General features: G+C 40.3%; 9 protein-coding genes and 1 pseudogene across 15 annotated transcripts; 7 read left to right on the top strand and 3 right to left on the bottom strand.

Annotated features, from left to right (window-relative positions):
- Positions 1 to 1,732: 1,732 nt before the first annotated feature.
- LOC113746871 (potassium voltage-gated channel subfamily F member 1-like) lies at positions 1,733 to 4,289 on the bottom strand (annotated as a pseudogene).
- Positions 4,290 to 7,160: 2,871 nt separating this feature from the next.
- On the top strand, positions 7,161 to 12,890 carry pdia6 (protein disulfide isomerase family A, member 6). The gene is made up of 13 exons (XM_027284035.1): positions 7,161 to 7,311; positions 7,557 to 7,698; positions 8,205 to 8,262; positions 8,740 to 8,866; positions 8,980 to 9,089; positions 9,178 to 9,308; positions 9,672 to 9,786; positions 10,439 to 10,579; positions 10,704 to 10,788; positions 10,994 to 11,066; positions 11,151 to 11,309; positions 11,406 to 11,502; positions 12,207 to 12,890. Exons 1-13 carry the CDS (start codon positions 7,293 to 7,295, stop codon positions 12,273 to 12,275), a joined length of 1,326 nt encoding a protein of 441 aa, XP_027139836.1. The 5' UTR covers positions 7,161 to 7,292; the 3' UTR covers positions 12,276 to 12,890.
- hpcal1 (hippocalcin-like 1) lies at positions 12,721 to 23,540 on the bottom strand. The gene is made up of 4 exons (XM_027284042.1): positions 23,228 to 23,540; positions 17,217 to 17,718; positions 16,283 to 16,388; positions 12,721 to 13,544 (listed from the first exon to the last, which is right to left on the bottom strand). The coding sequence occupies exons 2-4, from the start codon at positions 17,592 to 17,594 to the stop codon at positions 13,447 to 13,449; spliced, it is 582 nt and encodes a 193-aa protein (XP_027139843.1). The 5' UTR covers positions 17,595 to 17,718; positions 23,228 to 23,540; the 3' UTR covers positions 12,721 to 13,446.
- Positions 23,541 to 33,306: 9,766 nt separating this feature from the next.
- On the top strand, positions 33,307 to 49,111 carry apobb.1 (apolipoprotein Bb, tandem duplicate 1). The gene is made up of 29 exons (XM_027284010.1): positions 33,307 to 33,432; positions 33,803 to 33,832; positions 33,927 to 34,039; positions 34,142 to 34,287; positions 34,389 to 34,536; positions 34,626 to 34,778; positions 35,011 to 35,135; positions 35,224 to 35,309; positions 35,403 to 35,847; positions 35,965 to 36,079; positions 36,569 to 36,715; positions 36,807 to 37,018; positions 37,122 to 37,317; positions 37,412 to 37,591; positions 37,692 to 37,895; positions 37,999 to 38,166; positions 38,279 to 38,484; positions 38,585 to 38,767; positions 38,844 to 38,974; positions 39,076 to 39,286; positions 39,365 to 39,537; positions 40,212 to 40,372; positions 40,476 to 40,585; positions 40,681 to 41,054; positions 41,208 to 47,204; positions 47,296 to 47,407; positions 47,499 to 47,522; positions 47,612 to 47,798; positions 47,905 to 49,111. The coding sequence occupies exons 1-29, from the start codon at positions 33,378 to 33,380 to the stop codon at positions 48,895 to 48,897; spliced, it is 11,385 nt and encodes a 3,794-aa protein (XP_027139811.1). The 5' UTR covers positions 33,307 to 33,377; the 3' UTR covers positions 48,898 to 49,111.
- A 3,672-nt stretch (positions 49,112 to 52,783) lies between these two features.
- Positions 52,784 to 67,494, top strand: LOC104926779 (apolipoprotein B-100). The gene is made up of 28 exons (XM_027284282.1): positions 52,784 to 52,845; positions 52,994 to 53,023; positions 53,288 to 53,400; positions 53,519 to 53,664; positions 53,772 to 53,919; positions 54,005 to 54,157; positions 54,397 to 54,521; positions 54,638 to 54,723; positions 54,816 to 55,260; positions 55,375 to 55,489; positions 55,572 to 55,709; positions 55,801 to 56,012; positions 56,124 to 56,319; positions 56,414 to 56,593; positions 56,708 to 56,911; positions 57,015 to 57,182; positions 57,294 to 57,499; positions 57,600 to 57,782; positions 57,859 to 57,989; positions 58,091 to 58,301; positions 58,392 to 58,564; positions 58,728 to 58,891; positions 58,971 to 59,080; positions 59,142 to 59,548; positions 59,699 to 65,701; positions 65,794 to 65,905; positions 66,111 to 66,297; positions 66,386 to 67,494. Exons 1-28 carry the CDS (start codon positions 52,788 to 52,790, stop codon positions 67,364 to 67,366), a joined length of 11,385 nt encoding a protein of 3,794 aa, XP_027140083.1. The 5' UTR covers positions 52,784 to 52,787; the 3' UTR covers positions 67,367 to 67,494.
- A 4,165-nt stretch (positions 67,495 to 71,659) lies between these two features.
- LOC104926780 (apolipoprotein B-100) lies at positions 71,660 to 85,829 on the top strand. The gene is made up of 26 exons (XM_019266464.2): positions 71,660 to 71,860; positions 72,177 to 72,221; positions 72,469 to 72,581; positions 72,676 to 72,821; positions 72,932 to 73,079; positions 73,495 to 73,647; positions 73,871 to 73,995; positions 74,354 to 74,439; positions 74,535 to 74,985; positions 75,087 to 75,201; positions 75,302 to 75,448; positions 75,538 to 75,749; positions 75,860 to 76,079; positions 76,192 to 76,350; positions 76,433 to 76,636; positions 76,753 to 76,920; positions 77,128 to 77,333; positions 77,524 to 77,691; positions 77,797 to 77,927; positions 78,031 to 78,232; positions 78,330 to 78,502; positions 78,614 to 78,789; positions 78,889 to 79,004; positions 79,130 to 79,503; positions 79,624 to 84,320; positions 84,441 to 85,829. Exons 1-26 carry the CDS (start codon positions 71,806 to 71,808, stop codon positions 85,548 to 85,550), a joined length of 9,900 nt encoding a protein of 3,299 aa, XP_019122009.2. The 5' UTR covers positions 71,660 to 71,805; the 3' UTR covers positions 85,551 to 85,829.
- A 1,687-nt stretch (positions 85,830 to 87,516) lies between these two features.
- On the bottom strand, positions 87,517 to 90,717 carry LOC104926752 (rho-related GTP-binding protein RhoB). The gene has a single exon (XM_010740683.3). It carries the CDS (start codon positions 90,512 to 90,514, stop codon positions 89,924 to 89,926), a length of 591 nt encoding a protein of 196 aa, XP_010738985.1. The 5' UTR covers positions 90,515 to 90,717; the 3' UTR covers positions 87,517 to 89,923.
- A 402-nt stretch (positions 90,718 to 91,119) lies between these two features.
- pum2 (pumilio RNA-binding family member 2) lies at positions 91,120 to 108,366 on the top strand. 7 transcript variants are annotated; one of them, XM_027284017.1, is made up of 23 exons: positions 91,120 to 91,332; positions 92,945 to 93,308; positions 95,931 to 95,999; positions 96,639 to 96,744; positions 96,872 to 97,059; positions 97,170 to 97,342; positions 98,133 to 98,454; positions 98,550 to 98,643; positions 98,806 to 98,913; positions 99,014 to 99,159; positions 100,106 to 100,226; positions 100,410 to 100,550; positions 100,688 to 100,990; positions 101,080 to 101,307; positions 101,543 to 101,771; positions 101,874 to 102,003; positions 102,096 to 102,230; positions 102,349 to 102,486; positions 102,931 to 103,056; positions 103,361 to 103,432; positions 104,396 to 104,517; positions 104,889 to 105,081; positions 105,699 to 108,366. In XM_027284017.1, the coding sequence occupies exons 2-23, from the start codon at positions 92,958 to 92,960 to the stop codon at positions 105,828 to 105,830; spliced, it is 3,627 nt and encodes a 1,208-aa protein (XP_027139818.1). In that variant the 5' UTR covers positions 91,120 to 91,332; positions 92,945 to 92,957; the 3' UTR covers positions 105,831 to 108,366. The 7 variants fall into 7 exon arrangements, with proteins under 7 accessions (XP_027139818.1, XP_027139822.1, XP_027139817.1 ...); XM_027284021.1 differs by having other exon boundaries at positions 91,121 to 91,332; positions 96,968 to 97,059; positions 101,504 to 101,771; XM_027284016.1 differs by having other exon boundaries at positions 91,121 to 91,332; positions 101,504 to 101,771; positions 102,096 to 102,224.
- Positions 108,367 to 109,484: 1,118 nt separating this feature from the next.
- LOC104926781 (syndecan-3) lies at positions 109,485 to 113,551 on the top strand. The gene is made up of 5 exons (XM_019266463.2): positions 109,485 to 109,639; positions 112,025 to 112,109; positions 112,219 to 112,307; positions 112,421 to 112,535; positions 112,611 to 113,551. The coding sequence occupies exons 1-5, from the start codon at positions 109,574 to 109,576 to the stop codon at positions 112,769 to 112,771; spliced, it is 516 nt and encodes a 171-aa protein (XP_019122008.2). The 5' UTR covers positions 109,485 to 109,573; the 3' UTR covers positions 112,772 to 113,551.
- Positions 113,552 to 115,507: 1,956 nt separating this feature from the next.
- laptm4a (lysosomal protein transmembrane 4 alpha) lies at positions 115,508 to 124,171 on the top strand. Its single transcript, XM_010740689.3, has 7 exons — positions 115,508 to 115,768; positions 118,088 to 118,208; positions 120,100 to 120,176; positions 121,206 to 121,328; positions 121,876 to 121,971; positions 122,216 to 122,314; positions 123,211 to 124,171. The coding sequence occupies exons 1-7, from the start codon at positions 115,640 to 115,642 to the stop codon at positions 123,283 to 123,285; spliced, it is 720 nt and encodes a 239-aa protein (XP_010738991.1). The 5' UTR covers positions 115,508 to 115,639; the 3' UTR covers positions 123,286 to 124,171.
- Positions 124,172 to 124,772: the final 601 nt, after the last annotated feature.

Here is a 124,772-nt window from a genome sequence, read left to right as displayed (position 1 = left end):
ATACTTTTATAATTAAATTTATTAAGGTAAATTATTTAGATTTTTAGGAAAGAAAAGGTAAGTAAGAGAGAAGGCCAAAAGTTTTGTTTTTTGCTAAGTATTTTCAATCATTAAACCACTATATAATAATATAAAGAAATAGTTAGAATAAAAAATAAGCTAAAGTGCTAAAGTTAATAGTTAAATAGTTAAATGTCCAAAGTCGCTGGTAGCAGTAGGCCTCTACGAAAGCAAGCTACGACCAAACCGACCTGATACTTGAACAATTTAATTGTATAAAAAAAACAATATTCACTTTTATATAATTATAACGAACCTATTGGGACGCTTGGGAACCATGCTATACTTTGGTGAAGATACAAGTGAGAGCAAATATCCAACTTTCTCCACTGCACCATTTCACTTTCGGGCTACCTGCTGCAATCAAGTCTCCTTCTTCTTTACCTGCACAAAAGCAGGACAAAAAAATTCACTTCAAAACTCAAATTTCACAGAATTGCACAAGAACACAATCAAACCACCGACGTCTGAAACACTGAATTAAATGTGTCAAATTTTAATTACAGCTCTCCTACTGTGCAAACTAATTTCTAAGGATTGTCTATTCATGCCGAAAGTTTCATGCCGCTCAGACTGATGGCTGAGACCTTTCAAACTGTGAAAATGCAGCTTTAACTGCAGCGACCATTAAGCCAATTTTGAGTGGAAAACATGCCTTGTCCATCACTTTTCATTTAAAAATAGAGCAGTAATGCATAAGGAATATGTCTCACAGCGTCTGTTTATGTTTCAACCTGATAATGAATCCTATTTTTGGTTTTGAAGAATAAAAAAAGTCCATATTATCAATTTTTTTTATTTATATCCTTGAAGTTGAAGAGCAGTGGGTTTATTTTTGTCCAACCTCTATCCTGTTGCTCCTTCCTCCTCACATAACTTGGTGGTCAAGTATATGCCAATGATCCCCGGGGAGGAGCAGAGTGATGACGGCTGCTGCAATATTTAAACCCATTATAGGAACATGTCCTGCAGCCAAGGAAGCCTCTGAGGTCTTGGTGTCGGTTACATGACCTGTTGATCAAAGCCACTACTTCAGCCCAGTGAGGAGGTTTTATATCGGATATATACCTCACAATCATACACAAAATTACACTGATGCCAAGAAGATCAGAGGCAGAACCAGAAGATGTTTGTTGCTTATATCCCTACCATACCCGTTTACCTTCTCTAGAGTACATTTAATATCTCAGTGAGAGATATATGGCACTATAAGTCTCTACACCAATCCCTTCAGTTTTGCTGTGATGCCTGTACATTGTTCATACACATATCATGGATTGACTACATTTCTCTTTCTCCTTGAGGAGATATTACAAAAAAAACCAACAAAAAAAACATCCATTGTGATATATTTCTGTACATATGAAGAGGCTACAGTGCAGTCTACAGTATGAGTGTGAGGATTGGGGATGGTGGGGTGTTATATAAGAAGCTACATGGGGGAATCAGTGTACTGGCTGTTCAAACAGAAACCCCTCAGCCTACAGGGAGTTACTGCGCAAAGGCAACGGCTCATCAAGTCAATATCTCAAACACATGTCCCTTTAATTGGTGGCACAAGTCCTCAAACACATTAAAGGTCTTGGAGAGCAGTCCTATTATCTTCTACAGGGGCTATTTACAAGCATGTCTCCGTCTGGTATCATTAATCTTTATTGCTTCACTTCAGTGTTCAAGAGATGAAATATTCAGTAGCCTCGGCTGTGCTTTCAAAGCTTGTGTCCATGCTGGGTGTCTGAATCCCTGCCCCTCCTCTGGGATCCTTCAAGTAAGGGGATGTATGTGTCGCGTGACAGGAGCGCATGTCCCAGACTCCGGCGCCGCAAATATGTTTATGGCGCCCAGGTGCAGCCTCCTGCTCGCCGTCACCGGAGCGCAGGGCCATCAGTTCAATCTCGTGCTTGGCCGCAGTCTCCAGCACTGTTGCTTGTTGTAGAACAAAACAAAATTGTTGATGATGGGGTGTATGGGCAGCGCTATGGCGATCACTCCGCACAGAAAGCTGATGGCCGCGTTACAACGACCTAAAGTGGTCTTAGGATAGACGTCTCCATAGCCCACCGTGGTCATGGTGATCACAGCCCACCAGAACGACTGTGGGATGCGGGTAAACAAAGTGTCCGGATGGTTCTGCTCCATGGTGTGCCCAATGCGCGAGAAAAGAAACACTCCCACGCCCATAACATGAGGAGCAGCCCCAGCTCTTTGAAGCTGCTCTTCAGGGAAGATGTGAGGGTCTGGAGTCCAGAGGAATGTCGTGCCAGCTTGAAAATGCGCGCAATGCGCATTATGCGTAAAGCCTGCACAGCTTTGTGCACGTTAGCCAGCTCCATCACTCCTGGCGCCAAAGGAAGTCAGAATCAGCACCACAAAGAATGGTATGATCGCCATGAAGTCGATGATGTTCATAAAAGCCAGGACGAATTTGATTTATTCGGGGAGGAAATCAAACGCAGGAAGTATTCAATAGTGAACCAGCCGATGCACACCGTCTCGATGACCTCCAGAGTTGGGTGCTCTGAGAGGTTACCTTCTGAATCCTCCCACGCAGGTCGGGGATGGTCCCGACACACATCACCACGGATGATACGGGATGAAGATGAAGGATGCTATAGCGATGATGTGCGCAGGCAGCGATGACTCTGGTTTCTCCATCAGCCTCCAGAGGCACATCTGGAAGCGCTGCCAGCCGCTGCAGTCGGATCTCCTTCTCGGTCCACCAGGATAGTTTTTACTTTCTCTGCAATCTCTGCAAGTTAATCCTCGACCTCTTCAGGTGGCATTTACAACAGTCATCCAGGAATCAGAGCCGATTTTCCAGAACTCCATCTCCTTCATGAAACAAATCGGAAAGATTCCTCGTTTCATGAATCTCCCATAATAATACAGCTCGATTATACATTTAAATGCCTCAGGGTCTCGGTCAAAATAAAATTCTCCTGTGTCAGGGTCGTAGTCGTCACATAGTAAAGATATTTCTTCAGAAGACTAAGTGAACAGTCCACCAGTTCTGCCAGCCGGGTGTCCGGAAAGCGATTCAACACGTCCCAAAATACACCTGTTTCACCCCGCCGATGTTAACAACAATCTCTGTCTCTTCACTGGCTTCAGATCCGTTACAGTCTGCGTAACGCGCTTATGGATCCCCCACATTATGTTGACAAGTCCGCCACAAAAAAGCAAAGAAAAAAAAAACTAAAATACAACCCAACTCGTCAGGATTTTCACTGTCAAGTAGACACAGGTCAGCAGAGTCCGGCGCGGCGCTGTGCGTAAAACCTGTGAAATATTCTAATATCTGTGTTTTTTAGTTCAAACTAATGTTTGCTCAGAGGTGACTGGCGTGAGAAGTCTTCTCCTTTCAACACAGCCGTTTTTGGCAGTGAACAGTGCGCCTGTGCGCTCCGACAAAGTTGGCATTGGAGTGCGCGTAATGTCAAGAACCACAATGACAACACAGGACTTCCGGTGATAACTTCAAACAAAAACACCGCCTTCGTGCAATTGGAGACAGTCATTTAAAAAAAAACATTTCTGTAGCTCATTATGATCCAGCAGTTAATCAGTTCATACCTCACATCTTTAAATATTTAAATATGAAAACAAGCCAACAGTTTTATTCTAGCGTTGTCATTTACACTTTGCTGCTTCCCCTACCTGCCTCACCAGCCTTGTTAATGATTACCTTACATGAACATTCAAAGACCTTAAGAATATTTGAGTTGTCCAATGACTTTGTTTAACAGGAAACCAACATGTGACGTGCAATGAACAAAAAAGACTAAATATTTAAACTCTTAACAAACCAAATAACCATTTAAATACCACACTAAACTAGATCTAAGGATCAGAATCTAAATAGATTCACTGAATCATGCTGCTCATAGCTCATAAGACCCGATTACGCACTAGAACACTACACTCTCAGGATGCAGGGTTCCTTGTGTCCTTGTGTTCCTTGTGTTCCTATAGTCCCCAAAAGTAGAACGGGGGGCCAGAGCCTTCAGCTATCACGCTCCCAGTTTGGGTTCAGGAGTCAGACACCCTCTCACATTTAAGAGTTGGCTTAAGACATTAATTCTTCAGAGAGATTATAATTTAAGGCTCGCTCAGGTGAATCCTGAACCATCTATAGGCTCGGATTGTTGGGTGGAAGTTTCCATGATGCACTGGGCTTTTTTCTTCATCTCTGCCTCTCCACTTTCCCCCAGAGTTTTCTGCTTTCTCATCTTGCAGGTTCTCACCTGTGGTCCTGCTTGATGTCCATGACAAATACTATAATTATCGTTATTACTACATTTAGTCACATCTCCATTAAAGTTTATAGTTACAGTTATTATTGTTGTTGCTGTGCACTGTGTCTCTCCTCTATTAATGAACAAAATGAAAAGTAGTGTAGGCCCTGTGAATAAAATGCTTGTATCACAGTATATGCTTTTATTTTTAAGGCTGTCTCTGTGTCTTCCGGTCGTGCTCTCTCTGTCTCTGGTTGTCTTTACGCAGCGCAGTGGAGCCCGGCGCAAGACCATAAATCTCAGAGGCATGTAATGAATTGTGAAGTACCAAACAGGGAAATCAGAAACAACACGAGCTCAGCTGTGTTTTTAATGGCTGCTCGAAGAGCAACAATTAGTTGAAGACCATCGATGGACAGGCAGCACCACACCAGCAACCTAAAACAACGTTTTCTTTACAACAACAACCTATAAAATATATTTTTTTATCATAACTACAGACGCATCATCCATCTCCATTTTGAATGTATTATAAGGCGAGCAGCAAAAATTATAATCCTAATCTGAGAGTATATAGGCTCTAAAATATTAGGCTATAGTGAACCTGTATTAAATGTCTCAGAGTGACATCAGTGAGATGTATTACAGCGTCATAGATTTGCAGAGATTTCTTTCAACTTGTACTCTGTACTTTCAACATTTCTGCAGTAACACACACTGAATTTATGATTGGCAGCAGGCAAACTGTGCACTGCCTTATTGTTTGTCTCCACCTAGTGACAAAACTTCACACTGCAAAAATCTTTCAGACATCTCTGCTTCCAAACAATGGTGCATACCACTGGAGGATAGGAATCCATGAATATGTGATTAAAAAACAAAACAATGTAGAGAACAATAAAGGTCAGTGTTGGTGTTATAGACTGTTCTTACAACAAAACAAAACAGCACCTGGTGTAAAACCGCAATGCAGTGGAGTCTTCTTCTTAAACTTTGTTTAAAGTTTACAGAGTGGTTCAGAATTATAATGGGAAAACATCAAGTTGGGCTGCATTTTACAAAACCATAAAGACTGTATTAACTTGGAATGATAGAGACCTTAACAAACTTAAAGAAGTTTAAATATTGTTCATCTTGGGACATATACATGTGTTCTACACAGTCATATGCATGCCACACCTTTATTTATATGGCATTTCAGGGGAATACAGAATAAAGTAAATGACAGACAGCAAAACACTGTAATATTTCAAGGCAAAACCTTTATTTTATGTGGCATTCATATGGTATTTCCTGTCAATTAATGTCAAAACATCATCATGTTTTCTTGATGAAAAAAACTTGTAGTTATATGGTAAAAATATACTTTTTTTGTGTGTGTGTGTGGTGGTCAGCTTGTGATTAAATCCAAGTACAATTTTAGGCAGCTGTACTTTAAATGAGCGTATCAAGTGTTACTTCTACTGCACTGCATTTCAGAGCTGTTGCACATTTTACTCACTGCAATTATATAAAATTACATAAATAATAATAATATAAATATAATCATTGCTAAAGATTGAATGAACCAAAAGTGATGGTAGTGTATGGGTACACATTATTGCATCAGCCTAAATAATCCAGTATACAAGGGCTGTTCTTGTGTATAATGACCATCTTTACTTCTGATACTTAACATACATTATCTTAATAATACTTCCTGTTTTTAGTGTGCATTTCCTGCATCTTGTGTTCTCTGTTCTCAGGTTTCATTTTCTATTTGGCATGTTTTATTTGTATCTATATACCAATACTTTTATACATTCACTTAAGCAATTGTTGAGTTCTTTTTACTTTGGTGGTGGATTTGTATAGGTGTTGCTGCTTATATTTCACCACTGTCAGTCAAAGTTATAATAAAACTTTGCCTCGTCATAGCCCGCAGACGTATTCTATTACATTGGAAAAGCCCAATCGCCCCTCCTACCACCTCTTGGTTAAGTGATTTAATGTCCTTCTTATGTTTTGAAAAGTTAAACATTCGAGGCTCAGCAGCTAATTTCTATCAAAGAGGGCAACCTCTCATCACACGTCAGTAATACCCTCACTCTCGGGATTCCGACTGAATCGATCTGAGATCCAATCTCTTTATTTTATTTTATTGTATTTACTTTTTTAGCGAACATACTGGGCATCCTGTATTTATCTATCACCTTTATTATTATTGTCAGTCTCCTCTTCACAAAAACTTTTCTCTTTTCACGTGCTTATGGCTGAGCTCTTTTAAAGAATTTTTAAAGAATTTTTAATCATAATCCAGTGATTCGTTTAATGTTTTAAATTGTTTTTCAAATTTGCTGTCTCAAATGACATTCTGATGTTTTTAATTAAATTTTCTTCTCTTTTTTATTTTTTTTTTTATTTCTATTGCTATTGCTTGTCTTAATGTCAAATGTTTTCCCTTGCCTCTGTAAAGCACTATGAATTGGCTTGTGTACGAATTGTGCTATACAAATAAACTTGCCTTGCCTTCACCTCCCTGGTTCTTTGTTCTAATGTTCCATTAAAAAAAAAGAAAGAATAACTTTATATTTTGTACTAATACTTGTATAATGCTGGTCTCCAATAAAAAAAAGTTATAATAACACGACAGTAGCTTTTATATATAACTTTCTATATATTTCAAATAGATGCAATGTGCCATGTCGTGTAACTCAGCTGTCTTATGTGTCGTGTATGACTGACGTGTTCTCGTTGTCGCATCTGTTGCATCTCCTCTGTGGTTGGAGGCGCACACCTCTTTTCCCTCCTCTTCATCTTTTAGTTGCGCCGCTCCTATAAACTACACGGCGCACGCTGATTGGCCGAGGCGCAGCGTCAACACCGGCGGACCAATCAGCGCGGGCCACGGTGAGATTCTTCGGTGTACTTTTTGTGTGTGTGCAGACGCAGCGGCAGCAGTCCGTGCGGCGAGTTTGTTGCTAACACCGGAGACGAGCGGAGAGCAGCTTTGTAACCATGAGACCACTTTTACTCGGTGAGTGACGACACAAACACACTTTCTGCTTCTGTTAAACATCATTCATGTGTCAGTTTGTCACTGATAGGTGTGTTTGAATGCGTCCTCGCTTGTGTTGGTTAGCAAGGTGCACAGAAACAGTGCCAGGCCTCTGATATCGTGCAATCAATGAATTAATAAACATTTAAGGCTTATTGCTTTTTAATATTAGCCTATTCAGTTTGAGCTGAGTAAACCTTTTGTGTGTCCTCATCCTTTTCCAGGAGTGTTGGGCTGCTCCCTGGTCCTGTCTGTCCAAGCTTTTTACTCTGCCAGTGATGATGTGATTGGGCTGACCCCCTCCAACTTCAACAAGGAGGTGATCCAGAGTGACAGCCTGTGGCTGGTGGAGTTTTACGCCCCATGGTGAGTCCACAGAAGTTGATTCAAGTGTCCTCAGACCTTCTCCGCATACCTTCAGTGCAGGTGACTTTTATTGACTCAGTGATGTTTGTAGCTCCTCCTCAGGTTGGATTGACTTCACACAAGTTTGTCCGTACACTGCAATCTCACATAAAAAGCAATTAAAGAGATTTTGAAGAGGATGCATGTGTAACACAACAAATCATGAGATAAACCGAAACAGGAGATGACGTGAGCCGGGTCATTTAAACCTGAAGCGTGTCAGATGATGCGTCATGTACAAGAAGCAAAGGCAAATTCACTAAGATGGTGTTAAATAATATTCACCAGATATATTGGATCGTTTGATGCGAAAGGACTGCAGGAATGTCTCCTGATAAAATTACGTGTCCACGCTTGAATGCTGTTTGACACCTATCTTTCTTGAAGAGAGAGTGTGTGTGTGTGTGTGTGTGTGTATTTTAAAAGTAGATTCATCTTTGTGTTCCTCCCTCTGTTTATCACCACAGGTGCGGCCACTGCCAGAGTCTGACTCCTGATTGGAAGAAAGCGGCCACTGCCCTCAAGGTAAACAAAAATGTCTCCGGTCATCTTGAAGTTTATTGCCGACCGGGCTGCAAAGTGACTGACAGGTGTTGTTGTCGTCTCAGCTGGAGACATTCCCAGCGATAAAACATTTCCTCGTCCTGTCAGAGCTCGACAAAGTTATGATGATGTGATAATAAAATTTGCATTGTTAAAGAACAGGATCCAAAAGACAACTCTGAAGCTAGATCATGATTGCTAAGCTCGAACTCGCAGCTCTGTTCCACCTACAAATGATCAGAAGTTTATAACTCAGCAGTGAGAATAACTACAAAGGGAGGCGTGAGATGTGGGCAGATATGGGACCAGTGTCAAATATTAATAAATAATAATAAGTAGCTTGTTTATTGACAGGCAGATTTCCAGAGTCAGCACGCAGATGTTATGTGAAGAGAATGATTAACAGGCCTTGCTATATATTTCCGCGAACTCCAACCTGTCTGTTCTGAAATCCTTCAGGGTATCGTCAAGATCGGTGCCGTAGACGCAGACGAGCACAAGTCTCTGGGTGGTCAGTATGGGGTCAGAGGTTTCCCCACCATCAAGATCTTTGGAGCCAATAAGAACAAGCCAGAGGAGTACCAAGGTACAGTCAAAAAAACAACACTGAAACAAAAGCTCTCAATGTTAAATAGAATAGTTTCTATGTTGAGGTTCTATATTCGGGTATTCTGATCTCTGCGTGTCTTCAACCTTCAGGTGGACGCAGTAGCCAGGCCATTGTCGACGGAGCCATGAACGCTTTGCGCAATCTGGTGAAAGACAGGCTGAGCGGCAAATCTGGCAGCTCTGGCGGCTCTGGCAAGCAGGTACATCCAATAGTGCTGTTGCAGTCGTTTGAAAAATAAAGCGCTTCACCGAGCATGGTCGGGTGACATTCAAATTCCTTTCCTGCAGAGTGGCGGGGGTAGTGGCAGCAAGAAGGATGTGGTCGAGCTCACTGATGACAACTTTGACAAGTTGGTGTTGGAGGGTGATGACGTGTGGATGGTGGAGTTCTTCGCCCCGTGGTGTGGACACTGCAAAAGGTGAGTTTGGTATCTGACACAGTCAGTCGCTGTAAGAAACCCTGTCTCACTAGAATAACAGAAGTGAGATATCAGTCTCTGAGATTTCTGCTGCGCCCAATAAGAAAGAAGTTAATGGATTTTTGTGCTGCTCAAAGCACTGTAAAGTTCCACAAACTGAACAATAGTGTTTCTTTCTGGAAAACTATCCCAGTGAGTCTGGATAATCCACAGGCCGGCCTGAAAACACACAATCAGAACTATTGCTTCAATAGAAAGTAAAGCCTAATATGTTCAGAACCACGGGAATCACATTATGAGAAACCTCGCACACGTGATTTTTGAATTCTGTTTTCTATAACCATCGCTCCGTTCTGTCAATAGCCTGGAGCCCGAGTGGGCAGCAGCAGCCTCGGCTATCAAGGAGCAAACCAAGGGCAAAGTTCGCCTCGGAGCCGTGGATGCTACCGTGCACCAGGCCGTGTCCAGCCGCTACGGGGTGAGTAACAGTCGATAAACGCATGCAGTACATTGGTGGACGATATGTTCAAATATAAGCGCATTGTTTGAAGAGGCAAGATGGATTCTCGTGTGATTTTTGTGACCTCACAAGGTTAGAGATCCTCAGGCCATTAGGATATAAAGGTATATCTGCTTCGACCTGTAAACATGCCCGCTTGTACAGTTTGAAATGTTCAGTATCAAACAAACGATTGTGTTTTGTACACATCGGATTCTCTTCTACACTGACACTGGATATCAAATTGAAGTCTCTGCAGCTTTTTAGTAGGCCGTGTCTGTTGCTGTTCAAACAAACTGTGTGAGCATAGAGAAAGTCAGGCTGCTCTAATTAAATCAGGCTGACTTTGCTTGAGGAAATCCAACTTCAAAGTCAAAACGGCAAATCTTGATTAGCTTTAATTTTTGCTCCATATCATGCAGTTACAGCTGGTAAGCCTCTCAGCTTTATCACGTGTACTGCAACATTTCAGTCCAAGCAGGCATATCAGTTAACAATCGTGTCTTGCCACTGAACGTCACTCGGATGATACTATGTAGAATAATTAAAAGATGTCTGTCTTGTACTGAATTCCTGATTGAATATCGATATGCAGCTGAATCTACATGGCAACCTGTCTGTGTGTGTGTAGATCCGAGGATTCCCCACCATCAAGATTTTCCGCAAAGGTGAGGAGCCCGAAGATTACCAAGGAGGTCGCTCCCGCGGCGACATCATCGAGAGGGGTTTGGATCTGTTCTCCGACAACGCTCCTGCTCCTGAACTGCTGGAGGTCGGTACACCAACACATCAGATATCCATGTATGGATGTTTAAACTGCTGGTGTTTGTTTATAAAATGATGTGAATTCATATAAAACGTTACATTTATGTGTACTGTAAATGTTCGTCTCTCAGATCCTCAATGAAGACATCATTAAGAAGACCTGTGAGGACAGTCAGCTGTGTATAATTGCCGTCCTGCCACACATCCTGGACACAGGTGAGACCACACAGACATATGAACGTAGTCACAACAAACGCTGAACTTGAACTCTATCTTTACGTGAGAATCTGTATTATTCAATAGTTAATCAAAAGCAGTAACGCTGTTGGAAACTAGTGTAGTGTACGTACATCTCTCAAACCAAAGATCGATTTTTTAATTCTTGAATCACTCACCATCCACTGTCCTTGTGTCTCAATAGGTGCAGAAGGTAGAAACGGCTACCTGGATGTGATGTTAAAGATGTCTGAGAAGTACAAGAAGAAGATGTGGGGGTAAGGATGAGAGAGCAGTCACAGATATTATTGTTTGAATGACTCATTACGACTGTGACTAACAGCGCCTTCTTCCTCCGTCAGCTGGCTGTGGGCTGAGGCTGGAGCTCAGATGGAGCTGGAGGCCTCTCTGGGTATCGGTGGATTTGGCTACCCCGCCATGGCCGCCATCAACTCACGCAAGATGAAATTTGCCCTGCTCAGGGGCTCCTTCAGCGAGACTGGCATTCATGAGTTCCTCAGGTGAGAGGGTGTCCGTTTTGACAAGAAGGGGGGAAAAAAAAGTACACTTGGGTGTAAATTGAGTGATGGTGCTCACATGGTTCATCTTCTCCTCAGGGAGCTTTCCGTGGGCCGTGGCTCAACCGCCACATTCGGAGGCGGTTCCATGCCCAAGATTCACGCTGTTGAGGCCTGGGACGGCAAAGATGGACAGGTGAGTGGGAGCATCAAAGTGGTCTCTTAAGAGAAGAAGACAAAGAAAGCAAAACTATTCAGCAGACGTCTGGGAAGATGCAGACAATATTCTCTGTCTGTTCTGCAGCGAAGTTCAGTTTTATTTCTGTCATAGCACAATCTCGATGTTGTGGGTTAAAGACTTTAACTCACAACTAATGGGTTAATTGCTGCCGTTCTAGTCAATGTTTCGAACCCCAGTAGAAGTGCTGTGGTCCATTTCAGAAGTGAATACGGCTGTTTTTTATTTTCAAGGGATGCCACTTTCAACTCGCGTCTATCTGCACCGAGCAGCTCGAGCTGGCCCAGAAGTCGGACACAGAAACGGCATCGATAATTTCAAAATAAAACAACCTGTTTAACTACGCAGCATATTTAGAAGCACATAGGCCATGGATGAATTACTAAATCTGAGCAAGTTCTGAAATGCTCCTGGAGGAGTTTGTTTGTACAGTAACCGTGCACACAGAAGATTATGTCAAGAAAACCTGTTATGTAATAGTATTTGGAGTTCTACCAAAAATCCAGATATTTGTTTTCTCAGAGTGAAAGTCCATCTGTAGTTACTTGTCTGAATTTAAGAGACCACCACAGTTTTTAAGTCTGTCTATGATCCAGGAAAATGTGTTTGTCAGAAGCTTTGCTGACAGTCTGTCTTTATTTTATCCTCCCCGTCAACCGCAGCTTCCGGAGGAGGAGGACTACGACCTCAGTGATGTAGACCTGGATTATGATGATAAGGACGAGTTATGAGCCCAAACGGGTCGGGATCTGATCCAGATTGGCTTGGTTGAATCTGGTCTGGTCTGGTCCTGCGCGACCCGCCTCCCCTCTCCTGTGGACGAATGGGAAGCCCGGTTGCCCAGTTACTGAAATACTCCAGAAAAGACGCATTAGAGAGACACCTGCAGTTTCTCACCTCATCTTTGTTAAGTCTCACGGGAACAGGAGGGGAGGGGGTGTCGTCTCCCTGGAGTGAATCCTGCCTCACATACCTGCTGAACGGTAGAAGCTGCATATTTCTAAGGCCCCCACCACCTGAGCTGAGGAGAGGAGTGTGGCATTTCAGTCTTTTTCAAACATCATTCCCCCCTCTCCCCTCTTCGGCCACCTTCAAGCACCAATTTTAAGATGTGGACTTGTCAAAGTAACACTTCAATGTCCAACCTGATGTGACTATATATTTGTTCTCTTCTTCTTTTTTTTTAAATCAGTAAGTGTGAATCTCGGTGGGTTTGCATCATGTCTGTCCAGGACAAGGGGAATACTGCGGGACTTCTTGTGTAGATTTTTCTTACACGACTTTATTTCAATTGTGTGAAAACAAAATGACATTTTTGTTACAAAAATAAAAAGGAATAAAAACAATCACGGCCTCATTATTCACATAAACTGTTACAACATCAGAAAACTCATATCACTGAGCGCATGCAATAACCAAAGGCATACAGAACTCGTCCAGAGCAGCAACCTGTTAAGCTACATCCTGAACAACGACAAGCCACTTTTCAACACAGTTAAGTCCAATCAAATTATACCAAGTGATGTAATTAGTTTCCTCTTAGTGTAACATAACGGGAGTCATAATACTTGCAAGCGCATAATCCAGTCAGTATAAATATATGATATGGCACTTCACTTGTGGAGTACGGATAAAAACCATTTCAAGGCAGGAGAGCTTTGGGAAAGCATAAACACAGAATACCTCAACTGAAAGCACGTCATAGTCCACAGAAATGGAGCCACATTGACAAAAGAGAAGTATCCATTAATGTAAACATTTAAGACATGGAGCGTGGTTAAAATGAAAGGATTGTCTGTCGAGGGGAGGTGTGACGACTGCGGAGCAGCATGAAGCTGGATGGATGTGTGGGTTTGTGATTGTGTTTTTCGAGAGAGCGTGTGTCTGTTATTGTCTCTCTCCTCAGAACTGACGAGAGGCTCCCTGATCCGACTGCAGCAGTCTGACAATGGATGGGTCGCTCTTGGCACCTTTAATGAACTCCTCCAAAGACAGTCTACCTGTGATGCGGAGACCAAAAAAAGATTCACAGTCAGCAGCAGTCGAACGTGTGATGATGTGTGTGATTCGTGCAGCAGCCCACCCACGAAAATCAACAGAAGAGATTCTGATGTTTGAGTTCATGCACCTAAAGCATAAACACTGAGATAACACTAACAACCTTTATGACAATGTGATTTAACATTTTTATGATTGAATAATTGAGTCATTCATCGCTGTCAACATCAACATCCAGCAGGTGATGCTGTTGTGCTTCATTTTCAACTTCCATGTAATGTAAATAATGTAACGTCTCATTATTACAACACCAAACACCAAATATGGTTTATAGGAGTATCAAACCGAATAATTTCTAGTTAATTTACAAATTACGTTCATATCTTAGAATTAATTGGTTCTGGCTACATATAAGCCTGCCATAAAAACAACTATAAATACAAATTAAATGACAAAAAAGAAATCAAATTAATATTTCTGTTACGTGGGATTCTTATCTAAACGGGACAACTATGTTTGTCATGTTTTCTAATAGGTATTAAACCCAAATGAGCTTCAGTTGAGTGATGACATGTTCATTATTTTATTATCACCAATTGATATTTAGTTGAGATTTTTAGTGTCTTAAACTTCAAGTAAATTCGAAGCAATTAACAATGAGCACTGCAAAATGCAACTGACAGCAGCAGCGGATGTTTTAAATAATAAATCAATTTGACTAATCTAGCACAAAGATAAATGTACGAGCACACCGTGATGTGTTTGAAATCTCTAATGCCCTTCTTACCGGTCTTCAGATCATTCAAAACTCAGCAGCTCGGCAATAAACCAAAACCAAGAATAGAGCGCATTATTCCAATTTTAGCTGCTCTTCCTGTAACATTTAAAAATTGATTTTAATGTCCTTAAGCTACACTTTGAACTCTTTTGTTTCACCACATGCTTGCAAGGATGTTGCAATCATTTTGTGCTACTTTATTAGAGGTTCCCAGCAACAGCCAAGACAACGGATACAAAGGGTTGCAAAGGGTTGCGGCCTTTGTCGGTTAAGTCTCAAAACTATTGAACGTCACACTGGAGATATCAGAGAAGCGAGCTCGCTAAATATCTTGCCTATGACTATGCTGTGACTTTCCTTTACAGGCCTTACAGTGTTAGACGCTGCTGACTTCTTTTAAAATAACTGGACTTTTAGGTTGATTGCTGATGTCAGTGTGTTTTTACAGTGCCACAAACTTGGTGGTTTTATTGTCAGGGAAGCTTCAAGTTATGCCCCCAACTCAGGTAAGACCCACAGTGAGGTTAAACCTGTGGGCAAATCTTCTGGGATGAGCTGAAAGAGGCTTATTTCATATTATCTGTGTCCGTTGGGACAAACGCAGGCTCCGTTAAGAGGTCTAGGTGTAGGTTGTGTACACATGGTGGGGTTTATTTCCATCTGCATGTTATATATTCTCAATCTTTATCTTGGCAGCTGTCGGTCTGCGGTGCCACACAACGTTAGAAAACTTAAGACACAACGTTGACCTTCTGCTTCAACACAAGCTTATCCGCTGCCATAGGAATCGCTTTAAATATCTCACTGAGATGTGACTGAAGCATTCGGAACAGTGAGACTTTAGAAATGCTGAGGTACAGATCACATGGGTGCAGCGTCACCTTTTCACACTAAATGTCAAACCACCGGCATCGAGGCGTCTCAGCAGGCTCCGATGCAAAAGGCTGTTAATGATCTTGTAGTGTTCATTATCTCAAGTTGTTATGTGACATCCTCTGTGTCTCTCTCGCTCTGTGGCCCACCTTCCTGTTACTCACTAAACTGCTCTGCGGTGATAAATGTAAAATGTCAGAGACTGTTAACAAAACTAATGTTTTGTGATATGTCCATATATTCTTTTTGCTGTCCTGGTGTGATAGTGTGTGTGTTGTTTTTTTTTTTTACTTCAGATTGTAAGAGGCAATTAAGTCACGTATCTTTATTTCGTAAAAATGTTGTAATGAATGTTCTGCTAATATTTATGTGTGAAGTCAACGTGTATGTTGAATAGAGGATGGTATCTTTGTAATACAGTTGACGTTTGCGACGGGTTTGGTGACGCATTAAGGCAGTTTTGAGTGCACATGGGTGCAGATAAAGGTAGAAAAGCATGGTCTCCTGTGCTATGGATTGACTTTTGGCGTAACTGTGTGAACCATATAAAGGAAATTATCAAGTCGGTGACAGACTGAGTTGAAAAGTTTTGGCTTAATAACCTGCAAATTCAAGTTCCTCTTCCTTGTTGCATCGTGATTACACAACAACATGTGTCCAAATAAAACACACACACCAGACTAAGTGATCTAGGCCTAGGAGCTTGTGGTAAAAAAGGCCACTACACAGATAATACTAATTCTAGTATAGTAGTGTGAACCTTCATCTAGCTCTACATGTTAGTTTAATGTGTTTGTAGTTTATGTTTCATTCTGAGTGTTGGCATATCTCAGCTTTGTGTGATTATTTATGTACATCGTTCCTCCTATGAAGACAATTTATATGATTACTAATTTTATTTTACTGTGTTATCATTCAGTATCTGTTTATACTGCAGCCTCCACTCATGGGTGCCCAGAGGAGGAGTTATAGCCGCTGACAAATGCATTAATAAACACATACGGCGGCATACAGCCACATCGATTATTAAAACGATTTATTCATTGTTTTTAAATGCTTATATAGCGCTTAATAAAACATCAGTCTTACCATCATTGTCGATGTCCATCTGTCTGAAAATCTTATCTGTCCTTTTCTCTGGTGTTGATTCATCCTCAGGCATCTTCATCACTGATGACACCATCTTGTAAATCGCCTACAAAGGAGGGTAAGAAGGATTTCTGTTATGTGCATATTTGGTTAGTTGTCTGTGTGAAGCTTTGAGGCAGTGAAGATGAAAAATAACTTCTCCCATCTGACGTATTTGTTAGTGGTTTAGTCTGAATGCTTTGACCTGTTTTCTTTTGTTACCTGGTAATGACGATGTTCAGCCTGCTGTTACTCACAGTGAGTCTCTCTCAACAGAGTGTTTTCTAAAACTATACACAGAAAGGTTTTCTTTTTTGTGTGTTAGCTGAAAACCAGAAAGTATTCTACAGTAACAAAAGCACTGCAGCTTTTTTTTTTTTTTTTTTACATTCATTTGTATCCACAAACACAACAGACTGAACCAATATTGATATGGCCCTGCAGGCTGCTCAGCTAACCATATTGGAAGAGTAAATATAGCCACAGTGATAAGAAAAAACAGAAAGGGCAGCCTGCATCCATGATGTGAGGTGAAAATATCCTGACTGCTTAGCTGGACAGTGTGTAAAAAGTCAAATAAAATGCACACAACACAAGGAATTAGCGGTCAAACGATTAGATTAAAGAATAACTGGTTAATTTACTATTTTGAGAATTGATTAACTGGAATTTATCAAGTAAAAATATCAAAGTGTCCTCGATTCCAGCAGCTTTTCTTTGTCTTATTTGATTAAAAATGTAATGTCTTGAAGAGTTGCAGCCCTATAACAACAGCTATAGTTCACCTGTCACATCTACATCTCAGATGAAGCAGAAAAAGGCTGATGAGACAGTCGATACAGCACATCCATCCATAATGAAACCCTGATGTAGTATTCAGTCACTGTGTCCTCACCTGAACTATCTCCAGCATCTCTGCCCGGCTGATGTATCCGTTGCCGTCCAGGTCGTACATGCTGAAAGCCCAGCGCAGCTTCTGCTCCAGCCCGCCACGAGACGTCACGCTCAGGGCAATGATGAACTCCCTGAAGTCGATGGTGGCATCGCCGTTGGTGTCAAACGTGCGGAAGACGTGCTCGGCGAACTTCGAGGCGTCTCCGTAGGGGAAGAAGTTGGCGTAGATCTTCTTGAACTCCTCCACAGTCAGGTGGCCGGTGGGACAGTCCTTGAGGAAGCCGCGATACCACTCCTGCAGCTCGTGGTCGGTGAACTCTGTGTTTTCCCTCAGGTCGTTCAGCACCTCGGGCCGCAGTTTGCTGTTTTGTTTCCCCATGACACGGCGCTCTTAGGCAGGCAGATCGCTGGGCTGTGTGTTTCTACTTTCTCCTCTTCACTTCTCCAGTCCACTACCTGTGCTTTCAGTCCCAATGTCGCTGGCAGCTCGCCTTTCTCTGCTCCTGCAGGAGACCAACAACCCTCATTAATATCCTTGTATGAATATCATAAATGATTCATTGATTCAATACTTCCTCTCAGCTTGCGGCAGTGTTTTATCATAAAACATGTGTTAATGATGAGGTGAGGGATAAATCTGGACAGGTGAGAGAAAAACAGATGTCATGAGGTTACAATATGTGCGTCTATGTGCGTGTGTGTGGTGGGGGTGGCCTGGTCTCCGTGGATACAGTATGAATCCTCTGGCATGGTGATAATTTATCGACTGTTCGCTGCATGGTGGAAGGACAAGTGTCCTGGGGCATTGTAATTCTCAATAATGCCACTTTGTAAAAGGTCAGGCTGATACTGACTGTTGTTACTGAGAGGGCGAGACATTCACCTCGACAACAATCCCCACCTTTATGTGGAAATGAATATTCTAATTTATTTCAAGCAGATGGAGTTCGAGGAACACAAACGTCTGGCTAGAAAATACCAATGCAAACAAAGACGGCAAAAAACATTTGCGCACCTGGGTCTATTCACCTTTAGGTTCCATGGTTTGTCTAAATACGGTTTCCATGGTTATATTGTGCAAAACCTGTTTATTCATGTATGCGGGGGTATTCATGATTGGGGATATGAGGCCGCATAAAAACAACACATCCAGGATAAAACCATAACAGCATAATAAGTATTAGATGGGACGCTTTGCGCATGTAACCCAAGTGATGAAAGAGACGCAAACACGGGTGCGTTGGTAAGGAAACAGGTTAAGACAGTTTGCATGACTGATTTTGTCAAGTTGGGAAGAGGTGGTGATGATATTTTATCGGCAAAGGAAGCGTGTTAAACACAAATGTATTGGAAAGCTGCAGTAAAACAAATGAAATGTATCCATCTGTTTATCCCACTAAGTAATATCATTTTCAGTATCAAACTATCGACGTTTTGTGTTTCATAAAAGGTTAAAGAGCAGGGTCGTCTTTAGTGTGCGCCTCGGTGTGAAATAAAGAAACACAGAGACAGAGAAAAACAAAGATGGTCTGAATGTAAAAAGTAAAAACACATGATGGCTGAGCTAATCTTTTACAACATGTATCTGGTAAAGCATGTGTGGGAGGGACAGAAAAGGAGATGTGCGGGGGCAGGGAGGAAGAAAGAATGGAAAAAAAAAAGTATGACACATAGAAAGAAAAACTATTTCCATCTATACTATGCGAGCAGCTTTGCTAATACCTGCAGTTCAATTGCATAATAATCCCTCTGAATAACACCTCCACTCCTCCTGAGTTACCTATAATGAATTTATCAGAGAGCGCGAGAGAGAGATGTATTATCTGCCTGTTCTCTCGCTTTCAATTATTGAAATCCCATCGCTCCTGTGTCATTGGCAGCCGAACGATTCTATCTGGCGTAGAACAAATGAGAGCAGTGTGAATTTGGATGAGGTCTCTCTACACATGGATACACACGTTTCTCATAATTTCCCGCAGTTTTATGAATCAAAGTCACAGAGTAACGTGAGAAAAGCGCAGGTTTGAGAAAAACGGCCAGTGACACAAAGTCTGCCACTCCAGTTTACGGATGGAAAATAAATAAGTAAAACCAGATGTTCAGCTTATTAATACACTTTAAGTCTTGTTTGGGCACATGCAATTGTTAAAATCAGAAAAGGACAAAAAAAAATCCCATCATGCCCTCTGCAAATGAGAATTTTCTGTAACCGCTTATCCTCACCAGTATTGCAGGGGGGCTGGAGCCTATCCCAGCAGACTTAGGGTGAGAGGCGGAGTAGCCCCTGGACAAGTTGGCAGTTCATTACAGGGCAGAGACAAACCATTCACACTCACACCTACGGGCAATTTAGAGTCACAAATGAACCTGTAAAGTGCATGTTTTGGACTGTACCCAGAGGGAACCCACACAGAAAGGCCTCAGCCGTGCTAACCACTGCACCACCCTCAAAATTACAATGCCGTAATATTTAATTACTATTTAATTCTAGATTGTTTCTTTTGTTGTTGTTGTTGGAAGTGAAAGTGACAAGACTGAAGAGTCTACAGCCTTTGATATGTAGACGCACGGCTAAACATCAGCATGCTCACATGTCCACGCCGAAATTAAATTTAAAAAAGCCAACCCATCGAGTCGATGTTGAGATATTTCACTGTTGAGGAATGACCAAAGTCATTAGGATTCATCTTGTGGGCACAATGAACGTCTGTACAAATTTTCATGGCACTCCATTAAATAATTGTTGAAATATTTCAGTCTGGATTAAAAGCGCTGAACCAACATTGCCATCTAGAAACACCAAAGGATTTTTGTGGTGTCTTCATCCAACTTTGTTGCGAGCCTGTGTGGAGTGTCCCGCTAATATAACATCACCATCTGCTGACTGTGTTTTAACATGGCTATGTTATAAATGACGCAGTGGCTGCAGGACGTAGTCCTTCCGCTCTCACAGGATGAGGAAGCAGCAGTGGCACCTCCTCAGCTCTGGGTCACATGGACTTTTCCAGGACAGCTCAGTGTTGCAGGCTGAGCTGGAGCAGACATAAATATGGGCGTTGCTATTTATTCCCTCAAACACACAAAGCCACATGAAACCTAGAAGATTCCAGGCTGCGAGACGGAGAAGAAGTGGCTGCCGTGAGGTTTCAATAAGCTCTGAGGCTAAATCCAGAGTGGCCACAATTTGAGGAGAAAACAGCAAAACAGTGTGTACTGTAAATTAATACAAACACACATGAAAGATTGTGGGTTGAAAAACAGTTTTACAGATTCCACTAACCTCTGAATTTAGCTAATTAAAGCCTAAAATAAAAAAAGTTGAGTTGAGTTGAGTAATTACCTGTATCTTTTTTTTCCATTTGTGCCTATAAAAATGTACCGGTAAATGTTTCCTACATTCGCATGGAGACATGAGACGTCATGGGATGTTTCATACGTTTTTACAGCTGGGAACTGGGCTATTCTGGTGTCATGTCTCGAAGCCACTACTCGATGCAGTGGAAAATGTTGTCAGAAATAACTTCTAGATATTTCTCTGACATCCGTGTGACCTCCTTTGCGGAGAAAATCGTGCTCTGGATGCCTTTCCTTGCAAGAATAAGTTTGTAAGCTGAACACAAGTCAGTGAGTGTTGTTTGATACACAACAGCCCCTCCAGATCGCCATTCCACATTCAGTGTTTGCAATTCCCCTCGATTACACAGCAACAGTCTCCCTCCTTGTCCCCCAACCCCCATAGCCATCCCTGTTCTGTATGGTCCATGGCTTTTTTTCCAGCTGGGCTCCCCTGTCTAATGAGACTGTTTCACACAGGCTCCAGTGCAGCACGTACCCTCCTCCCTAAACCCGCTGTGGGGATCCTGTAAACCTCTGACCCAGCCAGTTTCGACTGCTCTTTGCCGTTCTTAGGCCCACCTCATTTCCTGGGCAATGGCTTGTCACAACAAAGAAAGCTTTTATTCTTTTTCCAGATGCTCATTACTTCTTGTATAAAGAAGACAAGGCCGAACAGGACAGATGAAGGTTTGTGTATGCATCTATAAAGCATGACACCCAGCTGATGGAGCTCATTATGCTTCTGACGGTGCACGGGAGCAAAAGACAACCTGCATCAAAGTATAGAATATATACATATATATATATATGTATTCAGATTAATTAGAAAAGATGGACAAAACATTTTGATACTCAATTAATTATATATGTAATTTATATATTTTAAATACCTTGTTTCAGCTGTATATAGACACCTGTTTTCTTAGTTTTCTATTATAGTAAATTACCTGTCTGGAGTTTTTTCAGCGTTCTCTGACATTTTATAGACTCCAGTGCCCAAAGTTTGTTAACCAACAGGATAATTTCCGCTTTATTTCCCCCCAAAATAGAGCTGATATTTGACAGGGCATTTCTCATGCTGGACTCTGCATAAACACGATGGGGGAAAATATTATTCATGCTGTCTGTATCGCGCCTCTTTTGAATGGAATGTAAATCAAACAAACTGATATGGTCCGGCGCACAGAGAGAAAGCAGACTTCCCATTTTAGTGGTGCGTGCACAGCCTGCTGTGCAGTGGACGAGCAGAGTGCTGAAGTGCTGTGAACTGCTGGTAACTAAAGACTGCATCAGGTGGTCCGGTGTAAGTGGGGAGGAAAAAATAAAAAAGAGACTAAATGAGCTCTCCAGTTATTCTCGCTTTTCGGCGCTGCTTCGTGGCAGTCTCTCTGAACTAGTGTCAGAGAAAATCACGGAGTGGATCTGGATGAAGTCCCCTGACACACCAGTAGTCAAGGCAACAGGATAGTAGTGCTCAGGCTTATGAGAGGGAGGCGGTATAACTATCAATCTGGGGCACACGCAGGGCAAGAGATACATCGAGGCTCAAGAGAAACAAGAACATTTTTTTTTCCACTCTATAAACCGCTTTACTGCAAATTTTAAATACAAAAATTCTGTGAGCAAAAACTCACAAATTCAAAGTTTATTTTTATTCTAGCAGTGAGTTTGTATGTGAATGTTAGTTTCTCAACTGGTGAGCGGGATTATTTCATTTTGGATACACTTCTTCTTCTTCATTTTCTTCTTCGCATGCTGGCTTTTGTCTTTTTGTGTGAAAAAAAACAAAACAGCGACAACAGCGTGGAATAACGGTTGAATAGTAACAAGCTGGCAAGCATGATTATGGCAAAACACAAAGTTTTATATGCAAAGGAGCTTCACACACCCTGAGCTATAGGTCCATCAATTTTATTTTTCTTATTATCATTTATAGACTTTTATCAGAATCATATCATATTTTTCTTTTCTATATTTTTACACAGATAGGGCTACTAGTTCTTCCTTCTCTTGGACTTTTTTTTTGCCACATTGCCACTTTAAAATGCCTTTTTGTACATTACCTTATACCTGTTTCTTACTTAAAATGCCTTTTTGTACATTACCTTATACCTGTTTCTTACCTGTTTCGTGTTGTAATACATGCAACTGCAGCTTCGCTTCAAGGATCAGTCTATTAATCTGTATGTATGTGATGCTACTACATATTTATGTTGTCTAACGTCATTTTTTAATAATAATAATTAAAAAAAAACATAAATTGGTTAATTATTTTTGTTTTATATTCATTAAATCTCGCTCAGCTCCACATTTCTCTTCTGGCATATAAACAAAAGCACACACAATAGTTAATTATTATTTTTTTTAATAATTATTATAATAAGCTATTGAAGTATGTGTAAGTGATATATAGCTTATTGATTTAGGAAAATGTCCCCAGCCTTACTTTAACCAGATAAATAAACAAATATCACTTGAGATTAATTTACAGTTAAACACTTATTTAAAAACAGTTTTCTTTAACATTATATTCTCCATGTGATGTGCAGCCTGGTCTTATATGGGTGTAGCCCTTGTAAACACCCTCTGTCTGCTGCTTTGAGGAAATTGCCACAGACTAAACCACTGGAGCAGGCTGGACATTAAACTACACCGAGTAAAGTGATGGAAACTTACCTGGAGGGATGGCTGTTTTGTTTTGGTTTTGTTTTTTGTTTTGTAGGTTGAAGAGTCCACTTCAGGTTCAGCAGCCTTAAACTTAAAACCGTTAACTTACAGCAGTCTAACCTAACACCTCCTCCTATTGATACAACTCTGTTAAAAAAAAAATTTAAGATGCCCGAGTGAGTTTAACAACTGTCTGACACTGTCTGAGAAAGTAAAACACACAAAGTCTGACCGGAATAATTAGATATTGTGGTATTTTTCAAGCTTGCCTCCAGTTTCCCGTTGCTTTATCATTTAGTGGAAGATGTGGCACAAGAGCTCGGCTTTCATCCGACTTCCTCAAGTCACAGCTAAAAGGGGGTTTCGCGTCTGTTCAAACGCGATTAAACACACTTCAGCTGGCTGTCAGCGACGTGAACACACTTTGTATTAATACAGACTAACCCCACGTTTTAAAAGTGAATGTGTCTGTTTTGCCACACTGTATTTTAAAGCGATTTTTTACGACTTCTCGTACTCCTAACACCCCCCTTACACGCCGAATGGACCCGTCCACACTCGCTGCTTCTTCCATCGTAGAAACAGTCGCAGCGGCGTCCTGTGGAAAATTATCACTGGAGACTATTATTAGCACAATATCTAAAATAAACGCTTCACATTTGAAGGAAAATGTTGATACTAGTAGACACACTCGGCACAGATATCACTCAGAGGTTCATTAAACAACAACAGTGGTTTTTAATCCAGGTGTTGACCTCCCTTTGCAGAAAGTCTTTCTTTAATTGCATCCTACAAACATCAACATCATCATGTGATATATAAAAAAAACAATTAATTCATCACAAGTTCTTATAGTCTTGTGGTACAAAGCTGCACCAGAAAGCTGCAGTGTTATATAATCAAGTTATAACCTCCCTCAGTCTTTCTGAGGATGTACACACACACACACACACACACACATGTCCATCAGTGCCCAAGACAGTAACCTCTCACAGGCTAAAGTGACACTGCAGGCAGTGGTGGTGTGTATGTCAGCATTTCAGTGAGTGGATAAATAATTAACTTTCTGTGTGTATGTGTGTGTGTGTGTGTGTGTGTGTGTGTGTGTGTGTGTGTGTGTGTGTGTGTGTGTGTGTGTGTGGCTTCCTGAAGCCTGACACCTGTTTCTATAAGCACATGTGAGTGTTTATCTCTACCTAAGGGTGAGTACAATACAGACCAGGGGACGTTCAAGGCACTGATAAAGTAGTCTAGTTGCTTTTGTTGTCATTGCCAATTTGCAACTTAATACTGTCACACAGGCCTGTGGTTGTTGGAGTACACGCACATGAAGACACTGATGTGATTCTTTAAAAAAAGAAGAATACATTTCTGGGAGGGAAATTTACCACATAAAAAATAAAACAGGTTACTTTTCAAACTATTCTCTAAGAAAAACTTGTTATTTTAAACCTTTTTATCCTTTGGCTGGAACATTAGAATGCAAAAAAAAGAGTTATTTACGTCACAATTGCAGCACTTTCAGTGCTTGAAAATAAATGACTCTTTAAAGATATCTTTGGCAGGTTCCTCGCAGAACCAAAAAAAGGTTTCCCATATGGCGTCGCCATAAATAACCATTGTAGGTTGTAGCTCACACCTTTATTCTTAAAGGTGTACATGGAAAACCACCATGTTTAGGCCACTATAAGATAAACCATAGACCTGTGTATGTAGATAAGATTAAATAAATACAACAGAACATTAATATTGATACTGGAAACTTTAGTTTGACCAATAGAAAAGAAAACAGAGGTGACCTCCACCCCACTTAAGAGTTTACAGAGCAACTGTATCAATCAGTCAGCCACAGCTTACCCACCACAGTATGTATTTACCACCACAGCCCTGGTTGAAGTCTGTGAGAAACTATGATCGAAATGCTGGTTGCTAACTCACTGGCATAATGTTGAATGTTCTTGTAGTCATGAAAATGGTTATATTTGAAGATATTTAATACTGACACAAAGCAGTCTCCATGGAAACTGTAGAAACTCTTCATATCTGCTGAAGATTTTGGCATGTTGCTGTAAGATAAGTGAAACAAACAAAATTCAATGTTTTTCCAGACCAGACATGGGGCAAACTACGGCCCGTGGGCCGTATACGGCCCGTTAGGCTTTTCAATGCGGCCCGCCGAACTTATCCACATCCAAAAAATAAAAATATATCTTACAAAGATATGTGTCTCATCACTGTGCGATGAAAACTCGGCGAGCTAGCCCCCAAAGAGTAGCAACGAAACCCACAAAATGATGCAGTATGTCTTATCTTTGCTGTTTTGTGTCAAAAGTTCTATTCCAGCATGAAGAAATGCTGCTAATGTCTCCTGCTATGTCTCTGCTTTAGTTTGAATCAGTCACGAAGCTCCTGGTTGAGGTCCTGGACCGGCCCCTCTGTCAAATTTTAGAACCCAATGAGGCCTGCAAGTCAAAAAGTTTGCCCACCCCTGGTCTAGACAGTTATTATTTTTCCTCCAACAGAGACACTGTTGTATAATCAGTTAATTAAATCTACTCTATTCATTTAATTCAATTAATAGATAGTGGACAAATTAAATTAAACTACACTTATTGTAGTGGCCATTTGTCCATAAAAAACAAATTAAACTTTAAACCAAACAAAATCAAAAGGGCCACTGATGCACCATGGGGATGTGGTTTAACGCAGGCAAAAGAAGATGAATGTCCAAACTGAATCCTGAATCTTTTTGTGATGATTTATTTCAAAATAATAAAACAAACAAAAGAACAAAGAAAACCATGGCTGCTGCTGCCTCTCTTGCGCTGGTAAAAAACCATAGGCCCACCCAAGTGCATGCTGGTACTCAAGGTGCCTACCTATCTAAATAACCTCAAGTGCCCAGTGTGACCCATTTACCAAAAAATAAACCAAAATACCAACCCTGCAAATCTAAATATCCCAAACAAATAACAACTCTGTTACAATTCAGCTGGAAATATTTTACTACCATTTTAGTCCACCATGTTTATTTGATAGCTCTAGTTACTACTTTTGCTACTAAAAAAATCTAACCACCTTATAAATCATGATGCTTTGTAACAAATTAAACTATCCAACAGTATTTTTAAGTCATTTTTTAAGCAGCCAAACATTTCATGGTTCCAATTTCTTAAATCTGAGGATGCTGCATTTCTATTTATTTCTAATAATTCTGAGATTATTGGTAAAACAAGCATTGTGTAGGCGTCACCTTGGCCATAGAATCTTTACAAACAAAACATTCAATAACATAACTGAGAAAAAAATCTGTAGATTAATCTCTAATAAAAAAAAATAACCATTAGTTGCAGTCCTATAGTTTAAAATCTCCTCCACCTCAACCAACTACAGCAGTGAAATCCTTTTTATTTATTAATGCAGGAGTGATGATGATGATGATGATGATGATGATGATGATGATGATGATGATGATGATGATGATGATGATGAAATAATATATGATAGTATAACAGTCACAGGGGACATTTTTCAGTAAATACTTTTACCTTTAATACTTTCTTGATGACTTTACTTACAGTAACAACATTTACATTGCATTTTCCATGCAGAACCCTTAATTATATTTTCACAGTGTAGTATTACTATTTTAAAAAAAGTATCTGAACTGATGCAGTTATGTAGAAATACTGTATAGAGAGGGATATTTTCTGTGTCGTTCGGCAGAAAAATAAATATCCACAAGAGGGCGCTGAAAGCCCTTGACTCTTCTGCACTGCAGTGTTGCTGCTTGGTCAAGTAGGGAAAAGGTTGAACTCAGCTGATGGGTGGGCTTCATGAAATCAGGCAGGTTTGTTTATTTGTGATAGGGGCGCAGTCCCTTTCTGACCAATTACAAAAGAGTGTTCATGAAGAGTACATAATGTTTTATTGATTAAACAAAATGTTTTAGTTGAACAACCAAATGTGAAAACATTTCAGAAAAACATTTAGATAGAAATGGGACAAGAATTTACAGAATCTATAGTTTTAGGTGTATTAGCAGGTCTGCAGGAAAGTTACAATAATTTTAGAAACTGTTTTCTCTTTGACAACAGTACAAAACACCTCACTTGTTGTAATAGCACAGGAGGGTTTCATACTGTCCTAATGTAGAAGGTTGAGATTGAAACAAAATTTTGAAGCACGGTGCAAAACAGTGTTACAATTCTTCATGAAAACATGTGACGTTCTTCACAAATATTGATCTGTTTGTTTGAGTGAGGGGCAAAGCTCCCCTCTGTGATATCTGTCAATATTTAGGAAACACATGGTACTGAATCTAGGGCTTTATTTGATTTAAGTACAATAAATGATTTTAATCATCAAATTATTCTTAATGTGTTGAATTCACTTCACTTTATTTCTGCTTGATACACGCTTCACGCAGCATCAATATTACCTTCTGCAGAGTCCAGAGTACATAAAACCAAGAGCCAAAAACAATAAACCATTTCCAAAAACATATCAGTCCACAGTTATGTTAAGTCACGTGTAATGTTTCCACATGTGAGTTTATCAGTTTGTTCAACTGTAAACATGATTAGTAGATTTCACAGTACTCGACACGTTCTTTGAGGAGCATTTATGGTTTGGTAAAATATAATATTTATATATATTTGTACACTTGATCAATTAACTTGACATTTTTTGATGAATGAATCAACATAAAAACAACAATGTGGATAAAATTACAAAAAACTAACCTTTTTATCTAACACCAATACTATTATTATTATGGTTAGTTGTATTATTATTATTATTATTATTAGTAGTAGTAGTAGTAGTAGTAGTAGTAGTAGTATTAGTATTAGTATTAGTATTAGTATTAGTATTATTACTACCTGGAATAAATCCATGTTTGTCACTGTAAATTGGTCAGCATTACAATGTTATTTGACTCAGTAACTGTTCCCCTTTTCATGACTGGTATTTAGTAAGGTTCTTATAGCAGATATTAACATTGACTTCTATTTAACTTAGCAATTATTGCAACTACATAGGGGGACACTTGACAACTAAACCGAGAGATATTACCTTGTTAGTGGAATTCTAATGTACATTCATGATTATGGTGTTAGCAGCCATCACCACGTATATTATTATATATTATTATAGTATTATTTTAAGCTGTAAACAAAAGTCTGGTACAAATGCATCAAACCTAGCTTCAATTTGTCTAATTATTGCGTATCATTAACAGTGTTTGTATATTTAAGTGATTTTCATCTCTGCTTTTAGCTTCATTTTAAAATTCTAACCATGTCAGCATTGTTAGCGGAGAAACGGTGCCATTATCATTTTTTTTTTAGCTCAGGCAGTCCAGTTGTCTGGCTTCAGACCTTTGAATCATGGCGTGAAGCAGCAGTTTCACAGTTGAATTAGTGATTATCCAATAAGCGCCACGGGGGAACTAATAGTTAGACCATGGATGGGAATAACGCTGTCACGCTGTGCCTGGGAACTGAGGTTTAATAACTACAAGAGTAGCAATGCACTATGCAGTACTTCTATTGAATCTAATAAAATCCTGGCAAAACCAATACATTGGCATGGCTTCACATCAATGTCAGTGATATTAGATTCAGATTCATATGCATTGGTCTTCATTGACTAGTTAGAGAAAAAAATCCCTCACGTCCACAGAAATGAGTTAGAGTGGAGGCATCACCAGACTGAAGATAAAAATGCAGTTTCATGACATGACATCGAGCAGATCTCCCTTATGTGTGTTGTATACATTTAACTTGTAAACTGATGACAGCAGCATTTCAGAATGATTGATTTTTATTTTTTGGACACGCTGCAATCTAAAGGACCTGATTAGGCTGCAGACAGTAGAATCATGTCGACACGCTGATATATAGTATACTGATAACAGCTACATGTGCTGTCAGACCTGCGGCTTGCTTATTGTATTAGTGATGCTGAGTAAACTTTCCATGAAGTTTCTAGATGTACACAGATTGAAACTGACAGTATGACTTGAACACTGTGATTTTGTAATAGGATATTTTTTGTGTGTTAGTAAAGTTTAAAAAATTATAAAGATATCTTTTGTAGTTAACTCTTGTACCCGCCTCAAATTTTTAAAAATCCTGAAAACTATTGAATCTTTGGTAGTTTTGAACAAGATTTATGAAAAAAAGCGGAAAAAAAATATTGATGTATGATGCCTGAGGGGGGCATAAGGTTAAAAAATATTGATGTATGATGCCTGAGGGGGGCATAAGGTTAAGTTTTCCTGTTTATTCAACTCATTTATCAGCAGTGCTTTTATGTTTTCATACCTATATTGTTACTATAGCAGTATGTAGTCAGTCAGGTCGTCAGAAGTAGAACAAAGGTTGAATCCAACACAAGTTTTCCAAAGTCCAAACACTATATCTGTCTGCAGGTGTAAGCACTGCATATGTCATCTTGGGTGGGAGCCAAGTGTTCTGTACGTATACACAATACTGTATGTTCTGTACAGCGTGTGTTCTGGACTCAATATAGGCGATAGGAAGGGGACTTTCAACCAGTCAGGCAACTTTTCTACACACATAAAACGTGACCAAGTATTGATGCAACACATCCCTGGAAAAAATATCTATATATAAAATATGCTGACCATTTGGTCATTCCTTTAGGTACTGTAGCACCAAACTTCATATTTAAAAAAAAAGAAAAAAGTATCTCATGTATAAAAATAATATTATCTGTGCACATTTATGCACACTGTGCACTACACTCACTGCTTTCTTTTGTGATAAAATACTACATCCATAAAATACTTTGCATACAATGACAGAAATACCTCATGCATACAGTACTCTAAAAGCAGCTCTTTAAAAAAATGCTACCCTGCATGAAGAATTGCCAATTTCCAAATGTGGTAATCTTGTTGGTGAATGTCAATTATATGAGACTTACTAGTCCTTAGACTTTTAATATTTGAACATAGGAATGTTTATGCCAACAAGAAATTTAAGGATTCCTGCACATCTTTTATGTACATATGCATAAATTTTTTATGTGTGGTACGTGATAAACTTTGATCAGACATCATTTTTTATCAGTCTGAAGCACTATCTGTCAGCTCCAGATAAAGATGAAGAACAATATGAGTTTGAGCGAACATGCTGGTTTATGACACAGCGATACGCTGTGTGCATGATGACTTCATTGTGTCTGGACTTTCAGCCAATGTTTGCTCAATCAGATTGACTGATAGGTCAGTAAACTGTAGAAGACTATTGTATAAACTGTATTATGCAGCTTGCATTTTTTTTTTTGTTCTGAAAAGATATATATTTTCCAACTATAAAGTACAGGTCTGCAGGCAGGGCATTTTAACCAATGCATTTTCAATATACACTCATTCAACATGTACTGGTAGACATTCATTTAGATTTTTGGAGAAAATATATATCAGGGAATACCTAAATCAAATTTAGTAAGATCACTTGGAGCTGCTATGTGCATTTGTCCCCTAAAAGTTGTTGCAATAACATAATGTACTCAAGACTCCATCAGTTTATTTCAAATAGACCGTGCCTATAAAACACTTGACAAACTTGATGATGTTTGGAGGAAACAATGAAATGTGCAAGCAGAGTCTTATTTATTTATGTATTTTACTAAATCTACTTCATGCTTGGAACAGCAGGGTGAGGCAAGTGGTCTCCAGTTGTTTGCAGCCTGCAACTTCTCCACTAGATACTGGTAAATCCTACACACTGTGCCTTTAAGTTGAAAATGACCTCACATGTTGTAAGGTTTTTCTGCTATCATATGTTACTGCATGGTTTTCATTATATATTTATATTTGCAATAAAAAGCACACAATATATGAGATCTATGTCCGACTTTGACCATCTCTCTTTAAGTAGAAACACTCGAACTAGCAAACTACTCAGCACAGCACAACAATCTATAGAAAAAGGGAAATGTGATTAAATCTACAGATAACCACTGATTACACAGAGTACACACAGTACCCGTCTCAAACTGTCACGTGGTCACGTTATCATGCAGTTTGATCATGCACCGTCATGAAGCAACATGTACTTTTTAGACTACATTTTGACAAACGGGACATAAATTAATAATAAAGGGGAACAGTACTTAGCAAATAGAATCAGTGTTCTCAGTTGACCTTTATGCACAACGACTGATTAGGAGTGCCAAAGCTGCCCTGCTAGAGCACATGTCTGTCCCCTGTGATGTGGGTCACAGAGTTTAGAACAACTCTAATGGGCCTCATCAGGTGGAAAACAGCAGCAGGATTATGTTCTTTTATTTCTTTTGGCAGTAAATAAATTGAAGGGATCCACTTGCTGTGGTCTGCACGGCCTATTTTCCCTTCTTCTACCAATTCTTCATCTTCTTATTATCATATTTTTCATCTGCAGATTGAAATTAAGCTGCGAGTGATGCAGTGTTCAGTGATTTTGTAACAATGATCTGTTCAGATGTATTGGTGCATATTGTTGTTACTGCAGTTGTGCAATTAAAACTCAAAGAGGACAACATTAACCTATGACAATGCAGCTGATTGTATCACAGTAACCCTCATTTAGAGACAGCAATTGTCACACTGTATTAAGGTTAAACAGGAGCTGAAACTGCTTACATTGACATAGCACTACAGTCTTTTCATGTGCACAGTACATTTAGATCTGATATCATTGGTAATTTGGATTGCTCGACAGAAACTGCTGAATAAACTATTTACAATATCCAATATTCTGTCTACAGCATGTAATGTGATTCAAATACAGTAAAAAGTAGCAACTACTTTGAGGCAAAGTATCCTATCCCATTTGCACTCATTAAGAGCGTAGAGATGCACTAAGGCTAGGATAAAGCTCAGGCTGAATTATTGTTTTAAAAACAAAAATATCTACCTTTATACAAACATATAAAAATCTGATGGATGATGAATTCATGCACCTGAAATGTAAATGAAGCATTTAGAGTTCAGAGGCTCAGGCTCCCTTTGGACTGGACTATCTGTGTACATGCCTGTCAGTGCAAACAGTCAGTATCTGACTTTTAACATTACACAATGTTCAAAAGGAGTTATGTGATCAATGCACAAAAGTACAAAAAATCTATTTCATGTTTTAAAAACCCAATGTTCTCTCAAACCTTGCATAGAAATGTAATACTTATAATAAACTAATAAAAGTAAAGACTTGAGTCAATCCAAGTTTATCACTGCATGGGCCGTACTTGACTGCAGTTTAGTCTACAAGGTACTATACTGTAAGTATAACTACACTTATTTTAGCTGTAAAGATTACCCTCATTGTAAGTCTAGACCTTATGTGTGTCACCTCTTATTGTGTTTCATAACTGTGCTCAAAGATATCACTGAATGACTGTATTATAACTATTTTACCTGACTCTGATGCATTTACAGCACTGTAAATAAAATGACCAAACCAACACCGAAGGACTAATCCAACATTTACATAACACAAGAGTTGCTGCTTTGAGGTGCTGGGTTTCTTTTTGGTCAGCATCATCAGCGGATAAAGCAGCTGATAAGTTTATCATCTTTTCGTCTTGAGGGACTTTGTGTTTGGAGCACGCCTTGATCACTCAATATCAGTGACCTGATTCACACTGGAGCTGTTCGTGAACCACATTGATTGAATTTGCATGTAACAGCAGTCATGATTATGAACTTCTGCCTGTTGCATGAGGACATAATAAAATTATTTATTAACTTTAACAGTAAATCACAGGAAATATCATCATTCAAACCCAGATATGACTGAAAACAAAAAATGTCTGCACAGCTGCTCTTTAAAATAGTTATTTTAAAAGTCCTTTAATCAGTCAAGCTTATTTAAAGTCCTGTGCACAATTGAATTTCCATAAAATGCATGTTTAATGCAGCAAAATAAGAAATGATCAGTTTTGTAAGCCTGTGAACCATGAGTACCTTTGTCCCTCCACACAGGAGGGTGGGGTGGACTTTGAGCTTTCAATGCACTGTCTGTGCCTCCCGGTCCTCTGACAGAGCCCAACCTGAGGGTATAAAAGTCCCAAGCTGAGGCTGAGAAATCAGTCTCGTCTGAGTACTCCTCGTCAACTCCAAGGGTGCGAGAGCTTCAACGAACCCATCATGGGGGACTCAAAGCTCTGCTTTTTGCTGCTCCTTGGCACATCTGCCTTGGCTTGTGAGTAGTTCTTTAAAAAAAAACATTTCTTTGACTATTGTACATAGTTTAACAGTAACAGTGAGCAAATTATTTAATTAAACATTTCCTAAATTGTATTCTATTTTTTTTAACAAAAGTATAATAAACTTAAAATAAACATAGAATAAAAATAACAAAATATAAAGATGTCTACAGAGCTTGAGGGACCAAAAATACTGCTGGTTGTCTCTTTAGCTGCTTCAAGAACCTCTGATTTTGCTTAAAAAACAATTTAACTGATGCTATGCAGTAATGCATAAATAGTGGACCTAGGAGGATGGATTAGTGGATTAGTTATATTTTATTCCATTAGATTTACTAAAAAAATATCTGACTTTTTTCTTTCCAGTTGCCCAAGATGATCAACCAACCTGCCTGTGTAAGTTACACAAGACTCCTTGCTGTGATCATTCTCATTTGTGTTGACATAGAGTCTAGACATTGGAATAATTTTATGGTTTTCTCTTCTCTAGTGGCTGAACGTTACAAGACCCTGCACAAATATGAATACCAATATGAAGCTGAATCTCTGAATGCCATCAACGGAGCCTCACAGCTCAAGAATGGACCCAAGGCCTCTTGCAAGGTATGAGAAAGGTCTTTCGCAATCACCGTTTTTTTTTATTTTTATTTTTTTCATCATTTACAGATAGTGAGTGGAAAAAATAACATTTACCTCCTCTCACAGGTTGAAATTGAAGTGCCTCAAACATGTAGTTTCATTGTCCGCACTACTGGCTGTAGCCTGAGTGAGGTGGTCAACATGGACGCAGAGGGCAACCCTGTGTTCGGACCTGCACCCGGCTCTGCTGCTTTTGCTGCTGAAATGGAGAGGTACATTAAAAAAAAAAAACAACAACAAAAAAAACTTTTTTTAGCAATGATGAGATTTTGCACTCTCACTCTAAATTTAAATATTGTACATTTTCTTTTAGATACCCTCTGAAGGTTGTGGTTGAGGGTGCGTACGATGTGAAACTGTACCCTGAGGATGGGGAGACAACAACAATCTTGAACATCAAGAGGGGTATCATCTCTGCCCTGGCTGTGCCACTGCTGCAAGAAGAGAAGAACAAGAACATGGTACATTTATTAACAGAGATTGGCATATTTTAGTACCACCTTTAAAAAACTGTCTGCAGTACATTCTAACTTTTCTAAATCTATTTCAGCCAACTATCCATGGCAAGTGCAAGACCTACTACACTGTCAACGCTAGAGAGGACATTGCAACTGACATCAGCCTCAACAGGGATCTGTCCAGATGCGACAAATTTGTCCCCATGAGAGATCACACCAGCCCGCTGGCACTCATGTCTGGCATGGTAAGATAGCCAAGCCTCATTCTCTGTGGGAGCAACATGAACTTTTTAGACAAATCTTCAAGAGTTGATTTTAAAAATGTAATTGATTGATGACAGCTTTTGCACTGGCCACATTTGTTATCCTATACATCCATTCATCGATCAAAATAAATACAGTATATGTGTGCTAGCAGCGAAGGTAATTTTGTGATTTTAGTCCACCACATTAATATAAGTATTTGTCAATCTTCAGCACTACCCTCTTGCCCAGCTGGTCAGAAGCTCACAGACCTGTAACTACAAGTTTGACAATGAGAAGAAACACATGACCTATGGTACCTGCACTGAAAACCACATCCTCATTCCCTTCTCACACAAGTAAGTTCCGTGCAATGCTCTGTTATGCTAGGGTACAAACTAATATATGTTGTGCACAGTATTTAAACCATATGTTTTGTTCTTACAGGGGAGAATATGGAGTTACCAATGTTGGAAAGCAAGAACTGACCCTGGTTCAGGTCTCTCCTCACAATGAAAGAGTTTTTGACCACAGTAAGCCCCTTTGTTTAATTTATATTGTTTTGATTTATAGATGATTGGTCACTAAAGGTAACACATTATAACTATGTTCCTTCTTTATCATAGGTGACATTGTTATGGGTCTTCACATGGAGTCTGTTGTGGACAAGAGTGTTGTCCAGGATAAAGATGCAGGTCTGAACCTCCTGAGAGAACTGGCCAATCTGCCCGAGACTGAGGGTGAGAAGAGGGCCCACCTCTTCCACAAGCTTGTCACCATGGTCCGTGGTATGAAGACTGAGACCCTGAGCCCTGCCATTCCTGAAGCTCTTGGCGTGTCCCGTGTCCTGACCTACCAGGTTCTGGCCCAGTGTGGAACCCCTGAGTGCAGCAGTGCCATCATGCAGATCCTCAGGACCTTTGACACCTCAGCACTCGAGGTTGATGCCGGTGTTTTTGCTATGGGACTCGTGTCTAATCCTTCTGCTCTCCTGATCAATGACATGCTTGAGATGGCCAAATACAAGCCCAGCAAGCCCATCATGTATGCCCTGAGCAATGTTGTCAAGAGGTGAGTGAAGTTAAACGCACTTTATTCCAGGTTAATTATCTGAAAAAGTCGCTCTCTCTGTAAATTAAGACACACAGGCCTTGAATTCTAAATCTCTTCTTTTTTTTTTTTTAACAGGTTTTACAAAGCTGAGGGAAAACTGATCCCTGAGATTTACTCTGTTGCTGAGTTCATGGCTGCCCAGCTGGGTGACTGCTCCGGTGACAAGGACAACACTTTCATGACACTGAGGGTAGATACAATAACAATTACAGTACTCTTATTTTCATAATATACATTGTCTGTTAAATTGCTGATTCCATATACTTGTTTATGCTTGGTTATATATTACAGTAATACACATTTATACATGAATTTGTCATGATTGAAGACACATTTGAAGATTGCATGCCTCTAAATACAAGAATGCAGTAACTGGAATCAATCATTTTGTAGTCATGTGCATATCATTTAGTTCTATAGATTCACTTAAATTTCATGAGATTAAATGAATAGGATTGCCTCAGCCAAAGATAAGGCAAGAAACAATTAGGTAAAAATGCATGCTCAGTGAAAGTACCATATGTCAAAATGCAGGAAAGCATGGTATACATTTAAAGAGATGGATATTGTAAGGAAGTGGGTTACAACTGCAAATCAATTTAACCTGACCTTTGAAAGTTTGTCTACAGTTACATTCTGAACAATTAGAAAAAAAACATTATTTTTGTTTTGATTATAGGTTATTGGAAACATGGCTGCAGCTGTAGGACCTGCCAGTCCTGCACTCAGAGCCGCTGTCATCCAGTGTGTGAACCAACCCGCAGCTTCTCCAGCTGTGCAGCAGGCTGCCATTCAAGTGTACAGACTGACTTCCGTCCCTGCAGAGGTAATTCAAATTATTTAAATGTTTTGAAACTTTACTGGATTAATTCTACCATATTACCTTTTTTAATTTTATTGATCTCTATTGGTACCAGGCCCGAGAGGTTCTGATGCAGGTGCTTTTGGACAGCGCCAGCCCCATGCAAAAGCGCATCGCTGCATATCTGGTTCTTATGAAGGACCCCCAGTCCACTGAACTGGCCCAGATGGCTGATGCTTTGCTCAATGAGCAGGACAAACAAGTGAAGAGCTTTGTGATCTCCCATATTACCAACATTTTGTCCTCAACTGAGCCAGAGACCCAAGAGTGAGTGAAGAGAAGCTCACGTTCATCTTTATATTTTACTTTATAAGTCCTGATTTGATCACCATCAGTTGTTTAACTGTAACATTTTTTATGTTTCATACAGACTGAGGCAGAAGATCCGTGATGCCCTGCAGGGTAATGACATTGGGCCTACTATGGACCCAACCAAGTTCTCCCGCAACTACAAGATCGGATCTGTGGAGGGCAACATGATCTTTGAGAGTACCAGCTACCTGCCAAAGGAGGTCATGCTTGAAATGACTCTGAAGGCTTTTGGCTATGACATTGATATGATGGAGGTAAAGATTTTGAGCTATTTGAATCAAAATTATGATTTGAGATGAATTTTCATTAAGCCAATTTGTGATTTTAAAAATTATATGACCATTACAGGTTGGTATGGAGGGCAAAGGATTTGAGCCAACTGTTGATGCCCTGTTTGGAAAGAATGGATTCTTCCCAGATACTGCAATGAAGACAATGTACTTTGTCTCTGACAACATGCCACTCAGAGTCAATGAGATCCTGCAAAACATGATGCCTGCTATGAAGAATAACAGAATGAGGCGACAGGTACTCAGACCAAACTATTTTGTGCACATTTATGAGACTACTCACTGAATGATCAACTTTTCCATGAGAGAAAAATCATGTGATGCACATCTATGTTTAGGCTTCCCAGAACCTGATGAGGGACATTGGACGCAACCTCAACAAACTTGTGAGGGAACTGAAGACTGCACAGTCTCCTGAGGCCATGGTTTATCTGAGGCTTTTGGGAAATGAGCTGGGATATCTGAGGACCAATGAAATGGAGGAGATGGCCTACTCTGCTGCCATGATGATTGACAGCATGTTGAAGATGTTCCCTGCTGATGTAAGAAAGTTATTTTTGAAGAGAAAAACTGGCATTGAATGCATTAAATCAGAAATTCTGTATTTATGATTTAAACATCCTGTGTGTATTCTATTTGCCACAGCTCATGAAGGCACTGATGACCAAGGCTGACAACACAATTTTTGCCCACTACATCTTCATGGACAATGAATTCTTCCTGCCTACTGTCACTGGTGTGCCTCTGAGGGTTGCACTGTCTGGTACTTTCACCCCCGGCATCAAGGGTGGACTTAACATTGCCCGTGACATGGTAATTATCTTCAAGATTCTTTCCAAAAATGTGTTTTAAGATAACTACCAATGTGTTTTTTATTACACCAAATCAACTCAACAAATCACCTGTATTTACCATGTTTCCACAGAGCGAAGTTACCTTCATGCCCTCTGCTGGCATTGAGTTTGTAACTCAGGTTGGCTCCCACATCCCTGAATATGTCAACTCTGGATTAGAGATGCACACCAACCTGTTCCATGAAAGTGGGCTCAGTGCCAAGATCTCCATGGGACGCGACAACGTCAAGCTGACAATCCCTGCTCCAATGAAGCCTACAAAGCTCATAAAGATGACGTAAGTCTATTTTCACATTTTCTACATTTAAAACTGTTACTGTATATTTAAACTAAAACAGCCAAAGTTACAGTTTAACTTTGTTGCATTTAAAATTTAGAAACACCCTGGTGGCAGTGACTGGATCAGAGGTGATGACCATCCCCCCTATGGTGATGGACAAGGTTGATGTCAGTGAGTGCACGCCTGTCTTTGCTGGAATGAAATACTGCACTGCTCTGCAGTACACTGATGCTTTCTCTCAGGACACAGCTCCCTACTTCCCCTTTACCGGAGACAGCAAGTGAGAAAGACTTTTTATAATTATCTTTATACAATAAATTTGTGAATATTGTTGATTAATTTAATTATCCAAATAGATTTGCTGTGGAGCTTCACCCTACTGGTGAAGTCACTGAGTACACAGCCACTGTTGCCTATGAGCTCCTCAAGGAGGGAGAAGAGGGCCGGCAGAAGGTTGACTCTGTGAAGTTTATTCTGAGGGCTGAAGGTAATGTACAACATTAAAAAGTTATTTACCACCAACTTATTTTGGAAAAACTCACATTTAGTGGAATTATCTAATATTACTCTATTGATTGTCAAAAACAGGTGCAGATCCCACTGAAGCCAGAGCAATCTTGAAATACAACAGGAGGAAGAATGTCATCACTGCCGACATCCAGATCCCAGACTATGATGTGGAGGCTGGACTCAGGCTGGGTGTTGTTGATGGAAACACCAAGGGCAAAGGAACTCACTCCATCTCTCTTGACTTTATAAACAAGAACATCCCTCAGCTCTCTCTGGTTGGACGTGCCAAGTAAGGGATTAACTATAATAACATTATAATGTCACCCTCTTTTTTGAGAGTACGCTAATTCAAAGTTATATTTTTCAGTCTGAAGGCCATGAAGGAAGGTATGCTGCAAGTCCAGCTTCTTGTCCCCTCAATCAACGCTGATGCCACTGTCACAGCTAACATGAAACGTGATGAAGAACTGGAACTGGAGCTGAAGAGTGAAGTCAAAATCTTGGACGCCACTGCTGAGCAGAAAATCAAAATGAAATATGGTAACGTAATTTTTTCAGTTACTTCTTTTTCTTTCTACATAGCACCTCCCTATCACCACTAGTCTTATGGTGGGTACACTTACCTTTCCTTATTAGAATTGCTGCACCTCTTGATTTTGTGGAGAAAGTTTAATGATATATATAATTTATCCATTTTATTCTGAGTATCTTGTAAAGCACTTGGTTTGGGCCTTGTTCATCCTGTTCAGTGTGATTTTTTTAAGCTTCACCATGTTGAGATTTTCCACTCTGAATCGTATTGTTGTTAATTGTCTTTCAAAAGTAGTTGACAGTCAGATTAAGATTTATTTTTGTATATTAAAAGTGTTAATATAGGTCTATAAGGAAATGTGTGTTACTCTGCCATTGTTTGGTAGTGCCCCCACCACTATTATATAAATCTGGGTTCCATCATGAACACTGATACATCTAAAGTTGTCAGGACTGATATTAAAACTTGTGGCCCAAAATATGAGGCCCAAAACAAATCACATTACATAGTTTGCCATTTAAATGCAAGTTTGGTCTGAGGGGGCAATAAGTAAGAGATTTTGATCATTTCTGCTAATCTTCCTGCACAAACTGCAGTTATCAAAGCCACAAACACTTTAGTTGCAGACTATTTTCGTAATTTCTCAGGTTGGGATTAATTTTATTGTACTCTATTGTTGCAGATGGCAGCAAGATTGAGGTTGAATTCAAGTCTGATGTGAACACTGAAACCTCCAGCTTGCCAAATGGTGATACGATTGAGATGTATGGCAACCAACTACTTGACATGCAGGTGGGGCAGACCGACATGAAAGTCCGTCACATCTTCAAGAAATTTGTGGAGGTATGAATCTTGGCTTTAAGAGTTATTCAGATTGTGTTTAGTAAAAATGTGACACAATGCATAAAACCCTGGTTTTTGTTTTGTTTTTTCTTGTTTTTTCTAGGCAGCAAACAACTACATGGAAAAGTATGGTGCTGATATCCCTTACATCCAGAACTTCAGAGTACCTGATATGCCTGAGATTTCCCTGCCAGAGACATTGTTCTTGAACAGGTACGTGTAAACAGCTCTATGATTAATGCATAGATTATGTGAATATCTTTCCATAATATTTATGCATTTAATTTTGATTTTTGCCTCTTCAACAGTGAGGCAAAGGCTGTCTACACCTTCAACAATGAGCGCTTTACCATTGCTATCCCTCTCCCACTTGGAGGAAAGTCAACAGAAGAGCTTAACTTCCCACCAGCTTTGACCACACCTCGTGTGTCTCTACCACAGTTTGGACTGGAGATTGTCTCTATGGAGATTCCTATCCCAGACCTTGTTGTACCTGAGAGCCTTACTCTGTCTATTCCTCTTTTTGGCAAAACTGAAGTTTCAGCTCTGATGAGGAGTAACCTCTATGACATGGAGGCCTCAATGGCTGCTGGCAAAGATGTTGTGGAGACACCAAGCTACTCAGCTAAGTTTGATGTTAAAGGAACCTCCCCACTGGACATCCTCTCAATGAAGATTGAAGGTATTTCATTGTAAACATTGTTAAAGGATTTATAATGTCAATTTTTATCCTTAACTTTGAGTTACAATTATGTGTTGTTCAAAGGTATCTCAAATCTTTTACTGACACAGTACAAGTGTTGGTTCATCATTTCTATTTTTGTGTTTTATTCAGGCTCTGGATTGTTGGCGATCACTGATTCCATCAAGGCGCATTTGAAAAGCTCTTTCAGCCACAAATTTATTGAAGCAAGTGTTAGCATTGTTGAGGATGCAGCAATCACACACAAAATTGATTTGAGATCAAACAGCAAGATTGAAGCCACAAGCCCATTTGGTCTCAATATTGTACTTGAGCACAATGGTATGGCTGGATTCAACACTGAAGAAATCTCTGCTGATAGCAGCTTTGAGGGTATGTTCAAGGCTGGACCCATGTATGGCAAGACAAGTTCATCCCAGTCATTCTCCATCTTCCCATTCAGGCCAGAGGCAAACATTGATTCGAAAGTTCAGATTGAGTCAACATTTTTCAAGGCTGATAACACAATTGCAGCAACTCTTGGCAATGGTGAATTCTCAGTTGTGTCTAACACCAATGCCTTTGAAGACACCTTGACCCACGTCGCTGAGCTTTCCTTCAAAAACAGTAAGCTGTCATTGAAGTGTGATGCAAATGCTCTTGCTCTTGGTATGAAGATCCGCAACCAGGCTGAAGCCTCTGCTGGTGCCGGTGAAGTCGTCATGAGAATGGAGACAAACGCAGACCACTCTGACAACCGTGTTTACTCTCTGCTGATTGCCTCTCTTGATGTCAATGGTCTGGCTTTAAACAGTGATGCCACCATGAAGCTCCTTGAAAATGAGGCTACTCACAAGGCTACACTGAGAATGAACAAGGATGGCATCACCACAAGTGGAACAACCACCGTCCAGAGCCCCCTGGCCCTGGAAAACACATTCAACGCTGGGCTTGATGCTTCAAGAGCCACTCTATCCATTACCAACAAGGCTGCAATGCGTGACATCAAGGTTGATAATGCCAATACCATGACCATTACTCTCTCTAGCTTTGACTTCAACTCAAAGGCTGAAGCCACTGCAAGTCAGTATGCCTCTTACATTCATGATATCACCATCGCCCTGAAACCCTACACTGCTTCTGCAAATGTCAATAACAACATGAAACTTCTGGGTGCCAACTTTATTAATGAGGCTCAGCTGCAGGCAGAGTTGTACAAAATGGACATGACAGGAAGCCTGAAAGCCATCTATGGTGAGGAAGAGATCAAGCACACCTATCAGGTAACTTATTCGGATATGACTGCTAACGCAAAGTGCAGCACAACTGGAAAAGTTTTTGGAACTCACATGAGCCACAACACTGAGCTTGAAGTTATTGGCCTTGCTGCCAGGATCACCAATGATGCCCGCTTTAACTCACAGCCAATGCGCTTTGACCACACCATCCGCTGCAGTATTGTGCCTTTTGATTTCAACCTTGATGCAATTTTCAATGCTGATGGAGACATGACCATGTATGGAAAGCACAGTGGCCAGCTCTATGGCAAGTTCCTGCTTAAAGCACAACCTCTGGCTTTTGCTAGCTCACATGAATGCAGAGCATCACTAACCCAGCAGCTTGATAATGGGTTTTCACTTGAGACCACATTCGACAGCAAAATGGATAATGTTCTGTCACTCCAAGAGCAGAAGACCAGTTTCAGAATGAAGTCTAAATTGAATGAGCATGCCTTTAATCAGGACATGAGTGTTTATAACACTCCTGAGAGAACTGGAGTTGAGGTTTCTGGCACCATCCTCACAAACATCCTCAATAGGGAATCCGCAGTCAACCAGGAATTCACCCTGGCTGGCTTCATGAAGTATGACAAGAACACAGATAGTCATATAATCCAGTTTCCTCTTATTGAAAATCTGCCTGTCTTCTTAGAAAGCATCAAGGGCTTTGTTGTGCAGATTGCAGAGGCACTGCAAGACTACATCAACAATGAAGAGATCAGGGCGAAACTTGAGGCTCTACCCCAGCGCGTAAGTGACTTTGTTTCTCAACTTAATGTAGAAGGCAACCTAATTCGACTGAAGCAGTATTTCACTGACTTTACCCAAAAGTATGCTTTCACCATGGATGATGTGGAAGCCTCTTTAAGAAACCTGAAGGCTAATGTCAAGAAACTGCTGGATGATCTCAGTGTTTACATCCAGAACTTGTTTGCTGCTTATGCCACCCTGCCTGAAATGCTCATTCAGGAGATCCAGAAACAGCTAATTGCCTTTAATGAGTATGACATCAAGGCTATGGTTGTGTATGTGATTGACACCATGAAGGAGATGATCCAACAGATTGACCTGGAAAAACTGAAAGGCAGCAGCATTGCATTTCTACAAGATATTGATGCAAAATATGAAATCAAGGCTAATCTACAATTAATGATGAGTGAAATGAAACAAATGATTGAGTCCTTTGACCTGCTGAAATTTACTACCGAACTGAGGGAGTACATTACATCAACCCGATTTCAAGACGGCGTTAAAATTCTTGTGAGCTTCATTCCCTCAGAGATTGTCAGCGAAATAACAGATTATATAAGAACAATTATTCAGGACTTTGACATCTTGGGTAAGATCAACGCATTCTATGCCAAAATGAGAGAGTTGGTTGTCAAGTTCGAGGCTGACAAAAAGGTTCAAGCTATTTTGGAAAAAGCTGTGGAGCTCATCAAGCAGTTCAGAATTGAAGAAACCATCAAGGCTGTAGCTAAAATGGTGAGGGACTTAGACATTCCTACTAAATTCATGGAAATCTTCCAGGGTGCTATCAACTACTTGAAAACAACTGAGGTTAAGGATATTATTCAAGAGCTGAATATCTACATCGAAACTATTGTGATGAAGCTGAAGTCATTGGACTACAATAACTTTGTGAATTATGCTAATCAGTTCATTGCTGAGTACACAGTTTATGTGAATGAACTGATCAAGACCCTTGAAATTCCCCAGAAGCTTGAGGCAACAAGAGATTTTGTCAACCTTCTCTTATCCTCTGGAAGATCAATCATGGAACGTCTGAGAGAAATCAAAGTTGCAGAAATGTTCAAATCTGTAAAGGATATTACTGACGAACTTGTGTTTGATAACCTTCGGGGATTTGCTGAATATATAAAAGTAAAAATTACAAATATTAATTTCAGAGCTGAGATTTCCAGTTCTCTTGACTTCTTGCGCCACCTGTACAGAAGAGCCATAGCCGTCACCAAGAAAAAGTTCAATTATGTGGTTGAGATCATTAAAAAGGTGGTACCTGAGCAAAAAATCATCAGTGAGATTCAGCAAATCATTGATGGGATCCTTCAAGAAATTAGAGAGGCTGAATTGAACATGCCATCCTTCATCATTCCTTTCACTGATTTTGTTGTGCCTTCAATGAAGTTGAGGCTTGGTGATTTTGAAATCCCAACACAGCTAGACATCCCTGAGTTCACCATCCTGGGCTTCTATACTGTGAAAGCCACTACAATTTCCTTTGATGACATCAAGCAGAAAATCATTGAACTTTTGGATTTCATTGTAAACTTTGAGATCAAAATGCTTGATGTGGATGCTTTCTTTGGGGATCTGAGAATGAACTACCTTCCTTCCATGCCTGAGATGACCTTCCCAGAGATTACTCTTCCTGAGATCTCATTCCCTTCCATCCCAGAAGTTCCTGTAGAAAAGCTTGTTAAGTCTCTTCAAGTTCCTGAGATCAAGCTGCCAACCATTCCAAGTGGGATCATGGTCCCATGCTTTGGTAAACTCTATGGTGAGATCAAATTCCTGACTCCCATCTACACTGTAAAAACATCTGCTGAGTTCCAGAACTCCACTGAGAGTGGAATGAACCCCACATTCACTGGATTCCTTACTTCCCAGGCCACATCAACATTTGAAATTCTGAATTACAAACTTGACTCCACTACCCGTTTTGCCATCCCAAAAATGAGCCGTGTTGTCTTTGCTGAGACTCTTAAGCTGACCCATCTTGCTCTTGGAATCGAACATCAGGCATCTGTAACTCTCTATGGCCTATCAGCCCAGGCACAGGCCAAAACTGCAGTTAAGGTTGCCACTTCACCTTACACTGCAAACTTAATGAACACTGCCTTTATTGCTATGGAAGGGGGAATGACTGCCTCTCTCGAAACAACATACAATCATTTAGTGGACCTCCCAATTGTTAATGTCAGAAGTGAGGCCTCTGTAACCCAGAAAGCAATCGCTCGCCAAGACGCCCTCACCTTCACTCTAACAGTTGACAATTCAGGCAATGGCAAGTTTAATGCTCATGACGGCAACCACAAGAGCAATTTGCAAATCTCACTAACTCCCAGCATTGTGACTTTAACTTTCTCTGGTGACACAGACTCTACTGTCTTAAAGATGAAACAGCAAGTTACTGCTGAAGCTGGCACTTTTACCTACTTCAAGTTCAATGTCCGCAATGAGGCAGAGGCACCAGTTATTAAGAACAGTCTTTTTGTGGCATCTGGACAAGCCAATCTTTATGATATGAAGTTTGAGCTGAAAGCAAACCATGACACAGAGCTGTATGGTGCAATCAGTGGAGTTCTGTCCAATGGAATCAACATTCTAGCCCGTCCTGTTGAGCTTGTCTTTGAATTTGAAAACAAAGGAAATGCCAAGGTCAACATTTTTGAAACTCTGACTGCTAAGATAGATGTGCAGAATGACTACTCTGCCACCTTCAAACCTGACAGTCAACAGATGAACACTATAGCTCTGGCTCGGCTTAACCAGTACAAAATGTTCTACAACTACACTGTAGCCAATAATGAAAATGAGGCTGGTATTTTTGTTGCCATGGAAGGTGATGCCAATCTTGACTTCCTGACAACCCCCATCAGCATTCCTGAGTTTGACGTGCCTTTTGTTGACTTCCGTACTCCAGCTATCCTTGATCTAAACTTGTATGAGCAGACTGGATTGAATAACATTTTGACTACTACTGAGCAGTCTGTGGATGTGGATGTCAAGGCTGTTTACAAGAAGAGCCAGGCTGCCCCTCTTGTTGACATGATGGGTCTGATCCAGATTCCCTCAGTGGGAAACCTGGTCACAGAGCTGTCTTTCAAGTCTGCCATCATTAATCTGAATGTCAATGCTGGACTGTATGCAGAGGATGATCTTGTCTTCCGTCTGGGAGCTACCACAGCCTCTGTGTTTGAGAGTCTCAAAGCCAAACTTGATGGCACCGCCAGTCTGACCACCAAGAGAGGAATCAAGTTGGCCAATTCCCTGTCCCTTGAAAATCGTCACATTGAAGGCACTCATGATAGCACCATCAGTATGAGTACTGAGACTTTTGAAACTGCTGTCTCTGTGGCTACTGTAGCAAAGATTGCCTTGCCTATACTCAACCTTGAGGCAAACCAAAATCTGCTTGCAGACACCAAAACCAAACTAAATGCTGTCTCCACCTTGAGGATGAAAGGTGATTTAAACATCCCTGTGATCAAGGCTGTTGGAAAGGCTGAGGCAGAGCACAGTCTGAAGATGGAAGGAACCTTTGAGTATGCTTCCATGGAGACATCCTCTAGGGCAAACATGGATGGCACAGTGCTTGAAGACTATCTAGTTTTGGGAGTTCTGGATAATGAGGTTAACTTGTACCTGAATAATGATGGCCTACACTCCACCTCAAAGATTATTGCAGATGCCAAGCTTAACTATGGCACCACCAAAGTCATTGGCATGGATGTAAATGAGAATCTTGCTGTTGAAGCCTCCTGGAGCCGTGTGTATGCAGTGCTGAAGTATACTGGCAACAATGAAGCAAACCTGTTCAATTTCAACACCAATGGCAAACATGTCGCTCAGGCAACCATTGACTTTGCACCAACATCCTCCTTGACTGCTGACATCGAGATTGATATTTCTCAGCCAAGCACCCTGGGTGACTTCACCATCTTTGAGAAGACTGTTGCTGAAATGACAGCTGCCAAGCAGAAGATGACAACCAATGTCAAGTTTGTCAGCCCACTGTACACCACAAACATGGCAACTGAAGTAGAGGGCAATGCTCCTGTTTTCACAGTCACCTTCAAGTCCTCTGCCAACTCTTTCATTATCTTCTTGGAATATGACATGGATGGTAAGTTGGTGATTTCTTCTGAACATATTTATCTGTATAATGCTGCCAACATTGATGAGTACTAACTTTTGCAAAAAAAATCTTTCAATAGCTTCTACTACTACAAACTTTGAGAATGAAGCTCTCAACATGATTACCAAGGTTGTCCTGACACACGCTGACTTCACCATGGATGTCAACCATGCTTTAAGCCAAGCCTTGAGGTAACATTCTTTGTTTGTTTTATCATACATGTCAAACAGTTACTTCTGATATTCAATGTTAAAAGTTATTAATTAACTAATTTTCTTTTAGGAAAAAACGCCAGGCCGATGACAGGTAAATATTAAATCTAATTTTAATTCCTTTCTATTAAATCTCAGGTCAAATGACATTTCTAAATTTGCAATGCTTTCTTTCTCTTTCAGTTCCTCTCGCCATACTCTGAATGTGGACATCACCAGTCCTGCTTATACCGATATGAATCTTCGTTATGCTGCTCGCAGAGATGGTTTCAGTGCCTCTGTTTCTACCCCCTCCACTGGCTTTCTGGGCTTTCAGTTCAATGGCAGAGTCCCATCTCAAATGAGTGCAAGACTCTATGGTCGCTATCCTGTGAGTATCATTAACATGACCTTTTCATTATGATTGAAAACTAAACACAGACATCAAATATAGCAAAAATAATATTTTATTTTCTTCTATTTTTGTTTTCTTTTAGTCTGCCCCAGAAGTTGATGTTGACATGCTGATCATCAGATCATCTTCTAAGAATGCTGATAAGATGAACCTGCAGGTTATATACAACATGGAGGCACCCAAAATAATGCTCTATGAACTCAAGATGAAACTCCTTTCCATCACCTCTACATTCAAAATGTTTGCTGACAAGTACATGATCCCAATGAGCATGGAAGTATTGGACAATGTTTTTAATCGCTTCAACGAGGCCTATAATGCTGCTATAAACTATGACGTTCAAATGAGCCAGCTGTCAGTTTTCTTTAGGAACATCTTTGTCCAGTACCAGAAGACTGTCCAAGTCTTTCTGGATACTGCCGTCAAGGTCTTAAGGGAGACCCAGTTTAAACTGCCTGGCTTTGAAGAGATGACCACTCTCCCTGAGGTCCTAAAGAAGCTGACCAGTAGCATTGCTGCTGTGCTAGATAAGACCATCCAGATTATCTATGAGAACATGGAGGTCTACTACAACTCCTTTGTTGAGAAGTTCAGCAGTGTGAAATTCCGCATGCCCATTGGTGATGCAATCACTGGAGGTCAGATTATGGATCAGGTCAAAACAACTTTTAGGACCATTTTTAATGAATTGGTGGACTTTGTGAAAAAAATGGAGAGTCTTGACACAATGCTAGTAAAGATGGGTGAGACCATGGAGGCTGTTGTTATGAAATCTCAGGAGTTTATTGACTCTATTCAATCTGACTATTTAGATACAGTCTTCTTCTACATCAATACCCTGTATCGTAACCTTATCACAGTCATTAAGAATGTTGTTGACCAGATCTCTGGCTTAACTCAAGAGCAAGCTGTTAATGCATTTGAATACATTATAGACATGTCTGTGTATGCATTGGACCAGTTCAATAAGACAGTTTACAGTTTCCTGGACAAAGCTTCAGAGGAGGCTCAAGCCTACGTGAAAGTTAGTGGAGGAAAGCTTGAGATTGACCTTCCATTTCCCTTCCAACAGTGAGGAACCTTCATAGATGAAGCCATATGAAACACTACCATCTGTTCAAAACAAATTCTTGGCTCTTTAATCATATTTATAACAATATCAGTACCCATTGTATCATTTTATCATTTACTGTGTACAAACATTGAATATGTAGAGTTTTACTGAAACTCATCTTCCTGCAAGGAGTGAAAAACATCAATAAAGTATATTAATCCAATCTGTAAATGTTTCCCTGTCTAATGTTGTTGTTTGGAATTTACATCCACACTTTACAGAAATTATGTCAGTTCATCAAAAATGTATTCAATTTATTTAGAGTCACATTTAAAGAATTTAGATTTAGATAATCTACAGATCTATGAAATTGATTAATTTGTAATGCTAAATTGTTTTGGATTGTATTCTTGTATGTTTATGTTGTTGTTGTCAAACACAGTTTTATAAATAAGCAACTCAAATTAAATTCATGCTACATAACAGCATTTTACAGTACAACAAAGTTTCACTGAACAATATACACATACAATGTCTATGTTTAAGTACTTACAACACAAACAAAATAATTTAACAAAAACTGGGCAGACGATGAAACAAAACTGATTATAGCAACAACATCTATGTGCAAGCAAAAAGTCTGATAGGCTGCCAGGTTTTCAAACTAACCTGACCTCAAAGAACTAGCACTAGCAAAGGGCAACTGGGTATACTTGACATACTACTGCATCTTGTCGCCTCACAAAGACTAGAACTGACATCCAATCAATGTGCACATATGAATCCATGTCAGAACAACTAGTTAGTAGCTTCTGTAATTGTAGTCCAATAAAAAGTTTAGGTGATAAATACCATTTAGGGTAGAAACTAGGGAAGAGGACTTTTATGTACAAAAACAAAAGAATAACAGTAACAGCAACAACAAAAGAGAAATAGCTCTTGAACACATGCTATTTGGTAGGATTCATAGATTTTGTCCATAAGGGGAAAATTATAGTATATCAGTGATTTCAGCTAAACTGGTTAATGAATTATAACTGCTTACTGTAAAAATATGCTTAGAATTTTTAGCAATATTTAGTTTTCCTTGTGCATACTGTATTATATACATCATATATTAATTGTTCTGTGTACACAGTACACTTTTCAGGACCTTCTCCCTCCTTTACACAGATTTACATAAGGGTACATAACAGTGCACTCATTTAAGTATCTCAGGCTGAAACACATTCAATAATAAACATAATAAACACTTAATTATACTTCTCATGTATGACTATGATTTATAAATCGTAGATAAAAAGACCTTTAGACCGTTTGTAAGCTGTTTAAATGAGCTTGTCTGTTAAAAGCCAGGCATTCTCTCAACTCATTGAGTGTGGAAGGAAAGAAGGAAGGAAAAAACGACGAAAGGAAGGAAGGAAGGAAGGAAAAAAACGATGGGGGAAGGAAGGAAGGAAGGAAGGAAGGAAAAAAATTACGAAAGGAAGGAAGGAAGGAAGGAAAAAAACAATGTTTTTTTCTTCCTTCCGGAAGCAGTGTCAGTAATAATGTATGGGGGCAGAGTCAGGCACACTCAAGTTCTATATGATATTTTCCATTAGCAGCACTCTTTTTGCTGATCTGTTCACAGGATGAGGATGGTATCTAATGGTGTCACACTATTCTACCAATTTACAGGTGGCGATAACTTGCTAAGATATGCAGTAATGCCCCAGCAAAAACATTGAAGAAGACTCCAAGCTAGTAAACATGGATGTAAAAAATGCTAGATTCAAAATACTACTACTACTGTTTTATGTACTTGGCACATTTGTTAGACCTCAATGATGTATACAAAGCATATTTAGGAACATTGACTTTTTATTATTATTATTATTATTTTATAAGAACACTTCACATTGCACCTTTTACAGTGTAATTAGTCTTTTGCCATTCCAGGGTAGGCAAGCACTGACAGATCACAATATTAAGTGCAATCAGCGCCGGTCCTGGCCACATTTGCGCCCTGGGACACGATAAGCCTCAGTCAGTGAAAAGAAATTTTAATCTTAGAGCAGTCAAATCAGATATTTGAGTCATGCCTGTTGGTCAGAGAGTTAGGATTATAGTTCACAAGTGAACACACAGACTATGCATTAAAAACTTTTTAGGTATTATTTATGAAGAGTGTAACATTCAACAAATGAGCGAATCTGCTTTAGTAGTACTATTTGGATGTGGATTTGAATGACAGCAAATAATCCATCAACTGTTAGCACATTCAGTCCCTTAGTGTTGCTAATTTTTTAGTACATAGACATACAGTACATAACATGATCTCTTTCTAAAAGTTACAAAAGTTTTTCTTTTTTTTATTCCCACACTCAAAAAAATATTTCAGCCACTTATGCATTTCAGTTAGAGAATAGAAAATTTCCATCCATTTGAATTACATGGTTTTAATATAAATTAAGTAATAAACTTAATGTGAAGCAAGTAATAAGATTTATGTAATAGTACTAATAAGGTCAAAATGATTGCATTCATTTTCACTGTTGTATTTGGGCAAACAAATTGGCTTTATTAATATTGAATGCATAAACCTGACTACTACTACACTACTGTGCACACTGAATTTATTAGTACTATGGATGATTTTCTATGTAACTGAAAAACATAAGTCCTGCATTTTGGCCAAACATTTTTTTGAATGCAAGAAAATGTTTAATATCTTTTGCAGTAACCAAAACTGTCCTAACTAACTAAGCCATTTAAATCATTTTTAGGATCAGATTATTTTAGAATGAAATTAAAATAAATAATCTCTTTCGAACAGTGCCAAGTTTGGGTAATTTATGTGTTTGTATATTATATTATTATTTATCTCTGGAACAGTTATACTTTAAGATGACTTCACTATGCCATCATCATGTCTACACAGCGTCCAGAGACTGTAGTCCAATGCTTATTTGACAAGGGCTTGATAACAAACTGTTCAAGTTCAGTGTTACAACTACTTATCAATGGCTTGGGGGCAGGGGGCACGACTCCACAGTTTCTGCGTTGTACTTCTGAATAAGAACACACTGTATTATTATGCAATGTATGGTTCTCAACTTTATACACCAAGTAAAACTGATAAACTGACAAAGGCAGTGAATGTTTTAAATCTGTGGCTGATTTTCGAGATTAGGCTTTTATGTTTAACACTACAATCATTTAGAGAAGCAATAATATTACAATAATAGGGGAGTATCTCATGCAAAAAATAATAATTAATGAGTCAACTCAAATGTGCTGCTGTAAATGCAACATATCACACCTATACAAGCTATACAACGGAGTGTCTTTACTGTAATATCAATTTTTTATAGAAGTACTACAACTATAAATTTATATGTGACCTAAGATTACTATGTGACTAAGCAACATTAACAATTATCATCCCCATTACATTATGTTAGAATATTTCTATAGTTAAATTGTCTTATTCAGAATGTTACTTGAATGTGTTCACACATTTCTACACAAAAACACACGTTGGAGCATTTCTGTTGAGATTTATGTAGCTAGTTGCCTTTTTTTTTGTGATCAAATGTTTATTTGACAAAAATACAAGTTACAACCAAAGGACATGACTCATTAATTGACATTAGTAGAAAACAGTACAAAATTGACTGTAAAAACTAAACTACATTAACCTTGCACTTCATAGGTGCAAGCAAAATCTTAAAAAAAAAAATCAATTAAGCTAGTTGCCTTTGTCCCTCCACACGTACGTATAGACTGGACTTTGGAGTTGAGACAGTACTGTGTGTAATTTCCACGTGCCCCATATATGGAACACATTTGGTATAAAAGTCCAAGGAGGCAGTTGAGGCCGTAGTCTCATCTGAGTACTCACCAAAGGAGAGAGTTGCACAGAGCTCATGATGGGGGACTCAAAGCTTTGTCTTTCCCTGCTCCTAATCACACTAACCTTGACCTGTAAGTATTGTTGTTATTTTTGATTCATTAAAGGAACATAATAATTTTAGAAGTAACAGTATTAAAGAAAAGAAAAACACAGCATTACATCTAAAATAATGACAATAACGAAATCTAAATCTAATGTCTCTTATGATTCTCTTTACAGATGCTCAAGAGGAGCATACAACCTGTCTGAGTGAGTTCCAGTATTTTGACATGTTGATTACAAAAGCTGAACATAATGTAAATATCTATTACACTGTAGCTGTTCAAGATATTTACAATTAACAATATATTTTAAGTGATAGGAAGTAAACTGAACTTTGAAGCTTGAACATGTATATAGATGTTCCTATATTAAATTACTATATGATGCAGCTATCCAGCGTTACTGTTCAAAACATGCAAACAAAATGTTGCACATTGTAATATAGTGTAAAATCATTATTTTCTCTTCCAGTAAACCAAAGGTACAGAGCCTACCACAGGTATGAATACCTGTATGAAGCGGAGTCCTTGAATGCAATCAATGGTGCCTCACATCTCAGGAATGGCCCTAAGGCCACTTGCAAGGTGCCAGTGTCCTTTAACTTTAACAGCTACTTTCATCATTCTACGTGTATTAAATCTATTTAAAGTACATTGTTTTATTCCTACACTATATCTGAGAACTATAATAATATTTTTACAGGTTGAAATTGAAGTACCTCAGACATGTAGCTTCATTGTCCGCACCACTGGCTGTAGCCTGAGTGAGGTGGCCGACATTGACACAGAGGGCAACCCTGTGTTCAGACCTGCACCCAGTTCTGCTGCCTTTGCTTCTGAAATGGAGCGGTACGATACTTACATACAGCATTTTTCATTGAGTGACACATCCAGTAGCATTATGCAATGAAACACATACTATAGGACTTATGGCAAATATCTCACATGTTTTGTAGATATCCGCTCAAGGTTGTGGTTGATGGTGCGTACGATGTGAAACTGTACCCTGAGGATGGCGAGACAACAACAATCCTGAACATTAAAAGGGGTATCATCTCTGCTCTGGCTGTGCCACTGCTGGAAGAAGAGAAGAATAAGAATATGGTAACTGTCCTACTTATGAACACCTTTCAGTTCCTTATGTGTAAAATAAATTGATATCCTTATTTGTGTTCACACCGTTTTCTAGCCCACTATCCATGGCAAGTGCAAAACCCATTACTCCATCAACACTAGAGAGGACATTGCAACGGATATCAGCCTCACCAGGGATCTGTCCAAATGTGACAAATTTATACCAATAAAAGATCATACAAACCCCTTGGCACTCATCTCTGGAATGGTAAGATATCAGAGCAACACAAAGGTGTAGTTTTCCATATTTAATACATATTTTCCTAATGAGAATGACTGCTGGAATTATTTTAAACTTCATTGACTCATCAAGCAAAGGGTCACTAATCAAATCTGCTACACTAACTTCTTTGATGGATGTAATCTCACTGCAGTGTACCCTTAGTTGTCACACTGTTGTAAAAATGATTAGACAAAAATCTTGCAGCTGAATAATTTGTCTTTCAGCACTACCCTCTTGCTCAGCTGGTCAGAAGCTCACAGACATGCAATTACAAGTTTGACAATAAGAAGAAACACATGACCTCTGGCTCCTGTACTGAAAACCACATCCTGCTTCCCTTCTCACACAAGTAAGTCAAACCTTGCACTGCACTCTGTGTGATGCTCTATTATGTAAATGTATGTGCCGAAGTGTCAAGTCCAAGGATTTCACTATACTTGTCAACCTTGTGCTGCCTCTCCAAAGGGGGGAATATGGAGTTAACAATGTTGGAAAGCAAGAACTGACTCTGGTTCAGGTCTCTCCTCACAATGAAAGAGTCTTTTACCACAGTAAGTTCCTTTTCTGATCTCTGTTCTTTATTTAGTGCTAAATATGAAATTAAATACATGAATAATTCAAACCTTTTGCTTCTTTATCATAGGTGACATTGTTATGGGTCTTCACATGGAGTCTGTTGTGGACAAGAGTGTTGTCCAGGATAAAGATGCAGGTCTGAACCTCCTAAGAGAACTGGCCAATCTGCCCGAGACTGAGGGTGAGAGGAGGGCCCACCTCTTCCACAAGCTTGTCACCATGGTCCGTGGTATGAAGACTGAGACCCTGAGCCCTGCCATTCCTGAAGCTCTTGGCGTGTCCCGTGTCCTGACCTACCAGGTTCTGGCCCAGTGTGGAACCCCTGAGTGCAGCAGTGCCATCATGCAGATCCTCAGGACCTTTGACACCTCAGCACTCGAGGTTGATGCCGGTGTTTTTGCTATGGGACTCGTGTCTAATCCTTCTGCTCTCCTGATCAATGACATGCTTGAGATGGCCAAATACAAGCCCAGCAAGCCCATCATGTATGCCCTGAGCAATGTTGTCAAGAGGTGAGTGAAGTTAAACGCACTTTATTCCAGACAGAAGAATAGTTTCCCCCTTTGTATAAAATAAGCCACGTAGGGTTTAAAGATTCATTTTTTTAAAAACAATCTCTTCAACAGGTTTTACAAAACTGAAGGAAAACTGATCCCTGAGATTTACTCTGTTGCTGAGTTCATGGCTGCCCAGCTGGGTGACTGCTCCGATGACAAGGACAACACTTTCATGACACTGAGAGTAGGTAACCTTCCCTACAGTTAAACATTTAAATAAGTATCAATACCAATGAGCAAAATATTAATGTAGCCTTTGATTATAGGTTATTGGAAATATGGCTGCAGCTGTGGGACCTGCACTCAGAGCCGCTGTCATCCAGTGTGTGAACCAACCCGCAGCTTCTCCAGCTGTGCAGCAGGCTGCCATTCAAGTGTACAGACTGACTCCCGTCCCCGAAGAGGTAATTAAAATTATTTCAGTGTTTTGACACTTTACTGGATTAATTCTACCGTATTACTTTTTTTAATTTAATTGATCTCTATTGGTACCAGGCCCGAGAGGTTCTGATGCAGGTGCTTTTGGACAGCGCTAGCCCCATGCAAAAGCGCGTTGCTGCATATCTGGTTCTTATGAAGGACCCCCAGTCCACTGAACTGGCCCAGATCGCTGATGCATTGCTCAATGAGCAGGACAAACAAGTGAAGAGCTTTGTGATCTCCCATATTACCAACATTTTGTCCTCAACTGAGCCAGAGACCCAAGAGTGAGTGAAGAGAAGCTCACATTCATCTTTATATTTTCTATATAAAGAGTAGGAGTCCTGATTTGATCACCATCAGTTGTTTAACTGTAACATTTTTTATGTTTCATACAGACTGAGGCAGAAGATCCGTGATGCCCTGCAGGGTAATGACATTGGGCCTACTATGGACCCAACCAAGTTCTCCCGCAACTACAAGATCGGATCTGTCGAGGGCAACATGATCTTTGAGAGTACTAGCTACCTGCCAAAGGAGGTCATGCTTGAAATGACTCTGAAGGCTTTTGGCTATGACATTGATATGATGGAGGTAAAAAAAAAAAGAAAAGCTATTTCAAATGGAAATTGAGCTATGAAAATTTAAGAAAAGTCCAGCAAGTAAGTGACAACTGTCACCATTACAGGTTGGTATGGAGAGCAAAGGATTTGATCCAACAATTGATGCCCTGTTTGGAGACAATGGATTCTTCCCAGACACTGCCCTGAAGACAATGTACTTTGTTTCTGACAACATGCCACTCAGAGTCAATGAGATCATGCAGAACATGCTGCCTGCTATGAAGAATAACAGAATGAGGCGACAGGTATTCAGATGGATCTGTTTTGTATATACTAAATGTATTGAATTTCTGATTGGTAATCATGAAGTTGGATCACCAAGAATTTGGTATAGTATGGATATTTATATTTATATTTAGGCTTCCCAGAACCTGATGAGGGACATCAGACGAAACCTTAACAAACTGGTGAAGGAACTGAAGACCACACAATCTCCAGAGGCCATGGTTTACCTGAGGCTTTTAGGAAATGAACTGGGATATCTGAGAACCAACGAAATCACAGAGATGGCCTACTCTGCTGGCATGATGATTGATAACATGTTCAAGCTGTTCCCTTCTGATGTAAATAAAGTATTATTTTCATTCATTTAAATATTTGACATTATTTATCATTGTTTATCATTTGAGAACATTTGTGTTTTTAAGTTGTTGTTTTTTGCCACAGCTCATGAAGGCACTGATGACCAAGGCTGACAACACAATTTTTGCCCACTACATCTTCATGGACAATGAATTCTTCCTGCCTACTGTCACTGGTGTGCCTCTGAGGGTTGCACTGTCTGGTACTTTCACCCCCGGCATCAAGGGTGGACTTAACATTGCCCGTGACATGGTAATTATCTTCAAGGTTCTTTCCAAAAACGTGTTTTACAGATAACTACCAATGTGTTTTTTATTACACCAAATCAACTCAACAAATCACCTGTATTTACCATGTTTCCAGAGCGAAGTTACCTTCATGCCCTCTGCTGGCATTGAGTTTGTAACTCAGGTTGGCTCCCACATCCCTGAATATGTCAACTCTGGATTAGAGATGCACACCAACCTGTTCCATGAAAGTGGGCTCAGTGCCAAGATCTCCATGGGACGTGACAACGTCAAGCTGACAATCCCTGCTCCAGTGAAGCCTACAAAGCTCATAAAGATGACGTAAGTCTATTTTCACATTTTCTACATTTAAAACTGTTACTGTATATTTAAACTAAAACAGCCAAAGTTACATTTTAACTTTGTTGCATTTAAAATTTAGAAACACCCTGGTGGCAGTGACTGGATCAGAGGTGATGACAATCCCCCCTATGGTGATGGACAAGGTTGATGTCAGTGAGTGCACGCCTGTCTTTGCTGGAATGAAATACTGCACGGCTCTGCAGTACACTGATGCTTTCTCTCAGGACACAGCTCCCTACTTCCCCTTTACCGGAGACAGCAAGTGAGAAAGACTTTTTATAATTATCTTTATACAATAAATTTGTGAATATTGTTGATTAATTTAATTATCCAAATAGATTTGCTGTGGAGCTTCACCCTACTGGTGAAGTCACTGAGTACACAGCCACTGTTGCCTATGAGCTCCTCAAGGAGGGAGAAGAGGGCCGGCAGAAGGTTGACTCTGTGAACTTTATTCTGAGGGCTGAAGGTAATGTACAACATTAAAAAGTTATTTAACACCAACTTATTTTGGAAAAACTCACATTTAGTGGAATTATCTAATATTACTCTATTGATTGTCAAAAACAGGTGCAGATCCTACTGAAGCCAGAGCAATCATGAAATACAACAGGAGGAAGAATGTCATCACTGCCGACATCCAGATCCCAGACTATGATGTGGAGGCTGGACTCAGGCTGGGTGTTGTTGATGGAAACACCAAGGGCAAAGGAACTCACTCCATCTCTCTTGACTTTATAAACAAGAACATCCCTCAGCTCTCTCTGGTTGGACGTGCAAAGTAAGGGATTAACTATAATTCCTCATGATATAACATTAATATCGCTCTTTCACAATTGAGAGTAAGCTAACTCAGTGTTGTATTTTTCAGTCTGAAGGCCATGAAGGAAGGTATGCTGCAAGTCCAACTTCTTGTCCCTTCCATCAAAGCTGATGCCACTGTCACAGCTAACATGAAACGTGATGAAGAACTGGAACTGGAGCTGAAGAGTGAAATCAAGATCATGGACACCACCGCTGAGCAAAAAATCACATTGAAATATGGTACTATAAGTTTCCACTTCTTCTGACTTCTTAGATGCCTGCATATTTTCACTTAACCTGGTTCATAATCACTTGGTCTATATTATCTGGATAAGTGTTCAAAACTAAAGCTAGCATTAGGGAAATGTTTCATTCAGTATTCTTTTCTACTTTCTCTTTACAGATACCAGCAAGATTGAAGTTGATTTAAAGTCAAATGTGAACTCTGAGCTCTTGGAAATCCGTTCATATGCTGAAGAGATTAAAAAGTATGGCAAAGATTTTCTTGCCATACGGGTAGGGAAAACTGACATGACAGTCAGTCAAATCATCAAGGCATTTGTGGAGGTACTTTACTTTTATTTTCACTGATGGATCTTCTTTTATTCGTTGTTGATAGTATAAAACACATTACTTATTTCTTTAGGCAACAAACAACCACATGGAAAAGTATGGTGCTGATATCCCTTACATTCAGAACTTCAGAGTACCCGATATTCCTGAGATTTCACTGCCAGAGACATTGTTCTTGAATACGTAAGTCTGAAAGAACTCAGTAATTAATGTTTTAATTTTCAGAAAATGTTATTATTGAAAGATTATTTATTTTTATCTTTCTTGTTCATAACAGTGAGGCAAAGGCTGTCTACACCTTCAACAATGAGCGCTTTACCATTGCTATCCCTCTCCCACTTGGAGGAAAGTCAACAGAAGAGCTTAACTTCCCACCAGCTTTGACCACACCTCATGTTTCTTTACAACAGTTTGGACTGGAGATTGTCTCTATGGAGATTCCTATCCCAGACCTTGTTGTACCTGAGAGCCTTACTCTGTCTATTCCTCTTTTTGGCAAAACTGAAGTTTCAGCTCTGATGAGGAGTAACCTCTATGACATGGAGGCCTCAATGGCTGCTGGCAAAGATGTTGTGGAGACACCAAGCTACTCAGCTAAGTTTGATGTTAAAGGAACCTCCCCACTGGACATCCTCTCAATGAAGATTGAAGGTATTTCATTGTAAACATTGTTAAAGGATTTATAATGTCAATTTTTATCCTTAACTTTGAGTTACAATTATGTGTTGTTCAAAGGTATCTCAAATCTTTTACTGAAACAGTACAAGTGTTGGTTCATTTTTATTTTTGTGTTTTATTTAGGCTCTGGATTGTTGGCGATCACTGATTCCATCAAGGCCCATTTGAAAAGCTCTTTCAGCCACAAATTTATTGAAGCAAGTGTTAGCATTGTTGAGGATGCAACAATCACACACAAAATTGATTTGAGATCAAACAGCAAGATTGAAGCCACAAGCCCATTTGGTCTCAATATTGTACTTGAGCACAATGGTATGGCTGGATTCAACACTGAAGAAATCTCTGCTGATAGCAGCTTTGAGGGTATGTTCAAGGCTGGACCCATGTATGGCAAGACAAGTTCATCTCAGTCATTCTCCATCTTCCCATTCAGGCCAGAGGCAAACATTGATTCGAAAGTTCAGATTGAGTCAACATTTTTCAAGGCTGATAATACAATTGCAGCAACCCTTGCCAATGGTGAATTCTCAGTTGTGTCTAACACCAATGCCTTTGAAGACACCTTGACCCACGTTGCTGAGCTTTCCTTCAAAAACAGTAAGCTGTCATTGAAGTGTGATGCAAATGCTCTTGCTCTTGGTATGAAGATCCGCAACCAGGCTGAAGCCTCTGCTGGTGCCGGTGAAGTCGTCATGAGAATGGAGACAAACGCAGACCACTTTGACAACCGTCTTTACTCTCTGCTGACTGCCTCTCTTGATGTCAGTGGTCTAGCTTTAAACAGTGATGCCACTATGAAGCTCCTTGAAAATGAGGCTACTCACAAGGCTACACTGAGAATGAACAAGGATGGCATCACCACAAGTGGAACAACCACCCTCCAGAGCCCCCTGGCCCTGGAAAACACGTTCAATGCTGGGCTTGATGCTTCAAGAGCCACTCTATCCATTACCAACAAGGCTGCAATGAGTGGCATCAAGGTTGATAATGCCAATACCATGATCATTACTCTCTCTAGCTTTGACTTCAACTCAAAGGCTGAAGCCACTGCAAGTGAGTATGCCTCTTACACTCATGATATCACCATCGACTTGAAACCCTACACTGCTTCTGCAAATGTCAATAACAACCTGAAACTTCTGCGGGCCAACTTCATTAATGAGGCTCAGCTGCAGGCAGAGCTGTACAAAATGGACATGACAGGAAGCCTGAAAGCCATCTATGGTGAGGAAGAGATCAAGCACACCTATCAGGTAACTTATTCGGATATGACTGCTAACGCAAAGTGCAGCACAACTGGAAAAGTCTTTGGAACTCACATGAGCCACAACACTGAGCTTGAAGTTATTGGCCTTGCTGCCAGGATCACCAATGATGCCCGCTTTAATTCACAGCCAATGCGCTTTGACCACACCATCCGTTGCAGTATTGTGCCTTTTGATTTCAACCTTGATGCAATTTTCAATGCTGATGGAGACATGACCATGTATGGAAAGCACAGTGGCCAGCTCTATGGCAAGTTCCTGCTTAAAGCACAACCTCTGGCTTTTGCTAGCTCACATGAATGCAGAGCATCACTAACCCAGCAGCTTGATAATGGGTTTTCACTTGAGGCAGTTACTGACAATAACATGGATACTTCTCTGTCACTCCAAGAGCAGAAGACCAGTTTCAGAATGAAGTCTAAATTGAATGACCACATCTTAAATCAGGACATAAGTGTTTACAACACAGCTGAAAGGACTGGAATTGAGGTTTCTGGCACCATCCTCACAAATATCCTCAATAGGGAATCTGCAGACAACCAGGAATTCACCCTCTCTGGCTTCCTGAAGTATGACAAAAATACAGATAGCCACATAATTCAGTTTCCTATAATAGAAAGTCTTTCTTCTTTCTTGGAAAGCATCAAGATGCTTTGTATTCATGTAGCAGAGGAATTACAAAACTTTGTCAATGAGAAGGATGTTAGGACTAAACTTGAGGCTCTTCCTCAGCATGTAAGAGACTTTGTTTCTCAACTTAATGTAGAAGGCAACCTAGTTCGTCTGAAACAGCACTTAAATGATTTTACCAAAAACTATGCCATCACCATGGATGATGTGGAAGCCTCTTTAAGAAATCTGAAGGCTAATGTTGAGAAACTGCTGGCTGATCTCAGTGTTTACATCCAAAATGTTGCTGCTTATGCCACCCTGCCTGAAATGGTCATTCAGGAGATCCAGCAACAGCTAATTGACTTTAATGAGAAGTATGACATCAAGGCTATGGTTGTATATGTGATTGACACCATTCGAGAGATGGTCCAACAGATTGACCTGGAAAAACTTAAGGGCAGCAGCATCACATTCCTGCATGATGTGGATGCAAAGTATGAAATCAAGGCTAAACTACAGACAGTAATGAGAGAACTCAAACAAATAATTGAGTCCTTTGACATGCAGCAATTTGCTGCTGAGCTGAAGAGGTACATTTCATCATTTAACTTCAAAGCTCACATTGAGGAACTAGTTAGCCAGATTCCCACAGAGATTTTCAGTGATATAACAGATTATATTAGGGATATAATTCAGGACCTTGACATCCTAGATAAGATCAACACAGTCAATTCCAAAATGAGAGAGTTGATTGTAAAATTTAAGGTCGACAGAAATGTTCAAGCTATCTTGGAAAAAGCTGTGGAGCTCATTAAGCAGTTCAGAATTGAAGAAACCATCGGGGCTGTAGCCAAGATGGTGAAGGATTTAGACATTCCTACTAAATTCATGGAAGTCTTTCAGGGTGCTATCAACTACTTGAAGACATCTGAGGTAAAGGATATCATTTCACAGTTCAATTTATATATTGGCATTATTGAGCAGAAATTGAAGTCATTTGAATATAATGACTTTGTGGAACATGCCAATCAAATGATAGCGAAATACACCGCTTATGTGAATTACCTGGTCAGGTCTCTTGAAATTCCCCAGAAATTTGAAGCAACAAGAGATTTTGCCAACTTTGTCTTATCCTCTATTAGGGCATCAGTAGAACAGCTAAGAGAAATGAAAATAGGAGATTTTATGAAAACAGTAGAGGATATCTTTGACGAGGTTGTGCTAAGTAATCTCGTGGCATTTGCTGAAAGTATTAAGCAGAAAATTGCAGAACTAGATGTCAATGCTGAAATTACCTCTTATCTGCAGATGGCAAGAAGATGCTATGACGAGTTCATAATTATTGCCACTGATACGTTCACCAGTATGGCTGAGATCATTAAGAAGGTGGCACCCCAGCAAAAAATCGTTAGTGAGATACTGCAGATCATTGAAGGGCTCATTACTGGACTGAAAAAAACTGAGCTGAACGTGCCATCCTTCACCATTCCTCTCACTGATCTTGTTGTGCCTGCCATAAAGTTTAGCATTGATAATCTTTACCAGTTTGAAATTCCACCACAGCTGGACATCCCTGAGTTCACTATCTTAGGCTTCCACAATGTACAAGCCACCAGTATCTCAACTAATGTCATTAAACAGAGAATCATTGATCTGATTGATTTTCTTCTCAACTTTGAGATGTTTGATCTGGGAGCTTCTTTTGGAGACCTGACAATGTACTACCTTCCTACCCTGCCTGAGTTCTCACTTCCTGAGATTACCGTACCTGAGTTTTCCTTTCCAACTCTTCCTCATATTCAAGCAGAAAAATTTGTTAATACTCTTCAACTCTCAACATCTGAGCTGCCACTCATTCCCAGTGAGATCCTGATTCCAGCATTTGGTAAACTGAGTTATGAGATAAAAGTCCACTCCCCCCTCTACACTATTAGGAATGCTGCTGAAATCCAGAGCTCTCCTGATGTAGATGAGACTCCTCGGCTGACAGCTTTTCTGACTTCCCAAGGGACATCCCTCAGCTTTGAAATCCTTAACTTCAACCTGGATTCCACTGCTCATATTGCTGTTCCCAAGGGACATCGTGTGATTGCTGCTGAGACCCTAAAGTTCACTCACAAGTTTCTTGTGCTGGATCACCAGGCATCTGTGACATTTTATGACTTCTCAGCCCAGGCCTCAGTCAAGACAACAGTAAAGGCCACCACAGCACCTTACAGTGCTGAGCTTTTAAATGAAGCTTTCGTAGCTACCAAGGGTGGTTTATCTGCCACTAGTGACACTTCCTATAAACATGTGCTCAGCATCCCTGTCATGGGCCTCACTGGTAAGACATCTATAACTCAAAAAGCTATGGCCCGCCAGGAAGGTACCTCTATAACAATAACTGTTGGAAATCAGGGTACTACGACCTTGAACTCTCACGACAGTACCCACAAGAGTGACCTGCAAGTCACAGTTAATCCAAGTATGGTCAAGATGTCCATCAATACTGACACAGATACATTCCTTTTAAAGACAAGACAGACTCTGAGTGCCGATTTTGTCATTTTTAGTCATTTCAAGTTTGATATTCGCTCCGAAGCAGAAGGCCCCATAATCAGAAACAGCCTTTTGGTGGGATCAGTAAATGCCAATTTGCATGACATGAAGCTTGAGCTGAAGGCAACCCATAGCACTGATTTAACTGGTATTGTCAGTGGAGCTCTATACAATGCAATTAATGTTGCTGTCTATCCCAGAGAGGTTGTGTTCAGTTTTCAGAATAAGGGAAACACCAAGGTCAGTTTTAATGATGATCTTGCTGTCAAAATTGATCTGCAGAATGATTACTCTGCAACCATCAGGCCTGACACACAACATATGAACACTGTAGCTCTAGCCCGTCTTAATCAGTACAAACTTTTCTGGAACTACACTGTGAAGAACAATGAGAGGGAGGCTGCCATCCTTGCTGCTGTAGAAGGGGAATCAAACCTTGATTTCCTGACTAGGCCCATCAGCATTCCTGAGATTGAGATTCCATTTGTTGACTTCCGTACTCCAGCTATCAGTGATTTAGACTTGTATGATCAAACTGGGCTGAAACACATTTTGACTACCACTGAGCAGACTGTTGACATGGATGCTAAGATTGTTTACAAGAAGAGCCAGGCTGCCCCTCTTGCTGATATGATGGGTCTGATCCAGATTCCCTCAGTGGGAAACCTGGTCACAGACCTGTCTTTCAAGTCTGCCATCATTAATCTGAATGTCAATGCTGGACTGTATGCAGAGGATGATCTTGTCTTCCGTCTGGGAGCTACCACAGCCTCTGTGTTTGAGAGTCTCAAATCCAAACTTGATGGCACCACCAGTCTGACTACCAAGAGAGGAATCAAGTTGGCCAATTCCCTGTCCCTTGAAAATCGTCACATTGAAGGCACTCATGATAGCACCATCAGTATGAGTACTGAGACTTTTGAAACTGCTGTCTCTGTGGCTACTGTAGCAAAGATTGCCTTGCCTATACTCAACCTTGAGGCAAACCAAAATCTACTCGCTGACACCAAAACCAAACTAAATGCTGTCTCCACCTTGAGGATGAAAGGTGATTTAAACATCCCTGTGATCAAGGCTGTTGGAAAGGCTGAGGCAGAGCACAGTCTGAAGATGGAAGGAACCTTTGAGTATGCTTCCATGGAGGCATCCACTAGGGCAAACATGGATGGCACAGTGCTTGAAGACTATCTAGTTTTGGGAGTTCTGGATAATGAGGTTAACCTGTACCTGAATAATGATGGCCTACGTTCCACCTCAAAGGTTATTGCAGATGCCAAGCTTAACTATGGCACCACCAAAGTCATTGGCATGGATGTAAATGAGAATCTTGCTGTTGAAGCCTCCTGGAGCCGTGTGTATGCAGTGCTGAAGTATACTGGCAACAATGAAGAAAACCTGTTCAATTTCAACACCAATGGCAAACATGTTGCTCAGGCAACCATTGACTTTGCACCAACATCTTCCTTAACTGTTGACATCGAGATTGATATTTCTCAGCCAAGCACCCTGGGTGACTTCACCATCTTTGAGAAGACTGTTGCTGAAATGACAGCTGCCAAGCAGAAGATGACAACAAATGTCAAGTTTGTGAGCCCACTGTACACCACAAACATGGCAGCTGAAGTAGAGGGCAATGCTCCTGTTTTCACAGTCATCTTCAAGTCCTCTGCCAACTCTGCCATTGTCTTCCTGGAATATGACCTAGACTGTAAGTCATTTTCTTGGCATATCATAAACTTTTACATTTTAAATAACACAGCCTAATTATAATATTTAACTAAAGTCAATCTGTTTCAACAGCTTCTGTTACAATGAACCTTGAAAATGCTGGCGTAAGCCTGACTGGGAAGATGGTTTTCACCCACAGTGATCTGACTATGGACATTCAACAGATTCTTTCCCATACACTGAGGTGACACTTTAAATAAGCATTGTGTTTGATATGTCGATTTTACTGTTTACTGTAAAAAAAAAAAAACCCTAACCCTAACCCTAAAAAAAAACACATACACAAGTTTTTATCATGTAACAAGAAAAATACCATATGATAAAATGTGTTAATTATAATTTCATGTAATGAAAAGTGAAAAGTGGCACATTTCTGCCTGTTTCTACAGTGACTCCCGACTGACCCTGAATGTGGACATTACCAGTCCTACCTTCACTGACATGAACTTGCGTTATGCTGTCCGCAAAGATGGGATCAGTGCCACAATTTCCATCCCATCTGCTGGCTTCCTGGGTCTTCAGCTCCATGGCAGGGTCCCAACTCAGATGAATGCCAGATTTTATGGACGTTATGCTGTAAGGATATCTCCCTGGTATTATATTTGCACAGTTACTATAATCTAGAGATTTAGATCTCATTTTATGTTTTCTTTCTGTTTACCAGTCTGATCCTGGGAAGGATGTTGATATCTTCACCATCAGAGCTTCTGCCAAGGGAGCTGATAAAATGAACCTGAAGATGGTCTTCAACATGGAGGCCCCTGACATCATGCTTAGCGGACTACAGGAAAGACTTCCTACCATCACGTCTTGTTTGTCTAGCTTTGCTGAGAAATACCAACTGTTTACAGGTGCTGCTCAGCTGAAGAACATTATTATTGACTATACAGAGGAGGCCCACAACATTGCAAACAACCATGCCTCACATCTCAGCCAGGTGTCTATCCTCTTTAGGAACACAGTTGTTCAGTATCAGAAGATTGTCCAGATCTTTCTGGATGCTGCCATCAAGGCCATGAGGGAGACCTATGTCAAGTTGCCTGGCTCTGAGTCAACTACTCCTCTCATAGAGGTGCTCAATAAGATGACCACCAGCATTACCACTATGGTAGAGAAAGCAATTGATGTGGTGGCTGTTAATATAGAATATGCTTACAATGCCATAATTGGTGCACTCAGTAAAACCCAGGTCACAGTGGCTCTCGGTGACGTCATGGCTGGTGCCAAAATAATTGACAAGATCAGGGACAGAGCAAAGACTATGCCTAATCAAATTGTAGATTTTCTAAAGCATCTGGATAGTCTAGACATCCTTCTGGAGAAACTGGGTGACACCTTAAAAATCTTTGTTGACAAAGTTCAGGACTTTGTTGATACGTTAAAATCTGATGCCCTTGATGCCATTGCTTTTTACATTAATGTTTTCTATGACAAACATGTAAGATTAATGAAAACAGTCACCGAGTATGCAAACACAGCTGTGGTTACTGAGTATATAAATGGCACGATTGACTACATTCTGGATATGTTCCGCTCTGTACTGAATCAGTTTAACTACACTGTTAGTGACTATCTGCAGCAGGCTCCTGCTCAATACAGATCTTTTGTTAAAGTTAAGGGTAGAAAGCTTGAGATTAATCTTTGATTCCAGCTGTGCCAGTAAGCCAAAAGATTTAAGTGCTAATATTTGGATTCCTTGGGACTAAGTGTTCAAAACATGTTGAATTTTATTTAAAAATAATAATTGGATGCAATTCTAATTTGTATATTTTTGTGTGTGATAGTGGTGTGAAATAAAGTATTTACTGAATGGAGTTGTACAAGATTTTTTTCTCCCCAATGAACACTATTTTACTTATCAGTCTTGATGTATGAATTCAGTTCAGTTTCAGTTAAGTTTTTTTTTACAGTTGCACTGTCTCAGAATGACAGAATGCACTTGAAGTGACAATGGGTCACTACTTTAGAACCTGCCATTGGGTCAATTATACATGTCCATCAGAACACACAGTATGCCTCAAATGTATAAACAAGGTTTAAAACTTAAAATCTGCCTGAGCATTATTAACTCTGTGGCAGCATCTACCTCAGATACAGATGATTTGATGAGTAAACAGAAGCTCAGCAGAGTTTGTTAGGTTGTACACTGCCACCTTGTTATTTTCTTTCTATGAGGTCACATTTTACTGTCACGTGACACACAAGTGCCAAATAGATTTACTATATATGTTGTAAAATACAAACATGTAGTTTCTTGTTTGGAAGTTCTGTAATGTCATTAGTGCACAGTTATCTTAAATATGTGAAATGTTTTGTGGAAACTGACTACATATTTGCCATGGACAACTCTGAAGATACACAAATGCAATGTCTATTTGCAACCAGAGGGTGTCACTGGAACATTTTCTACTATTATATGACTGTCAGAGGCCACATGGTGGTGAATCAATCAGTGGCCTACCAAATGACTGGTGCTTTTGTGTTCCTGTGCACACCACTGATATTGAAAAATGCTATTATTAAGATTGACAAGACAAGATTGACAATGGTCTTACCTAAAATACAGCATATGGCAGCATGTTTTTAGTCAATTCAATATAGTTTAGATACAGAAAAACAAGTCCAGACAAATCTCCCTGAGCCTCTGAGGAACATCAGAAACAGAAACCTTTGATCCATGACAGTACTTGAACATGTTATCAAGTAGTTCCTGAAGATACCAGTGAGTGAGACGTATGGAAATGTTGCCCTACAACAGGTAAGGTGTAATAAAATATGCACTTTAACAGCTATTATACAGTCTATGCAAACAAATCCAAGCATTTTTGCGTCCAGAGATAGTCGTGCATGCCAGGTCATCTCATGCAGTATTATGCAATAAATGAAAACCCAAGCCAGCCCCAACATGTAGGATTAAAGTTAGGCCATTATCAGTGATGCAATTTAGAAATGATTCTGTTTGGCAACAGGCAACACACACACTCTGATGAGAAAAATATGTGTGCCCATGATTCACTATTGAAATGTTGCAAGTTAGTATAGCCTTTCAACAAAACAAGGACCATTCCTCAAACTGGCCCCACCTATACTTTAGACTGCTCAGATAGCATTTCGTTATTCGTGCTTTTTAGCACCTTGAGGAACTCACTCACAACTGGACTCCAAGTTTAAGCACTTTCACAACAGTCTGTCCAACAACAGTCATGTAATATAGTCTTAATGAATGACAATGTCAAAGGTCAGACATGTCAAAAACCTGAAAAGGAAAAGCACAAACAATAAATCAGAATGTAGCATATCATTGGTGACATTAGCTAGTGCCTGAAATACAGGAAAACATACAGTAATTATCAGTATAAGTACTGGAACTTTGGTTCTTTAATATCACAAAGTTTAAATAGTTAAAACCTACTTTTACTCAGTCGGACCAGCTTCTGAACATACAAGAAAGATTAGTGGCTTCGAAGTGAAGCCAATGTGGAAGTGCCACATTTTGGTTTTGCACACAACCTCTACCTGGCCATCCTAACAAAATTGTAGCAAACAATTTCAAACAGACTGAATATTATTTCATAATTAAGTTAGAATTAGAGTGTCCATTCAGGATACTAGAATATCCCTTGTATGTGGAAATTTAAAACACATTTCACCGTTAAATCAACAACAAAGAACTCTGGGCAGATGATCAGTTTGGTGCAAAGCCAACATAAATCTTTATAAATCTCTATTTATTTATTGTTGCTTGTCAGCATATTTATTTCAATCAGGTTATGATTTGAAAATATGTTGTTATGTTGTTGTTTTTTATCTCTTCTCCTTGCCATGTCCCTGTATTTCAGTCAGAAGAATCTTATCTCTAATTTGTACAAACTCCAGCAGTTTGTCTTTGACTGCATAGACAACACTCTATCTCATAAGAGGTGACTTGATTTTGCTGAGCGTTTGAAATTCAAAGATATGCCTGGCTCCAAAGACACCTGTGAGGTACAATCAGGCACACCTTAGACTCACTGTATGTACAGTGCAAATGTTATTTCAATTATTTCACTCCCCATTTTCTGACCTTTTAAATGTTTCTAATGTTGTTTCTACCTCATATTTTTGTTTCACTTCATTTTTGTTACAGCTTTTTTATACTAAATGTCTTTCTTTACCACTTCTTCCCCCTATTCCTGCTTTCTACACTTGGTGCAGATTAATTAATTTGAGATTTGTTATTAATAGATATCTGTGGATAATGTTTTGATGTAATAGAAAGTGACTAACTTGGTTTGAGTTTCTTCTGGAGGAATTTGGAGGAATTGTTTTTGTATTTTTGTGCCAACAAAGATTGTCTTTTATATTGTATTATTGTCATGTTTACAGAACTACTTGATGTATCATTTATTATTCCAGAAAAATATGTATCTGTGTGATCTATGGGGTGACCACCTCGCACAACAGCCCTACAAAGGAGAGTTGCACTGTCACACATTCTCTTTATTTTGATTATTTTGTTCATCCTGTAATCACCATGCTCAGTGCTGTGACCCTTATGCAGTGTCAGACTGCCTTTCTCTGCCTGATTGACTTATCTTGAGTTCTCCTCTGTTGTAATCCCGATCAAACAGCTGTCATAGAGTTCTCTTAGGAGGTGAAAGGTTAGTCATGAATGTTAAGATACCAGTGTTGAGACACCAGCTTTTATAACAACAAACTTTCTATAAATTCTCTTGTCTATTGCCCAGCATAAGTGACTGGAACATTGAAGCCAGTGTTAGAGGCCATTGGCTTAATGAACCTTATCCACACAGTAAATCTGACACTCTGGGACAGTGTCCCAGACGCAGTTAGTTATTAAGCCAAACATACTAGAGGCCAACTTTTGATGAAAAAGATATTCATGTAGTTTCAGCAAAATTAAGCTATTGGGAATACTAGACAAATGCCAGCAAGGGTTTTAAAAGTCCCGGATATCATTTTAATCTGAACTCAAATTTAAACTATGTTACACTACTAATACAGCCCTGGTGCATGCATGTAGTGCATGCTCAAGAACTAAATGGAATGCAGCCATTATTATCTGCTATGCATGTGCTTATCATGCTGTAATAAAACATGATATTGTTTGTTCACAGTATTTAAAATGTGATGATCAGCATGGTATGGAACAGCCTGAAAAAAGACGTGTCATAAAAGAGCCAGTGCGGCTTCAAGGCATGTTCTCATATGTGGTGATAACGCACACTCACACACAAGTACTGACAAAAAGCTGCAGGTGACTCAGGTTTCGATTCTGCGTCAGTATAATCCACATTGTTCAGCAGTCATGGGGTAAAGGTTCACGTAATTTTCTGTAAGAGGTCTTCACGTATTTGTGGAAGTTTAAAAGGACACTATAGTGTAACCTTTGTGCTAAATAATGTTCAATAAAGGCCGAGTATTGGACAGAGTATGAGTATGAGTATTTACATCCTTTTGAAATCCTTTGTTGAAATCCCACCTCTGAAAAGACTTTCGAAACACTTTGTGAAAAACAAAACAGCACACATAACTTGAGTTTAAAGAAGTAAAATAAACCTCCTTACCTTGCTGATATTATCAAATTTATTTACTTGCACACTGCCCTTTGAGTGGAACAAACAAGCAATCAAAGTTAGTGATTCAGGATATATGAGCTATTATATGACATGTATCTGATTAGAAATGTTTTTTGAGACATATGTGATTTCTTTTAATGATAAGCTTTAATATATATTTTTTTCTCTTAAAGCCACCTTCAGGATCAGCCTCATCTCCCCAAAAACAATCCTAAAAAAAAACAAAAAAAACAAAACAAGATGTTGTAGAGATGTAATCGGACATAATCACACAGCCCCCACCTCCGCCCAGTGCTGACAGACAAGTCGTGGAACGTTATAACCTTTGGTCTGCCACAAGGACTGCTCAGACTTTGGAACCAGGGCAACACATTTGCACGTCCTAGGACAGTAAAGACACAAGAACTATAAAAGCCGGAGGAACGTAAGAGAAGAATTAGTCTTCACAGAAAGAGGAGGACTCTCCTTAACTCAAGCCTTCCAGGAGCTTTACTTTAAGCCCATCATGGGGGGTATCAAGCTTTGCCTTTTGCTGCTTTTGGGCACATACACACTTGCCCGTAAGTATTACGATTTTATTTGGAAGCTGATAGAATTTAAGTATGTAATATTTTGTGTGTATTTTATGTGTGAATATATCTGAGAAAAGATTTAGTGAGTGTTTAGTTTGTGGTTTTGTGTAAATAAGCTGAGATGTTGCTGTTTTAAGGCAAATAAATAACTATTATAATATATTTATATTATATTTAATAGCATGTTTGGTACTTAAGCTTTCATTTTGTCATGTTAGTTTCATTAGTTGCTATTCAAAATGTTTTAAATGACTAAATTGGCTAAAAAATGGCCTGAGTAAACAATTTCTTTTGTCCTGTACAGAGCAAGATGTGGGAAGTGTTGAGGAACAATCTCCAGTTTGCTTTTGTGAGTTTCTTTTTTAATCTTAAACATTTTTAGATAATTCTGTAATTTAATTTAATAAATGTTTTATCGATGTGTTTGATGAGCTAACATTTCAGTAATCATTTTTTCATGTTTTCTTAGTCTTAAACTACCATTTAAAGTATTTAAATGTATATAAAGTATGAATTGGTTATCTAAGTGCAGTGTATAAACATTCAACATAAACATTGCAGTGATCTAACGACTGTTTGACTTTTTCATTTTTCAGTGGCCAAAAGATTCAAGAACTTCAGGCGATTTGTGTATGACTACGAAGCTGAGAACTTTAACGGTGTGACTGGCGCGACGGACAACAAGAGCGGACCCAAAGTCTCCTGCAAAGTATGTTTTTTCAGCACTGATCTTTCCCACAAACAAAATAGTCTTGTGACCCTGAATAATAGACAGTAGTACTAAAAAATGTTTCGCTGCACAGGTTGAAGTTGATGTTCCCCAGACCTGTAGCTTCGTCCTCCGCACAACAGAGTGCTCTCTGAGCGAGATTTCTGGTGTGGATGCAGAGGGGAACGCAGTGTATCGTCCTGCTGCTAAAACTCAGACTTTCAAAACTGCCATGGCCAAGTAAGTCGCCTTATAATGTTTCCAGCAGAAAATGTATCTGTAGTATCTAGTCCAAAAACAGCAAAGGAAAAAAATGATCATTATTAATGATGATCTGTTCTCGTCAACAGATACCCCTTGAAGATCGTAGTTGAAGGACAGACTGAAGTCAAGCTCTACCCTGAGGAAGATGAGCCTGTCAACATCCTGAACATCAAGAGGGGAATTGTCTCTGCTCTCATCGTGCCAGTAATGGAAGAGGAGAGGAACAAGAAAATGGTAGCTTCCCTGACTGTTTTATTGTGTTATTTATGTTACCAGTCAATTCAGGCCAGTCTCCGCCTGAAGTAGATTTTGATGCTGTTTGTGATGTGGACTGTGTGGATAAACAAGTTGCACAAGAGTAGATAAGCTGACCCAACCAAAGGTGATAACCAGACTCCTGTAACATCATGTCCTCACAATGACTCACTTCATCTGCAGGTCAAAGTCCTAGATAAGTTTTATCTTGCTAATGGCATCACCTGCTCTCATAATGGGTGGGGGCAATCTTTCAGATCAATTGATAATCAGATTTCAGGGAGATTGCTGAAGGACCAAAAAGCACGTCTATCACGTCAGCTCTTTCAGCTTTGGTTTTGTTTAATTGTTTCCAACATCCTCAGTATTGATAATGCCTCTCATTATTTTTCAGGCCTCTGTGCATGGAGTCTGCCCCACCGACTTCACCGTCAACACCAGGGAGGACATTGCCACCGATGTGACTGTCAGCAGGGATCTTTCTAAATGTGACTCCTTCTTTGCCCGTAGGCAGGACACCAGTCCTCTGGCCCTCATCACTGGCATGGTATGAGATGAAGCAACGTATCGAACACACTAAACACTGAACTCATACCTCATACTGTAATCATCACAAACTAAATCCAAAGATTTGTTAGATTGTGTATAGGATTTAAAAACACAAAAAAGTATAGGTAATGATAAGCATTCTATGAATAAAAAATCTTAATAAAATGATATTATTTATGTTTATGTTCTAATAAACAGTGATTTTGTCTTTCTACCATCAGAACTACCCTCTGTCCAAGATGATCAGCAGCACCCAGACTTGCAACTACAAGTTTGACAACCAAAAGAAGCACATGACCCGTGGCGTCTGCACAGAGAAACACATCTTCATGCCCCTCTCCTACAAGTATGTCTCAAAACAATGACGTATGCACGAAATATAGTATCAATGAAAGTCTTTTAGACCCTCTTAAGAGGGCCATACTTGCCAGTTGCCCGGAGCACAAATTGAAAATGTGATTTATTTCATTACTTGTGCACAATTGTTTGAATGTCTTAACTTCTACATGCTTTAGAAAATGTCTGAATTGTTATTTGTGTAGAATGAACATTGAATTGCTTGAAATATAAAATACACTTTAGGATTTTGCACATTTTGTTTTCCTAACTGGCCCCTATTTCCAAAAAGTTCCAAACAAACAAACAGAGTTTGCTGATATCAAATGACCAGTTTGCTGATAATGTTTCATTTCCTCTGCGAACAGGAACGAATATGGAATTTCCACCGTGGTGAAGCAGACTGTGACTCTGAGGGAGACTGCCAAGATCAATGACAGAATCTTTGACCACAGTGAGTATTTCACTTTTTAAAAATACCTTGTAAAATTACACAGTCTGCTAAACTTTTCAGCATTTTCTTACTTTTTGTGCTACAATTCCGTGCAGGTGAGAACAACCTCAAGTATCTATCCATGGACGTCACTGACGACAAGCTCCCTCTGCAGACCAAGGATTCTGTCATTCTCACACTCCAGCAGCTGAACAACCTGCCGAGTACCACTCAGGGAGAAAAGCGTGCAAGCCTCTTCCACAGCCTGGTGTCTGAGCTGCGTGGCCTTAACGTTGATGCCCTGGAATCTGCTGTTCTTGAGATGATGGACATGTCCATGTCTCTGTCATGGCAAGCTCTCGCTCAGTGCGGCACCCCAGAATGCACCAGCGCCATGCTGAAGGTTCTCAGGACCTTTGATGAAAGTTCTCTTGAGGTTGATGCCACTGTCTACGCCCTGGGCCTGATGCCTAACCCCTCCCGCCTTATGGTGAAAGACATGCTGGCAATGGCTCAAAACAAGCAGAGCAGACCCATCATGTATGCCCTGAGCAATGCAGTCAGGAAGTAAGTATACCTACATATCATCTTTTTAAAATCTTCCTCTGTACTGTATCAGTAAGTGGTGGTTTCTGTTTTATATAGCTAATGTCTAACAATGTCACTAGGCTTTACCAGGCTGAGGGCGTCACCCCTGAGATCACTGCTGTGTCTGAGTTGATGGCTTCTCTCCTGGGAGCAGACTGTGCTGGAGACAAAGATCTGATCTTCCTGACACTGAGGGTAGGTAACCAGCTGTGACTGTAAATCACTTATAAAAATATAACTCTACTAGCAACTTTCCGTTTCATGTTTTTCAAATTGTCTATACTATTCCATCCAGGTCATTGGCAACATGGGAGATGCAATGGACGTTGCTGACCCTGCTATAAAGAACACCCTGCTGAAGTGCATGAGACAGCCTGCAACCACACTGTCTGTGCAGTTGGCTGCCATCCAGGCTTTCAGACGCATGACTGTGACAGATGAGGTAACCAACATGCCCCTTCACAGATGAACAGTATCCTCTTTTTTCATTTCATGAATTACAGTAAAAAAAACTGTTGTTTTTCTATCTAGGTTCGCTCTAACCTCCAGAGGGTCAGCCAGTACCCCAAGGGTGCTGTGCAGAAGCGCCTGGCAGCTTACCTAATCCTGATGAGGAATCCCCAGGACAGTGACATTGAGATGGTGAAGAAGCTGCTTAAGTCAGAACAGAATGCACAGATCAAGTCCTTTGTGACCTCCCACATCTTCAACATCATTTCCTCCACTGATTCAGAGACCCAAAAGTAAGATGAAGCGCAATTCATGCTTTATTTAATGGACATACTGTGTTATTTAACAACCCGACTGCATACATTCAGCTGATTTGTTGTTTTACATTTTATTATTACCCCAGGCTCGGTAAGAAGATAATGGATGCCCTGCAGGACACCAACGTTGCCACACACAGCGACTACACCACAAAGTCTCGCAACTACAAGCTGGGCGTGGCACATGAGAACATGCAGGCCAGCATTCAGGGCAACGTTATCTTTGATCCCAGTAACCAGTTGCCAAGGGAGGTCTTGCTAGAAACTACCCTGAAAGCTTTTGGTTTCAGCATGAATATTTGGGAGGTATGTATTACTGTATGTATTTTTGCCAAATTCAAAAAATCTGCAAGATTCAGAATTTAACACACTAAACCTACACTGGTGTTGAATCTGTTTGTGTCATTTTTTCCAATAGGTTGGCATGGAAGGAAAGGGCTTTGAGCCAACCATTGATGCTTTGTTTGGAAAGAACGGGTTCTTCCCTGACACTTTGAGCAAGGCTCTGTACTGGGCTGTAGATAAAGTACCAGAAATGGACAAATGGGTTCTTACCCAGGAATCAGAAGGACGCAAGGTATATATATCTTAATTATCACTATTAAACACTCTCAGTCTGAATTATCATTTTTACTCATAACACAATTTTTTTTCCCAAGGTTCCTGAAAATCTTGTGAGAGAAATTGTTCGCAACTTCAACAAACTGATAAAAGATCTGCAGAGTCAGGAGTCTCCAGAGGCCATGGCCTACCTGAGGATCTTGGGAGCTGAGTTTGGCTACATCAAGGGCAGCGATCTGGAATTTGTTGCAAGAAATGCAATGATGTATGCAGAAATTTTCATGAAGATCATTCCTGCTAAGGTACTGTTCTATATTCCTGTTATCCATTTAATATAATACATGTCCTACAAATTACAAACCTTTTTCTATACCAGAGCAAGACAGAATTCAAAGTGACTGTTGATTCTTTTTACCAGATGATGGGTAACCTGATGGCCACAACGAAGAATGAGGTCTTTGCCCATTACATCTTCATGGACAACAAATTCATCATGCCAACAGCATCTGGCTTGCCTCTGACATTTGCTCTGTCTGGCACCTTTACTCCTGGCGCAGTGGGAGGCATTCGCATGTCTCAAAATATGGTAAATTTTTAAATTCTCTATAAAAAAAAGTATTTAATCAAATGCTGTGAAAAGCGTTCAAATATGTAATAATAATAATTCAATATAGGTAGCAGAATAGTTATTTGAGATTTCAGTTGTAGCTGTATGATGTAGCTCTGCATTTCTTATGTTTTTTCATGTCTCTGCAGCCTATTTATTTTCATGTGATCCATGTTTTATTCGCAGAATGAGCTGTTGTTCAGGCCCTCTGTTGGAGTTGAGTTTGTGACTCAGATGGGAGTCCAGGTCCCTGAATTTGTTGAGGCCGCTGTTGAGATGCACACCAACATGTACCATGAGAGCACATTCAATGCAAAGATCAGCATGGAGCAGGGCCAGGTCAAGCTTTCCATCCCGGCCCCACAAGACACCACAAAGCTCTTCAGCATCAGGTAACATTAAAAACATTTATATATTTCACTTAATAAATAAAGTTGTTTTGTGCCATTGTTGTAGTATATAGTTTTGTTTTTTGTGTTTTCCCTTCATTAACCTGTTGTACGTCACATGCAGGTGTTCTTCAAGGTTTAACAACATTAGTAGAGGATAGAAACTCATTCTAATGTTTTTTCTTTGAAATAGCAATAACGTGCTGATTGTGGGCGCTGATCAGGCTACAATGATCCCAAGCACAGAAGGTGAAGCAAGCTGCAGACCTCTCTTCTCTGGAATCCAGTACTGCACCAAAACACTTACCACCACCGGTGATCAGACTGATGCTCCTTACTTCCCTCTGAATGGAGAGAACAAGTAAGTTTTTTTTGACAAATCTGGGATTATAATGTCAGTTTTAATGAGCAATTGCAGAGTACATAGTACAATATTATCAGTGACATAAACTTTTTTTCACCCAAGGTTTAATCTGGAGATCAAGCCTACTAATGATGTCTCTGAGTACACAGCCACCATCGCCTACAAACTCCTCAGTGAAGGAAAGGACGGTCGCCACAAGGTTGACTCTGTGAAGTTCATCCTGAGAGCTGAGGGTATGTGCATCTGATAATGAAAAACTGACTTTTTTACGTGCCACAACCTCCTTTTTCATTTCATGAAAATTAAGTTTCTTTCAACTTTTTTTTGTCACTTAAGGTGATCAGCCTACCGAGGCTACAGCCACCATGAAATACAACAGGAACAGGAATGTCTTCACCACCCAAATTGAGATACCTGACTTTGATGTTGAGGCCGGCGTTAAGATTGGCATGACTGACAGCAGTGCCAAAGGCAAATCCATTACCCTTGAGATCTCCAACAAGAACGTGCCCCAGCTTTCTCTGATTGGCCGTGCCAAGTGAGTGAACCCAGCCACAAACTTTGTTTAAACACGTTGTCAATAAATAATATATCTTACTTAAAGCTACATACGCATCATGTTTTATTAATCACAGGATTCAGGCCATGACTGATGGCATGCTGCAGGTTCAGCTGTTAGTCCCCTCACTCAAGACTGATGCCGCCATCACTGCTACCATGAGCAAAGCTGACGGACTCGCCATGGAGATCAAAAGTGATGTCAAGCTGCCAGAGACCACCTCTGTTCAGGCAGTCACATTCAAATATGGTATGTCCTTTTAAGAAAATAATGTTAATGGACTTCAGAAATTTATGATTTCAGGCATTAGTCTGAAGATGTCACATGTAAAATTAAAATGCTAAATATTTTATATATCAGGTGAAGACCAGGCTGAGGTTCAGCTGATGTCCAACATGAATGCTGAAACTAAGCTCCTGGTGCCTTACACTAAGGCTCTCCAGGCCTGGCTCATGCAGTTTGGGGAGGATGTCATGGACCAGCAGGTTGTCAAGACTGACATGAAACTGCGTCATATTGTCAACAAGGCAGTTGAGGTGAGAAAAAATATTATCATTCTAAATATTTGAGCAGACTTTGACTTAGCTCTACATCTTCCAGACTAGGGCATTAAAAATGTGTCGTTTTTCCCTCAGGCCAGCAATATCTGGATGGACAAGATCACAACTGATGTTCCCTATGTTCAGACCCTGAGGAACAAAATGACAAATGTGGAAATGCCCTCCATGCCTGAAAACCTATTCATGAACCTGTAAGTAAACCCCATGTCTAATAATTTCATCAGTTTTATCCTGATAAAATTAAGTGAAATAACTAACGTTTACTCTCCAGTTGAATGTCTGTTTTAAATTTAACAAATGTTCGTCCTTTCACCAGTGAAAGCACATTCAAATACCGCTTCAACCAGGACCGTTTGACCATCAGCATTCCTCTGCCTCTTGGAGGCAAATCATCTGAGGAGCTTAGGATCCCTGCAGTGGTCACCTCCCCACGCATTTCCATCCCTCAGCTGGACATGGAGTTGGCTTCTAATGAGATCCAAATCCCCACCTTTACCATCCCATCTGACTATGATCTCACCCTGCCTCTGATGGGAATGGCTGAAGTGTCTGCCAAGGTCAACAGCAACTATTATAATTGGGAGGCAACCGTGGCTGCTGGTAACCAAACTGCAGAGTCTCCTAACTACATTGCCAAGTTCAGCATCCTGGCTGACAGTCCAATCAAGGTTCTCTCCTTCTCAACTGAGGGTAATTTAATGTTTTTATTAATTAAAAATAATAAGAAGTTATTGGTTTGTTATTTAACGCAAGAGAAACAACATAAAAGTGTATACTAATTATTATTTCACTGTTTTGTCTGTTTTAAAGGAGCTACAGAAATCACTGACACAGCGGAGAAAACTATGAAATTCATGGCCAGTGGTTCCCTGAAACATATGCTCATGAACACAGAATTTAATGTGCTAGAAACCATTGCTGTCACAGATAATGTAATGTCAACAGGAAAGTACAATGTGCTTGCCAACACTCCTCTGGGTTTGGAGACTTCTCTGGCTGTTACCACCCAGGTCGTCCTAGATACAAACACGCTCTCTGGAGATATCAACACAGATGGAAGTGTGACTGTTGGACCCATGACTGCTAGCACCACCTATCTCTACACCTTCTCTGTTGAGCCAAAGAAGAAAGAAGCAAGACTGGAGAGTAATCTGAGAGTGAACTCTGAAATCCTGAAGATTTCAAACAAGATCACAGCATCATATGCAAATGAAGAGCTTCTGATTGGGTCAAATACCAACATGATCAGTGACCCCATTAAGCACACCACCAAAATGAGTCTTAGCTACAAGGATGTCCAGCTTACCATCCACTCTGACTCTGTGACCAAGGCTAGTGAGCGAATGATGCGTAGCCAGATTGAGTTCTCTGCCTCTAAAGAACAGGTCAGCCTCAGGATAGAGAATCAAGCTGATGACACAGTAAACCGTGCCTACTCTTTGCTCACTGGGTCCATGAACCCCTCTGGCTTGGAGATCAATGCTGATGCTTCCTTGAACATCTTTTCAAGCCTTGCCTCTCACAAGGCAACTTTGTCCCTGAACAGGAATGGCCTGACCACCAGCTGTACAACAACAGCTCAGCACAGCCCACTGACCTTTGAGAATGTTTTCCACGGTGGAGTTGATGCCTCTGGTGCCACTGTGTCTCTCATCACCAAGGGAGGCATTAGAGAAAATAAGGCTGAGCTCAATTTTGATGGAAAAATTGCAAGTACAGAAGTATATCTCAACAGCATCCTAAAGGGTAACCTTTTTGATATCAACACCAGGAACAGAATGAACCTCAGATTGAATGAAGATGGCTTGATCCTCTCTAACAACATCGTTGGATCTCTCAATGAGATGAGAACCGAAAACAGCCACTCACTGTCTCTTACACTGAGATCGTTTACCCTCAACTCCAAGACTAACAGCGTCCTTGACAAGAGCAACTCCTACATGCATGACATCACAGTAAACATGGAGCGCTTTACTGCCTCGGTTATTGCGAAAAATGACCTGAAGATCATGGAGATTAACTTTGTGAATGATGCGCAGTTCAGGGCAGAGCCCTACAACATGCAGCTGACCGGAACAATGACAGGAGTCTTCTCAGAGGAAGAGCTCAAGCACACCTATGAAGTCAAGTTTGCTGACATGGTCCTCTCTGCAAGATACAATACCAACGGTAAACTCCTGGGAACTCGCATGACGCATACCGCTGATATGGAGGTTTCTGGTCTGACCATGAAGTTCAACAATGTGGCTAACTTGAACTCACCACTTCTTCGTCTAGACAGCACAGTCAAAACTGTTGCTGCACCCTTCACTCTGAACATTGATGCCGTTTTGAACACAGATGGTGAAGTGTATCTGTATGGCCAGCACAGCGGTGAACTATATAGCAAATTCCTCCTGAAAGCAGAACCCATGCTATTCACACATTCATTTGAGTACAGAGCCTCATCCACACATGAACTGGAAGGCAGAACACCTGTCAAGACCAACATGGAAAACCAGTTCAATAGCATGCTGAGCCTCCAAGAGCAAAGTGTCACACTGAAGATGAAATCCAAAGTAAATGAGCATACATTTGATCAAGGAATTAGTGCCTATAACAAGGCAGAGAGGATTGGTATTGAGGTGACAGGAGCTGCCACAACCCCTCTCTTCAGTGAAGCCAGTGAAGATTACACCATTTCTGCATTTGTGAAGTATGACAAGAACAGTGACAGTCATTTTATCCAGATCCCATTTATTGAGCATCTGCCTGCAGTTATTGAAAGTGTAAAGACCACAATGATGAGAATGATGGACCAGAGCATGGAGATGTTGAAAGACATCAACACCAGGTATGAGATCAGTGCCAAGTTTCAGAACAAAGTGTCAGAACTGAAGGAGGTCATTGACAACTTTGACTTCAACCTCTTTGTCCAAGACTTGAGGAGGTTTATCAACTCAATGGAAAACTATGTGATCAACCTGACAGCCAAGTTCCCAACTGAGAAAGTCATGAATGTGTTGAAATCAGTGATGGATGCTACCATGGCCTGGATCAAGAAGCATAACATTGCTAACAGGTTCAATGTAATTTATGCCAAAGTAGAGGAGATCCTCTCCAGCTATGAGGTTGAGAAGATAATTGGAGCCATCATGGATGAGGTTGTTAAAATTATGAGGCAGTACCAGGTGAGGGAAAAGATTCAGTCTGCATTTGCTGCTGTCAGGTCAATTAACATCCAGCCTTTGCTCAAAAGAGTTATGGTACCTGTTCAGGAGCTTGTGAACGAACTGTATTCCTTTGACTTCAGACAGCTGATTGATGACATGAATGACTATTTCATGAGATTGGTCCAGAAAATCAAATCTTTTGATTATGACACATTCACTGTGGAGCTGAAAGAGAAAGTGGTAGATATGAGCAAGATTCCCTGTTTTGGAAAACTCTATGGAGAGTTCAGAGTTAGCTCACCTCATTACACACTCAGTACCACTGCTGACCTGGAGAACACCACAACTACATCAGTCACACCAGAGTTCAAAATGAACCTTAACTCAAAGGCTACATCTACTTTGAGAATCCTTGACTTCAGTGTAGATGCCAGTGCTCATGTTGCAGCACCCAAGATGAGTCGTCTGTCTATCTCTGAGAACATCAAAGTTGACCAGTCATGTTTTACACTTGACCACAAGGGATCAATGACTCTCTATGGCCTGTCAGCTCAAGCCTCTGCTGAAACTACAGCAAATGCCAACACTGAGCTCTATGTTGCACAGTTAGTCAATAATGCATTCTTTGCCATGGAAAATGGAGTTTCTGCCACTGTAGAGACTAGTTACAAACACACTCTCAACATGCCATCCCTGACCATCTTCAGTGAAACATCAGTGAATCAAAAGACTATTTTCCAGCTTGAGGCTGGCACCGCCAAACTGACCATTAACAATCTGGGCAATGGAAAATATGCAGTTCAGGTATTCTCAGATGAGGCAACCCACAAGAGTGACATAGAGGTGGTCATGGATCTCCACAGAACTAAAGTGACTTTCACTGGAGCAACAGGTAGTAGCAACTTTAAAATGAATCAAAATGTGGTTGCTGATATGTGCATTTTCTCCCACGTGACTCTTGATGCCAAGATTGAGACAGAAACACCCTTCATGAAGGGCAGCATTGCAGAGGTCAAATTCCAGGCTAAGGCTGGAGACCTGATTATCGATCTCACTGCCTCACACAGTGCAGAGCTTGTTGAACAGATTGAGGGAACTATCTCAAATTTTGTGATGGCTTCAGTTACACCTAGTGAGCTTGTGTTTGACACCAAGAATAAGGGAAATGTCAAGGTTGCTCTGCCATTCAGCCTGTCTGGAAAAATGGATCTCCAGAATGACATCTCTCTTACCCTGAACTCTGAAGCTCTACAAGCTAGCTGGACAGGTCTGGCTAGATTTAACCAGTACAAATACTCCCATTACTTCTCCATGGATAATGGTGATAGAGAAATTGACATATATTTTCAGATTAATGGAGTAGCAGACCTGGAAGTACTGAAGGTGCCAATTACCATTCCTGCAATAACTGTTCCATTCGTTGGCATGAAGACACCTAGAGTCGAAGACTATTCACTGTGGGAAGACACTGGTCTGAGCTACTTCCTGACCACAACTCAGCAGACATTTGACATGAACTCCAGGCTGAAGTACAAGAAGAACCCTGAGATGATCACCATTGACATTAATGTGGATCCACTCATCAATGTCATTAACACCAATGTCAAGACTCTGCACAAGAAAGTGCTCATCAGCAAGGATAAGGCTGCTGCCATGCTGGCTTCATCTTATGACATAGCAAGAGCAGAGTATGAAAAATATAGTATTGAGTTGCCCAAAACCATCACAGTCCCTGCCTACAAAGTTCCAGTGATGAATGTTGAGGTGTCCACATTCACCATTCCCCTGCCTGACGTCACTCTCATCACAATGCCTGCTCTGCATGTCCCATCTGCTCTCAGCAAGCTCACTCTTCCAAAAATCACTCTGCCCAAAATCCAGAAGATCAAGATCCCTGTAATGGGTGATCTAACCTATGAGTTCACCATGAAAACAGCAATGCTCACGCTCAAAACTGATGCCAGCATCCTTAACCAGGACAGCATCATCATGAAGCTTGATGCTTCCTCATCCTCTGAATTTGAATTCCTGACTGGTAAGATTGAGGGCACCACCAACGTGAACACAGTCGGTGGACTTAGAATGGCCTCTGCCCTGTCTGCAAAACATGCAATGCTGGAGGGAAACCATGAAAGCACCATCAACCTAAGTTATGAAAATGTAGATACTTCCATCACCAATTCAGCAAAGGTTAACATTCCTAACCTGAATATGGAAATCTACCAGGAGATTACTGGCAATCCAGACGAAGGCCTTGTTGTCTCTATGTCCACTCCATCTGCAGGACTCATTGCACTTCAAATGCAGACTAAGCGCCCAGCACAAGTGAAAGCAAGACTCTATGGTCGCTACCCAGTAAGTGAATGTTTGTTTACTTGTTTACTCATTAATCGCCTTTGATTGTGTTTTCATGTAAATATGTGTATTTATATTTTATTAATATATATTTTGTTTCATGTTTACTTTTTCCCACAGTCTGAGCCAACAACAGACATTGATATCGTAGGTCTGAAAATGTCTGTGATGAACTCTGAGAAGCTGAACCTTCAGGCAACCTGGAATATGGAGATGCCATATGAGATGATGCTAGGACTGAAGAAAGAGGTGCCCAGAGCCATGAATGTGGCGAGAGATGCTGGTGAAATGACATCTATGTTCATCTATGGACTTGCTTTGACAGCTGAGAATATTTATGAGAAGGCTAGTGTACAGGGTAAAATGATGTTCAAGAGGGCTGTTGACAATCTTCCAGCAGTATATCCTTACAGTGTTTTGGCAACTATCACAGATGAGACCACTGTGATCCTCAAAGGGTACCAAAAGAAAGTTGAAATTATTTTTGATGCTGTTGTGAAATTCCTGAGAGACACCACGTTCCAGATTCCTGGGTATGAGCGTAGGATGTCTGGTCTTGAGATCTACCAGGAATCCAGTGCATTTGTTGTCGCAGTCTTTGAGGAGGCTGTTGAAAAGATTCCAGAGTACTTTTCCTCCATGTTTACAGCAGTTCTTGATTATTTCAATGCCATTGAATTCACCCTTCCTGGCTCTAACCATATTGTCAGGGGAAGAGAAATTCTTGATGACTTGCTTGAAGCTTTGAGGAAAATTCAGAACCAAGTAATTGTGACTGTGAGGAAACTGGGGGATATCAAGCTGGAAGATATCATTAGCAAACTCTCTGCATTCGTGCAGTTTACCTTTGAACAAAGTGAGAAGTTGCTCCAAACCATAAAATCTCAGGATGTAGAGAGGCTCACCACCTTTGTGAATGATGTATACAATGATGCCATCAACTCCCGTATCCTGGCTGATATTACCAAGCAGGTTAAAGCGGTCCAAAGAATTGTTATTACATATCTGAAATCTGTGCAAGCTAAACTTGAGACCATTTTTGCTAGCGTGTCTACTGAACAACTTCAAGCTGACATCCAGTCCTGGATTAATGTAATGGTAAAACGTGTTAATGCTTACCACAACAATGTCATTAAGACCCTCAAGGAGAAAAGCAAAGCTGTTCAACCATTTGTGAGAGTAGGTGACAGACAGATGGAGGTCGACATTCCTTTCCCATTTGCTGCCTAATTCAACTAACTGACCATGACTAACAGTGTTTCTATTTTCTGTTGTGTAACCATTTAAGACAACAGTAAATCTATTCTTCCAAAAAATACAAAGCTGCATGCTAACAAGTGTTTTCTGCACCCGGATTCTTGTCTCTCTACTCTGTTTTTGAAATTATTCATTTTGTTTGTTATTCCACAGTTGACTCCCAGTTGTTTTGATCCTACTGTGCTCGCTTTGTGTCTTGTACTATTTAAAAAAAACAATATGTGACCATCAATAAAGACAGTTTGTACTGCACACATCTCTGCCCATTTCTTATATATTTTCTTTAATATAAATAACTGTGCTCTAACATCCTCAAAGGCTTATAATAGTAAAAGTGTAAGCAAAGGTAATATGATAGATATATTTTTACAATAATAATTCCTCCATGATGGTGCTACATTGCATAAATTGTCATTTTGCTCACATGAAGCACTTTAGCTTTACTTAAAGTTTAAAAAATAATACAAATAAAACTGCTCATTAAAAACTACATACTGAATAAAGTCACAATGTGATGTAATTTAACAATTCTCAGTATACACCCCTGTCATATGATTCATTTGTATCCACAAGTCTAAATTTAGCAGAGGTACAAATAGCTTGTGTGACACACAAGCTCCCTTGCCATAGAACAATGAGAACAAAGTCAGATTGAAGGTTAAGTAAAAAAAAACAAAAAACTCATTCATGGAAAACATGGATACATTTTCCCAATGATAGCTATAACCATAAGCAATGGTGGAAGAAGTATTCATATTAATATAAGAGAATAAGAATTCAGTTAAAATAAAAGCAAGTATCAGCTACATGCTGGAAATCTAAAATTTTTTAAATAAAACTATTCATACAGGTAAATGTAACATGCGTGGGGGTTCGAACCAGTTTATCTTGCTGTGAGGGTGCCGCCTCATATTACAACATATCTGTGTAACTTTTTTCCTTCATTGTTTCTAAACACACAATTTCCTCCTATAATGAGTCACCTTAGCCACCAGGACTGTAAACATGTTTATTTCTGCTGTGAAGTTGGAAATTTTAACATGGGGACTTATGGAGACGTTCTGCAGCCAGCCTCAAATGGCCGTTCAAGAAACTGCAGTTTTTCAGCTTTACTTCACAGCCATGGATGTTGCCGCTTGCTACCACCTAAACCAACCTGAGACAACTGATTTTGAGTCTCTGTAAACTTAAGCCATGTCTGTTTAGTAGTGTTTGGGTGCCGTGCAATGCAAAACTAAAATAGGCTACAGTCAGATACCAATACAAAGTGAACATAAATATGAAGTGCAACAGTTACTGGGGTGTTTTGTTCAGAGATGCTTGGCAAAAGGAATAAAACTCCTGCCATAGCATGTCTGTTTACAGGCCAGGAACCTGTATCTGTGACCAGATGGGAGGCTGGAGTCATGTGCTATACTGCATGTAATGGCTTTACTGTTAAGGTCTGAGAGGTTGGAGGTGGAGAGACCAGTGATTTTGAAGGCATGGTGTGTGATGTGTGTGAGTTTGTGGATGTCAGTGGTGTTTTGATCAAAGTTTAGTTTATTGTCCAGGGTAAGTCTGAGGTATTCAACACACTCCACGATCTTAACTGTTTCATTATTGATGCATGAAACCATTGATTGTGTTACGTACTATTACACACATAAGCATGCATTCTATTTTATATCATATCATATATGTTTTGTATGTACAATAATAATCTGCAGCTAATCTATAGCTGTCAGACAAATGCAGTGGAGTAAGAATCCTGAAATGAAAACACCTCAAAACTCTACTTAGTAAATGTTACTCTCCATCACTGATAATAAGGCCTTTATTATAGTTATGGGTAAATGTATCCTCAAGAGTTCAAGTTGAAAATAATCCCTGGAAACAAACACAAACATCATTTGTCTTTAGTGTAAGAAAATGAGGCAAAAGAAGGGAGAAGTGGAGGTAGTGACACACATTGACTCTTTTATTGACTTTTTCCCCAAACAGTACCACTTTGTTCCCTTACATTCTGTATTGCTTTTCCTCACAAAAATGTATCTTAACAAACATGTTTGGCACATTTTTCAGCTTTGTTCATATCCATGATTCCATAGTTGTTTTTTATTTAAGTAAAATAAAGAAAAAGAGGGAAACTGCACTGTCTGATCAGTGAATAATAACCTCACAACATTGGAAATCAGGAGGCACATGAGGGGGGCCAGTGTGGGAAAATTTAACCAGTCCAGCACAATGCATTCCTGTCCAGTAAGTCAGCAAAAAGCCCAGCAACAGAAGGCAGGGAGGAATGTGACTTTTACACCATTGTAAATCTGGTTGGATTTATAAAAGATACTCTTCTAAACTCTGATTTATCTTAACTAACCACAGGAAAAGTACATGTATAAAGCAGAATTTGAGCTTTTTGTCTCAGTCAGTTATCACTAAAACAAAAAAACAAAAACAAAAAAAGACTTGCATTGTGAATTCACCAGAGTTTTACCCTGGATTCCCGGTGTGACAACAGTCTCTGTAATTGATGTTCATAGCTGTCAGTTGAACGAGCTCTCCCACCATCGTGTGAGAACACAGAAACCGAACACTTCTGTGGAGACACTGATCAAACATGAGCTGAATTTATGGAAAAATAGGCTCAAATACAATGTTGTTCCATTGCTCACTACAAAGCTCCAACAATATTTTAGACCAAATAAATTTGAGGTACATTCATGGTCATAATACGGAAGACATTAAATCAGTTTTTTGTGTCTCTCAACAATGCTGTAAACAAACCAAGTACTATTTTACATTTAGTTTTTGTCTAGTGTTTTAGTCAGCAGTATACTTTGTTTCAGTCTGTGTATTAATAATACGATTGTGGTTTTAATAACACATGATACATCTCCATTAATTAATTGCCATCAGATGGCTTAATCCATATGAGAGTGTGCTACTGGCTCATAGAGCTCTGACAAAGCCCACTCTTGTTTTCATGACACTTCCTGAAAAAAAAAAAACAACATGTCTCACTGAGCAAAACACTCACATGCTTGACCATCTCACATGCTCAATCTCCTCTTGGAAATGTCACCCGCATCACTGTAAGTGGAGCAGTAGTTAAATAGAAAATGTCAAGTGGATCTTTGAGTCAGCCTCTGATAGCTCAGAGTTTAGAAAAGAAATGGTGAGATGCTGTATGTGCTTAAAAATAATTTGGTTCAGATGCACTGTAGGCATTTTGTTCTCCTTTGCTGGTTGTACTATTTACAGGCTACAACATCCACTCCAATCCATTTTCTGTAACCGCTTATCCTCATCAGGGTCGTGGGGGCTGGAGCCTATCCCAGCATCTTAGGGTAAGAGGTGGGATACACAGGGAACACAGACACAAGCTGCCATTCACACTCACATTCACACCAACAAGCAATTTAAAGTCACCAATTAACCTATTAAGTCAATGTCTTTGGACTGTAGGAGAAAGTACCAAGAAAAAAAACCCATGCCCACACAGGGAGAGCATGCAACATGCATGGGGGTTCGAACCAGTTTATCTTGCTGTGAGGGTGCCGCCTCATATTACAACATATCTGTGTAACTTTATTCCTTCATTGTTTCTAAACACACAATTTCCGCCTATAATGAGTCACCTTAGCCACCAGGACTGTAAACATGTTTATTTCTGCTGTGAAGTTGGAAATTTTAACATGGGGACTTATGGAGACGTTCTGCAGCCAGCCTCAAATGGCCGTTCAAGAAACTGCAGTTTTTCAGCTTTACTTCACAGCCACGGATGTTGCCGCTTGCTACCACCTAAACCAACCTGAGACAACTGATTTTGAGTCTCTGTAAACTTAAGCCATGTCTGTTTAGTAGTGTTCAGGTGCCGTGCAATGCAAAACTAAAATAGGCTACAGTCAGATACCAATACAGAGTGAACATAAATAACAAGTGCAATTATCACAGAGTATAACCTTGGCAGTGAGGCAGTGGCCTATGCGAACACTATGAAACACAAAATAAAGAAAGCAATTGAAATCTTGGCTTGAAAAACAGGCCACATTACACAGGGGTTAAATAAGGAGTCCACTGAAATGTAGCAGTTTGTCCTTACAACCCCTCCACCTGTCAGTTCGGATCCTGTGACCCACAAAGAACACGCTGTAACCAGTGCATCTCACACACAGATACCAGATGATTATCGTGTGTTCAAAACAACTTGTAGTCAAAATTTTGTTCAACCAAGGTCGTCTGATTACAAAAAGGGAGTATCCACAGCGTGGTCACTGCCCGTACATGTTCAGACACATATCCCAGAGGTGGAAACGTCCTGTCTGTCTTGTCTGTCTCTATGTGCGTCACGGTCCGCACAGATTTCACATCAAAACACAGCATTTGAGACAACTTCCTGATGGTGTTTTCCGTTTTTGCAAGGCTGCTCGTGTTGCAGTTTCGAACACCTCCCAGATCCCCTCCTTGGTTTTGGCAGAGCACTCCAAATAGTCATATGCACCAATGCGCATGGCCATGGCCCGGCCATCCTCCGTTTTCACTGGCTCCAGCTTCAACCGGGACAGCTCGTTCTTTACGTTTTCATCATTGCGCATATCTTTCTTGTTGGCCACCAATATAATGGGCACATTCGGACAAAAGTGTCTAACTTCAGGGACCCACTTTTCAGGGATGTTTTCCAACGAGTCCGGGCTGTCCACGGAGAAGCACATCAGAATGACATCGGTGTCCGGGTAGGAGAGAGGGCGCAGCCGGTCGTAGTCCTCCTGTCCAGCGGTGTCCCACAAAGCGAGCTGGACTTGCTTGTTGTCCACTTCTATGTCCGCCACATATGTCTCAAACACAGTCGGCACGTACACCTCAGGAAACTCGTCTTTGCTGAAGAGAATCAGCAGACATGTCTTCCCACATGCGCCGTCCCCGACCACCACAAGTTTCTTGCGTATGTCTGCCATTCGTGTCTTTCTCCGAGCTCTCGCTGCAATGTTCGCATCCAAAAGACGCTCGCTGCTTTTAAATACTAGTCTAAGTGAAACAGGACACACGTTTGCCCGTAAGCCGCTCCCGTCTCCAAACTCCAGAACATTTACCAGTAACAAACTGCGATCTCTTTATAAAGCGCAGGGTGGTTTCCTAAATATAGCAATCCAATCGGAAATAGGGAGGTGAGATCACAGTTTGTAAAGGAAGAGGTGATTGGATCTCATCGGGTTTCCTTATGTAGAGGAGGGACATGGACCACGAGGATACACCCGACCCAGGATCAGCCAAAAGCGGCCTGCATGATGATGCATTACGCGACAAAAAAAATTTTTTAATTCATTTGTGTAATTATCCTTTAAAGGCGGCTCTTTTTGTGGCTTTTCTCACATGTTTCTTATTATATAGTCTCTTATAATAAAAAATAAATTCACTCAAACTCACAGGCATATTTAATATGATACCCAGCATCAAAGTGAGGACGGTTAATCGTCTTTATTTCTAAGATATTGCCGCTTACTTACAAAGCGCACCTTGGAGCTGATCTGTGTACAAAAGGTACATTGGTGTAGAGAGTGTGTGTGTGTGTAGGGGGGGAGATTGACATTGTTATACGCATGTCTACGTAGTTCACGCTATTTACAGGGAGGGGGCACTAGCGTAGGCAAACTCTGAGCTCCACTGACTATCAAGGCTTGCTAAATCACCGCTCTCTCTCCAAGGAAACAAAACAATATAGAAATTGGGTTGACGGCGTGCAACAAGCATAGACCCTCTCTCGACACGACAACGCGTGAGTATCTGCTCCTTATTTGTTCACATCGAGAGCTAAAAAAAAAAAAAAAGCTTTGTTTAAAATAAAACAGGTCTGGGTGTTTTTTTGTGTGTGTGTGTGTATTTCCCCTTTTGTTTAGCGGTTAAGGCCCCTCTGTTTGGGACTTGAAGGGGGGCCATGTTGTTGGTTGATGTTTTAGCTTCACACTAACTTGGCAATTAGCGCTCTGCTCGCTACCTCCCGTTACGTTTGAGCGTTTTTATTTTGTCTTTGTTGCACAACAGAACAATGTTAAGGAGTTTTTACACTTTTATGTAGCTTACAGTGGTTTAAAAAAAACATATGAATTCAACTTGGATGTCTACAGCAATAACAAACAGAGCAGGGCCCGGTTGCGGTTAGCTTTTGGAGCTAAAGCGGCTAAACTAATGCTCACTCTCGGTGTTTGTAATTATTAGTTAACACGACACATAAGACGATTCCCCGCTGGTGCCATTTGAATAATTTAATCCCTAAAAATAATGTGCAACAAGGGGTGTGCACTTCTAGCCGTGAACCAGTGGGGAAAAACCCACCACATGCAGTGAAAGCCGCTAAGTTAGCTCGCTAATTAGCAGCTAGGCTAGGTTAGCTGTTAGCTCTGCACGTCGGGTTTTTGCCAACAATGATCAGTAATGTCGGGCAGCTAGTTGCTTTTTTTTGATAGCCAGCGACGCTTTGCACCGTGGCTGAAATAATCAGTAATGTCATGTGATATATTGTTGTGTTTTTTTTTTAAATAATTATTATTAGTAACGTGTTAGCGCTGCGTTAGCTGCTAACACTTAGCATTCCTGCTACCACAAAACATCAGTCGGTCGCTTGTTGTTTTTTTTTATTCTTGTCTTGTTCCTCACAACTAAATTAGACTTTCTGTTTGATGTTAATGTTCCAGTGTTAAACAAGCAATTCAATTAGAGAGGAGGGGAAAGAAAAGAAAAAAAGATTCAGGTCAGCAGCATTAAGTAATGTTGCAATCTTCCACCATGACATGAAATTAGCCACATCCCAGCGAAGAAAATTTAAGTTATTCATGTTTTTCTTTTTCTTTTGGCTGCATCGTTTTTCCTCCCCAAAAAAGTTGGTTTGTCTCAAGGCTCAGAGTTAAAGCGATGAAGGCCACATGCTGTAACTTCAGGCTTGTGTTACATTAGTCAACTTTATTGTCAATGCTGCTACATGTATAAGACATACAGAGTATGTCCTGTGCAAACAGCATAAACATGACATATAAAATAAGTAAAAGTAAAAAAATATATAGAAGCTAAAAGGCACCCGTGTGGCAATATGGCACAGTGTAATGTAAACAGGATTATATGTATGGACAGTATTTACAGTATACACAGTGAGGTATATCAAAAAAAGCAGGTACAGTAACCTGTCATGTTATAATAGGTGCTACATTGACTTTATATATCTGAGTTATCTGTCTCCACTGAGTCAGTTATATGTAATTATGCAAAATTGCACTAAAGGGCCATGCACTCTTAACAAGATTACATATTCATGTTAACATAATGCTCATTTGTTTCTAAACTCAACACAGGTCAACTTTAAATGACTTGACTTTGTCTACGCTTTTTTGTTTTAGGCTTTCCCGTGGAATGAGCGTTCCATGCAGCATCCTAGGTATGAATGACGTGGCCTGGCAGGAGACAAGAGGTGGGATGCTGCATGCAAATGGTGCTCCTGAGACCGGAGGTGTCAGAGTTCACGGTGGAGTTCCCCTGACCACAGTTGGGGCGGCAGGACAGGCTCCTGGAGTTCCACATTTACAGGGCATGGACAGGGTTGTTAACCCCACCCCAGGTACCCCGCAGCCTCCGCTGAGCGGTCGATCTCAGGATGATGCCACAGTTGGATACTTCTTTCAGCGGCAGCCTGGAGAGCAGCCTAGTGGTTGCACGCCCAGCAAGCATCGTTGGCCAACTGGAGATGCCAATCATGTTGATCAGGTAAAGCTTACACAAGTGTCATGAATATTGTATCACTAATTAAACCTGTTGTATTTTGATTATGTATTGTACTTGAAGGGTGGCAAAGGAGTTGTCAGTTTCACTTATACCACACACACTTTTATTATTTGTGCTTCCTATATACTATTCATCCAGAAAAGTGCCCATCAGACATATGTTTAAGATATGTCAACCCTAAGAAAGCAACACAAATGAAGAAAATCTAAAAGTTAAATTCAGGACTCTCCACTGGACACAGTCTGCAGTCTGAGAGTTTGTGTTTGGACGTGTGATGCAATGCGTAGCCCAAACAACAAGAGCCCTGTTAGTCATCGGTTGCAATAGATCATGTATTTCACATGCCCAATTAATCTGCGACGAATCAATTTATAAATAACCGTTTTCTTTTGGCATGTTTTTATTGAAGTTCAGGCAAACGATTAGAGCTGCTGCTGCATGGCGCAGCAAGGACTTTACTTTATAATGTGTGTTGTAGAAAACATAGGTTTGGCAAGCAGTTCTCTGCATTAGCATTTTTTTGCAATCCAGTTTTCGATGAGAGTACAATGTTTACAACAAAGTAAACAGACTGAGGCAGCGAGACAAATGTTCCTCATCTAAGGATTTTCTTTCCCCCCCCGTCCTCCTTAATGCGCAGTGGTTGTACTACTGTGACTGAATAGAAATTACACCAATGTTTGTTGCTGAGAGGACACAGCAGAGAAAAAGCAGCAACGAACTGCTGAAATAATTTAAAGCCTGTAATCGTAACAAGATACTAGATAAATCAGAAAACAGAACAGAGACATTGGAAATAGTTGTTACACCTGAGTTGGTGGGTGCTTTTTAATTTGTTTATGCCAGTAATTAATTTGAACTTGCCTGGACTGATAAAGAGTGTCCGAGTGTCAGAAAGACTTTCTGTCTAGGGTGCCTTTGTTAAGCCGCCTCACTCGAAGGTAAAATTTAAAAACTTCCATCATGGCGAACCACTTGAAGTCCCTCCGCTCTCCGTGTTTGTTTATCCCAGAAGTGGCGTACACTCTGGACAGATCACTAGTTTGTCACACACACACAAAAAAGTGTACCCATTTCATTTGCACAGGGTAAAAGTGTGAGACCGCTGCTTTGGCTACTGTGTTGGCACAGCAGGAGTGTGACCTACACCATGATGGATGGTCAGACTTGTAAACATCCTGTCTTACTGTATTAAACTGCTGTGCGGTGTTTTGTCCCTTGTCAGACTTGTGGCTTTTGTTACTCAAGCTGCACTTCCTGGATTAGATCTGATCTTACTGGCACCTGTAGCAACACACCCACCTCACCTAACCTGCATGCCTCGGGCTCATGGGAGTACAAAGGACTTTGTAGAACATTATAATTTAGAAAGAGTTGCTGGGCGAATGCACCACGGTCTAGACTTGGAATAATGTTGTCGGAAAGGCTAATGACCGTATAAATCAGCATAGAAATTCTGTACAAGGATTTGTGCAAATTGTGCATTTTTAATGTCCTTGCAGGGCCAGCCTTCTGTTTATTGAGTTGCGGCGACATGTGGCCTTTTAATCTCTGTCGCAGTGTACAAAAGTCCCTCTTCAGTTTTTATCTTGGTTCCCCCTTTTCCCCTGCATGTCTGAGACTATTTGTTCAACAGGGTCTATGTTTACGTACAGTAGATTAGGCATGAAGTTGTCACTCAGGCTGATGAAAAGAAGGCTGCTATCTTCAGGCCTCTGTTTTTCTTGTTGTGGTGTTTTGTTTGTTTTATTTTTTTTTTATAGTAGATCCTATTCAGGTTTTGTGTTTGCCTTTCTTTCCCTAAAGCAACACTGCATGGAAATATATAGTGATTAAAACCAGCTAGTTGACAACTTTGCTAACAGCCAATCATCAAACAAGTGCAACATTAATATTACTTACTAGTCCAACAGCAAGAAGCCCAGCTCAGCATCTGTCTCTCAGCTTTTTATTTTATCAAGTTGCAATCGCCACAGGCTTGTGTGGCGGCAACATCTGTCAACATCCAACCCCAGTTATTGCCCAGCTCTGGTTCTGGCATAACACCAGCTATGCTCCCCACCAGCCTTTGTCCACACCCTCGGGCTGAAAACCTTTTTCCTGCTACAGGAGGAACACTAACACTCTGAGCACAAACTGCGCTAACAGCAGCTATAATTCACAGCCGTTTACAGAAAACATTTTCTCATTAAAATATGATCCAGTTTCACCAAAATCAGTTAAATAGTTGGTGTGTGTGTGAAGAGAGAGAAGAGAAATTGGGTGCAGCACTACTGTAGTGCAGCCTATGATTGATCTTTTGTGTTTTTAAAATCATTCTTGACAGCTGTACTTTACTGATTGCATAACTAATGCAGCAGAAGCTTTTCTGGCGTGTGTCGTCAAGTTTCTGTATGGAGACAATTTGTTTTTATTTTTTGTTGACTGTGGGAGGAGGAGGTGCTCTTAAAATATCTAGAAATAATGTAGTAATTGGCTATATTATTGCGTTAAATTAATTTTTTCCAAAGAACCAAGAACTCTGAGTTTGTTCTCCGCTGTAATTAACCGAAGTGTTTTTTAGCTTTTTTGTTTACAGTCCGGTTTTGCTTTCCTTTGCTTCAGGTCCGTGCTGTGGATGAAATGAACTATGACTTCCAAGCTCTTGCTTTGGAGTCAAGGGGCATGGGAGAGGTAAGGGTTTTTTTTGTTTGTTTGTTTTTTGCCTGTAACTGCTGTCCTCTTCTCCCTCTTTTATGTTGTACCTTTTATGAAACACATCCTTTCTAGGCTTGTAAGATAGCCTTGAGACATCTGTAGTGTGCTCCTTATCATTTAGCTAAGAGACCAGCAGCAGAGACAAGTGCAAACCAATTCAAGCTTACAAGCTTGACAGTGTTGTGTGTTAGGATTGGGATGGAAGTAGTAGATACAGCCATGTTTTGCATTTGAGCATACATATGGGCAGCAGAGAAGTGGATTACAGTGCAGGGGTGAGTGCTTTTTAAAAATAAACTCTTAACTCTGCAACGCAGTAGTTGCAGTCACGAAGGATAAAAAAGCAATAAAGTGTTCTCTGTCACGGAGCAAACTACAATCTCTACAGCCTCCTTAAGTCTACAGGGATAAGTGTTCTTACTTGGATAGACTTTTGGTGGAGTGAGAAAATGTTTAGCTAAGCAAGACTACAGTAAAATCTTGACTAAAAACTTGAGAATGTAAACTAACCACCATACATCAAATTTTAAATGAGGTGCAGCATATTTCAAATATTGCATAGACATGCGGTGATCCTGCAGATGCTTAGAAAATATCTGAAATTTATTTTTAAAGCTTCTGCCAGCAAAAAAGCTCTGGGATTCTGATGAGCTGGCCAAGGATGGAAGGAAAGGGATGCTTCTTGGCGAGGAGTGGAGGGACAATGCATGGGGATCATCTCGTGAGTGGCTTCTATATCTTTTGCGTATTGTATTTTCACGCAGCTTTTCTTTCCTCGAGATAGATAGGGTTTTTACCGAGCTTTTGTGTGCAACTGTTTAGATATTTGATCACAGCTTTTCATTCAGATCATTCAGTGTCTCAGCCAATCATGGTGCAGCGGCGACCAGGCCAGAGTTTCCATGGGAATGGTGATGCCAATTCTGTGCTTTCACCTCGCTCAGAAGGTGGAGGCCTGGGGGTGAGCATGGTGGAGTACGTCCTGAGCTCCTCTCCCGGTGACAAGATGGATGGACGCTACAGGAATGGTGGCTATGTAAGTCAAGCGCCTATCTCACCTCTAATCCTCAGGGGCTTCTCCTCTTGTTAATTTAACACCTATTTAGGTGTGGCACCACGTCTTATCTGATTGTTTTATGAATGCAGGGTGGAGCAGACGTTGACCAAGATGGGAGAGAGAAGAATGATGCCCAAGAGAAAGTGTCCCCTTTCGAAGAGGACAAGAGCCCAGAGATGAAGGTGGGAGAGGAGAGTGATCCCACTAAAGCCAATGGAAGAGGTCTACTAAACGGCATGGACAGAGATTGCAAAGACTTCAAGTAGGTTTTCTTTTTAAAAGTGAACCTTTTGTTTGACGCTTAACCGACAAAGAGCTGTAACTTTTTTGTAACCATCTTCTCCAGCCATCGTTTCGATTAATCCCCCCATTTCAGAATGCCCCAAACCAAATTTAACCGGTTGTTTTGAAACTCCTCAACTGTTTCTGGAAATCTGAGCGCTGCGATGTAAACACATCAGTGAAAATAAGTGCATAGGCTCATTGACATTGCTAGGTTTACTTCTGTCTGAAGTTGGAAATCAGGCCTTACCTGACCTAACATGCAACCCTCCTGCTGATACAGGCTGTGGTCATCTAGCAGCTCGATTACTGTAACGCTCTCCTGATGGGCCTCTCAGCCTGCACAGTGAAACCCTTTCAGGTGATCTGGAATGCAGCTGCAGGCCTGGTCTATTAACCCAAAGGGGGACGCCACGGCTCATGTAGCACCTGTAGCCAGCAGCCTGCATTAAATTCAAATCTCTAATAATGGCACATGTTACCTCCGGTGAACAACGCCTGGCTCTGCCACCCGTACACTCGATCCAAACTTTTCTCATCTGTTGTTTCCCATTTGTGAAACGTCCTACCAGATCAGGGGCCCTCCTCTCCAACACTAGCAACAACTGGACATGATAAATCTATCCCCTTCTACAACTGTCACAGTACTTCGTGGCACTGTACCTTGATAGTTTTTCTTCTTGTCGCTTTGGATAAGAGTGTCAGCTAAACGTTAGGTGCTTTTTATTATTTTATAATAACATCATTTCGTTAATTCTTTGCTTTCCCAGTCCAACCCCTGGAAGTCGTCAAGCTTCCCCCACTGAAGCTGTGGAGCGGATGGGTCCCAGTCAGACAGGTTTGGAGATGATGGGACAGCACCAGCACCCGCACCAGCACCAACACCAACACCACCCCCATGCCCTCCAACAACACAACCCTGCCCAGAACAAGGCACCCACTGAGGACTTCCAGAACCAGGAGGCGCAGAACATGGGCATGGAGCAGCAAGCCGGTGTAGAGTCCCTCCAGTTCGACTATGCGGGGAACCAGATTCAGGTGGACTCCTCAGGGACTCCAGTTGGACTGTTTGACTATAACTCTCAGCAGCAGGTGACTTTTTTTGAAAAAACAAAACCTATTCATCAAGAGCTCTCACTGTAAGTTTGCTCAACAGGTTGTGATCCTTTGTTTGTTTGTTTTTCCAGTTGTTCCAGAGATCTAATCCCCTGACTGTTCAGCAGCTCACTGCAGCTCAGCAACAACAATATGCCCTGGCTGCAGCCCAGCAGCAGCATCTCGGTAAGCCAGGCTTGTTTGTCTTACCCAGTGTGTAGTACAGTGTGTCGTTTAACAAAGTCACACTACTTTTTTTTTTTATCTCGAGTTGTCTAGTGATCTGTTGCACAGTCATTTCAATGAGATTTTGATATGAATTACATGCCTGTTACTCGTATTACCTAGCTGGCCTTGCTCCTGCGTTTGTGCCAAACCCTTACATCATTAATGCTGGCCCCCCTGGAACCGATCCCTACACTGCCGCTGGGCTGGCAGCAGCAGCCACGCTTGCAGGTGAGCACATCGTGCATCCACGTCCTTTTCTGTTCTTCAGAAACTACATCGATCAGTTGAATAAGACGTGCATGTGACATCAAAATGTTTCTTTCTTCAGGCCCCACAGTGGTTCCCCCACAGTACTATGGCGTTCCTTGGGGTGTGTACCCGGCCAATCTTTTCCAGCAACAGGCTGCATCGACTGCCAATCACTCAGCTAATCAACAAGCATCCAATCAGGGACCAGGGCCAGGCCAGCCACAGGTAGGAAGTGTTGTACTTGATCTGAGAGGTGCCTTGAATGAGCCTAACAAGTTTCAGCAGGATTAAACTTTTTTTTTAGCACAGTTTGGAGAGCTTATATGGGCAGACTGATTATATCATTTCACAGTGAAGAAAACTTCCATGTGACGATAAAACTGCGGCGCTATATTGCACATATTAGTGTAATATAACATATTAACAAGCAACGGCACTGTTAAATTCCTGACTGACATTTTGTCCTGCTCAGTTTTAGGTGCACATGCGTAGTCCATGTCAAATGTGATTCATTTGACACTAAAAATTGACTCACAGTGCAACGTTTAATTCAGGCAGAACAGTGTTAGAATCAGAGTTAGTTGTTATAACACCGGTTAAACCAAAGGTAAAGGTAAGCCAGGAAACTATCCTGACTAGGCTGGTCGGGGGGGATGAATGCACATGGCAACTTAAGTAAAATCAGGCTCTTTCAGGTTTAAATGTCTGACCTCAGTTCACCTGGATTTACTGGTAAACTTGTCATATATTGAAGATGCTGTACAAACTAAATCTAAATGTATAAACCAGTCGTGCGTTTTATGAGTATTGTACTTCATCTTGATCTGTTCTATCATGTATATGTAGAACCTGTTCATCTACATAATAGAAAATACAAATTATGATTGATTGGAAGTCTCAAAGACTCACAAAACCTTCATATGTCTCTGCTCTTATTCAGCTTTTTGCTATGATCAGTCTGGTCCTCCATGAATCTTTCTGAACTCTTTATTTTATCAGAGTGACGTCACCTTTTCCCAACTGAGCCACACCCAATCAGTTTGAGTCAATTTGTGATAAACAGTCCTCATGAAGCTGAATCATCTGAGTTCATTAACTGTAAAAATAATTTTTAGATTTGAAAGTTTTCAGGTACTTTAATTACAGAATATCTTTACCATGCCTTCTCCAGGTGATGCGCACAGGATCCAACCAGCGACCTCTTACACCTGGACAAGGCCAACAGAGCCAGCAGGAATCTCTAGCTGCAGCAGCTGCCGCAAACCCCGCATTGGCGTACGCAGGAATGTCTGGTTAGTGTCTTTGAACTATATGTGGTGGTTGTACAGTCAGACAGCTTCACTGCTTGATGTTGTCATTTTAACTGATCCTAGTAATGTAACAGATTTAGTTATGACGCTTTTTGAGTCACTTTTTGATTTGTTTTTTTAATGAACTAATCTATGATTGCTGACTCCATTTCCTTTGGTTATTAGGTTATCAGGTGTTGGCCCCTGCAGCCTATTACGACCAGACTGGGGCCCTCGTGATGGGCCCAGGTGCCCGAACTGGTCTAGGTGGGCCAGTTCGTCTAGTCCAGACCCCTCTCCTCATTAACCCTGCAGCAGCACAAGCTGGTAAGTGCACTCCACTTGTCCATATAATTTCCAATATGTGGATCCACTTCTCCCTGTTCATTTTTTAATTAGTACCACACATTCTAACCTCAGCTCTCCTTTCACACCTCACACCTTCTCCTCTCTCCTTCCACCAGCAGCTGCCGTATCAGCATCTGGCTCCGGTAACAACATGTCTGGTCCTCCAGCCAACGGGCTGTACCGCTCCATGCCTCAACCTCAACCCCAGCCGCAGCAGCAGCAGGCTCCCCCTCCCAGCAGCGGCCTGCCCTCCAGTTCATTCTACGGCTCTGGATCAGTCCCCAACACGTCTCAGAGCAGCTCCCTGTTCTCACACACCTCAGCTGCGCCACCACCAAGCTCCTCCCTGGGCTTCAGCAGTACTGGCGGCTCCCTTGGTGTTGGTCTGGGTTCTGCTCTGGGAGGCTTTGGCTCTTCAGGTCAGTGACTCAGCTTCACAAGGATTTGAGTGATTTATTTTTAGGAGTCTGTATTCTTACTCTGGGTTGTTTCTGTTTTTTTCTTACAGTATCCAGCTCTACCAGTAGCAGTGTTGCTCGCAGGGACTCCCTGTTGGCAAGTTCTGACATATACAAACGCGGTGGAAGCAGTTTAACTCCCATCGGGCAGCCCTTTTACAACAGCTTGGGATACTCCTCTTCACCCAGTCCTATTGGCCTCACACCTGGACACTCTCCACTCACTCCTCCACCTTCTCTGCCCTCCTCTCATGGATCCTCTTCCAGCATTCACCTAGGTATGGCGAATATTTACTTTAATATTTACTTCATTTTAGGGTCTCGGAGATTAAAACATACATTACATTTTATACTTGATTTTTACTATTTTTCTAAAACACGTCTTGCATCCTGGGCCTACACTGGTATACATACAGATTACAGTCAGCCGCCGCCGCCACCACTACAGCACTATCGGTTATTCTGTAATTCTAGGTGGCTTGACAAATGGCAGTGGGCGTTACATTTCTGCAGCGCCTGGAGCTGAGGCCAAGTACCGGAGCGCCGGCGGGACATCCAGTCTCTTCAATTCCAGCAGCCAGCTGTTCCCTCCGTCTCGGCCTCGCTACAGCCGCTCTGATGTCATGCCGTCTGGACGCAGCCGCCTACTGGAAGACTTCAGGAACAATCGCTTCCCAAACCTCCAACTCCGTGACTTGCCGGGACACATGGTGGAGTTCTCCCAAGACCAGCATGGGTCCAGGTAACTAAGATGTCTGATTACAATGCCTTTTTTATAACTGTAAACCTTAACGCAGCGAGTACGTTGTGCTAGTGTAACAAAATCTGAATCTCGTCTGTCCAGATTCATACAGCAGAAGCTCGAGAGGGCCACTCCTGCTGAGAGGCAGATGGTGTTTGGAGAGATCCTCCAAGCAGCATACCAACTGATGACTGATGTATTTGGGAATTATGTCATCCAAAAGTTCTTTGAGGTTGGGAGTGTTTTAAAAATTTTTACCTAAGTGGCATTTTTGTTTAAGTAAGGCAGAGACAAAGATTATGACGATGAGTTTGTGTTGTGCAGTTTGGAAGTGCAGACCAGAAGCTGGCTTTGGCAACACGTATCCGTGGACACGTGCTTCCCCTGGCTTTGCAGATGTATGGTTGCAGGGTCATTCAGAAAGCCCTGGAGTCCATTTCCTCAGACCAGCAGGTAATTGTAAGTGAGATTTCACTTCTCTTTTTTTCATTTTATTGAGTTTTGTTTTGTTATTAAAACCTTCAATTTGACACAGAGGCATTTGTGACAATTTTCTTCTTTAATTTCTTTACTTCAGAGCGACATTGTCCGTGAGCTGGATGGCCATGTGTTGAAGTGTGTCAAGGACCAGAATGGCAACCATGTGGTGCAGAAGTGTATTGAGTGTGTCCAGCCCCAGGCCCTACAGTTCATTATTGATGCCTTCCAGGGACAGGTGGGTTTATTAATATAGGCTACGGCTCAGCTGCCAGTCTTTCCCATTTCTAATCTACATTTTGAGCTGGTGGCGATGTATCACATGTTTTAAAACACCTGTTCATGAATCCGAACGTCCCTTATTTGCTTTGACCAACGGCCTTGTTTTATGTAAACGCAAGAATGTAATATGCCACGGAAACAGATTAGACACCAGTGAAACACGATGTGACTATAGCAAAGAGAGTCAAAATATTAAAAGGCCAAATAGCGCAGCAACCCAGTTAATCACAACACTGCGTTGTAAAGGCAACAAACAAAATTGCTAACTGTAAGAAAACTACTTAAGATTCTCCTTAAATGCTCATTCCACAGCACCATCGATACAAAGAGACAGCCTGCAGAGGAGTTAGGCTTTATGTTTTGTGAAACTATCTGTTTATTGATCTGCTTTCTTTCCCAGGTGTTTGTGCTTTCCACACACCCCTATGGCTGCAGAGTTATTCAGAGGATTTTGGAGCACTGCACCCAGGAGCAGACTCTGCCCATCCTGGAAGAGCTGCATCAGCACTCTGAACAGCTGGGCCAGGTGAGCACATCTGTCTCCAGTCCTGTCTCAGTTCTTAGACACAAACATTGTTTGCAGGCGTTTTTTTAATGTTTGCTAGCTGTGACTGATGGTTGTCGAGATGTGTGCTTGTCTCGTGTATTTGCATGTCTCCTTCATGTTAAAGCATTTCATATTTTCAGCCTTGTCATTGTTTCTATGTAGTTGTGGTCTGCTAAGTGTAAAGTGTAAGGATGAATGTATTTATACTTTTTAGCTGTCATTACATCTGACGTATGTGATTTATTTAAACATCCACCCTGCCCCCCTCACTTATTCCATCTAGAAATATCAAGGCGTATCATTGGAGATGACACCCAAAACATATTATACAGTGTCCCGTGATGCACTGTTCAAGGTCAGAGCAATTTGCCTCTCTCTCGCGGATGTCCCCGTGCTCCCTTCCTCTTTCCCTTTTCTTTTTTTTTTCTTTTCTTTTCGTAAAGAATCTAATTTAACATTTTAGTTAGTTCTCCAACTCCCGACTTTTACAGGTCTTCTCCTAACCCACTGAGCCGCCTTTTTTCTCACCTTTTCCCCCCTCTCGCTTTATGGCAGAGGATTCACAAGACACATGCTTACCCTGCTGTCTGATGATCCCTCTCTTTTGCCTCCAGCGTCTCCTGATCAATCTGGTTTTCTGATTTCCTCTTAGTTTCACTGTAATTATTTTGATAAGAGTTTGAATCTCTTTTTGGATGACTAAAGTGTTCACGAGTAGTGCTTAAATCACTTGTAACTTCACCTTGAGGACTTGACTTCAAGTCAAGTCCAAGCGCAAAACGACGCAGGTTCTTGTTTAAAACAGATTGACAGGGAATGGATTTGGAGGCAAATACTTTCAAATTCAAAAGGTGGAGATCAGATTACCTACCCAACAAATTACTACTTTAACAAAGATTAAATCAGAGTGGTGTTATTTGTTGCTTGGTCAGGTGAGTTATTGTCTCCATCTTGTCACAACTAAAAAAAATCACACCCATAACTGTCTATCACCCATTTCTGAAGGGGCAAAGATGCTATTGGTTGTGTTGCCTGGTCAGCAACGCTTCAAACCAGCAGCATCTCTTTTGTCTGACCTTCCGCAGTGATGACGTAAGGGTTTAAGATTACAAATGGGGGGTGTCACTCATCCGTCTACCTATCATTGTAGAGCTGCATGATTATCTCACACCAATTAAGTCCAGTGGTGAAACGTAGTGCATGAGTATCAGAGTAAAAGGTGTCGCACGGATCCTTTTTTTGTTTGTTTTGCTTTTTTTAAATGTGACTATTGAAATGGCTGATTATCTCGAGCTCACGCCTCCACTGCCTCCTGCAGGATCAGTACGGTAACTACGTCATTCAGCATGTTTTGGAGCACGGCAGACCAGAAGATAAGAGCAAGATAGTCGCAGAGGTTCGCGGAAAGGTTCTTGTCCTGAGCCAACACAAATTTGCAAGGTAAGATTTATTTAGCGGCAGAGTCAAAGACTTTAGTGAGGTCTGTCTGACAGTGATTGAGTGTTCATATATCGTCAGTTATTTCATAAAAGTACATTTATTTACTGCTTACACAAATGTGGCTCACACAGTCCATTAGATCTGTTTTGATTTATGGAGTTCTCCCTTTCCCCCCTTATGGTTAGTCAGGCCGCCTACAGTCATGCTTCATCCAAAGTGCTGCCTGTAAGGGCACACTTGAGGAAAAGTAGTGCCTCTTCATTCATACATTCAGCCTTCCCAATGGAGGAATAAAAAGCATCCACTTTGTCTGACCAATGCTGGAACCCCTTCAGCTCAGTCATGAATTTGTGCGCGTTTCGTTCCTCCAGTAACGTCGTGGAGAAGTGTGTGATCCACTCTTCGCGTGCAGAGAGAGCTCTGCTGATAGATGAAGTGTGCTGCCAGAAAGACGGACCCCACAGCGCCCTCTACACCATGATGAAGGACCAGTACGCCAACTACGTTGTCCAAAGAATGATTGACATGGCAGAACCTGCTCAGCGCAAAATCATCATGCACAAGGTTCGTACACAGCTACATTCGGATGTCATGCAGATCTGAAACATGTGGTCTTAGATGCAAAATAGTTTGAGATCTTTGCCCCATTGAATTCATATCAATTTGACTACAGTGTACCAATGATTAAATACTACCTCTTTAACCGCAAACACCATCAGAAAACTGTCTCAATCTTGTGATAAGACCTTTTAATCAGCTTGTAAGTGCTATGAGGTAAATACACTTTATGCCAGATGTCAAAACAATATTTACTATTACTTACTTTGTAACTCTACTACGTGAAATGAGTATTAAACATGGAAATGTTGTTTATATTTAGCTTTTCTTGCTTCTCTTCTGTGTGGTATGTGACATTTTAAGACTAAACCACATTGATTTTGACACTAACACATTCACTAATCCATTTTATGATTGATTTATTCTGCCAGTTCAGTTTTAAGTCATGGTGTTCGACAGGCTTCGCTTACAGTCGTTATTAATTAGTTATTGGACTAGTTATTTAGTCCAAAAACTAAAAATATGATGTAAATCACATTATTTAAAAAACTCTATATTGTCACTTGACTTAATAATTTCAGCTCTACTCTGAGTTTACTAACTGAAGTCTCTCCCTTCTTCAGATTCGGCCTCACATTGCCACTTTACGCAAGTACACCTACGGGAAGCACATTCTGGCCAAGCTAGAAAAGTACTACATGAAGAGCGGATCTGAACTAGGTCCAATCGGGGGCCCCACGAACGGCCTCATGTAGTCAAGTCACGTCGACATCCTGGGTCCTCAGAAGTTGGAGCAGTAGGAACCCCAAACCTCCCCCCCCCTTGTTCTGTGAGAGACGCTCCTTAGCCATAGGGGTTAGTCTTTGACACCCTGTCGTCCCTTTTTTTTTTTTTTTTTTTTTTTTTAGAGGGGGGGGATTACCAAAAAAGAGAGAAAAAGAAAAGACAAGTCAACTTCACCTAAGAACGCTGTGACAACTGACCCCTGCCACTCTGCCCTGGTGCAGGTCCCAAATGTGGCCCCACCCCCGGGGGACGCACAGTCAGCAGGCCGATACATTTTTTTTTTTTTTTTTCTCCCTGGGTTAAGCACAAGCCCATTGTTAATGATGTAATTGATGTATTTGACTGGTTTTCATATTATCTTGTACATTTAGTTTTTTACCTTGTAAATTCTCTGTAGAAAAAAAAAACACTTAATACACATTTGCTGAAATTTACGATTCCTACAATTAACACCAGCAAGTGATTTTATAAGGCTAAACTGAGTGATCCTTTAAAAACAAACCAATTCCATTTGTTTTTGTAACCAGACTTACTCTGTCAGCTGTTCTAATGAAGTCTAGGCAATTGAATATTATATTTGTATATTATCCCATGCACAGTAAAAGTGTTTTCCCATGCCAAAGCAGCTGATGGATTAGTTTTCAAATAGCACTACATAGTGTGGATGGATTATAAACCCCTCCGTCCACAGGTGGATACTATGTGTCACGTGCCACAGTCACCCAGAGGTCTTCAAGACCGGTTTGCAGGCTTGGCTTTGGGGATTGGTGCTTCAGTCTAAGGGTAGTGTTTTTGTTTTGTTTTTTCCCAGCGATGGCTTTTTTTTTTTTTTTTCCTTGCCTCCTTTTCTAGGATAAGTGGGTGTAGGGGGAGGAGAAGGGGACATGTGTTTACGCCAGCAGCTTGTAGTCTACATGATGTTTCGGTACTAAATATTACAGACTGACCAACTTGAGCTGCTGCATCCACTGAGCCCCCTTTATCTTTTTTTTTAATTTATATATATTTTTTTTTTTTACGAGCCGTCTTTTCCTCATCCAGGTGATAACTCGGGGTTTATGCAAGTTATTAAAAAAAAAAAACAAAAGCTACCATTTAACTTATAGATGCAGAGCATGAGGTTTGGTTGTACAGCGGGAGTGTAACCTGGTATAATCTTAACATGACATGACCGTAGTTTGGGGGGGACTTTTTGTGGGGATAGTGGGGTGGGAGCGGGCTATGTGTTGGCATGCTGTGACAGGTTTTAATCCTTGGAATGAATTTATAATTTTTTTTCTTTATCATGTTTTGTGTAACATCTTTATCTGTCTTGTAGTTTTGAGATGAACACTGCCCTAGAAAACGGTATCTTTATGTACTGAATAATCATCTCTTGCGTAGAAGTAGTTTAGCGATGTATAGCATCTTTATGTATGAGTAAATTGTTGCTTTTTTGGGTAGGGGGCTTGCAGCAAAGATGGGACCCCCACCGCCTGAAGGTCAGTAGTCCAAAAAAAAAATGTCGTGAAGTGGCGCTTCTCTCAGCTCGACGTCTGAGGTGAAATGAACTAGAGCTAGTGGGATAAGTTGAAAGAACCTTTTTTTTTTTTTTTTTTTTTTTAATGGTTCTGTTTCTGTTTTTTAAAAGTTTCTTTTCATTTGGTGGGTATGCAAGTGCATTGGTGGAGGCTGGTGGGTCCATCGAAAGCTATACAATTCACCTGTAATGCTCGTAGTGATGGCTTCTTTGCTTCATATGAATAATTGTAGATTACATGTAGTATATGTGCAGTTAATAAGTGTAAGATTATTAGTTTAATTGAGAAAAAAAATGTCTAGTCGTGGTGTTTGACAGGCCTTGCTCTAAATTTGTAGTGATGCTTTTATTTCGTCTGTACAGTTGTACATTTGTAAACGTTTATGCTGTAAATGGGATGTCTTTTACACTTTTTTGGGGAGAAAAGGCAAAAATGTGCATTTTGATGTGTGTATATTCATCACTCCTTTCCCCTTGAATATAATGTATACAGTTTTATTTGATCAAGTGTTATTTTAAAGGAAAAAAAAAAACTTTATGGCTTCACAATCTGGCATGGTTTTTGTTTTTAAATCCGCTACGGGAAAGGCCAGCCTCTATTTGTACTGGAGCTGTAACATCCACTGTTGATAGTCTTTCTGATGTGTGACAGTTTAAAAGAAAAAAAGAAAAAAAACACTCTGTACTAAAACTGAGGCTGCATTTAGTCCTCTCTGCTACCATGGAAACTTCACAGGATATGACAAGAATTATTTTTGTACAGAAGAGTGCTGTATTTTGGAACAGCTACTACCTTGTAAGCAAAAGCAATGTAAAATATTGTCAATTATATAAATATGAACATATGAGTTTTGTCACACTGTCAAAGTCATGTACATTTTCAGGTGGCCTTATGTACATTTCCAGATGTTAGATGAAGAAAACAAACTCATTTTTGGAAGCAGAATTGTGACTATGTATGATTAAACTGTTCTTCTAACATTTGACCAGAATTGTTGTGGTTTTTCCTCGTGTTTGGTGTTTTTAGTGCATTAGATTTTTAGGGTTTTAACAATGCTTCTGAAAATGTGTTTCCAAGATGGGATCAAGGTCACTCTGCATATTGGAATTTGAGTAACATATTTCCTCCTATAAAGAGTACACAATTATGATGATCACTTTAAAAACTACAAAGGTTTTGGCAACTAAAAATACAAAAAAAGACATGCATAGAAATACTGTAGATGATTGTAGATTGGGGTGAAAAGTAAAAGTGCATATACTAAGTACTGTACAATACAACGGTATTTATGCTACAATTACGTATTTATATAATCAGCTATGTGTTTAGAGGTTTTAATTGGTTGTATTTATACACCAGTATCAACAAGGTCTGATCTGTGATGTACAATTTTATTTAAGATTTTACATTCAAAAATATGACACATTGTTATGGGTACATACATTAGTTATTGGCTTCACCTGCTACAAATTAAATTAGTGACTACATCAGTGCTTATAATATACTTTGTGTAACATCATTTTTATTAATATGTGCTAACACTTAAAATTGTGGTATTTCTGCTTTTAACTAAGTGGATCTGATCATTTTTCCACCACTGATAAGATCAGATAGACTTTAATGATCCCACACCAGGTAAATTTGCTTGTTACAGCAGCTTACAATACAAAAGCTGGTTGAGAAATTACTCATGAATAAGAACTAAACGGGGGGAAAAAGGTGCGCTTAAGCAGACGACTACAGAGAATAATGCAGATGCCACCACAGTGCCACTCCAAAGCGCCTTAGTCTCCTCAAGCAGGTGAAGATGACTTTGACCTTTATGGAAATAAAGAAATAAAACAAAAAGTTATAAACACTATATAAAACTTTCAATGTATGGCTATGCATGCACAGGTAGTTACTGGCTCCACATTCACAACTTAAAACAGTGATCAAATGCACATTAATGCATCAATGCACATGAGATCATATGAAGATGATTTTTTCTTTTGTTTAATAAAGCATAATTTCTGATAGCTTTTCTCCAGGTGTTTCTGCGTAAACACTGTCAGCATCCACAGGTCATAGTTCGTGTTTTATTGGTGGGCGGGGCTTCGTGCAGCCTGGCAGAGGAGTCAATGAAAACACCTGCGTGAGATCCAGTGACGAGGAAGAGGACACAACAAGGTGAACAGCAGCTCAGCTGAAACATGAGGACACCTTTAACAGCCTCTCTGTTTGTATTTCTAGGATTAATGCAGCAGATCAACATGTCGGTAAGTCATTTTCACTGTTTTTTTGTTTTTATAACAATGTAGACGTTACGTCAATCTCCAGACCTGCTTCACTCACCTTTCTCACTTCCTCAAGTTATTACGAAATGTCAACATATCTTTATCTTTACGAGTTTATTGTTCCCTGGAGCCTGTGTCCTGTCCATTATTTGAAACCTAATCAGTTTTGGGTCGGTTACCTGAAATTAATTTACAGTAATCGAGTGTGTTCATGTGCACATTTGCTCCCTCGTATCTGTTTTTAGTTTATTAAGAGCCACTTATCTGCTCCCGCAGAGATTATCTTCCCTCCTGCAGTTGTAGATATTTAGTTGTAGATATTTTATCCAGATAATGGAAGATATTTTTAATTCAAGTCTTTCTGCAGATGATTTTTTTTCACTTCCTGTTTTGTGGCTTTGACACCTCTTGCTGAAATCACATCGTGGGTTTGAGACTTTTAGTAGAAATGATATAATTAGAGCAGAAAACGACTTCTTTATCCATTTTATGGATATTTGATAGTTCCACCATTAGATATCTGCATTATAGCCCTGCTGGTGTGTTGTATTCAAAGTAGAAACACCAAAATATAAAATATACTCCATTACAAGTAAAAATCCTGCATTTAATATGAGAAAAGTAGATAAATTAGTATTACCATTTACTTAGTATCAAGGTACAAGTGCTTGTTATGCATAATGACCCTGTTACCACCATGTTCCTATATATATATACACTATATTACTTTGCAACATTACAGTGTGAAAATAAATCTTAAAACACAGTCGTATTATCAGGAAAAAAGTACCTAAATTATCCAAAGTAATCAATATGCATGAACGCCCATGCACTGTATTGTATTATTGAATGGTTCTGATGCATTCACTTTAATGTGGCTTATAGAGGTACAACTATTTAATACTGTTGGAAAGATAATCTACAACATGTTTGAAAGTCAAATCAAAGTATTGAGTAGCATAAAATAAAAATATAAGTACTTTAAGATTGCACTTATATAGTACTTATAGTAGTACTTAGTTTTCCACCAGCTGAAAATCTGGGTGCATCTGCTGAATCCAGGTGAATTAAAATCTAAATTACCCATCAAGTATATTTTTTTTATTGATGTGGTGTCTTCAAATCATTTATTTTGCCACTTGTCACTTTACTGTCAGTGCTCAATTTTCATATATTTAAATAGTATGTCTATTTATAGAGTACATTCATACCTCTTTATACAGTGATACTTCTCTAATACTTGTACATCCTTGACACAACAACCTTACATTTATAGTGTATAGTACACATTTTTAACATATTCTGTTTTGTTTTTTGTTTTTTTATATTACTCCAGTTTTTCCACTTTAAATTTGATTGTGTATTTTATTTCTAGTATTTTTATCCTTTTATGTCTTGTGCTGTTATCGCAACTAGTGCTCTCATGCTGAGCTGAGCTGTTTTTCTCCAACACATTGTACTGTTCACCCCGTGTTAACCTACATGTGACAAAACAAACCTGAAACTTGAACTTGAAACTTCACCTCTGTGTAAACTGCGGGTGGAAACACATCCAAACACTAGAAGGAACAAACCAACAAGAGACATTTCTCACAAAAAGAAGAAACTTTATAACATTATAGTTAATAATAAGCTTCACATCCTCCTGCACAAAACATTTTATTGCCGCACCTGTTAAATCTAGAACTTAAAGCTAATGCTTTAGTCAATTAGGGTCATTTGCAAGTTAAACACAGCTGTTCTTTATGCTTTAGGAAAGTGTGCACAACTAGCACACACAGCATGTATGCAACAAGATACTATCCCTAATCTAAAGACGCAATGCACAATGCACATTTTATCTTCTTGGAAAGATTGTTCAGTATGACTCCAGATTGTTTTATATGTGCAGAGCCTTCATGTTTTTCAAATGTTTTAATTCCTCCACCTCTCTGTAGCCAATCTTTAGAGCGTATTCACCCTCTGTGCCCATCAAGCTCGTGAATATAGTTTTCAAACTGAATGCTTTATGAAGTCCAGATGACCAACAAAAGCTTTTTTTGTCTTTTACTGCTGTGTCAAATGGGTGAAGATACATTTCCATTTAATCCAGGCTAAATTCTTTACTCATTGTACTTTATTGTTGATAACAATGTGCATCATTATGGGTTTGTCAGAGATTGTGTTACTTCAGTGGAACTTTGCACCCAATTCATTTCTTTATTGCCCTCTTAAGGAAGGTACCTTTAACAAATAAACTTTGCTTCACCTCTTGTCTGTTTTCGTATGTCTGATAATAAGACAGGAAATATTATTGTGATGCTGAAAATCAGCAGTGGTCTGCATCTTTGAATATCCTCACCCCATTTTTTTTCTCCATTCAATTAGTTTTCTGCCCTTCCTAAAGACTTGGAGGGATCAGGAGACCTCCAGGAAATTTCTGGTTCAGGTTCAGGGGATTTGTCAGAACAAGGTAATGCTGAGTACCACGAACCAAGCATGATTATCATCCACTTAACATTGTATCTGTTGCTTGTGTCATACAGAATATCTTTTGTACTCTCCATTTGTGATCTCACCAGATGAAACGAACACCAAGGATCGCCCAGACATCAACGATGTCCGAGTATTTGCAGAAAACGCAGGAGGTGGAACCAAGAATACTTTCCACGTACGGCATTGCACATGACTAATTTATATGAGCCTCACCATTTCTTTGCCTTTATAATGTGGATGTCAGAGCAGGAAATAAAGTTATGCAGCTGTTCCTTCTTTTGTCTTCAGGATTCTTCAGTCATCACCTTTGACGAAACACAGTGGCCTGTAATGGACGTTGGATCAGGATATGGTGTCATGGCAAACAGCAAGAGTCTGTTGGAGAGAAAAGAAATCTTTGCCGGTACTTAATTAACTACTGAATTTGCCAGAGTGAGACAATGAATTTGTGTTTAATAATTTGTGTTTATGTCTGCAGGTGTTATTGCAGGAGGAGTAACAGGAGCAATACTCGCTGCTTCACTGGCAACAATATTAATCTACAAATGGCAGAAGAAAGATGATGAAGGATACATTCTGGGCCAGCAGAGGGCTTCAGTTGAAGATTATCATCGACCCAGCAGGGAAGAAGTTGTTTAATTAACCAAACCAATGTTTGTTTTCATTTTGCCAGTTGTTAATTGTTCATTTTTGTACCTTGGGAGCTTCAGGAAATTTATACTTTCCTCATATTTTTCAGAGGGAGGGTAGGGGCATCAGGAAAAACAGTTATTCTCACAATTTTTTTGCTGCTTTTCATTCATAATTTATTTATATTTTAAATAAAAAATGAAGAATTAATTTTATTTAACAACTATTCCGTTGCCTATATTTTACAATGCTGATTTAGATCTCTCCTCAGGACAGTGTGAGTGTACAGAAATGTCATACATGAAGAAGTCGATAACCCTTTTTCATGGAAGACATTTTTGTACCAGGCACAGGTGTAGATAACAAAATGAATGATGGCTGAATACCATTTTGCTTTATGGTCCTTTTATATTGCTACATGCTTGGCTCTGTGTCACACTGTCCTAGTTTACCTAGACCTTTGAATAGGACAGAGATAAAGCTGCATGCACGACTAATGACCTCAGCATTTTCTAAAATCCTAGACAGTCCTGCATTTTGAACCAAGGTGATTTGATCCTCTCTGTTAAGTAGGGAAACCTCAGTGTTATCCCCCATTTTAGTTAGCAAAATAATTAATGTAACGTGAATAAATAAATTGAATGAAAACTCAACTGAGGCTGTATATTAAATGTAAATAATGATTACTGATGATGATTAGCTGCTACAATTTTAAATGTAATCTCATCTAAATGTGTGCAGTTTTTGTATTGCGTAATTGTTAATAAATGATCTTTACACCCATTTTAATCCTCAGTGTATTATGTTATATGAGCATATATCCATTCATCCATTTTCTGTAATCGCTTATCCCCATCACTCTCACAGCGGGGCTGGAGCCTATCTCAGCTGACTTTGGGCGAGAGGCGTGAGAAGCTCTGGACAAGTCACATAGAGACAAACAACCATTCACACTCACATTTACAACTACAGGTAGAGTCACCAATTTGTGTATCCAGTATCTGTACAGGGCCCACATGCGAACATGCATGCTCCAGGAAACCTTGCTCTGAGGCAGCACCGTATCGCCATCCAGATGATAACATACATATGACAATAAGACGATATGGACTGCGATAACTCACATGTATATTCATGAAACCTGCATTCCACTTAGAGGTTGTGCTATTGTGTGTGCTCACAGTCACTGTTACTGGGACACATAATGCAGCTGAGTATTGGAGTGCTTGTTTCAGGAACTGTTCTGACATCACATGGCTGATTTAACTGTTGATGAGAGTGATGGCACGAGGAAATAGTTTATCAGTCATCGCAGATGCATTCACACAGGATGTGCCCCACGGCACTAATGAGCTCACTCTTTGAGGATTGTGTATTGTTTAGTAGGTAATTGCTTGAAGATAAGATAGACAAATGATCCCACAGTGGGGAAAATCACTTGTCACAGCAGCATACACAAGATGTAATAAATATACAGAGGAAGCACTCCTCTTCTTACATGGTGGGAGTAGCAGTCTGCTGATTAAGCTGTCAGCTGTTTAAGACCTCCGCAGTCTTACGCAGGGGGTGAGAGGAGTTGTTCATGATGGATGTCATCTTTGCTAACATCCTCCGCAGCTGCTCTACCAACTGAGTTAAACGCCGCCCTGACAGTAATTATTTTGAGCTAACTTGATTATGTACAATGTTATTTTAAATGCAACATGGCCCCTCTGTGAGAAGAGGCTACAAGATTGGGTAAGCCATGTAAGTGTTCTCTTATAATTTGCTTTGCGTTGCAGTAATGGTGGTACATTATTAAATAAACTAATTTGCAAATAATTCAATTACCCCTCACCCCCTGCATTGTGGGGGGCGAAACAACCAGCTCTTTCAGCAACAGATCGCTACTCCCACCATGTAAGAAGGAGCTCGACCACAGGTCCTTCATTCCAACAGCTGACAGACTCTTTAAAGGTCAACTGTGTAAGATTCAGGAGTTTCTACTGGCAGGAATGGAATACAATATTCATTATTGGATTGTTGAACTGACATTTTTATACAGTAGCCCAAAACAGACAATCCAAACACTGATCTAGATATGCACTAGCCAGAGTTTTTCCTATATACTTGGAGGGAGAGGACAAACTTAACTGCTAGGTGACATTAAATCCTACACACATCTTACTATTACATCCCATCATAATATTATTATTTGTATCATGGTCACTTTCTTTGCAATATTTCTTACACTATGGTCACTTTACATTACAATACTCTTTTATATATCATGCCACTTTTATCCTCAGTACTTGTCTGTTTTGAAGGTTGATGTGTTTATTGTGTAGGTTATATATATATATATTTTGCCTTTTCTACTTTTTTCTAATACTGTAGTGTATGCTACACTTTCCTCTGCTGCTGTGACAAGTACATTTCCCCGTGGTGGGATGAATAAAGTATATCTAATCTAATCTAATCACTTTTATCCTCAGTACTTTTCTGTTTTGAAGGTTGATTGTTTTTCGTGTTTATTGTGTCGGTTATAGATATTTCTGTCTGTTTAATTTCTGTCTGTTTATTGTGAGTTTTTTTTTTTTCTTTTCTGCTTTTTTTTGTATGCTACACTTTCCTCTGCTGCTGTAACAAGTAAATTTCCCCGTGGTGGGATGAATAAAGTATAATCTAATTTAATAAACTTCTTCGCGTCTATTGGTTCTGAGCCCTGTCACTCAAAGAACAGGCCCCGCCCCTTCCTCTCCGTCAGAGCGTTTGTTTTTATCCGCGGCGTCGCGCAGGTCAGTCGGGGGAAGCGGTGGGCGTTCCTCCGGGTTCGTGTTCGTTCGCTGTTGATGCTGAGAAGATTTTCCTCTCCTTACCACGACCAGCTTTTTCCCGATGTTTCTTCCTACGCTTGTGGAGGACATGCATCATTTTAAACCCAGTCGAGACAGACTGTACACCACCAGGTGTTGCGGATGTTGCCACGTCCGGACGGGGACCATCATCCTGGGGACTTGGTACATGGTACGTAAAATGGTTGATGTGGGCGGTGTTAGCGGGCTAATGCTAACTAGCGCTGCTGTGTTTAATGTGTTAAGTTCGCTTAAGTTATATAATAAATGTCAGTCAGACAGCGGAGGCTGCTTTTGTGTCAGATTGTGATTAACGGCTCGGTTTGTTTTTAAAAAAAAAACGTCCGTTAAACTGCCGAGTTAACGGACGTTAGCGCGAGCTAACCAACGTTCGGTTGCTAACGGCTGTCAACAACTCACAGTCCAGCCAGACTATGAAGGAATTCACAGCGACGTTATTTTGATATAAAACTCATATGTTGTGTAAGACTAATTATATTTATCGCTGTTAAATAGTCAAACTTTAATGTAATCTAACTGTTGTAGAGACGCCAGCTGTCTCTGCCCTCTGTGCACGTCGCATCATCTGAACTAATCCGCTTTGGTTGCATCATATCTTCCTCATTTTGCTTTTTTTAAAATCCGTTAGTTTGTTTTGCCAGCTGGCATTATTTGACACATATAAAAACGAGAGCATGTTGTGTTTCCATGGTGATTCAAATCTAATAAATAAAACCAGTGATTTCTGGATTTATCTATCTTTAAACTATGTAAACAAAAGTGCTGATGTTAAAGCAGCCAGAGTTACATTTTGCTCATTTCTGTGAATATCTATTCTTTTTTTTTCTTCTTGTTTATATTTGTTATATTTAAGACTTTACTGTTAAAACAGTTCAAAGGAAAATAAATACAAAGTTTTTAGGAGCAAACAAAGAATCCAGCACACTTTAATTTATTTACAATGTATCAGTCCATACTTCAAGTCAAGAGTTGTTGTTTTTTTTATTGTCATTTCAAATATATATACACATAGCACAATAAAACAGGACAGTATTTCACAGAGGACCATGGTGCTACATAAAACATACAACAGACAGACAGAGCATAACAGACTTGGAGGTGTATCAGAAATCAGAAATACTTTAATAATCCCAGGGGGAAATTATTTTTTGTTACAATACTCCAGTAAACAAACAACGTATGTAAACAACTAACCATCGATTAAGAACAAATATATATAAACCTATAATATAATATATATATTAAAGGTATATAAAAGATCACATCTACAGTTAAATAATGTGCAACAACTTCAAAAAGTGATTGACCATATTGGTGTCAGTGTATGTACGTATAGATATGACCCTAGTGGAGTGGGTGTATACAGTACAGAGGTAGATATTGAATAAAGAATCAGTAGCAGCGGAGATAAAAATGTGCAATGTGCTGATTGTTCTTTAACAGTCTGGTCGCCTGTGTAAAGAAACTCTTTCCCGTCCTGTGACATTATTATCCTTTAAACAGTGCGACCTTCGTCCAGAAGACAGAAGAGTGTACTAACTGATGAATGTCTGAGGACAAAAGGAAATAGATAAATTAGTGAGTACAAGTGATGAACTGTGGGGTGTTTGCTTCCCAGACAAGAGTTTTTGATCCTGCACACTTGTCACAAAGACTTTATGGTGTGCCAGAACATTTTTGAAATTGAGACCTAGAACATGATTGCTGAAAGTTAATACCAGTTTTAATTATGGTACCTGGTGGTCAGGCAGGTGAGGCTGCTTCTCCATAAGCTCGTCTACCCGTGCTGGCACAGAGATGTACAGGTGACGAGTGTTTTTACACTCTTGAACCTTTTCGATGAGGATTAAATGTTAGTTTCACCTAAATGATCAGGACTGACTCTCACGTTTTCCCAACTCTCCCCTCCTTGAAGCTGCTCTCTCAGCACAAGACATTTCTGCACTTTAACCGTCTTCTTGTGTGTTCATTGAACATAGATAATATGTTGACGTTGGTTTTCAAACTTTAAATATTTAGCTTTGTTAAAAGCATTCTTGGTTGACTTTCATCTCAAAAGCTAGTTCGTCATTGAAAGAATCATCTCACTAAACAGTTTTTCATAGAACATGATACTTTAGTTCACGCCATCATGTGTCATTTTTTGTCTTGTGCAATGTGTTTTTCAATGACACATTGTATCACGCGGATTCAGTCTCTCTGTGCCGATCATCGATGCTCGAAAGCTGGAGGGCCCCTGAATGGTTCCTCTTCACGACTGCATTCCCGCACGATGATAAAGCAACCTCGACAGAAAGCGGTGATAAACGGTTCGCTGTAATCTTGCCCATCTCATCCATGATTCAGCAGTTTGATACTTGCTGACATCGACGGCTGAGAAATTCAAGAACCTAGGAATACAAAATATTTAAATCATGTGCCAGAGTCATATTTTAAACGCCTCCTTTCTTGTCCTCCTTCCTCCCCTCAGGTTGTCAACCTGTTGATGGGCATCCTGCTGACCGTAGCCGTGACCCACCCAGAGAACGTGCCCACTATTGACTTGCAGTATGAGGTCATCGACCATTACTTTGCCTCAGACAGGATGTCCGGTAAGCGGTGAAATCTACATAAGAAATACCATAAAAGGGCCCGCAGACTGCGTTATAAAAACAGAAAGAAATGTTGAGTTTATCAAGCATTTACATATCAAACACATTTTTAATTCCACTGTATTCAGGCGAAGATAGTTTGCCTGAGGAAACCTCGCTGAATAAATATTCTCTGCATTGGACTGAATGTAAAGCTGCTTTTTTTTCTCTGCTGTTAGGCTGAGGTTGCGTTTGTGATTCATCTTCCAACAGGGAGCAACTCCCCAGTGACAGCAAAAGAAAACAACTCATGAGGACAACAGAACACCGCCTAGCTGTGTATAAGTTTACCGCAAATGTTGTTATTGTTGTCGTGTCACCAGTAGTGCTCCTTTTAGTTTTTTTCTCGAGGATCTCGAAGTGTTTGTGTTCACACTCGCCAGGGCACTGGCAGAATGAGCAGAGTGCCTTTTTCTTTCTAGCTGGTGGTTGTTTTGTCAGTCGGCTTGGTGAAGGCTTCCTCATTTTTCTGAAACTGTGACTCATCGGGAGAGGAGGTGAAGCAGCCGCCGTGGGTTGACCTTCCCTCAGCAGGCTGCTGCAGCATGCAGGAGGACGGTGGAGGTCGTCCACAGCCCGCAGAGGCGACATTGGCATATTAGCGCAGCTTCATCAGGCGGCACTGATTTTTTTATTCCACATGTAACTGATCAGGAGAACGTGAAAACGCTCTTTGACGTTTAGTTTGGACGACTCCTAACATTTGTTTCTCCTCTTCTTTATCTTGCGACAGTAAACTGTTGATTCAGACAAAACAGTGACTGAAAAAACACTGAGTTTTAATTTATTTGAGAAAATAATTCGATTTAATTGAGAGGAAAAAAGCAGTGGAAATCGTACGACTCGCTATTTTTGGACACACTATAAAACAGCATTTCTTTGACACATCTGATCCTGCCAGAGATCTTGAATCTCCCCGTCTATCGATCGTCTGGGGCTTTCCAAATGAAAGATATTTGCTTGCATACCTTACATTTTTTTTCAAGCACGCGCCTTACCCGAAACAATGCTCTGCCACTATACTCCTCCATCGTCTCAGGCACAAAACTTTGTCTTCATTCTGGCTTCATTCGTCACTGCATCCTGATATAAAAGGGCCTCTTTAAAGACTTTGGATTGATTCTGCAGGGTGTTTTTTCTACTCTCAAATGTTTTTAACAGCAAAAGCTTGGAAACTGACTTGAGTCTAGACACCCAGTTATAAGCCAAAAACTAAATAATACAGGTACAAGATGACTCAATTACAGAAAATCTCGCCTGACAAAGAAGTCCATGGTTTGAAGACAATAAAACTAAACTGTAGCATAACAGCTCTTCTTCTTTATTCATAACAAAATGAATACCTTATCTGAGCTTAAGCCTGTGTGAGTTTTGTTTTCAGTAGCCTAAAGACGAGCTCGAGACAGTCTGACAGTTTTCATATTGTGACGTACAAGTCGTTCTGCTTGAGCTACTGAATAACCAAAGAAATGCGGTTGCTACACTAGCTCTCTCACAGGCGTCGTCTCTCCCAGTGCAACAGGCAGAGGAGTTTGAGGAAGTGAGCGTCTGAGTGATGGAAAGAAAAGAGGATATGAAAGGGAGGCCTTTTAATTATCCCAGACCGAGTTTCACTGTGTGTTTACACACACTACCCAGCCGAGAGAGAGAGGCTTAATGCTCCCCAGAGCTGGCCTTTTTTTTTTGAGTGAGCTGCAAAGAGACGGCTCGCTTACACTGTATGCAAATCACTGCTGCTTCAAAGAGAACATGCAAATATACATTCATCCACGCTCACTGATGTGTACATCACGACGAAAGCTCAACTTGAAACTGTAATAAAACTTTCCCCTTCGCCTTTTCTCTCGTACAGAGAACGCCTGCGTTGGATTTGCCATCTCTCTGCTGATGCTCACTATCAGTGCCATGATGGTGTACGGAGCGATCACCGTAAGTGTCGGCATGCGCTTTATTTAAAGCACCGTCATGGTTTCTTATGCAAATGTGTAATCCCCGAATGTTCAAGCATCGCTTTCAAGTTGTATAATAATAGCACCAGAGCTAAGACGTAACAGGAAATACCAAAGCACCCTCCCCTGTGTTTTATCACTGCAGTACATTTTAGCTGGATGATCAAAAGAATCCTGATCAAGTGGGAGGTTAGCACACATACTTTGTTCTCACTGCCCGTCGTCTTTACCTCACAGGCCCGCCCGGTGGCTTCAGGACTGACAGGTTTGATGGCATTTTGACGTGGCCCTATTAAGCTGCTAGTCCGGATGACTGCACAGTTAAACTATGACACACGTCTGCAGGCTGTGCAGGAGTTATGCTTTAGCTGTGCAAGTACATGCTCCCAGACAACTGTAGTAGATTTTCCAATACAGTGTGGTGGTGCAGAGCTGCTGTTAGCACTGTAGTGTCCCAGAAACACCCTGAATGTTTGAGCCACAATCATGATGTACCGAGGATACTTTGCTACATAATGTAAGAAAGGAAAGTGAAGTAGATTTTTGTCAAGGCCGTTCCAAACAGTGCTTTTGCTAGAGAAAAACACCCAGAATGCCTTTTAGAGAGTCTTGTTAAAGGACCACTTTGCTGCTTTTCAGCCAGTCTCTACCGATTACAGTGTTAGAGTTGAAACGTCAGCACTCCCTGTCTCTGTAGGCAGGCTCTTTTCATTTACCACAAACCACATCTGATGATGTGTCACAGCCTGAGCAGTAGGAAAAATCTCTTCAATCTCTAATTAGACATTTAAACCAGGACACAAAGGTTTGAGTTTAAAACTTGGAGCACTTTATCTTTGACTCTAAAACCATTCAAGTGTTTGTGGTTGCTGCTCAGGCTGAATACAGCCGCAAAGAAAGTTTAATCTAAGTGCGTGGAGATGACGTTGAAAAAAGGCAACATGGTCCTTTTACACAGTGATCTCACTTAAGATCTGTTCATAACATGATTTTCAAATGTTTTCCTCAGCACCGTGACGGCTGGCTCATCCCGTTTTTCTGCTACCAGCTGTTTGACTTTGCCCTGAGCTGCTTGGTGGCCATCAGTTCTCTCACCTACCTACCAAGGATCAAGGACTACCTGGACCAGCTGGTCAGTGCCGACAGTCTACAGTCTGATCCTGTTGACGTTATGAATCGAGCACGCTACCGCTCCCATATTTGTTTTTACCACAGAGGATCGTCACAGTGCAGATATTATAACTGTGCCTCATTTTTACCAAGAATTATGTCAAGGATTGAAGTTTTTCTGGTTTTAAGGTAGATTTGACATCTGTACACATGAACAATTTGTTGTTTTGATCAATAAGAGGACACTGTTTACATTTTAGAGTCGGAGAATCAAGTCTCAGTGTAATTAGGTAAACAGAAACTATTCTGTTTGTACAGCGTTGTAATTTGAACAATCGGATTTTCAAAATCAAGTACAAATACTTAAAGATTACTTTAATATTTAATATTTAAAATAAATGTAAAACACCCCTTTCATAACATCTTGGTCACATGAAAACTCCACGTTCCACCCATTACTTTTTATATCAGTCACATGTTTCATTGATGTCGCTGTGAGTTGAATATGTATGAATGAATGTGAATGTTTTATTGATCATCCGCCGTCGTTCTTTCTTCCCCTTCGTCAGCCGGATTTCCCGTACAAGGACAACCTGCTGTCTCTGGACTCCAGCTGCCTGCTGCTCTTTGTGCTGGTCTTCTTTGCGTTCCTCATCATCCTCAAGGTGAAATCATTGGTTATTCAGCGAAAATCTGCTTTATTCAGTGGGTTGGTTCATGTATTTAATGCCCCCCCAATGCACACTAGTATATAAATAAATGTAATATGATAAGATGAGAACATTTATGTAAATCTTTTCTCTGGATTGGAAAAATAGACTTTGTGGAGTTTCAGGATTAAAAGTGTTTACTGACTGTCACAACTGGATTTAAACCTTTAAACACTCCAGTCTTATCTTCGCTTTTCAGGCTTACTTGATCAACTGTGTGTGGAACTGCTACAAGTACATCAACAACAGGAACATGCCAGAGATCGCCGTCTACCCTGCCTTTGAGACCCCTCCCCAGGTACACAAGCTGTCACACAAACACACTTTGACACTGTCAGCTGCAGCAGTAATGTGTAATGTTGAAGTTAAGCCAGCAGGTGGCATCTCGTCCACACACTGACGGCCTGAAAAGCCAAAAGAAGGCACAAGACATCACAAAGATCTCTCTGAAGAGTTTGTTGCAGCTAAATTAGAAAGAATTGTAATGCAGATATAAAGTTTCTTTTTTGTTCTGTTTTCCTGATCCAAGGGCCCATACTCGAGTCCCTTTGTGCTGAAATATTAATGAATATTTTTATTTCTAATTAATCTGACTGAAGTTATTTTGGCAATCAATAGATTCATTGTTTGGTGTATAAAATATCAGAAAATTGTGAAAAAGTTTCCCAAAGCCCAAGTTGACATATTTAAATTATTAGACGTTCAGTTTACTATCATAAAAGACATTTTGTGCTTATTTAAAATGTTATTTTGGGCTTTGATAGCTGTGGAGAGGGAATGACATACACATGTTTTTGCTTTTGAATGTGCTTTGACAGTGAAGTGTAGAGTTCCCGCTTAAAATAAAGTGTGTAGCTGAAATGATTAATCGGTCAAACTATTATTATGATTATTCAGTATTTAAAAAGCCAAAATAGTAAAAACTTTCTTAAAATATGAATATTTGCTGGCATTGTTTTCTCTTCTGTGATAGACTAAACATGTTTTGGTTTTTCAGCAGAAAATATATTTAAATATATTTTGTAGACAAACTAATTAAACATCAGATTAATCAGTAGTGAAAGTAATCGTCAGTAGCAGCATATTCTCTTACGATCTGTGTGCATCTAGATTTCTGTGATCAGAAACATTGTTCATGTAACAGCTGGTTTTCTGTACAATGACCCTCCGTGTGTTTGTCTCTTTCTCCTTTAGTACATCCTGCCAACTTACGAGATGGCAATGAAGATGCCAGAGAAGGAGCCGCCTCCTCCTTACATGCCCGCTTAAGCACCAGCCCTGTTGCCAAAACACACATTACACATGCACACACACACACTACCATATGCATTCCTACCTTCCCTCACTCACCGTTTCTGAACACCTTTACCCCTCTCGCTTCCTCCCACCCTGCCTTCTAACCTACTGTGTATGTGTAAGGCCACTGAAAATGTTTTGTTCAGCCCTGTTGTCTGTATTTCTATGAAGTGTCTATAGAGCTGGAGGTGTGAGAGGAGAACGATGGGAGACCTGAATGAATGAATGTGATGTTTGAAAAGCAACAGAAGCTACCAGCCCCCCCACCCCGTCGCACCACCAACACCACCCCTGGCCTTTTTTTATGTCTTAGTAAAAAGGGATACATGTGAATATTAAATAGCTTGAAATGCTTTCATCGCTCCAGCACCATCCTATCTATAGATTGATATATGAAGTGTAAAAAGAAAAACTATTACGACAATCCACTTATTATAGCTCTTATTGTTGAATTGTGTTACTTTCCCGCCCCTAATTATTAAGATCTAGACTATTCCTGCTCAGTCTTGGATGGAGTCTGTAGCACTTTTGTCTGTTATTTATTTAGCTTTGCCGTGGTTCAGTTCACCACCACCACCCCCTGACATTTTCATCACTTCCTGCTGCCCTGATGTGTTAGCAAAGCTAGTGAATAGTGTTCCAGCTGAGACGGGTGGAGAGAGACTGCAGAGGGCACTGGTGATGAATCATATTCTCTGCTTCTTTCTCTCCTGACATCTGGAGCAAACAGCTGGTCTTGTGAACATTAGTAGTTGCATGCTTATCAACAAGCCCCCCCCCTGCCCCTCCCATTACTTTACTAGTAATATGATTTTATCCTAGTGGAAAAATTTGACTTCAATAAACGTTTCAGAACATTTATGCCGTCATGACTCCTTTGTTCCTTTTTAAAATACGCAGAGGTGAATTTTAGATTTTAGAAGATGGAGATGATATCACATGATTTTCATTAGCAGTTGTCATGGAAATGGAAATGTTACAAAAATGGTAGTTTTCATCAATGGCTGAAAACAGCTGTTCTGGAGGTGAAATTGTTTTGTCAGCTGCTGATCACGAGGTCTAGAATACATACAAATGACATTCTGAAATGAGAATGAAAACTGAGAGAGTGGACTATTAAGAAGTTTCAGTATGGTGAAGTTGATCAAGCTGGATAAAAGGATTTGTATTTAACTGTTAAAGGCCCCATTGGGATTTAAAATCTTTTTTTAAGGGAGTCCTGGTCAAGACAGCCAGCAGCACAAACTAAGAACCAATACATTATGACTGTTAAACTTTTAAAAGCATTCAAAGAAATTAAATCTTTGAGTTTTAGAACTTTCTTCCCAAGTTTTGTACAAACATTAAAACATATTAAAGTTTTCTAGAATCAGTCCTGTATCATGGGGGGAAATACCTGTAACACTGGATGCAAAAAATGATTTTTACAAAAGGTAACAAATGTGACAAAGGTTTTACAC

The sequence above is a fragment of the Larimichthys crocea genome, chromosome XI (assembly GCF_000972845.2).
Source record: "Larimichthys crocea isolate SSNF chromosome XI, L_crocea_2.0, whole genome shotgun sequence".
Lineage (NCBI taxonomy): Eukaryota > Metazoa > Chordata > Actinopteri > Sciaenidae > Larimichthys > Larimichthys crocea.
Note: the sequence above shows the minus strand (reverse complement) of the source record. Positions and strands in the feature narration are given on the sequence as shown.

Coding starts and splice junctions, on each gene's coding strand:
- LOC104926752 (XM_010740683.3), bottom strand. CDS start 90,514: ATGGCAGACATACGCAAGAAACTTGTGGTGGTCGGGGACGGCGCATGT.
- laptm4a (XM_010740689.3), top strand. CDS start 115,640: ATGTTTCTTCCTACGCTTGTGGAGGACATGCATCATTTTAAACCCAGT. Junction 118,209..120,099: donor TGCCTCAGACAGGATGTCCG/GTAAGCGGTGAA, acceptor TCTCTCGTACAG/AGAACGCCTGCGTTGGATTT. Junction 122,315..123,210: donor CCTTTGAGACCCCTCCCCAG/GTACACAAGCTG, acceptor TTTCTCCTTTAG/TACATCCTGCCAACTTACGA.
- pdia6 (XM_027284035.1), top strand. Junction 7,699..8,204: donor GTGGAGTTTTACGCCCCATG/GTGAGTCCACAG, acceptor TTATCACCACAG/GTGCGGCCACTGCCAGAGTC. Junction 11,503..12,206: donor GGGACGGCAAAGATGGACAG/GTGAGTGGGAGC, acceptor CGTCAACCGCAG/CTTCCGGAGGAGGAGGACTA.
- LOC104926779 (XM_027284282.1), top strand. CDS start 52,788: ATGATGGGGGACTCAAAGCTTTGTCTTTCCCTGCTCCTAATCACACTA. Junction 53,665..53,771: donor TTTGCTTCTGAAATGGAGCG/GTACGATACTTA, acceptor CATGTTTTGTAG/ATATCCGCTCAAGGTTGTGG. Junction 59,549..59,698: donor CCTCTCAATGAAGATTGAAG/GTATTTCATTGT, acceptor TGTTTTATTTAG/GCTCTGGATTGTTGGCGATC.
- pum2 (XM_027284014.1), top strand. CDS start 92,958: ATGAGCGTTCCATGCAGCATCCTAGGTATGAATGACGTGGCCTGGCAG. Junction 100,227..100,409: donor GGCGTACGCAGGAATGTCTG/GTTAGTGTCTTT, acceptor TTTGGTTATTAG/GTTATCAGGTGTTGGCCCCT. Junction 103,057..103,360: donor ACTCTGAACAGCTGGGCCAG/GTGAGCACATCT, acceptor TATTCCATCTAG/AAATATCAAGGCGTATCATT.
- hpcal1 (XM_027284042.1), bottom strand. CDS start 17,594: ATGGGGAAACAAAACAGCAAACTGCGGCCCGAGGTGCTGAACGACCTG. Junction 16,389..17,216: donor AGATGCTGGAGATAGTTCAG/GTGAGGACACAG, acceptor CCTCCTTTGTAG/GCGATTTACAAGATGGTGTC. Junction 13,545..16,282: donor GATGGACATCGACAATGATG/GTAAGACTGATG, acceptor TCCGCATCACAG/GTAGACTGTCTTTGGAGGAG.
- apobb.1 (XM_027284010.1), top strand. CDS start 33,378: ATGGGGGACTCAAAGCTCTGCTTTTTGCTGCTCCTTGGCACATCTGCC. Junction 33,433..33,802: donor TGGCACATCTGCCTTGGCTT/GTGAGTAGTTCT, acceptor TTTTCTTTCCAG/TTGCCCAAGATGATCAACCA. Junction 37,019..37,121: donor ACTGAGCCAGAGACCCAAGA/GTGAGTGAAGAG, acceptor TGTTTCATACAG/ACTGAGGCAGAAGATCCGTG.
- LOC104926780 (XM_019266464.2), top strand. CDS start 71,806: ATGGGGGGTATCAAGCTTTGCCTTTTGCTGCTTTTGGGCACATACACA. Junction 76,351..76,432: donor AGGAATCAGAAGGACGCAAG/GTATATATATCT, acceptor TTTTTTCCCAAG/GTTCCTGAAAATCTTGTGAG. Junction 77,692..77,796: donor CCTCTGAATGGAGAGAACAA/GTAAGTTTTTTT, acceptor TTTTCACCCAAG/GTTTAATCTGGAGATCAAGC.
- LOC104926781 (XM_019266463.2), top strand. CDS start 109,574: ATGAGGACACCTTTAACAGCCTCTCTGTTTGTATTTCTAGGATTAATG. Junction 112,308..112,420: donor GAACCAAGAATACTTTCCAC/GTACGGCATTGC, acceptor TTTTGTCTTCAG/GATTCTTCAGTCATCACCTT. Junction 112,536..112,610: donor GAGAAAAGAAATCTTTGCCG/GTACTTAATTAA, acceptor TTATGTCTGCAG/GTGTTATTGCAGGAGGAGTA.